This window comes from Pelophylax lessonae, assembly GCF_965119305.1.
Source record: "Pelophylax lessonae genome assembly, chromosome: 5".
Classification (NCBI taxonomy): Eukaryota; Metazoa; Chordata; class Amphibia; order Anura; family Ranidae; genus Pelophylax; species Pelophylax lessonae.
Genome location: NC_138772.1, coordinates 373,917,644 through 374,061,822, shown reverse-complemented (window position 1 = coordinate 374,061,822; position 144,179 = coordinate 373,917,644).

Genomic DNA, 144,179 nt, shown 5'->3' with positions numbered 1-144,179 from the left:
ATGCTTATTCTAAAATCTAAATGCAACTCTCATCAACATGTAACCACTCCCCCAAGGATCACATGATGCTGGATGCCATTTAACCTGGAAGACAACAGCACTGTCTGTGGGGACACCCCTTAAGGGTGTTAGCAAAGTCCAAGTGTTAGGGGTTAATTCTGGGGGGGGGGGTTAGGTTAAAGCACATCTAAAGACATTTTTTAGCTTTGAATAGTAGAGTAGGCAATAATTAAAGCCCTTGTCCGTTTTTTTTGCTGTGTCCTGTTTAGGAGATGTTCTGTCACATTCTTTCCCTTTTATTCTTGTTCCAGAGACAGCTGTAAAATGTTGCATCTTTACTTAAGAATTAAAAAAAAATAAAGTTCCCCTTTAACAATTATCTTGTTCCCACTGACCATAAAAATATATGTGGTGGCTGGGCTGGTGGGCTTTAACACCGAGCCAGCGTACATATGCATTCATTGGGAATGGCATTTTTGTGCTGAGAGCACACTTAGTGGGCTATCTTAACACAGTGACTTTGCCATCATAGGTAGTTCCAATGCATATTTGCAATCAGGAGCTTCCAATCATTTGACCGCTATGACAGCTAATCATAGCAGTCACATGATCAGAAAGCCGACCCAGATATTTAGATCCTCTTGATGGACTGGGGCCGGGGTTGTTAAGGGATTAACTAAACCTCTAAGAATCAACCTTAACCTTTACCCTAAAACAGAAAGTAAATATTTGGTTCTAACAATAGTCTAACTTAATGGTGAATGAACAAATAAAGAGTGCACTAACAATATGAATTGATGAAAATCAATAAATGTGTAAGGTGAAAGTTCTCATATGCACGTGTCAAGTTAGGTGCAAACAATAAATAGTCTTTTAAAGAAGTCCATATTTAAGTGAAGTGTCAAAAGAAGAAAAATAACACAAGTCTCTCAAATAACGTGAGGAAAATGAAGCGTCAAAATGTGGCATAAATGAATCCGTGCCAAAGTGTCGTGCCACAGCCAGGTAAATGGTATTTACCAGGTGATGGTATTTCCCATAAACTTGAATTCATATATCCAGGGTGGCCCCTTACCGCAAAAGACTTCTAGGTTGGCATTCAAATGGTGGACTTGATGGGACGGTAAAGTGATAGCACTCAATGGTAAAGATGGATGCTTACCAGAAGTCAGGGAGACATGAGCCTGGACTACTACAGAACAGGAAATTCAGCGAAGAATCCTGGAAGCTGGTCCGCTTTGCAGTAATGTGGTTCCAATGTTGCAAGAAGCAAATTCCACGAAGAAGGCACCCAATAAAAAAAGGGGGACTGATAGTGCATTACTTTCAATACTTTTTTAATAAAAAAAAGCAGCTACTTACATCAAAATGGACCATACATGTGCAAAAAAAGGCTCAGAATAAAACATGCACGGCTGCCTGCAGAACGGTCGTTGACATAGGATGGCGCAACTAGCCCCCCACCGAGCCAGCGTACATATGCATTCATTGGGAATGGCATTTTTGTGCTGAGAGCGCACTTAGTGGGCTATCTTAACACAGTGACTTTGCCATCGTCGGTAGTTCCAATGCATACTTGCAATCAGGAGCTTCCAATCATTTGACCGCTATGACAGCTAATCATAGCAGTCACATTATCAGAATGCCGACCCAGATATTTAGATCCTCTTGATGGACTGGGGCCGGGGTTGTTAAGGGATTAACTAAACCGCTAAGAATCAACCTTAACCTTTACCCTAAAACAGAAAGTAAATATTTGGTTATAACAATAGTCTAACTTAACCCTAATATAGCACTCTATAATAAAGTCAATACTATTTTGAAGTATAATAACCAGCACTGGAAGCAACAATACCAAAGCCAACATTCTGAAAACTAACAGCTTCTGGCTGAAAGCAATGAGAACCAGTGGCGTAGCGTGGGGGGTGCTGCCGGTGCGGGCCGCCCCGGGCGCAATGTTCAGGGGGGCGCAGTCACGGCGGCTGTGCTGTCCCTGAAATCTCAGTTACGGACATCCTTTCACGGAGAAGATTCAGAGTCTATAGCTGCTCCGCCCCTTCACTGCCTTCTCAGCCTATGGGATCACAGTGTACACGCCCCCTTCCCCAGCGCGCCTTGTTTGATAACGGAGCAGGAGATGTGGACAGCTGGAGAAGAGAGGAGAGGACGGGCTGCAGCCTCATAGAAGAAGGTGAGCTGGGGAAGATAAACCAAATGTTTTCTTGTCAGTACTTACCCTGCTGAGGAGGGGGGAGGGGAGAGGCTGTGTTTCCTCTTGCAGGGCTCCTCCTGTCTCTGAGGCTGATCGATAGATTTCATGTGAGGAGAAGTGCATTGCTTCTGGAGGAAGGACATGCCCTAATCTTCTCCCCCAATCTCTGCTACACCTCCCTACTCATTACCTGCCCACCCCCTCCTGTTCTACATTACCACATCCAATGTCTGTGAGCTGCTGGAGCACTACAAGTACCAGCATGCCAGGAAATGGGGGCAGCAGCAGTGTGTTCAATCAGGCTGATATTTAGATGGTGTGTGTATACTTTATATATACTGTGTATATACTGTGTGTATGTGTATGCTGTATATATACTGTGTGTATACTTTGTGTATACTGTATATATACTGTGTGTATACTTTGTGTATACTGTATATATACTGTGTGTATAGTGTATGTGTATACTGTGTGTATAGTGTATGTGTATACTGTGTGTATAGTGTATGTATACTGTATGTTTACTGTATGTATACTGTGTGTATAGTGTATGTGTATACTGTATGTTTACTGTGTGTATAGTGTATGTATAGTGTATGTGTATACTGGTGTATATACTGTGTGTATAGTGTGTATATACTGTGTGTATAGTGTGTGTGTGTATAGTGTGTGTATAGTGTATGTGTATACTGTATGTATACTGTGTGTATAGTGTGTGAATAGTGTGTGTATACTGTGTGTATAGTGTGTGTATAGTGTATGTGTATGTATACTGTGTGTATACTGTGTGTATACTGTGTGTATAGTGTGTGTATACTGTGTGTATACTGTGTGTATACTGTGTGTATAGTGTATGTGTATACTGTGTGTATACTGTGTGTGTATAGTGTGTGTATAGTGTGTGTGTGTATACTGTGTGTATAGTGTATGTGTATACTGTGTGTATAGTGTATGTGTATACTGTGTGTATACTGTGTGTATACTGTGTGTATACTGTGTGTGTATACTGTGTGTATACTGTGTGTATACTGTGTGTATAGTGTATGTGTATACTGTGTGTATACTGTGTGTATAGTGTGTGTATACTGTGTGTATAGTGTGTGTGTATGCTGTGTGTATAGTGTGTGTATAGTGTGTGTATAGTGTGTGTATACTGTGTGTATAGTGTATGTGTATACTGTGTGTATACTGTGTGTATAGTGTGTGTGTATACTGTGTGTATAGTGTGTGTATAGTGTGTGTATACTGTGTGTATAGTGTGTGTATACTGTGTGTATAGTGTGTGTATAGTGTGTGTATACTGTGTGTATAGTGTATGTGTATACTGTGTGTATACTGTGTGTATAGTGTATGTGTATACTGTATGTATACTGTGTGTATAGTGTATTGACTGCGGGTGACGTCAGACTCTCCTCCCTCCCTTCCGCATGCGTTACGTCCCTCGGGGCGGGACTTCCACAGGTGGGGGGCGCAAATTACATGCCTTGCCCCGGGCGCTGACAACCCACGCTACGCCACTGATGAGAACTCATCCATGGATTCTCTTGATTGCTTTATTAACCATTGTTACACATGTGGATGGAAAAAAATCACATGCTGTGTCCTTAATAATGGGACAAATGACATCTGATCAAAAGAATATATAACACGTGTGTGTGTGTATCAATATGAATATAAATGATAATTGAGTTGTAAGCTTACCTGGGAAATAGATTATATTCTATGTACTCTATAAAGAGCTGTGTAATGTGTTAGAGCTAAAATAAAACAAAAACAAAAAAAAAATGAATACATAAATAGTATCCTACCTTGTTATCTGTCCAAGATTGTAGATTGCAGTTGTGGTTCTTGCTAGTGGTTTAAAAGGCTGCCCACTTTGTTTTAAAAACAAAATAATTGCTTGACTGTTTTGAATGTGTGTGCCTCATTTATATTCAGATATTTCTCTGTAGGTAATTTTCTTTTTTTTTTTTTTTTTCCAACAAGTTTATTGAAGAGTAATGAGGTTAACAACATGTAATTATACTTTTCACATTGTATGTAGAAAAATAACAATCCTATCTGATCCAATAACATTATAAACGAGTAAGTATCAATTTACATTAGGCAAAAGAAATAATCAGATATCAAGGAAAACGTATGCTGTAACACGTATTAATACAGGAATGATAAAACTGAGGTGATTCGCCCTTTAGAGTGCGAAGTTTTATGTTGAATCAACATAGCCCATGAAATATGGCTGTTAAGGGCTAACTTCTTTTTTTTCGCTTAATCAAGCTAAAATAACATAAAAAGAGGAAGTATATCAAAGAGGAAGTAGGGGAGCGGACCCTCTGACCCGCATTGGGTCCGCAGGGAAGGGGGAGGAGAAAGCTAGAAAAATGAGATGGAGAAGAGGGGAAGGGAAGGCAAGGAAAGTGGGCGGAGGGGAGGCGGGTAAGGACCGAAGCAACTTATGTGTCTAGGTCACTATAAGAATCATGGCTATAATAACTGATAATACGGAGGAGGTGGATTAACTAATTATTAAATGAGTTAATAAGCTGTTCATATTCGGCGGAATATCGGAAAATGATCCAATCTTTCCATATTTTGAGATATTTGTTTGGAGAGTCATGTACTGTAGAAATTAGCTCCTCCATTTCGGAGATTTTGTTAATCTGTGTGAGCCAAGTGTGTAGGGATGGGACTTTCGTGGTACCCCATAGTCTGGGGATGCAAAGCTTAGCAGCATTTATCATGATCATGGGAAGGGATTTGAAGTACTTAGGAGGCGAGTTAGGGTGAAAGTGCAATAGGAACTGAGCTGGATGTAATTGTAAGTCTTGGGTGGTAATTTTGAGTATGTAGGATTTGACCGTATTCCAAAATGGCTGTATCAGGTGACAAGACCACCAGATATGTAGCAAATCTGCATGAGATTGTTTGCACCTCCAACATTCATTTGGGATAACTTTGTTATATTTGTTAAGCAGGAATGGGGTGCGGTACCATTTGGTAAGTATCTTATAATTATTTTCTTGAATGGATACATTTATTGATCCTTTTAAGATGTTACGATATATTTTTTCCCATTGGGGGTCCGTCAGAGTTAAGTCCAAATCGATGCCCCAGTCATTACATAGTTTGCCAAGTTGTATAGGGCAGGAATCCCATAGAAGGGAGTGTATAGCTGATAGCAGGTGTCGCTGGGGTTGTTGAAGTGCACAAATTTGTTCAAATTTGGAAAGAGGTGCCTCTTTAGGATTTTTTTTCAGGCGTGCGGAGACAAAGTAATGAAGTTGTGTGTATTCCCACCAGGTCAATGCGGGACTAAGTAAAGCATTTTTGAGATCTTGAAAGTTGGGAAATTTCCCATTTTGTAAGAGGTGGAAAATGCGAATCCCTATGTCATTGGGAACCGAACGTAGGGTGTGTGAGGATTGACCCGGTGGGAATTGCGAGTTGTCTAGTAAAGGGGTAAGGAGGCTATGTTTCCGGACTAGTTGGTGTTTGGCGTTTGCTGTATGAAAACAACGAATGGTGGGACCTATTAACGGGTGTTTTTTTAGGGAGTCCTGTAAGGAGGAATAAATTAGCCAAGGGGTACTTTGAATGGGAATCAGAGAGAGAGAGTCTTCCAATTCAACCCAATCCTTTTTGTGCTTCTGTGAGTGCCAGTCTGCTATGCGTAAGAGGTGGGATGCTTGGTAGTACAAGTAGATGTCTGGGATTCCCATTCCACCTTTGGATTTGGGTCTGGAGAGTGTCTCAAATTTAATACGAGGGGCTTTGTGATTCCAGATAAAGGATCTGATGGCCTTTTTTAAAGAGGAGAAGAAGTGTAAGGGCAGTTGAATGGGAATTGTTTGTAGTAGGTAGAGGATACGCGGAAGCACATTCATTTTAACAATTGCAGCTCGACCGAACCAAGAAAAGTGTACCTTATTCCACTTTTTAAGGTCTTGGAAAATATCCTGAGAAATAGGAAGATAGTTTTTTTTGAATAGGTTATTTAGATCAGTGGGGATTTCGATACCCAAGTATGTGATGGTATCCGTTTTCCATTCGTAGGGGAATGATTGTTTACACTGTTCAACTATTGGGTCAGGGAGGGATATGTTAAGTGCTTCCGATTTGGATCTATTTATTTTGAAGTTAGAAATGTATTGAAATAATTTCAATTCTTTTTGTAAATTGGGGATTGAGATAAGGGGGTTGGAGAGGAACAGCAGGACATCATCTGCATAGGCAGCAATCTTATATTGGTTAGAGTTGGAATGTACACCGGAAATGTCAGGATTAGTTCTAATACTATTGAGAAGGGGCTCAAGTGTGAGTATGAATAGAAGAGGAGACAGGGGGCAGCCCTGACGGGTTCCATTGCTGATGGAGAAGGCATTCGATAGCGAGCCGTTAACACGTACTCTGGCTGACGGGCTGTGGTAAAGTGCAAGTATAAGGGACATCAATCTGGGTCCCAGACCAATTGACTGGAGAATCGCTTCTAAGTAGTCCCAAGCCAGCCTATCGAATGCCTTCTCTGCATCAAGAGATAGCAGAAAACCGGTCTGTGAGGAAGAAGAAAGAATGTGGTGTATGTTAAGGGCTTTAAGTGTGTTGTCCCTAGCTTCCCTGCCAGGCACAAAGCCAACTTGGTCAGAGTCAATCAGGGACGGAATGAAAGAAAGGAGGCGGTTAGCTAGTATTTTGGCAAATATTTTCAGATCTACATTGAGCAGTGAAATTGGACGGTAGTTTTGAACTCGTGTGGGGTCCTTTCCTGCTTTTGGTATAACGGAAATATGTGCTTCCAGGAGTCTGGAGTGGCTGGAATTCGAATTGGAAAGACTGTTGAATGTTTTCAGAAAGGGTACGGCCAAGATATCTGCAAAGGATCTATAATAGGCTAGAGAAAAACCATCAGGGCCAGGGCTTTTCCCTGGTTTCATTTGCTTCAGAACCAGATTAAATTCTTCACTCGTAAGTGGACCATCAATGTTGGAGGACTGTTGATTGGTGAGTGGTTTGAAGCCGTTTTGAAGTAGGTAGTCCCTGATAATTTCAGATCTAGAACTATCAGTCGCTTGAGGTTTGTGTTCAGGTGGTAGGTTATAGAGAGAGGTGTAGTATTGAGTGAAAGCTTGTGCAATTTCAGAATTAGAGTGATTCTTTTTGCCTGTGGAGTCTGTTATGCAGTGGATGGTGTTCTGAGCTCTTTTTGCCGCCAAGGCCCTGGCCAAGTATTTACTGCTTTTATTGCTAAATTCGTAGAATAGCTTTTGTGATAGTATGAAGCGCTTCCTGACTTTGATGTTAAAAAACTCTCTGATCTTATTCCTGACCTGAGATAGCTCCTCTAAATGTTGAACAGCATGCGATCGTTTATGTGTGAGTTCCAGTTTCTTAGCTTGCGAGAAGAGCTCAGAAATGCTTTTTTGTGCTGCTTTTTTCCTATGTGCCCCCATTTTGAGCAGTGTACCCCGGATCACGCACTTGTGGGCCTCCCATATAGTGGAGGGAATCATGTCACATGTATCGTTTGTTAGGAAATATTCAGATAGTTGAGATCTAATTATTTCCGCGTTTTTGGGATGCATAATAATAGACTGGTCAAGTCGCCAGATTTTTTCATGTTTATTAATTTGAGGGATCGCAAGTGTGACAGAGATAGCACAATGATCTGAGATACACATCGGATCTATAGTCGCTTTTTTGAGTAGATGAATGTCTTTTTGCGTGATAAAGAGGTAATCCAACCTCGAATATCTGTTATGTGGAGTGGAGAAGAATGAATAGTCCCTGCCGGACGGATTTAGTAAACGCCAAGTGTCGTGTAAGGACAAATCTTGTAGTTGTTTCTTGACCTGTTTAAGTGCCTTGTACGGCATAGATGAGGCCCCGGTTGAAGTATCCACTATGGGGTTAATTGCAAGATTGAAGTCTCCTCCGAGGAGGAGACATCCCTCTTGGAAAGATGTAAGGATTGTGGACATTTCTCTAAAAAAACTAACTTGTGCTGTGTTGGGTGCGTAGATATTAGCCAAAGTCAGTGGAGTGTTCCACAAGGAACCCTTCACGAACACGTACCTGCCCTCTTTGTCAATCAGGGTGTCCGTGATTTCAAAAGGGATGTGTTTCGCTATCAGAATAGAAGCCCCCTTGGTTTTGGCGAGACTGTTAGTCGCGTGGAACATCAACGGAAATTCTCTGACATGCCATTTCGGAATACGGTCAGTCTTGAAATGTGTCTCCTGTAAAAACACTATGTCTGCTTTAAGAGAATGGAGGTAGAGGATTAGTTTGGACCTTTTTTCGGGAACATTAAGTCCTTTAGTGTTAAGTGAGATGATTTTAAGATGTTTGAGTGCAGGTGTGTAAGATGAAGTAGCCATGATGATGAGGATCGCAAATGACAAGGGAAGGGGGGTGGAAAAAGACGAAGGGAAAAAAAAAGGGGAGGGGAAGCGGTGGTTTGGGAAGCAAGAAAGAAGAAAAAGAAGAAAAGAGCAATTCCCCCTTAAAGTAGGAGGGGGATCATAGGCCAACAGCAGAGAAAGACCTGCTTTTAACTGCTATGGGGATAGATAATGTTGGATTTAGTCAGCTCAAATGTGAGCTGTGTGGGAAGGTGGTAGGAAGCGTGCGGTGTCTGGAGGGTACCAAAGATCGACCAAAACGTGGGAAAAACCCATGGTATCCCCACCCGACCACCTAAATAAAAACTTATTAGGTGTTCATGTCTATGAGGTAACATTGAACCTGGGATAATAGCAATATAGGAGTAAAAACAACATTATAACTGGAAGGATAATTACCTTTGGCAAGTATAGACAGCACCATCATTATGGCATAGGTCGAGGTCAAGAGAGGAACTGAGTGCACATACCTGTGTCCCGAGAGGAGCACTGGAACATATCACGCAAGAGTAAAAGTTTCTGTTACATATGGTCAGAAGATAAGAAATAGGGAATGAAAAGAACAAAAAGTTAAAAACTTTGATACCATATTAGTATACAACCAAAACAACTTGAGAAATATTGCCATCTAGTGGCATCAATCGGAACTAAACCACAACGGGGATCTTAAAGACACCCATGGCAGTGGATCCCGAGTAAATGCTCCAATGCTCCTCATCCGAACCAATATTAAACTTAGACTAATAAAGAAAGGTATACGATTCTGGGTAAAGAACTAAGTAGAACCAAAAACCTGACTCGTCCTTCAACCAGGCACTTACAAACCCTTGTGGAACCGCTGCAAATCAATGAGAAGTATAAAACAGCACATTAGTTCTTGAGAAACATTATGCATAGGAAGAAAAGAGAGTAGACCCGCCCCCCAAGGTCCCAAGAGAGTCCAGGGGTAGCCACTCCCAAGTCCTTGTGAGCCGCTTCAAATTGGTAAAAAAAAAAAAAAAAAAAAAAAAAAAAAAAAAAAAAAAAGGGGCTCGCATGAATGGGTTTTCTTCGGGTGTCCAATGTGAATTAGAGTCGTGGTTTAAAGTGCTAAAAATCTGACATCACATTTGTACTCTTGGATACTGCTGCAGAGCGTTCCTAAGGCTGCAGAGCGTTCCTTTAGTAAACATCCTCTCTGACGTTCGATGAAGAAAACAGTGTGGATGTCATGTACCGGGGCGGAGTGGAAGGAGGTGAAGCAAGAGGAGGGTATATTCAGTATATGCGAGGTCTCCTATGGGCGGGAGATGAAGGAGCGCTGCCCTGGTTACGGCCTTGCCTGTACCCTGGTGAGGCAGGACGATTGGGTGAAGGTCGGCGTCTTCTGATGTGTTCAGGGTCCTCTTGATGATGAACATCCATGTCCTCTATTTGCATATTAGGAGGTTGTCTGCTCACATGTGACCAACCGGGAATCTCAATTAAAGGAATGCCCAGAGAGTTGCAAAAGGTTGCTGTATCTTCAGGATGTCTGAGTGAGGCAAAGCGACCCCTAGAGCCGGCAAACAGACAAAACGGAAATTTCCATTTATAGGGAATTTCCCTTTCTCTCAGGATATTCAATAATGGACGTAAGTCTTTGCGCTTTTGCAAGGTTATTGGGGAAAGGTCCTGGAACAGCTTTACCTCAGTGCCCTGATAAAGTATGCGACCTCTTATCCTGGCGTTATGGAGGATCTCCTCTTTTAATTTAAATTGCGCTAGACAGCCAATAATGTCCCTTGGAGGATCCGAGTCCCTCCCTTTAGGTCTTAGGGCCCTGTGGAGCCTCTCTATTTCTATTGGGGTATCGGGTGGTCTTCCCAACAGGTCATTAAAGATTGTGAGGGCAGTTTGAGTCAGTTGGGCAGGTTCTATCGATTCGGGGAGACCGCGAATGCGAATGTTGTTTCGACGACCTCTGTTCTCAAGATCCTCCAGATGTCTGTGGAGGTCTCTGATCTGGGAGGAATGATCAGATATCTCTCTCTGTGCACTCAATATATCTGCATCTTGCCTGTCAGTAATTTCTTCCACCTCTTCCAGTCTATCAGTGATGTTATGCATCTCTTTTTTAAGGTCAGCAATGGCGGCTGAAAAGGTAGCTGAAAGGGTAGATTTAATGTCGTCTGCTATGGCTTTAAGGTCTTGTAGTGAAACACAGTGTGAGGATGAAGCATGACCAGGCATATCAGTGCGCACAATCTGAGCAGGTGGACAGACAGGTGGACAGAGTGAGAGGTCACCAGGAGAAGGGGTTTTTGGTGCCTGTGGAGTGTGTGTCTCTTTTATCTGCATGCTGTTAGGTGCTGCCAGTGCTGCTGCTTGTGCAGTTTCTCCTGTCAGTTTTTTAAACATATCAGGAACCTGGATCCCTGAACGCTGTTCTTGATCCCGTGGGGAGCGAGAGCGGGTTGAAGAGGAAGATCTATCTCCTTTTCCCATGGAGAAGTTTTAAGGTTACCTCAAATGCTGCAATATTAGGCGGACGGGTGGGGGAGCCCCTTCTTTACATATTCCCCGCCATGCGTGATTAGCGCAGAGCTGCCAGTGAGGTCAGAGAGGGGTTAGCGGGTGTGCAGGACAGTGGCCAGTAGGATCAATAAAAATTTAGGTGCTATTACTGGGTCTGGTGGAGGTTTGCTGCTTGCCAGATGAATCTGTCCCTTTCTGCAGCCAAGATGGCGGATTGTGCTGTGCTGTGTATGCTGCCTGTTATAATGGGGCCTTGCTGCGGGGAGCAGGATGGGATGGAGAGCTGAGGGGGCACCCAAAAGGATGGAGGAGGGCCTCTAGGGACTTCGGTCTTACCGGATCCAGGAGCCGGCGATCGCGGCAGGCAGGGCTTCTAGGCGAGGCCCCGGCTTCAGTGGTGAGGTAGGCCTCAAAAAAACGATCCTCTAAAATCCGATTTTTTGACCAAATATAGATATATATCAGTCCTGGTGGTCAAGGTGGGTCCCCCCAAGATGTTTATATCCCCCAGAGAGCGGGGATGGAGGAGGATTGGAGAGGATTGAGTTCGGGGATAGTGGAGCTCTCCTCGGACACGTCCGTCCCGCACGGCTTCCGGTCACGCCCCCGGTAATTTTCTGACATTGACCCATTTTTCTTTTTTTATCTTCTGTTCTTTAATAAAGTCTAAAAATAATAGATAGACCTTTAGAGGACATACAACATGTATCAAGAAACCAACTTACCTAGCCACCAGATCAGATTTATGAATTATTGCATTGGAAAAACACAAAACTTGTTTATATGTTTCCCATTTAATTAAAATACCTATTATAATTCTTGCCCATTGTCACCTAAAATGTCACAAAGCAAAACTTATTTTATTGTTCTACTAGATCACATTGTATTTCTTGCTTTTAAATATTTAAAAATAAAATTAGAGTCAGAATAAAGTAAGCACCCTCATTAGTGATAGCAGATGTTGATGCTGACATATCAGCTGTATTCTCATTGGCATTTTGCTTTTTTTGTTCAATTTTTAAAATGGCATTTGAGCATCTTTCAGTGTCAGGAATTTACATAGAACTTTAACAAATTACCATTCTGGACAATGGTATGCCTGTTCTTACATCTGTTCCAAGTCTTTTCATTCACATGACTTAAAATAGAAAGGAAAATATGCTCCTTGTCAGCAGGACTGTCTGACCCCTGTATTAGTATCTAATTAGGAAAATATATAATGTATGCCTTCTCAACTGGTTTTTCAAAAGTTTAAAAAATGTGTACAGAATTTATATTAAATAATGAATGTTTAAGATGAATTCATATTTTAATAGACTGTGTACACATTTAAAGTATTTTTTATTTCACAATATTTTGGATATATTATGCAATGCCACACAAAGTTTAACAATGCCATTGCTATATAGTTAGAAAAAGACACATGTCCATCAAATTCAACTAAAAAAAAATACACTATGCATTCTCTGAATGCTAATTCCCACAGCTGATTCAGAAGTTGGCAAAAAACCTTATAAAGTGGGGCCAGATTTTCTCCAATAGGGAAAAATCCTTCCTGATCCCCAAAGGCATTTGGATAACTCCATGAATAAATATTCAACAATGTTACTTATTATAAAACTAGTAACAATACTCATTCATAGTTTGTTCATGAAGAAACACAGTCATCCTTTATGGAGAAATGACTTCATTAGCTAGTACTAGCAGCTGAGGAAGACTATTTCTTATTTTTATAGCTCTTACAGTAAAGAACTCTTTCAAAATGTGGAGGTTAACAATTTTTTTCTTAGTTTACTGTATGGACCATTTATGTATTCATACAAGGTGAACCCTCCTTAATCACCTTTTCTCAAAAGTAAATTAATTCATATCATTTAAAGTGATTCTAAAGGCTCAAAGTTTATTACCTTCATGCATTTTATGCATGAAGGTAAAAAACCTTCTCTGTGCAGCAGCCCCCCCAACCTCCTCTAATACTTACCTGAGCCTGGTCTTTCTCCAGCACTGTGCACAAGAGCCTTGGCTCTCCGGGGACTCTACCTCCTCATTGGCTGAGACAGCAGCAGGAGTCAATCACAGCCAGTGAGCCAATGAGGAGAGAGAGGGGTGGGGCCAAGCAGCAGATCTGTGTGAGAATGCACTTGCAGGGCAGCAGCTCTGTAGCCAGCCTGCCTGCCTGGGTGCCCCTATAGCAAGCTGCTTGCTCTGGGGGCACTCAGCAGGAGGGAGAGGCCAGGAGTGCCTGCGGGGGACCCGGGCAGTAGAGGATATGGGCTGCTCTGTGCAAAACCTCTGCAAAAAGCAGGTAAGTATAACATGTTTGTTTTTTACTTTCAATCTTTTTTTATTGAAAAGGTAGTATTTTTGGGGGACTTGTGTAGAGAATCACACAAGGCTACAGAGTGAGACAGGGTATGGTAAAGCATGAGGGGACAGGTCCTTGGAGAACACCACAAAAGATAATCTAAGGTGTAAAGTGGCACAGCTTGTCTTTCCATAGAAACCCAGTCAGGCTCAACTCCCCCTGTGTAAATAATTGAAATCTTGGCTAGCTGGGCTGCCTGGTAGCACCACCACAAATGAGGAAGCCCTAACCCCTCTTGGGGTTGGGTTCTGTATAGGACTTTCTTGGAGAAACGGTGACCAGTCTTTCCCCACACAAAACAGATGGAGGATTGGAGTTTAGATATATGAGATTTAACTATGGGGATAGGAAATGAGTGGAACAGATAGAGGGTTTGGGCTAAAAGTGTAGTTTTAACCGTGTTAACTCTTCCTAGCAAGGAAAGCAAGTGGACGGACCACTGTGACAAATCAGATGCCAATTTCTTAAAAAGGGGGGGGGGGGTAGTTAATCTTGTAGAGCTGGTCAATTGAGGCAGCCAAATTGATTCCCAAATATGGAATAAACAATTGGTACCAGGTGAAGGAAAAGTGGTCTTGAAGGTGTCCTACTAAGAATAGGGGGGTTGGTACATTGAGGGCCATAAACTTGGACATGTTGCCCTGGAGACCATAAACTTGGCCGAAGTTTCACAACAACTGAAATATATTAGTGATCAAGATGAGGGGAGAGGTTACAAAGCAGTATATCTTTGGCAACAAGTGCGCATTTGTGAGTGAGAGGCCCACAGTGGACTCCATGCATATTGTGGTGATGTCAGATTACGATTGCGATTGTTTCCATAGCAAACACAAAGATTAATGCAGGGAGGTGAGCTGGGCATGCAGCTAAATGAATCAACAGCAGGTGGTTAACTAATCTTGAACACATCTTATTGGTATAAGAGGTACTAGTAAAAGCCATGGAACTACATGTACCAGCAAGCCTTCTTGTCTTAGAGAATAGAGGAGACAGATCATCAGCAAAGCTGTAGATCTGTGACAGGTTTGTAAAGGAAAAAGTATGATGCGATAAATGTATTGATATCTTGTTACTATTGCCTTCGAGAGATAATAGATTTAATAAAAAAGATGCTGACAAAGGTGATGACAAAACTAGAAACATGTTATCTACTTATTAATATTATTAGCTGGTTTCAATAATTCTGCATTTTTGCCAGGGTTATGTGTGAGAAGCATCCTGATAACTGTAGTGCACTTTTCTAACATGTTGAGATAAAAAAAAAAAAAAACTCAGTTCTACTGTATAGGACTTTGAAATGGGGTACTAAGGATAATAATTAATGGCTCAAAACCTTAAAATAAACCAAAATGTTTTAGGATTTAGGTTTGGTCAGCCATGACTACCTACTATAAAAGGGGTTAATGTACATGATCAAATTAATTCAAATGTAACATGAATGCCTGTTCTGCACAGGTGCCCATCCTGTTTTGTGATTCTATAAAATAATAAGATATTTGGGGCAGCTGCCATCAAAGGAGCTTTTTCTTAAAAGCAATATTACCAGAGAGGTTCCAAAAAATGTTGCCACAGCTACACACATGGCAAGACAAGCAGATGGCATCTCTATTAATTGATGGCATCTCATCAGCTTTCCCTTTACTTTCATTTAAGTTCTGCCCCCATGAACAAATACTGTAGCTGCTGACTTTTAAATAGTAGAACTTACCTGTCCAGGGAGCCTTTGATGTCGGCACCCAAAGCTGATTTTCATAATGGCTCTCGAGTGCTTCCGCCGCCATCCAGGGTAGGGGAACCCAGCAGTGAAGCCTCTCGGCTTCATTACTGGCTCCCTACTAAGCATGCGCAGGCCCGGCGGCGGAGGAAAAAGGAGGGGGCCGAACTTCTGAGGGACAGTGCCGCGGCGCTGTCTCCTGAAAGTGGGGAAAGGTACCTGTTCAAAACAGGTACCTGTTCCCCCCTCTCCCCTGAAAGTTGCCAAATGTTGCACCGGAGGGGGGGGGGGAGCATATAAGTGGAGTTCCACTTTTGGGTAGAACTCAGCTTTAAGCACTCCAGTTGCATTTTGGTTTATAACCTTTCTTCTATTCTTGCTGTTGAGCATACAGTATAGGTTGTAAGAACATTATTAAGTAAATAAATTAGGCAGGGTTGCTTGTCTGGTTTTGGCCCCCCTTTGCTAAATTTTGGGGTTTTACCTTTAGGGTTGGTGCCTAAGAAAGAGCCACATACATTCAGACATATTCATCACCTATCTGACACCAAAGATTTTTCTTTCAAATATAATATTGTGAAAAAAAACAATGCGTGGGGTTCCCTTTAGGTCTGGTATGGATTTTAAGGGGAACCCAACAGCAAGATTTAAAAAAATGACGTGGAGTCACCCCCACAATCTGTACCATACCCTTATCGGAACTTGCAGCCTGGCAGGCTAGGAAAGGGAGGGACGAGTGAACACCCCCCTGAAATATACTAGGCCACATACCCTAAGCATGGGGGGGGGGGGTTGCCTGTAAATTGGAACATCTGTACCATGTATAGAACTTGCTGCAGAAAAACTAATATCTATAAAGAAAAAAATAAAATTTAAATAGATTTGCCCGGCTGCAAGCTTTCAAACCATTGCCAGTAATACAAAAATGTGAAAAAAAAAGGGCGTGGGGGTACCCCTCAATCAATGTCAGGCCCCTTGGGTCTGGTATGGATTTTAAGGGGAACCCCACGCCAAAATAAAAAAGAAAAAAAAGTGGTGTGGGGTCCTCTCTGAAATCCATTCCAGACCCTTAGGTCCGGTATGGATTTTGAGGGGAACCCTCACGACAAAATGAAAAAAAAAATGGTGTGGGATCCCCCAAAATCCTTACCAGACCCTTATCCGAGCATACAGCCTGGCAGGCTAGGAAAGCAAGGGGACGAGCGAGCGCCCCCACCCCAAAGTATCTTGTCCTCATGTTGATGGGGACAAGGGCCCCTTTCCCACAACCATGGGTGGTGGTTGTGGGGGTCTGAAAGCAGGGGGCTTATCAGAATCTGGAAGGCCCCTTTAACAAGGGGGGCCCAGATCTTCCTATGTTAATGAGTAGGGGTACCCCTACTCATTCACCAAAAAAGTCTCAAAAAGAAATAAAAACACGCACACAGTTTTTGACAATTCATTTATTAACACTTGCTGACTGCCTTACTGTAAATATATTATATAAATATATTATATATATATATATATTACTTTGACGTTAAATCTTTATTGATAGTAGGCAGCCAGCTTTCCGATAAAAGTAGTCCCAAAGGCGGATTCCTGGTGCCTTCCGGGTTTACGGCCCTCACATGCTCTATGCCCCTGGAGGACCAGAGCGACCTCTGGCGACCTCTGGCGCGACTACAAGTGATAAAAAAGGGATAGTGTAAAATTAAAAAGGAAAAGATATAAGAAGAAAACATTATAGAGCCAATACCTCCGGGCTCGCGTGCAGATGTGAATGCATACTGAAGTCACCCCCACATATGTAAACGGTGTTCAAACCACACATGTGAGGCATAGCCGTGATTGTTAGAGCGAGAGCGATAATTTTTGCACAAGACCTCCTATGTAACTCTACACATATTTATTAATTTGTACTATAATTTATAAGTAGCGTAGTTTGTCGCCATTCCACAAGCGTGTGCAATTGTAAAGCATGACATGTTAGGCCTTTATTTACTTGATCTAACATCGTTTTTCACATTATACAAAACAATTGGACTAATTTTACTGTTTTGTTTTTCATTAAATTAATTAAAATGTATTATTTCCAAAAAAGCATTCAAAGAAAATTTTGACATAAAACGCACGTGCACAGTTTGACATAAACTATTGCATTTTATTCTATAGGGTCTCTGCTAAAAAATATATATATATAATCCTTGGGGGTTCTAAGTAATTCCATTGTCAATCACGACGCCCATCCTATTGCCCGACCCTAAAAAGAAAAAAAAAGCTCTGCCCTCGACGAAGGCTCCCCGCTGTCTGCCTGCTCCGCCGTGTGACAGTTCTTAATTAGGTAAGGGGAGGAGCTACCTGGTGACGTCACCTAGTGGGACCGCCCCATGTTATGTAACCAACCACTGCGGAGCAGGCAGATTACAGTAGCCTTCATTGCAGGCATTTTTTTTTTTAATTTCTTTTTTCTAGTCTGACGAAACGGTGGACGTCATGATTGCTGATGAATCTACATCGGGAACATTGTTTTTTTATTTTTAACAAAGGAATTGTAAAAAACTGTGTGCATGTGTTTATTTCATTTTAACACTTTTTTGGTGAATGGTACCCCATACTCATTCACATAGATGGAGTGGACTAGGATCTAGGGGCCCTCTTGTTAGAGGAGACTTCCAGATTCCAATAAGCCCCCTGCCCGCAGACCCTCACAGCCACCACCCAGGGTTGTGGGGAAGAGGCCCTTGTCCCCATCAATATGGGGACAGGGAGTTTTGGGGTGGGGCACTCGCTCGTTCCCCCCTTTCCTAGCCTCCCAGGCTGCATGCTCATATAAGGGTCTTCATGGATTTTGGGGGGATCCCACACCATTTAAAAAAAAATGTTGTTGGCAAGGGGTTCCCCCTAAAATCTATACCAGACCCAAAGGGTATTGCCGGCAATGGTTTAAAAGCTTGCAGCCGGGAAAATCTATTTGAATTACCTTTTTAATATATATATATATATATATATATATAGTCAGTTTTGCTGCAGCAAGTTCTATACATTGTACAGATGCGCCACTTTACAGGCAGACTAAGGGGACCCCATAGGCACTATATTTAAAGGAATTTTTCATTTTTATTTTTTCATTTTAAGTATCATTAACCACTTCCGGACCACCCATCGTGTATTTACGCCGCTACTTTGACGTTGACGCAGATAGCTGCCATAACCCTGGTATTTTCCTACACAGCGGGCGGTCCTCTTTCACATAAAAGTGGTCCAAGCAGAGGATCTGCCACAGGATCACTTTTATGGGCAGTGGGAGAGGTGCCCACCCCCCTCCTGCTGCTTCGCGGTCATTTTTCCCACTTACCAGAGCCGTTGGCAGCGGGGAAAACGATCAGGTTCTCTGTAGTCCTAGGCAGGAAGTCGAGTGAAGGCAAGGTGGCCCCCACTCGACTCTATGGCCTTGGAGGACTGGAGCTACATCAGACATCGCTTCAGCCCAACGGCCTTAAAGGGCCTTTTTATTATTTTTTTTTTTTTTTACGTAAAAAAAATGACTTTTTTTTTGCTTTTAAGGGTAGATGTGAGATCTGAGGTCTTTTTGACCCCAGATCTCACATTAAAGAGGATCTATCCTGCTTATTTCTATTACAAGGGATGTTTACATTCCTTGTAATAGGAATAAAAGTGATCAAAACCTTTTTTTAAAGGGACAGTGTAAAAAAAAAAGAAAAAAAAATTAAAGCTCCCCGTCCCTCCGAGGTCGTGCGCAGAAGCGAACGCATACGCAAGTAATGCCCACATATCTAAACGGTGTTCAAACTACACATGTGAGGTACCACTGCAATTTACAGAGTGAGAGCAATAATGCTAGCCATTCCTCTGTAACTCTAAACTGGTAGCCTGTAGAAATTTTTTAAGTGTTGCCTAAGGAGATTTTTAAGGAACAATGTTGCCATTCCATGAGCGCACCCAATTTTGAAGCATGACATGTTAGGTATCAATTTACTCTGCGTAACATTATATTTCACATTATAGAAAAAATTAGGCTAACTTTACTGTTTTCCTATTTTTTTTATTCCAAAAAGTGTATTTTTTCCAAAAAAATGCATTTGTAAGACCACTGTGCAAATACAGTGTGACAAAGTATTGCAATGATCTCCATTTTATTCTCTAGGATCTCTGCTAAAAAAGTATATAATTTTTGGGGTTCTAAGTAATTTCCTAGCAAAAAATACAGTTTTAAACTTGTAAACAAGTGTCAAACAGGCCTGGTCCTTAAGTAGTTAAAATCACTGATTCTTTAAAAACAATCTTTTTTAAAAAAATTTTCTTAGTGATATATGTCCCCCAGGGCAGTGCCTGGGCTCCCATACAATTTTCTATGACCAATAACTTGTATATAAGCATTCAAAATGGGCATTTTTGATTTTTCAAGTTTGGGTTCCATAGGCTTTAATAGGGTTCACGGCTCAGGTTAGAACTTTTGCGATCTTCGAGAGTTCTGGCACAAACCAAACCAGGGGGGTGCTTGGCCCAACTCTAAAGGGGAGAAACCTGCCGACACCTCCTGCACAAGGAAGGGAGGTATTTCAGCCTACTTTTTGAGCAGCAGAACACAGGACAGAATCAAACATGGCGGACCCGACTCCTTCTTCCTTGTCTGGAGATGTGCCCCTGCTGCTGAAGAATTTCTCTCAGATTGAAGTGCAAACCTGGGTGAGTCCTCTCTGATTATTGCTCTTTCCTCCTCTAGCTGTGCAGGTGAATCTATGGCTGTCCTGCCATCAGCTCCAAGCAGTGGGCACCCCAGGGAACTTAAACAATGCCTGCAAGATCTCCCCACTAAAGCAGACTTGGCAGCCTTTCTAAAACAAATGGAGGATACATACAAATCAGGTTTCTGTGAGCTTAAAGATGAAACCACTCAGTTGGGGTCCTGAGTAGAGTCCCTAGAGACACAGCATATGGAAAACACTTCCGTTTTACAGTCTATGCAGCATAGGATAAAGCAATATGATTGTACATTAGAAGATCTCATCTCTCAGCTTGATGATCATAAAAAGAGGATCTGCAGGAACAATAATTGAATAAGAGGGTTTCTGCAAAGTTGGGATTACCATTACGGCTGACTGTAACCAAAGATGGGGTTACAGCATCCCTCCGCTACAAAGATGACTTACTACACTTTCTACAAGTTCTTCAACTTCCAGATGTGGATTTTCTGGATTTGAAGGGCCGCAGTGATTTTCCACATTTCCAATTTCCAAAGCTTTGCCCAATCAGGGCACAGAATGCACTATGCATCACGCAGTGCATTTCACAGTGTTCGGCATGGCTAACACCCAGCGCACACAGGCAAATGTTCGGGCTAAGCATAAGTTCGCACAACCCTACTGAAGGGATTACTTCACTTCCTGCCTGGTAACAAAAGTTGTTCCAGGACAATAACTGAGAGGCAATCTCTCTAAACTTTTTCAATAGAGCCCCAGATAGCAGTAAAATCTGACCTTTCTCCAGTCTATCCAAAATTTAAAAAGTTTTGGGTACAAATACACTTTGAGGTTCACATTGACTTTAATATTAAAGCAAACTTGTTGGGTCCTTGTGGAAAAAAACATCCTTTCAGGTACTGGAACAAGTACTGTCATAGGCTGAGCAATGTGATGCGTGGTTAATTGCCCAGTAACGAGGTTCAAGGGAGAAATTCGGTGGGACTAACTGAAGTTGGTGTTTGCATTATATAAAGAAAATTAGGCAACTCTTCTACACAAATCTTCAAGACTTGAAACAAAATAGCTTATTTCAAACCATACTTGCAAGCATTGGTGGCAGATGGATTTAGCTTTTCCATCTTTTAAATTGCTTGCAAATAACATTTCATTGTCCAATTCTTAAAAAAAAAAAAGGCACACAGAACCCTCAAAGGGTCCCTATAATATATTGAGGGACATTTGGAGCGGTCTGTGTGGCATTTTATTTATGGAGAAATGAGAAGGGAAATGCCATTTGCTGGCAAGTTAAAACTATTTTTCCTTTGTAAATGGAAGTGCTTTAAAAAAAAAACACTTAACCCAGAAAATTGACATTTTTCGTTTGACAGATTTGGCTCCATTTGATTTCAGTGGAGTTCAGGCTTGGCATCTGAACATATTTAAAGTTTGTTGAACCCTGCTTTAACTGAACCCAGAGCAGATCATCATCATCCCTATTTAGCACATTTTTTGTAAGCATCTTACATTTTTGCCTTTGTTGGGCCTCAGCGGTTCAGAAATAAAAAATGTGAATATTAAGGTCAGAAGGGACAAGAAAAGGCATATAAACTGTGAATTCAAGAAATGTATCTAACTGAGAGCGTTTAAAGAAAGAGATCAGTGGCATACTGTACACAAAATACAGCACCAGCATTACAAGGCTACAGCAATACATCACTGTTGAACTCCACAGTATGTGACCAAAATTTGCATTAAAGTGGTGGAATAATATAGTTCATAGAGAAGAAGGAAAATTGATGCTAGAATCCCAGAATTGTCCAATTGGTAGAACACTTAAATCATGGTATTTGGACTAGGTTCAGGATTCTGGCCTGGCAGCTTTACCATGCCAAATGATTTTCATGTCTTTGGGCTTATAAATGAATGAGACTAAGAATAAAGTGTTACACCAAGAATTAATGGTCCAGGTATAAAAGTATTCTAAAGTGAATTAGGATAAAGGATGGAGCCAATACAATTCCTTCATCAGGAATAAAAAAACAAGAATATATATGTGTGTGTAAAAATTATATATTTTTAAAGTTTTTTTTTTTATATATTCCTTAAAATAAATCATGATTTTACTAGATTTACACATTCCATATTAGTTACATGCATACTGTATATGCATGTCTTTATGTACAATTTATTACTGTATATTTGTGTTATTGTTTTTGTAGCTCTGCCCCGAAAATGCGATATTGGAGCTTTATTCTCAAATCAATGAATAATAGAGTACATAACTTGTACAGTCACTGGGTGAGAAAAACAGACCCAGTGATCGTGCAACACATGCCTATTGCACAGTATATTAGTATTGACATTTATCCAGCAAGACAATAAAGCAGGAACATGTGATCAATATCATTTATGTCATTGTGTATGCCTAGAATTACTTTGCTAGGGAATTAACAATAATAGTGTGTTGGAGTGGACCAGAAAAGGCTGCTGTGCTTCATTAATTCATAGAACACCAACACTTCTACAAAATAAAGACCATTATTAGCTTAGCTACTGTTGATATAAACATTTGCAATATGCTTTAATTTTACCAACAAAAATAAACACATAGCAAGTACATATGTATTATAAATAAACTATATAACCTATGTAGTAAGTATATGAATCTGTTAATAAGCACGTACATTGTAAAACAACATAAAGGATAATTAATGTGCTAAATACTTAGTGCTGTCTTGGCACAGAGGTTAGCTTTAGAGGGCAGCATCTCTGGCAAGGTTCTATATACTTGGAATTGCCAAATTCTACCCCAGTTTTTTTTTACAATGACTAAGAAACAGCTGAAATTCATAGAAATGTGACATATGCTTTCAAACTGGCTAGTAATCAAGAGAAAATATTTAGGACTTAAGGCTCTTTTAGACAGGTGATAATACTTACCCTCCACCCCCCTGAAAAGCAATCTGTGGTGGATTGCTTTTTAGAGGGAGGTACAACACTGGCTGGCAGTTGATCTGAAGGTGCTACTGCCACTTCATGATGTCTTTTTTTCACCCCCTCAAAGCATGTCCTATTTCTACCTCTTAGATGCCTAGCCAATCCAAAGCGTACCACGTCACTTCCGGTCGATGGAATGCACGCCGGAAGTACACGGGAACCACCGCACCACACAAGCATAGGAGGAAATCAGTTCATTTTAATGTGAGTGGATATTTTTATTGTTAATAAATTGTTTTTAAATACTTCACCATGGAGATCCCTTCTCTTTATTTTGAGTCACGGAGCTACACAGTAGTCTAAACAGCCCATACTTGAGCAACGTATCCCCACCAGTATTTATACAGACGGACCAGGATCATATCTAAATTCCAGGCTTATGATCTTCACCTTTCTGGTAAGTAGGGTCACCATTTGGGAGCACGATTTGGAGCACGTTTACAGCACCTAAAGAAGTATTTATCAAGCACTTTAAGCACTGAGAGCACTTTATATGGACTTTTATATATATTGCTGCTTTTGATCATGGATTGTTATATTTATGTTTAACAAAGATGTGGGTATATATATTTGATGTCCTACAGTATTGCACTGTTTATTGTATCACACAGATTAAGCACAGTTGGCACTTTATTTGTATATATAGCAGCGCTCACATTTTTCGGTATTTCAGTTTAAAGGCACAGGCACTTTTATGTTAGCAGCAGCTTATATTAATTGTTGCACAGGCACTTTTTCATTTCCTATCATCCATAAGCGTGAGGTTCTTTTTGCTGTATCTATTAAAAAAAAAATAACCTGCTGGCTCTGAAGTCCTCTTCCTCCAGCTGCTGTGTCTTTGGTAGCTGGTCTATGACAACACACAGTATGTGCTCTAGGACAGGGATTCCCAAACTATGGCCCTCCAGTTGTTCAGGAACTACGATTCCCATCATACCTAGTCATGTATGTGAATGTCAGAGATTTGCAATGCCTCAAGGGATGTGTAGTTCTGCAAAAGCTGCAGGGCCGTAGTTTGGGAATCCCTGCTCTAGGAGGAACACAAGAGGGATTATGTTGCTATTTTTTGCCTCATTGCAGCTCATCATTTTGGTCTTCACTGAAAAGATGCCAAAATTCTACATGCACCCTGAATGATGAGCTATTTGCATGGTTAGGAACCCCAGCTCCCCACTACCTTTACCCGTGTCATAATCACATATATGCATTAATAGAACATTGCTGCTGATACAGCCTCTGTAGCAAAGCCAACATTGTGTTCCAATGCAGGGGGATGTTGCAGAATAATTAGTTAACAAGCATCCAATGTTCGTGCTGCAATTCTGCCAAGTGAGCTAAAACCAGGTATGACCACCTAATGTGCCCAAAAACCCTCTGGTCTGACAAAGGCCCTCCTGAAACCAGGATATATCCTGCTGAATGATAAAATTGATGGTGTGTTCTGGGTAGGGAACATGTGAAATAACAGAAATAATGCTCTGCTAGATCAACTAATTACAAACAACAAAGATTTGATTGCAGATAAAGTAAGGAAAAACTAAGGGAACAACGATCACAGAGCAATGACATTTACTGTAAATGATAGAAAAGGAGACATGAGAGTATGACCAGTACACTACATTTCAAAAGAGCTAACTTTAAATTCAACAACAAATGGGAGCAAATTCTAGAAACATATAACACTGAGGAAAAATTAGTGCTTTAGAATCATATTAAATGATGTCAATAGCCAGTGCATCAAAAAAAAAAAAAAAAAAAAAACCTAAAGTTAAACCTGGGTGGCTAAATTCTAATGTAAACAGGTATATTCAAAAGAAATAACTATCATTTAAAAAATATAAGGTGAAGGGGTCACTCTCAGCATTCCAACACTACAAAGAATGCAATATGAAGTGGAGTGTGATCATGGGAGCTAAAATAGAACACAGGAAACACATAGTGGAGGAGAGTAAAAAGAATCCCCTCAAATCTTTGAAACGTGTTATTAGTAAAAATCTTAGGTCCGAGCATATTGGTCTCATAAAAGATGATCATTGTACATTGGTTACAAGTGGCAAGGAGAAAGAAACTGTATTGAACACATTTTTTTCCTCACTGTTTTCAAAGAAAAGGAGCGGTATTTTCAACAAGGCTGTACTTTTAGTAACACAACACAAAATGCACCCCTGTGAGTAACAGCGACCAGTGTTCAAAAATCAGCAGGACCAGATGGTTTACACCTGACAGTCCTCAAAGAACTTAGCTATGTTATAGCCAGACCATTATTTTTAATTTTTAGGACAGCTTACTGACTGGAATGGTACCAGCTAATTGCCGAAAAGCTAAAATTGAATTTGTTGAACTAGATGGACTTGTGTCTTTTTTCTGTCAAACTAACTATTTAACTATGTAATTTAGTGCCAATATTCAAAAAAGGGCCAAGATATTTACCTGGAAACTACAGACCAGTTAGCCCAAAGTGTTTGTAAAGGCTGAAGGTTTTTATTACCTCCATGCATTCTATGCATGAAGGTAAAAAAACCTTGTGTGCAGCATCCTCCCCAAAACTTACCAGAGCCCCATCTTGATCTAGCGATGTGCACAAGAGCAGCGGCTCTCTAAGGTCTTTTCATCCTTATTGACTCATTAAGGCACAGCAGTGGGAGCCATTGGCCATTGATGTCAATCACAGACAGTGAAGAGGGGGCGGAGGTGGGGCTGAGCCACGCTCTCTGAGTCTTATGGACACACATTGGTGGCTCGGGAGTGAGCATGCATTCAATAACTTCACAAGAGGAACAGAAACTTTACAGGAAGACTTTGATAAAATAAAGGGTTGGGCAATTATATGGCAAATAGGGTTTAATATTTAAAAATGAAAAGTACTGCACTCTGGGGGCTAAAATTATGAATGCAAGTTATGGAAGGATGGAAAAGGATCTGGTGGTCTTAGTATATCATAGGCTCAACAACAGTATGCAATGCCAGGCTGCATCAAGCAAAGGTAGCAGACTAGTAGCATGCATTAAAAAAATTATCTACTCCGGGGCGTGGCTTGAAGTGAAGACAGAGCTCCAGGAGACCTGCAGCCTCTCAGCACTCCTCTGGAATTTTTTCTGCCCTAGAATGAGCAGACTGCTTAGGCATTCCTCAGGGACACGATCGCGCCGGTCATTGGTGACTTCCAACACCCGCAGCATCCAGGAGGTCTTCAAATCAAAGTTCCGCTCGGGCCGAGGCACACCAAACAAGATTTCAAGATGTCAGATGGCACCAAGTGACATGAGGGAAGGACGAGTTCAGGGAGGGCACCCTATCTGCCGCAGAGCACCCAGTAAACGAGATGGGGAACTCAAACCATCCACTTACACTGGCAGACATGACCACAATAGCCGCAGATATAAAAAACACCTTTTTCTCAGCCATTACCAATCTGAAGGCAGACTTACTATCACTTACTGAAAAAATGGCTACAATGGAAAAAGCAGACAGCAGGAGAGACAGGGCCATAACCCACTTGGAATCCACCACAGTATCACACTCAGCCCATTTGATTGAAATAAATAGACATCTGGAAGACCTTGATAACAGAGGCAGGAGGAACAACATTAGGGTGGGGAGGGTCCCTAAATCCATCAACCCAGACCAACTTTACTCTGCCCTGAGATCCATTTTTATCAACACAATGGAAAAGCCTGTGGACTCACCCATTGACTTTGTATGGGTTCATAGAGTTCTGAGATTGAAACCTCCTGATACAGCACCACCAAGGGACATTATTTGCTGTCTCCAGAGCTTTCCATTAAAAGAAGAAATTCTTAACCAGGCAAGAAGGAACGATCAAATTATATTTAATGACAGTACAATTGCTTTATTTCAGGACTTGTCCCCTATCACCCTGAAAAATAGAAGGGCCATGCGCCCCCTGCTGGACCTGCTTAGAGAAAAAGGCATCACATATAAATGCCGCTTTCCCTTTGCTCTGCAAGCCACATCAAATGGGAAACAATTTATTCTGCGGATGCCAGATGAAATCCCAGATTTCTGTGCAGATCTAAACATACCATACATAGAACTGCCAGACTGGTATGCCGAATTCTGAACGCCCTCTGTGGAATGCAGCCCTATCAGCACTCCAAACTCATCTCCAGCTAAACCCCCAGTAAAGAAAGGTAGATATAATAAAGAAGCAGGCCCTGGAGCAAGTCGTTCACTATTACCTTCTAAGCAATCCAGATACCGAGGCCAAACCTTAAGGTCAAAAGAGCACCTGTGCAGAAATGTTTGACCTGAAAGTGACACTCATTGAGGTGCACTATCTCCTTGATTACCTAGTCGGCTACCTGCAGTCAGTTTGGGATCTGTTCAATACAAGCCTGTTTCTGCTATCATGAGGCACAAACATTTAGACTACTTAATGCCTCAGTGAATTCAGATGGACCTCTCAAAACTTTCTCCAGACGCATGATCCTCAGAGACATACTTACAAGGGCTATGATCCACAATTCTTGGGGAAATCCATTTGCAACTCGAAACATCTCAGGCTATTAAGCATTTTGAAGTTTCAGGGAAGTTTCCAAATGGCCTTTTTGGTCATGTCCACTCAGGTGAAGGACACTTACGGGTTATGCTTCATGGAGAGACGCTGTGTTGTGTTACTTGGTCCCAAACTTTGATGTTTTGATGTTTTGTTCCCATGCAGACAGTCTAATTGAGTAAACTGGGTCACACAGCATGTTACAATATCTTCCAACAAGCATACTAGGTAAACCTAGCTTGGGGGTTAGATCAGCCTCCCCAGAGAACCCCCCTTTGCTTACTTACACAGTATGCTTATGCCTAAATAGCAGTTACCTACTGATTAGCCAGAGGCATCAAAATATTTCCTAATCATTCTTAGGATGTGGGTCTCAAGATCAGCTCTCATATTTGTCTAGTTATATATTAGTTTTGATTGTTATGATTAGCTAAGATTCAAGATTCTATCTCCTTATCCAAGCTCCTCACACTCTCCCCCACAAGTGGGCAGAACAGTGTGGCTGGACACAGCACAGTTACTGCTCGCAATTGCAAAAGAGCCAGCATTGTTAGTTGTTGCAGGTAAATACTCCAACTTGCTTCCCTTTCCCTACAGGGGTTATTTGTGGATTTCCTTTCTTCTTTCCTCTGTTCAGGGTCCCATTGGTAAATATATACATTGAAATCATGGCATACTCATCCTTAGGTCAGGGTCCCACCTTGATCTCACACAATGTTTGGGGTTAAACATTCCTGAAAAGCGAACATCACTTCTCAGAGAACTTAAAAAGGCAAAACCCCTTTTTGCCTTTTTACAAGAAACTCATTTTCAATCTGGCAAAATCTCCAAATCTATATCATAAATATTTCCATAAGGTACAGTATATCACGCCACTAACTCCATGGCTAAAACTAAAGAGGTGTTTATCATTCTTAGCAAATCCACAGGCTTTGAGGTTAACCAGCAACTAGGTGACCCAGATGGCGGATTCCTTAAGGGTATATGGGGGTCAAGCCCTTTAACGCTGGCAAACGTTTATTTCCCTACCTCCGCACACATTACATTATGTAGGCATTTCATGGAGGAACTGAAAAGCTTTGCCTTGGGTGTATTATACTAGGGGGAGATTTCAATGTTCCTAAAAATCCTCTCCAGGACACCTCAAAAGGGAAATTTAGCCTAACATACTGTACTTTAAAATGCATCAAAGTCCTTCTCCAATCCTTAACCCACATAGACACATGGCGCATGGTGAATGTGATGTTTAAGCACTACACCTTCTATTCTGCTACGCATGATAAGTACACACGCATTGACTATGTTTTTATCACGCAGAAAGATCTCCTGATACTACATGATGCTAGCATCGGCATACAAACATATTCAGACCATGCCCCTATTTCACGCTCTCAGTCGTCATGAAACTCAAACTAAACCCTGTGCATGGAAATTAAATCCAGCTCTACTGACAGATGCTGATTCACTCCAAAAAGTAACTGACACACTACGTAACTACTTTTTAGAAAACTGTACGAAAGATATTTCCCCTCTAACAATTTGGGAGGGGCATAAATGTGTCCTCAGAGGAGAATTTATTAGGCTAGCCCAACGTAAAAGAGAATCTATAAGACAAATTGCAACTCTGGCAACTAAGATAGCACAGTTGGAGGCACACCACAAACTCTCACAAGGGACACAAAAGGAATCCGAACTTTTAGAGGCCCGACAGGACCTACAAAATTTACTTGAACTCAAAGCCAAATAATATCTTTTTTTTCCCAAAAAATAATTTACTATGAGCACGGGGATAAAGGAGGAAAATTCTTGTTCAGAGCTCTGAAGGAAGCTTCCTTGTCTACCAATATTTTAGCAATTAAATCGGAGGAGGGCGCACTAGACAATCGAATGGATAAAATTGCCCCAAGCTTTCAAAGATATTATTCCAAACTATATAATGTTGCTCAAATGCCTAAACCCCCTTACTTAAAGGGAGATAGGAAACAAATAATTCAAGATTATCTGGCCCAAAGTGGGATGCCCACTCTTTCTAGTGAAGACGCAGAGTCTATAGAGAATCTGATTTCTTAGAGGAATTATTGTCTGCGATTAAAAGTCTCAAGCCTGGGAAAAGCCCTGGCCCAGATGGCCTTACGGCACATTACTAGAAGATGTTTACTAACATTCTCGTGTCCCCATTACAGCGCACATTGAACTTCCTAATGGACCCCCGCCAAATACCAAATTCATTCCTGATGGCACATATCACAGGGCTTCCCAAACCTGGCAAGGATCCAACTGATTGCTTCAGCTATAGGCCTATATCTTTGCTCAATCTGGACTTGAAACTTCTTGCTAAAATTGTTGCTAACTGATTACGCACATTTCTTCTTCAGCTGATAGGACTTGAACAAGTTGGATTTATGCCAGGGAAAGAGGCAAGGGTTCATGTGACAAAGGACCTTAATTTAATCCATCACTCCTGTCGAGCCGGCTTTGAGGGTTTTCTGTTGTCAACAGATGCCGAGAAAGCTTTGACAGGGTGTCATGGGACTTTTTATCGGCTACCTTTTCCCATATAGGTTTAAAACCTCATATGCTTACGTGGATTTCTTCTTTGTATCAGAACCCAATAGCTAGACTGAAGATCAATGGCACCTTGTCAGAGCGGGTAACCATTAAAAATGGCACCAGACATGTCCACTGTCTCCCCTGTTATTTATACTAACCCTAAAGCCATTTATCTGCAGTCTACAAGGATTTCGCCAATCAATCGTTTCGAGATAGATAATAAAACGTATAAAATTTTTGCTTAAGCAGATGACCTGATATTTTTTTTAACGCAGCCATACACATCTATACCTAATTTATTACAAGCCTTTTCTGTCTATGGATACATTTCCAATCTTAAAATAATTTACACTAAATCAGAGGCCATAAACCTTACACTTCCTCCGAGAATAATAGTGCAGACATAATAGAATAATTCCTTTAAATGGGTGCCTAGTGCACTTACATATTTAGAAGTTTGGCTTACACCCATGCTAACTAATATCTTCGTATATAATTTTAAACCACTACTATGTCAGATTAAACAAGATCTTTCCAATTGGTCGCTTAAATATTTTTCCTCGCTCAGCAGAGCTGCCATTGTTAAAATGACCATACTCCCAAGACCGCTATACCTTTTTCACTCATTACCAATCAATTTACCAGCTAGTTTTTTTAAGCGGCTACAATCTGTACTTTGGAAATTTCTGTGGGCACACAAAAAACACTATATCAATCTACACCTAATCATGAAACCCAAGGTTGCGGGAGGCATAGGTTTTCCAAATTTCAGGCTATATTGCTACGCTTCACATCTAGCCAGAATCATCAATTGGTAGGCCATTCGGCCAACAAGGACTGGGTGTCACTAGAGGATATTTTCACAGAGGTTCCTCTGAAATTCTCACCGTGGATTCCCTGGTCTAAATGCCCTCCAGATCTTAAGCAACATCCAATAATAGGTGCCAACTTGCAGGCATTTTACAAAACGGCCCTATGTTACCATGTTTCCACATCCTCGTGGCCACTAACACCGTTACTCAACAATCCTGATTTCCCACCAGGCCTAGGCTCAAAATTATTAACCACAAAAGACACAACACCATTATTAGTCTCATGCTGCGTGACCGCAGGTCAGATCCAACCCTACAATAAGTTGCTGAGTAACCTCTCACCCCCTGCCTTTACACACTGGAGTTACAGGACAATTTGTCACTACATCCTATCTTCTGATAAGAAGGGAGAGATGGTTAGGAAACCTAAGCCATTTGAATCAATTTGTTTGACTGGCGACCAGATTGAAAAAAAAACCTCCTTAATGTACTCATATCTCCAACAACCGAATGCAGCGTTTCCCGCCAGATTCAGAAGCCAGTGGGAAACTGCTCTCCAAATGCAATTTTCAGACACAGTGAGAGAATGCATGTATCCTAGCACATAAATGCTCAAATAGCACAAGATTACAAGAAAATTCATATAAACTATTAGCACAATGGTATGCAACACCAATGAAGGTAAAACAAATGGTACCTGATGGCTTCTGATCTGTGTTGGAGATGTGGAGAGGATAGAGGAGATATGCTACAAATCTGGTGGGACTGCCCCAAAATAGCCCGTGAACTGATTCTTCACATTACTGAAACCAAGATGAAGCTCTCTTCAGCATGTTGTCTGTGACATATTTCTAATCATCCTTTAGGTCGATATAAACGTTCTCTGACTAAACACCTCTTTAACGCGGCAAAATCTCTTATCCTTAAATACTGGAAACTATTGAATGTATTCTCAATCAGAGAATGGGCCCACACAGTAAATCATATTTCCGAAATGGTAGAAACGCTTGCTATTGCCAATGAAACCTCAGACAAGTTCAACAAAACATGGTCCCCTTGGTTTCAGGTCAAATATTCTGAGGCTTATGATAGTCTGCCAACAGGATGAGCATGTTACTAAGCAATTGTTGTACCATTTAGGAGTTCGACTTTCCTATATATGTTACTCATGATACAGCACTAGTAGAGTATGTATATACTTGTGGCCCCCAATTGGGGCATTTGGATCCACTATTTTTCTATTTTACTATTACCTTACACCATCCCTCTTAAATTTCTCTCTTTCTTTCTTCTTTCTTTGTTGTTTTCAATGGGGCCCTCTGCTTCCTTCATATCTGTTGGGGGCAGTGGACTTAATTTCTTATACCAAAAAATTGTAAATCCTATATGTGTGCCAAAAAGATTGTTTATTTTCGATAATCTCCTACTACATCTTTTATCGACCTTACGTTTAAATTGTAACCAACTTTATTGATGTTGTTATATTTTGTGATTTACACATTTTACGTGTTGCTTTATGCTCAATAAAACCTTGTATTGAAATTAAATTGAATTGAATTTAAAAAAAAATGATCTACTCAAGAGATCAGACTATAGTTCTATCACTTTGGTTTGGGCAGATGAATATGCCATCCATTTCTGGTCACCAGTCCTCAGGAACGATGTTCTGGAACTTGAGAGAGTGCAGAAAAGGGGAACAAAACTATTAAGAAGGTTGGAGTACCTCAGTTAGCAGGAATGACTACAAACGCTAAAATTATTTTCTCTGACAAAGACGAGGAGATAGGATCGCAATATACAAATATATAAATGGGAATTCCAGCCTAAGGAGAAAGCTATTCATTCTCAGGTTGCTTAAGAAGACATGTGGCCACCTAATGAAGATGGACGAGAAGCAATTTAACCTTAAACTGCATAGGATTTACTTTACTGTTGAAGTGATGCAGATGTGAAATTACCTTCCACAGTTGGTGGTGTCAGTGAGAAGTGTTGATCATTTACAAAAAGTTTTGGATGGGCATCTCAGTAAATGCAACGTGCAGGGATATGGGAAATGGTAATGATATAAGCACACACACACACACATACATTGAACTGGATGGACTGGTGTCTTTATTCAACCTTATCAACTATATAACTATGTACCTATATGTGTGAATCCAGTAAAATAAAGCCATTTTTATACATAACATTGACTCGCTGAAGGTGGAATGTTGTCAGCTACTTCTTAGGCCTGTATGTGTCTGGGCCTGCAAAACTAGCAGCTCTGGCCAAATGTGGTTCCTGTTCCCCATGCACACATGCTGCAACACAGTATGGCAGAATTTATCCTGGGCCATGGCATATGCTCTGGGTGCATGTAGATAGGGCTGCTGGTTCTGAGAAGTCAGAGGATGTTGACAGTAAGGAGGAGGGGGTGAAGATGACTGCTCCATCACCATCAGACAAGACAAGGTGGCACCACCCTCTCCAGCCCAGTACTTCATTCTTCCCAGCCTCCATAAGATTGATTCAGTGTGCCATAAAGGGTATGTATGATCCCTGCGCATGCTTAGTGGACCATTTGTCCAGGTTTTTTCTAACCTGCCCCCGACAGCATAGTCTAGTGACACAGACACATTACATTCTTAATAAAGCGGAGTTCCACCCTAAAATAAAATTTACCTCCATCTTCAGGCCTGGGGTCACTTGAAAAACAAATGGATAATCGCAATTTTCTTTTTTTTACTTACCTGGTTTAGAAGAAAATATACTCACCTAACTTCCTCTTCCTCCCCTCGGCGGCCACGGCGATTCGTCACTTCCTGGCTTTGCAATGATTCCTGGGAGCTGAGCGTCATCGCTCCCAGGAATCAATGCGCCTGCACCGGCCCCGACATCAGTTCCGGGGCAGGCGCCGTCATACCTTGCTAAACAGCTTCTGGGCATGCCGGAAGTGACGGCGGGGCCGGTGCAGTGCATCGTGGGACCGAAGAAGACGGAAGAGGACGCAGAAGAGGACCGCGCCGGCTTCAAGCTGCCCACACCTCAGATGGCAGCGCTGGACAATACTTTTTCGAAGTAAGTATTTCTTCTAAAAGGTAAGTGCAACCCAAAACATTGTGGAATGTACTAGCCCTGACTGTCCCGGGGGTATTTTTATTAAAAAAAGTATTCCCAGGGTGAAACTCCGCTTTAATGCTGGTGGCTGGAAATAATGTCTTCTGGGAAAAATTATAACTGCTGGTATCTGTTACTGTGGTGTAGCACAAGTGAAAAACTCACAAAAAAAGGTGGGTGATTCCACCATCTAGAATGAGAATAGCTGCAAAGACAGACTTTTTGGCAAGCTAGCATTTTGACTCCGGACAGGAGGGTGATTTGGGGTCATTTTTTCACTGCTGTTCTGCCTTTACCCTAGAAATTTCCTCCTTTCAAATCAATAGAATCCACAAACAATCTTCCACCTCTTCTATCCACTACATTTAGCTGCTGAAATATCACTGCCTCTTGCTGCACTCTGTCTGATGTCCCCATATTACTGTGTGGCTGAATCCTCCTCTTCCTCTATGATCATGTTGCTACCTTCCTCATTCGCAATATCTAAATAATAAATGTTTACACATACCCAAGATCATCCTCCTGCAGCAAGTCAGTGATTATTTAATTTAAAAAAGTCTGCTGTCTTCTCAGTTTGAGGGGCTATGGCAGGTTTAACAGAGGAAGAGAATGAGAAAGACGGCATCTTGTCAGTACTTGTAGACAACTTGCTGCTCTGCACCTTGGATGAGGGAGAATAGAAGGCATCCTGCTTCTAGATAGATGGTGTAGCCTCACCACCACATCATCCTGTAGAACAGGGCACCAGCTACTACCCCTGTATGCAGAACCTCTGCCTATGATTTTAAGCCTACCTGAATGTTCTTTTTAAATGTACTGTGGTGCTCAGCTTCTCACTACTTTTTCTGCTTACAGTGCAATTTTGCATGCTGTGTACTTTGAAATGAAAAAAGTCCAAATGCAAAATTCCCCATCTACACATCCTGAAAATGGCTGCAGTGATGCTGGGTGCTGCAATGACTACCGGCTTGAAACCATAGACAATCAGAATGAAGAAATATCATCAGCACACCAAGAATTTCTCAAAAGGGTCCAAAGCTTTATTCACATGGTCAAATGGTACATATATGGCGCCCTTTATGTGTACTGTGTAACAATGTGAATAAAGCTTTGGATCCTTTTGAGGAATCCTTGGTGTGCTGATGACATTTCTTTACTTAAAATTAACCACTTGCTGACCACCCCACGCAGATTTACTAGATCTATGTGATTATGTACATGCGGTCTCGGCGGCGGGCACGTGCCACCGGAGCAGGAGCAGGCTCGATCGCTGCCGGCCTCCCACGATGTTTGGGGAAACTGACAGGAAAGCCCCCTGCCTATGTAAACAAAGAAGATGGCTCTCCTGTCAGATAGGCACAGTGAGAACAGTGAGATTGTGTGTTTCAACTAAGCTGAAACACCGATCTCTGTGTGCCTTTTACAGAGCCCCCCACAGTTAGCAAACACATTTAACCCCTTGACGACCCCCCCCCCCCAGTATTAACCCCTACCCTGCCAGTGTCATTTATACAGTAACAGTGCAGTTTATTTAACACTGATTACTGTATTAATGTCACCAAAAAGTGTCAAAAATGTCAGTTAGGGGTCCGATCTGTCTGCTGCAATGTCAAAGTCCCGCTAAGAATCGCTGATCGCCGCCATTACTAATAAAAAAATAAAGTCCAAAAATCTATCCCATAGTTTGTAAATGCTATAACTTTTGCACAAACCAAATAAAATACGCTTTTTGGGATTTGTTTTACCAAAATTATGTAGCAGAATACAAATTGGCCTAAACTGATAAAATGTGATTTTTTTTAAAAAAAATTATAGGGACTGTTTCATAGCAGAAAGCTATATTGTGTTTTTTCAAAATCGTCGCTATTTTTTTGTTTAGAGCGCAAAATCTTAAAACCGTAAAGGTGATCAAATGCCACCAAAAGAAATCTATATTTGTGGGGGGAAAAAAGGACATCAGTTGTATTTGGGTACAGTGTTACACGACCGCGTAATTGTTAGTTAAAGTAATGCAGTGCCGAAACTGGCCTGGTCATTAAGGGGGTAAAACCTTCCTGAGTTGAAGTGGTTAAAAATTCCCCCAGAAACTAAAAATAAAAATTACCCCCCCCCCCAAAAAAAAATAAAACAATAAAAAAACAAAACACTAAACCCAAACAATGTTTTTTAACCACTTTACCACCGGAGGATTTTGCTGTCTTACGTCTGGGCCACTTTTTGCGATTTGGCACTGTGCGACTTTAACTGACAATTGCGCGGTCATACAACGCCATACCCAAACAAAATTTACGTCCTTTTTTTCCCACAAACAGAGCTTTCTTTTGGTGGTATTTGATCACCTGTGCGATTTTTACTTTTTGCGCTATAAACAAACAAATAGCGACAATTTTGAAAAAATAACAATATTTTTCACATTTTTTTATATGAAATTCCCCCCCCCCCCCCAAAAAAAATGTAAAAATCAACATTTTTTATCATTTTAGGCCAATTTGTTTTCTCCTACATATTTTTGGTAAAAAAAATTGCAATAAGCGTATTTTAATTGGTTGGCGCAAAAGTTATTGCGTTTACTAACTAAGGGAAAGATTTCTGTCATTTCTGGTGTTTTTTTTTAACAAGTAATGGCGGCGATCTGCGATTTTTTTGCGGGACTGCGACATTGCGGCGGACAGATCGGACCCTTGACTGACATTTTTGACACTTTTTGGGGTACCAGTGACATTACTACAGTAATCAGTGCTATACATATGCACTGTTACTGTAAAAATGACACTGGCAGGGAAGGGGTTCATTTTTATTGGAGAGGGAGGGGTTAACGTATGCCTGGTGCTTACTAACGTGTGTGGGGGAAGGTGACTGAGTGACACAGGGACAGATCGCAGGTTCAGCTATGCTGAACCCTGCAATCTGACCCTGTCTGTCACTTAGGAGATCTCCACACTCGATTCCCCGACGATCAGGGAAGAGCGGCGGTGATCACCGCCGCTCCTCCCGTGGCCCGACTCCCGCTGTGACTGAATACACGCGCGCCGCCGAGAGAGGGGAATGTCTGACGATGTAGGTCTACATCGTCAGACGTTATCGAGCCACTTTGCCGCAGTAGCAGCTCAATGAGCAGCGGTAAAGTGGTTAACCTAGAGAAAAATAAAAACATGATTACATGTGAAATAAATAGAAATAGAAAAGCCCAATAAAATCACAACAACAACAAATATACAGCTATTACAGATGTTGCTGACACACAAAAAGGTAGTCCTAAGGTAGACTGAAAACTTGGAGGGGGAAGGGGCTACACAAGAATGTAGCCCACTACACTGCAGTACAATCCTCACCTGTACATGTCCCATTCAGTTGTTTGTCTCAGAGAAGTGTAGAAGAAAACTGTCAGTTTCCACAAAGACTGTGTCAAGCACAAACACCCGCAGCTTGAAATTTTTTCTAATATAGAAAGTCTTTTATTATAAATATATATTTGAATATAAACTTTATTCCGTTAGTAGTACAAAGGTTAAAAAAGAACTTTATTGTTGTGAATATAAACTTCATTCCTTTACTAGTACAAAGGGTAAAAAAATCACTGTTGGTTGTAGATAAATTATAATAATTAACAAATAACAAAAATTATCTGCAGTGTGAACTAGGATAGAAGCCGAAATAGAAAAAAAGCTCAATAAAATATAAAACTGAAAAATTGTACTATTGTGTCATTTAAAAAGCCAATCCAGAACATTGCATGTGACAGTACGCAAAATAACATTCCGTTTTATTTTCTGTGATACAACATGTCCAATTGTTGTAAATCTTAAGCCTAAGCAGTGAGTGACAGCAGAAGCCAAGCTGACTTCAACTTGAAGGTCATTTGAAATTCTGTACAGATAATGACTGTCTGCATCGTAAACATTGTTAAAGCCAGACAATATAAATGATAGGAATTACAGCAAATGCTGGCATCAAAATTAATAAAAAAAAAAACAAAAGTGGATGTCAAACAAATACTTCCAAAATGAATTGTTTTTGTCATTTACCCCTGCTGTGTTAGATGTATGCCATGACTATCCATCAGCGCTAACATTTACAATTATAGGTAATGAAACTGAAAGCCCATGTCAAGGGATAATAGGAATCCAATCTACTACCTACCTATTATAAATCAGCAAGGTCACATAAGAAACTAATTGTGCTTACCAACTGTCAGCGTGACCATTTCATAACAAGGCAGTCAGAACTACAGCAATTGCAGTAAACCAAAATGAATATTCTTCAGTGAATGTTTTGCTAATGTTTGTGTTAAAACTTGTGTTGCTTCTTCAATATAAAAGCTAGAGGGATATTCTCAGAACCAGTTCAAGGACGGTCTGATCTGTCAAAATTTCTTTTCAGTGAAAACAGTGTGTTGAAGTATTTTTTATTTTTTTTTTTTTAAGTTTGAAACGAGTCAACAAATTTCAAGAAACATAAAGCAAACAGACTAGCAGAACATATAAAGTGTGATATGTGGTGGATATTGAAAGAGAAATTTAAGGAATGTTTTGGAGTAATGTCTTTCTATCAAGGCAAAGCGTATTGAACAACAAAAAGGTTTAAGATGTGGCCAATATTTAAACAATCATGGAGAAATAGGTTACCACTGTAAACTACAAAAAAAAAAAAAAAGTTCCCATGGCCTATTTCTTTTCTCTCTTTTTTTAACCACATTATCCACTGTTGTTAAACGAATATTGAAAATGCAAACCTATCATTTGGATTTTAAGGGTTAAAATGTTAAATTGAAATGTTACATTTAATGAATTTGTTTATTATAAATGTAGCTCAATATCATCTACATGCTAAAAATTTTAGGCAGTATTTTGTCACATCACCCATTGTTGAAGCACTGGTGTTAGAGTCTATTTTATATGTGCTATGGATCTGATCCTGAAAACTTCAGGTAAATATATATCTTCATCAGTGGTGGGACAAGGTCATCTAGAGCCCAGGGTGAACATGTCAAACTGTACTACTCTCCCCACCCCTGCCTGCCCTAAATGTATGAGCATAATGTGTCAGCAAAAATCCCCCAAAAATTAAGCGTTAATCTGCATACCCCTAAGCATAAATTCACCCTCTGCCCAGTACACCCCCGCCCCCCCCCCAGAATGATATTTCCCCTCTCAGCACAAATCTTTGTTCCATCCCCCGAATCCCTCTAGCACAAATGCTCCCCACCCCAAAAAAATTACCCCTCCTAGCACACAGCCTTACCCCACTCCAAACCACCCATCCTAGCACAAATCCTCACCCCCAAATTTCCCCTCCTAGCACAAATACCCCCAATCATCCCTACTAAAACAACCCCCCCCCCCAAAACAAAAAAATACCCTCCTGGCAAAACTCCCCTTCCCCTTCTTCCAAATTACTTTTTCTAGCACAAACCCTCTAAATACCCCCTCCGTGCACAAATCCTCTTCTTTCATCCCCCCCACAATACAAATCCCCCTAAATCACCACTCCTAGTTAACCCCCCCCCCCCCCACACACACACACACAATTTCTCCTCCTGGAACAATTCTTACCCCCTGCCGCCCCCCAATTTCCCCCTCCCAACACAAATCCTTTCCCCAGTCTCCTTGCAGCACACCTTCACCTCACATGATACCACAGTGCCCAGGTAAGCCACCCCTCCTGCCCATCCCTTGCCCCAGCCCTGATCTTCATAATAATGTTTCCATGCTTTCTTTTCTTTTACAGAGGCTAAGCAGAATCCACAAATAAGCACAAAGATGTACACATGAACATAATTGCAATTCCTTAATTGCTGGCCCTGCATTGTACATGATGAAGTGGGCGTGCACACCAACATTCTGGTGCTGTAGAGCTCAGTGGTGGAGGTTGGCTGTCTCAGGATCCTAGATTAAGGTACTATTCTCTGTTACCTCACCCCTAGTAATAAAAATAAATAATAATAATAATAATAACTTTTTTCAATATCTATTAATCATGCCCAGTGTCAAGCATTAAAATGTATGTACAGTAAGGTATACTAGAAATATGTTTAATGTTAAAATGTAGTGCAAAAACTGATAAATATTTATACAAACCAATAATGTGAAAAAGTCAAATTTAACTCCACAGTAAAATGTCAATCACCCATCAAAGCGAAAACTCACTAGAATCAGCGGCTGCGTACACCATAGTGTAGTATTAAACCACTTGACCTCCGGAAGGTTTTACCCCCTTCATGACCAGGCCATTTTTTGCTATTCAGTACTGTGCTACTTTAACTGGCAGTTGTGCAGTCATGCACCACTGTACGCAAATAAAATTTATATACATTGTTTTTTCAAACAAATAGAGCTTTCTTTTAGTGGTATTTGATCACCACTGTCTTTTTTTTTTTTTTTTGCTACATAAAAAAAAGACCACAAATTTGGAAAAAACATATTTTTCTACTTCTTGTTATAAAACAAAAATAATAAAATCACATTTTGCAATACATTTAAGCCACAATGTATTCTGCTACATGTCTTTGATAAAATAAAAAAAATAAAAAAAAGTTAATTACATGTATAATAATTGTTTTATTGTTTTATGTGCAAGTTTACACAATTGTGAGCAGAAAACTGCATCAACACCTTTGTTGAGGACCCTTACCTCATCCAAGGAAAGTACCCTTGCAGAGATTTTATGTATTAAGTTCTCTGATATAGATTTTGATTGTTCTGTGTGTTGTGGCATGGTAGGTACATACTGTAGCTGTGGTTCCCTCTCTAGGAATATATATATAATAAAAAAATATCAATTTCATCTGCGTTCAGTGCTGCATGACCATGCTATTGCCAGGTAAAGTAGCACAGTGCTGAATAGTAAAACTAGCCTGGTCATGAAGGTGGTAAAACTTCCCAGAGGTCAAGTGGTTCAATAATGCACTATGGTCTCCCTTTTAAAGCCGGTTCACACTGGGGCGACTTGTCAGGCGACCTGGTCGCCTGACAAGTCGCCGTGAGTCGCCTGCCCATAGATTAGCACAGGACCCGTTCTAATAGGAGCGACACAAGTCGCTCCGACTTAGAAAAAGGGTCCTGAGCTTCTTTGGGGCGACCTGGAGCGACCTGCATTGACTTTTCTTTTGGATTTTTGTATGTCAAACATTGATGTAAGCTGCTTAGATATTGAAATCCCTAGCGCTGGCTTTTAATATTTTTTTGGTATACTAGAAATATACTTGATTTTCCTTTTAATGTACACAAAAGGCAATATTCACCTGTGTTCATGCACATTGTCAGTATTTCATTTTGCATACAATTCTGGTATCCCTATTCTTAATGGTGTGATTTTTTTAAATAATTAAAAGCATAAGGGCTTTAGTGACAGAATGATAAGATAATGGCATATGGAAGTCCCTCTGGAAATCGCACAGTGGATGGTGTCACCAATCATTCAAATCGGGATCTAACTGAGAAACAAAGCTCACCCAGAGCCCAGAGGTATTTTCATAGTGTAGCATGGTTTATTCCATAGGTAAAATACACAACAAGTATAAAAACATAAATCTCACATAAGTTGCTTCTGGCGACCCAAAATCGCTCAGCAGCAGGACGTCAATGCCAAAGTGTCACACCCTGATGCATTTCATCCAAAAGGTTGGGGCCATATGTGTTTTGAGGCCTGTTTGCTGTTGTAATGGCAGCCGCTTTATCCGGTGAGTTTACATTCTTTTGATTGGTGGCGGTACCTTTGTTTGGACACCATTGCATTGCTACTAGCTCACTGGATGGGTTATGTTATCCTAGACCACTGTTCGTATAAAGGAACTACCTCTTCTACACAATATATATGGAGTGTCATTGTAGTCTATGAATACATTTTTTGATGTGTTAAATTTTTTTATGCTTGCATCTAGTTATATTCCCATAAGGCGCTACACTTTTGGTGTTTATTATTTTGGCTGTAAGTTTTGTATACTCCTTATGTGTCAGCTGCCTTGATGTCAGTTTTTTATATACACACAGCGCAGGATTCCTATATTTTTATAATAATTGTTTGTACTATTGTGGCTGCAAACTATATCATAGATGGAGGTTGCAATGAGTGGAGACAGCTACACAGCAAACTGTATGGCATTGCTTTGGACTTTTAGTCTAGGTTAACATCTATTTGGGCTGCGCTTGATGCATTTTTCAGGCACATTTTGTGGTGCGTTTTGCATTTTTAAACCCTAATTGTTATGCAATTTTGCATGCAGTTTTCATGTATTTTGCATTTTACTTTTTTTTTCTCTCTTTAAACACTGTAAACACACTTTATATAGCTGGTTGCTAAGAAGCAGGCCACTGCATCCTTAACAACCGATTAGTCATCAGCTGACAGTAGGTTTCTGGAGAACCCACTCCTTGTGACATCACATGTCATCAAAAGGGGCAGGTTCTCTGGGTGGTGGCACCAGAAGGCCAAGCCTCCTGGCTATATAAGAAATGGCAGACAGTGGGAGCCAACACAGAGGTAGCCAGTGTCGGAGGAATACATCACCCGAGAGCTAGGAGAGGGAAGAAACACCAGAGGGAGAAGACAGCGGAGGTAGAAGACAGTGGAGGGAGAAGAAACCACCAGGGAGAAGAAACACCGGAGTGAGAAGACACAATTTTTAATAAAGAACTCGTCGAAAATTGTCTCTTGTTTTTTGTAACAATACACTTCATTTTTTTGGTGAATGGGTAGTGGTACAATGTATCCCATGTTCATTCAAATTGGGGGGCAGGATCCAGGTGCCCCCTTTCTAACAGGGGACTTCCAGATTCCGATAATCCCCCTGCTCGCAGACCCCCATAACCACCACCCAGTTGTTGAGAAGAGGCCCTTGTCTCCATCATAATGGCAAAGCCCCACCGCCCCAAAGCTCCCCCCCCCCATGTTGAGGGCATGCCATCTGGTATGGTTCAGGAGGGGGCCCTCGCTCATCCCTTTCCTTTCCTGACCTGCCGGGTTGCATGCTTGGATAAGGGTCACTCAATTTTTTTTTTTTAATTTTGACTTTGGGGGTGTCCCCTTCAAATCCATACCAGACCCAACGTGTTTTTTTTTTCCATTTTCATTTTTTTTTTAGCATTTTGCCACCAATTCCTTTTTCTTTTACATTTTTTTGACTCGTCAGTTGTTAAGGATTCGGCGGCTGTCTTCCCAGCCTGCTCCATAGAAATCAGCTTTATACAGTTACATAGTTACATAGTTACATAGTAGGTGAGGTTGAATAAAGACAATAGTCCATCCAGTTCAACCTGTGTAGGTGTGTGTGACTGTAATCATCTAACATAGCCCTCAATCTCCTGATCCTTGAGATGTAAGTCTAAGAGTCTTTTGAAAGTCACCATACTACCCGCAGAAACCACCTCTTGTGGTAGACAATTCCACAATCTTGTAGCCCTAACAGTAAAGAACCCCCCACGTTGCCTGAGGTTAAAACGCTTCTCCTCTAATCGCATTGTATGTCCTCGAGTCCTCATGCAATTCCTTCGAATGAACAGCTTTTCTTCTAAGCTGAGATCCCCATTAAGATATTTATAAATTGCTATCATGTCCCCTCTCAGACGTCTTTTCTCCAGGGAAAATAAATCAAGCGATTGCAGCCGCTCTTCATAGGTAAGGTCCTCCAACCCCCTAATCAGTTTAGTTGCCCTTCTCTGGACTTTCTCCAGCTCCAACACATCCCTCCTGAGGACTGGCGACCAGAACTGGACAGAATACTCCAGATGCGGTCGGACCAGAGTTTTATAAAGTGGAAGGATTATAGTCTTATCTCTGGAATACATCCCTTTCTTTATGCATGCTAATATTCTGTTGGCTTTGGAAGCTGCCGCTTGGCATTGCATGCTGTTGCCTAATCTATCATCAACTAAGACTCCCAGATCTTTCTCCATTTTTGATTCCCCCAAGGGTTCCCCTCCTAACGTGTATTGTGTTTTTATGTTTTTGGTCCCCAAGTGCAAAACCTTACACTTCTCCACATTAAACCTCATTTGCCATGTCGTTGCCCACTCCGTAATTTTGTCCAGGTCATTCTGTAGGATATCTGCTTCATGCTGTGCAGTTATTGCCCTGGCCAATTTTGTGTCATCTGCAAAAACTGATAACGAACTACTGATCCCTTCCTCAATGCTGTTTATGAATAAATTGAACAAGGTTGGTCCCAGGACTGAGCCCTGGGGCACCCCGCTTACTACCTCAGACCAGTCTGAGTATGCGCTGTTTATTACTACCCTTTGGACACGGCCTTTTAGCCAATTCCGTATCCAAGAGCAAACCCTGCTGTCGATACCTGCAGACCTTATTTTATAAATTAAGCGCTTGTGGGGAACTGTATCAAACGCCTTAGCGAAATCCAAGTACACCACATCCACTGGTCTCCCCCTATCTAGCTCACAGCTCACCTCCTCGTAGAATGCTAAGAGATTGGTTTGACAAGAACGCCCATTTGTAAACCCGTGCTGGTTACTACTGATGATGTTGTTGTCTTTAGCATACTCTACGATATAGTCCCTTATCATCCCCTCCAAAAGTTTACATATTATTGATGTCAGACTGACAGGCCTATAATTTCCCGGGATATGTCTCTGGCCCTTTTTGAATATCGGAATCACGTTAGCCTTCCTCCAATCCCCTGGTACATCTCCTGTCCTAATACTGTCAGCAAAGATCAGGAACAGTGGTCTAGATATAACCATACTGAGTTCCTTGAGCACTCTCGGATGTACGCCATCCGGGCCTGGTGATTTGTTTGTGTTAAGTTTATCCAGTCTTTCCCTGATTTCCCCCTCTGTTAGCCATAGTGGCAAGTCCTGTGTATTACTACTAACCATACAGTCATGGTCAGTGTACCCTTCCTTTTCCTGCGTAAAGACTGACGAGAAAAAAGAATTCAGCACGGTTGCTTTTTCAGTGTCCTCTGTAACCATCCTCCCATCATCGTTAATTATGTGTGCAATATGCTCTGCCCTAGTTTTTTTGCTGTTGATATATTTAAAGAATTTCTTTGGGTTTTTTTTACTATCCTCCGCTATTTGTCTCTCAAAGTTGATTTTAGCCATCTTGATTTCGTGTTTACACTTCTTATTTTCCTCCTTGTATTGCTGGAAGGCCGATACTGTGCCCTCTGATTTATATTTCTTGAAGGCCAATTTTTTTCCCCTAATAAGTTTTTTAATGCTACGGTTTAGCCAGCCAGGTTTGGCTTTGTCTCTTCTAAATTTATTCCCCATAGGAATGCACTGCAAGATGCCTTTGCTTAATATTGTTCTAAAGCATTCCCATTTTTCCTCTGTGGTCAGTGATCCCAGGGTTTGGTCCCAGTTTACCCTTTCCATCAATGAGTACAATTTTGGAAAGTCTGCCCTTCTGAAGTTTAGGGTTCTTATGTTCCCCACTTGCCTTTTTATATTGTTATTTATACTAAATGTGATCATCCTGTGATCGCTAGAGCCCAGGTTGTCCTGGACTCCTACCTCCGTGATTATGTCTGGGTCATTAGTGATCAATAGATCCAGGATAGCATTCTCTCTAGTAGGGGAATCCACCAACTGCGACATGTAGTTATCCTGTAAGGTTTCCGTGAATAGCCGGGCCTTATGCGAGTGTGCAGTCCCCTCTTCCCAGTCAATGTCGGGATAATTGAAGTCCCCCAATATGATGACTGATCCTAGTTTTGCCGCTTTACCTATTAGTGCTAAAAATTCCAGCTCTACCTCCTCCCCTTGGTTAGGTGGCCTATAGCAAACCCCCACAACTACTTTTCCCTTATCTTCTTCCCTATCGAGTTCAACCCACACAGATTCTAAATCCATGCTCATCCCATCCGTAATGTCACTCCTTTCTAGCACCTTTATATTGTTCTTGACATAGAGACATACCCCTCCCCCTCTTTTACCAACCCTGTCCTTCCGGTACACCGAATACCCTTGGATATTGGCCAGCCAGTCATGTGAGGGGTCGAACCAAGTCTCCGTTATTCCCACAAGGTCTATGTCTTCCTCATGTACTAACATTTCCAACTCATCCATCTTATTAGCTAGGCTCCTGGCATTAGCATATACCCCTCTTAGTTTTACGGAAGTTAAACGTGATTGGCGGTTTTGTTTATTTCTGTTTGGTCTGCTGTTCTCCCGCACAGACCCGCCAATTGATGTTGTTGACCTACTGTCGCTGTTGACCCTACAACTGCCTTCAGTCCTCTGCTCCCTCCTGACTGATTCTACTTCTGAGCCCTCCCCCCCGTCTCCTAGTTTAAAAGCCCCTCCAACTCGGTGGCCATCTTTCTCCCCAAAAGAGCTGTACCGTCAGTGTTTAAAGAGGAAAAAAATGAAAAACGCATCAAAATCACATCACAAACACAACATTTGTGTTTTTGGTGCAATTCCATTGGAGTCTCTTCTACGCAGAACGCGGGAAAAAAAACCTTTCCAAAAATGCACCGGCTGCAAAATGCATTTATGTGAAAGTGGACTACTATAGGAAACCACGTTAAATGGACTGGAGTGCGTTTCTGCAAACTGTAAAATGCACTAAAAAATACATAGGTGGGAAAGTAGGGTTGGACAGTGTCATTACACTAAACCCTCAATCAAGGTTATGCCTCGTACGCACGCAACGATTATCGGCCGACCGATCGTCCGACTTTTGTCCAGAGTTGTGTTTTGTTGGTTGGAATGTGCCTTGACTGCACACGAATTTTCTCGGCCAACAAAAATCAACTTCAGAAGTGATGTCATGTGCTGGTTTTACTTTCCGTGTGTTTTTTCTTCTCTACCCAAGTCTTGCTCATCAGATTTTTGTTTGCCGAAATCTTTACTGACTGAGGAACAATCGGCCGTTGTGTTGATGGCCAACAAAAATTTTATAGCCTGCACACCAGATTTTTTGTCGGTTGTCGAAAGCATCATACTAACAAGCCGAAAATTGGCCGATCGGACGTTGGCCGAAAATTCCCGGCCAATAATCGATGCATGTGTACGAGGCATTACACACTTATCTGGTGCCTCAGCTTCCACCCCCTTGGAAAAAAAACACACATAATTAATCCCTGACTTTGGAAAAAAGTGCCAGAGCATTGAACTATTATGCCTTGCCCTCAAAGATAGCATTATTAAGCAAAAAGTATGACCCCAAATCTTTTAAAAGCATAAATTAGCCCCAGAAAAAAAAATATAATATAAGATGACACATTAAAACCTATACTAACCATAATTACATTACATCCCAAGAAAATATTTGTTTTCAGGAGTGCATTATTTCCTTTCCATGTTTCTAGAAATCACAGCATCAAACTGAGTGATTGATGCTGGATGTTCAAGAGACTTAATAACTCTCCTATCTGAGTAATGGAACATGTTTAAACCCCAGGGAGAACAGACCTTTGGAACTAATATTATTACCTTTAGAAGTACTGCCATGTAAATCATGAAGATTACCATAAATCAGATTGCCTGTGTTTTCCTGTGCCTTTGTTGTTTCTATCACTCTCTTAAAGAGTTCAGCAAAACTCCTTTTGGTTTTGACATATGCTCTCTGTAGCTCTCCACCATAACATGAGAAGTAAATGAAAATACAAGACGTACTAGCGCAGTTATTAATTACTATAGCAAATTGGCTGGTTTGGGCGGCAAATAATATTTATAATACACAGTACACTGTGTATAGTTGTAGCTAGCAACATTAAAAAGCTTGCTGCCATTACAGAATACACATTCTGGATTATTAAACCTCAGTGCCAGAAAAATAGGAACCATTACACAGTACTGCATTGGACAACATTGTTCCTGATAATAACTGCGAAATGTAATCATGGTGAATACCCATTTATTCTGTACAATCACAGTGCTAATACTGTTCAGACACCAAAGCAACTGTCCAAAAAAGGTGAGATCACAAACAAAATATTTTTTTTCTGCTTAACCAGCACCGTAAGGTTTTACCCCTTAATGACCAGGCCATTTTTTGCGATTCGGCACTGCGTTGCTTTAAAGTGGAGTTCCACCCTAAATTTATACTTACCTCCATCTTCTCGCTCCGGGTCACCTGAAAAACAAATGGATAATCGCAATTTTTTTTTTTTTTTTACTTACCTCGTATAGAAGAAAATGACTTACCTTACTTCCTTTTTCCTCCCCTCGGCGGCCACAGCGATTTGTCACTTCCTGGCTTTGCAGTGATTCCTGGGAGCTGAACGTCATCGCTCCCAGGAATCAATGCGCCTGCAACGGCCCCGACGTCAGTTCCGGTTCGCGCACGTCATTCCCTTCTAAACAGCTTCTGGGCATGCCCAGAAGCTGTGGAGGGATGACACGCGCGCACCGGAAGTGACGGCGGGGCTGGTGCAGTGCATCGTGGGACCGAAGAAGACGGAAGAGGACGCAGAAGAGGATTGCGCTGGCTTCAAGCTGCCCACACCTGAGATGGCAGCGCTGGACAATACTTTTTCAAGGTAAGTATTTCTCCTAAAAGGTAAGTGCAACCCGGGACAGATCAGAGGCTAGCCATTGTGGAATGTACTAGCCCTGACTGTCCCGGGGGTATTTTTATTAAAAAATGTATTCCCAGGGTGGATTGGAAAAAAAAAAAAATGTATTCCCAGGGTGGAACTCCACTTTAACAATTGACAATTGCGCGGCCACATGATGTTGTACCCAAATAAAATTGATGTCCTTTTTTTCCCCACAAATAGAGCTTTCTTTTGGCGGTGTTTGATCATCTCTGCGTTTTTGTTCTTTTTTTGCACTATATACAAAAATTTGGAAAAAAAAAAACAATATTTTTTACTTTCTGCTATAAAACAATTCCAATATAAAAAATGTAAAAAAAAATATTTTCTTTATCAGTTTGAGCTAATTTGGATTCTGCTACGTATTTCTGGTAAATAATTTGGTAATTTTTGGCAGGCTTGAAAGGGATAATAAGGGGGCTTTCGATTAAGCTAACCCCCTCACTATAAAAAGGGGGAGTACTGAGCAACCATAGAGGTTCATTTACAAAAGGCAAATAGACTGTGCACTTTGCCAAGTGCAGTTGAACTCTGCAACAGTAATTGCTCCAGAGCATAGTATTTGAACAAAAGCTCTGCTGACTTCCATCTTCGAATCATGTTCAAGCAAAAATCCTGTTGTTTTACATTTCATTCAGCAGGTCAGAATCGGCTGTAGAAAGTTGTGTACACACTATACGATGTTCGCCCAATTTTCCTATAGTGTGTACAAGCCTTTAGGCTCCATGCACACTATAGGCTAAAAAATTGCCAGGAAAATGCTGGACGAAAAAATGTTTATTATAGCATTTTTGTGCCAGCTTTTAGCAGCTTTTTTCCTGCTGACAAGTCGCTCCCAAAAACGCAAAAAAAAAAAAATAGGATAACACTATTTGCTTCTAGAAGCAGAAAGAAAAAATGCACAAAAACTTCTGCTTGAAGAGTTTTTTTTTTTTTTTTTTTTTTTTAAGCTACTGTGCATGAAGCCTAAGTTCATTTATTGGCAGCCTTTGAGATCACAAACTTCCAATAGTCTTTGACATCTGCTCTCCTTGCACTGAAAACTATAAAACTCAAAGTCTGTAGGTCTGTAAAACTATAAAACTAAAAGTCTGTAGGTCTGTAAGATTACATTTTAGATCTTTTCTCAGTAATCTGTTCAGCTACACAGAGGATGTAGAAATAAAATCGCAGGGGGCGTGGCCTGGTGCAGCATGTGTGTGAGCAGAGCTCCACCGGACCGATCTCCTATATCACTGATCCTGCTGCCCTGCGGGCAAAATAATCCTCCCTGTACCTTCCGCTGGTCCCCGGCACTCACCCCACCATGTCCCCGCCGAAGAAAGGCTCCGATGCCACGGCGAAACTGGCCTCTTTCCGGCGGCAAGAAAAGGAGGCCTCATCCCAAGATGGCACCGACCCGATCCAGGAGGCGGGGGCGGCCAAGGGTCCTGACACAGCCAGGGTGCTGGAGGCAATATCTACATGCCAGGCAACGCTGACAACCAAAATTGAAGAGGTAAAAGTTGATATCTCTTTATTAAGGCAAGATATGCAGAAGTTAAGGGACAGGGTCACTGAGACTGAACGCAGGATTAGTGATGTGGAAGACTCCCTCCCCCCCTTGCAAAACTCCTCAGACAGGCTGCAGCATCAAGTGAATCTTATTCTCCAAAAGCAAGATGATATGGAGAACAGGCTGCGCTGCTGCAACCTGCGGTTTATAGGACTCCCAGAGGGCTCTGAGGGTGCAGACCCTTCTTCATATCTGGAGCAGCTGCTCATACAGGCATATGGCAGAGATTTCTTCTCACCCACATTTGTGGTGGAGCGTGCACATCGCCTTTCGGGGTGCCCCCCACCACAAGGTGCTCCCCCTCGCACTTTTATCGCAAAATTTCTGAACTACAGAGACAGGGACACCATATTGCGATTGGCCAGAGAGAAGGGAAACATCTCGATTGGAAATCACAGAGTGGCCATCTTTCCAGACTTCTGCGGAAGTCCAGAAATGCCGTAAGAGCTTTTTGGAGGCCAAACGCCGTCTGCGTGTCAAAAATATCAAATACTCAATGTTGTATCCAGCTGCCTCAGGGTAGAGGGAGAGGACTGCGCTCACTTTTTTGAAGACCCTGACTCCGTCATCTCTTGGTTAGAACACCTGGAAGCCAGAGCTTGATCGACAATGCCTGCCAATTTCAACCCTATTATCTGTATCCTGCTAACAGGTTTCCTTGGACACGGCTAAAGCTTTTGACTCGGTGGAGTGGCCCTTCTTATGGGCATGCCTCGAGCATTACGGGTTCGGGCCAAATTTCATAAAGTGGGTTAAGATACTGTATAATGCCCCAGTGGCGAAGGTCTTAGCTAACGGCTGGCAGTCAACGGAGTTCCCCCTTTCCAGAGGTACCCATCAGGGATGCCCCCTGTCCTCCTTGCTCTATGCCCTGTCCGCGGAGCCTCTGGCAATCGCCATCAGAGCTCCCCCTGAGGTACGTGGTCTATGTAGGGGGTCGCTCACGGAGAAAATCAGTATGTACGCTGATGACACTTTACTTTATCTGGCAGACTCTGACCAGTCCTTACTTACGGCCCTCACTCTGATTGAGCGTTATGGTCGGTTTTCGGCTCTCCAGATAAAGTGGTACAAATCGCAGATCCTCCCTCTAGATCAGAGCCCGGCGGCAGTCACCCCAGCGAATCCACTCTGCAATGCGTATCTCGCTTTAAATACTTGGGGATTTAGGTGACGGCAAACTGGCAGGAGTATATTCAGGATAATATTCAGCCTTTATTCCCTCTGCTTAAGGCCAAAATATTAAGTGTGGTCCAAATTGCCTCTGGGAGTGATGGGAAGGGTAAATTTGGTTAAAATGGTCCTCATTCCTAAAGTCCTGTATGTAGTGTGGCACTCCCCTATATACTTACCACTTAAATACTTTAAGCAGATGGAATCCCTCCTTAAAGCTTTTGTAAGGGGACCTAACAGATATAAAATATCTTGCCGCAAACTTAAAAACCCCTCGAACCTAGGAGGTGTAGCCCTCCCGGACTTTAACTTGTATTATTTGGCGTCGCAGTTGTCCCAACTTTTCCACAGATAAGACAGACAGAGAACGGTTTCTGGCCCTGCTGTGCCCCAGGTGGGCTCAACTTTCTGGAGATCCACTACCAGTTATACTTAGAGGCGTACGGGGTTCGTGGAGTCCATGTGCTCCCAATCCCTCTTGTACCACTATAGCCGGATCAGGGAGGTGGTAGTGGACAAGCTACAGAGCCCTCCGCTCCATGACCTCCCCCCCCCCCGTGGCACAACTGGGCCTTACAGGAGTTCCTTTCCATCCCTGACCCCTCCTTGTGGAGTGGGAGGGGTATTTTTCAACTACGACACATATCCACAGATGCGGGGCTGAAATAGTTTGAAGCCCAGCAGGAGCAATTCTGCCTACCCGACCTTATGCAATACAAGTATCTACAGCTGGCGCACGCATACCGATCTCAGTTTGCGGACGGACCACCCCAACTTGAATCAATCTCGACACTGGAAATTGTTAAATGCACAGAGCCCAAACACCTTATTTCGATATTTTACTCGGAGCTCCACACGCCCTCTTCCACTACGATAGCGTACGCACTTAAGTCTCGTTGGGAGCGGGATGTTGGACCTATAGAAGACGAGGAGTGGGAGAATGCGCTTGTAACGTGCCAACGAGTCTCACCGAAACTGTCGGACCGACTGACCCAGACCTTTATACTCCATCGGGCCTATCTCACACCCCTCAGATTAGCAAGATACAGACCTGACTCGACACCTACCTGCCCAATGTGAAGAGGTTTGGCAGCCACCTTTTTCCATCTGCTCTGGAGTTGCCATCAATTGCAGGGCCTCTGGCGACAGTTCGTCACTTTCCTTCATGATAAAATGGGGTCCCCCTTACAGCTCTCCCCTAAAGAGTGCCTCCTGGGTGTATAACCAGACGCTAACATGGATAAATACACTACTGCTTTTTTACAAGAATTGTTGTTTACTGTTAGGAAATTAATAGCTAGAAATTGGATGAGGACCAATCCCCTACTTTTAGGCACTGGCTCAAAGAAATTAATAATATTCTTCCCTTCCATAGACTCCTATATAAACATAAAGGCTGCCCTCACAAGTTCGACAAGATTTGGGATAGATGGGTACAATGCCCAGACACAAGCCCATAAGTGCTCCATGTCTCTACCTCTTATTTACCGGGCGGTGTTACCTAATGTTCATGTATGTTGTTGCACACTATTTGACTGTTTACTTATTACACTTGTACAGTTCGTGGATGACTTCTCTTTCTTTGCGGTTTCCTGCAGAATTGTATTTTTGTATTGTATCAAAACTTTAATAAAACTCTCTGTTTATAAAAAAAAAGAAATGAAATTGCAAGTTTCTATTATTCTTGTCAACTTGTCTGATCATAGAATGCATAGATTGGTTGCAACAAGAGTACAAGCACACAACAATCATAGAAATTACATTTAAAGGGATTTTATAATTGTGTATATATTTTATCTGTTATGACAGGGATAAAAGTAAATATGAACAAAAAAAAAATGATTTCTCTTTTTAGCCAGGTACATACAGTATAAAATGTTTGCATTTTATGTAGTCTTCTATTCGGCCTGCAGGTGGAGCTTCAAGCTGCTTTCATATGTCTTGCCTAAATACCCCCTGTTGTTGTCATCAAAGCGGAAGTACAGCCTAATACCGTAAATTCTCCCTTGCAATCATTAATGTGAGCCGAATTCAGCCTTATGTGTCAAAATGAAAAAAATATATATTTGTTTTATTTATATTTAATACAATTATTTAGTTTATATCCGTTTCCCTTCTATTACTTCCTGGGTCACCTCCCTGTTTGCTTCTCTATATATACACATGCTCAGTGCAGTGCTCCTTGCCTTGGCAAGGTCAGAGTTCTCTGCGCTGGGTGGTACTACCTGTATAGCCTTTGTCTTACTACCCGTGTACTGATCCCAGCATTGTCTGTTGTGCTTGTCTGCCACCCGCTCTGACCTTGGCTTGTTTCCTGGTTTTCCCTTCAGTCTCTTGTTATACTCTGCACTTAGTAAGTGGTGTCTGCATTCCTAGCTGGGCGTACCTGGGGGCCGCGACCTGGTTCCAGCTTGCTGCAAGGCCATTCCCACCATCAGGGGTCCTGTGAAGAAGCAAGCTGGGGCTTAGACTCTGCACCTTGGGGAACCCTGAGTTGGTGAACTACAAGGGCTCTCTATTACAGACTCCTGACCAGAAGATACTCATAAAGTGCACCAAAAAAACAAACAAAGCAAACAAAAAAAAAAAACATTTTTTACACATTTTAAAAGAGCCTTGCATAGGTGGTCAGTCTAATAATAGATGTATGCATATACTAGTAAGCCCCCGGTTAATATGATCTTTGGGAGATATTCATATCCTCATATGTACAATCCATTGCTCCAAAAAAAGGAAATCAAAATTGAAGGATACAAAAATAGTCTCCAATGTAATAAAAAGACTTCACTTACTAAGGCCCACCAGGTCTTCACCTCTGTGGTTGTCCTCTCTTAGATAAGCGAATGTCAATCCGCTCAAGAGGGGCCAACCAGTTGGGCACTTTAATAGCTCCAGTGCCAAGGAATGTAAACCGAGCCGGCAGCTGATATAAATTCCATAATTTAAAAAATGTGCCTTCCTTTCTTATTTGAATATCAAATGGGTGACCCCAGCTGTAGGTCGCTCCATGGGCCTTTATATGGTGAAGAAGGGGTTTCACTATTCTTCGCATAGCAAGTGTGATTTTAGATATATCGGGCAGGATGGTAACTTGCGCTCCATCCCATTCAACCGATCTCATTCGCCAAGCTCTTTTTAGGATATCCTCTCTTATGCGATAGTAATGTATTTTGCACAGCACATCACGGGGTCGATCAGCAGAAGGATTTCTAGGTTCAGCCACCCTGTGTACCCTGTCCAGTTCCATAGGATTATCCATGCGTCTCTCCATTATTTTGTTAAAAATTGCAGTAACTGTTGCATATAAATCCGAACCTGGAACAGCTTCAGGAATACCACAAGCTTTTATGTTATTCCTTCTAGAGCGGTTTTATACGCCCTCCATTTTCAGTCATATTGCTGTCATAGCTTGATGTTGTTGTACCTGCGTCTTCTCTTTTATATCCAAATGCATGGTAAATTGTTCTGAGGTATTAGATTTTCTATTGTAGATGATACCGTATACCGGTCACCTGCTGTTTGATTATGTCCTCCACCTTAAGAGCCTCTTTGATTTCAGAAGCCCAAGAGTTCATGTCTGCTTTTGGTGGCAGAGCTTTAAGCATTGATTGGATCTCATATGCTTACATTGTAGGCTCCAACCCACTCTGTAGCTTGTGAGGCAACAAGTGGCCATGCATATGTGGAAGTAGGTGATAAAGATCTTCGCCCTGGATGCTCTGTTGTAGCTGGGCTTTCCAGCAGAGGTATCACTTACTCTTTTTTTGGTGTTCCCTTTGATGTTGCTTTTGGTGGTGCCATAACAGGGGCAACTGGCGAAGCCGTGGAAAAGAAGCCCCGCAAGTCTTGCTGTGCAGGAGCACCAGTACCAGGCTTAGATCTCCTCCATGCCAGCATATAGTTTGATTCCACTCTGCAGCCCTCTGACGATCATTAGGTGTGGCGGGTCTGCTCAGAGCTCAGCTCATCAGCGTCTGCTGGGCTCCATAGCCAGCCTCTCCTCACTCCTACTCCCTGTTTTTGAAAGCCTGTTGTTTAATATTTGCCAATTTACCTTTGCACATAAACAGCCAGACAGCCACTTTTTGGCATTTTATAATGACCTTCTCTTTGCAGTGCTATGCCACATGGGACACAGTAGAGCACAGTGATCGTACATGTAAACAAAGGCTGCATTTTGCAGCCAGCACTCTGTTTCTTCTCACAAACTGTGCAAGGAAACAGAATGTTATCTAAATATGATGACAGTAGCATCAGTCCCTGATCACTAACCAAAACCAGTAAACAGAGTCACCAAACCAGAGCTGCCAGCCACAGTGTCCCTGATAGTTAGCCACACCATTGCAGTGTCAAAAGATCAGCACAGCCAGCAAGTGTCCCTGATTACTGCCACAGCAGTACGGAGTCAACAGACATGTGCAGCAAGCCATAGCCACAGTGTCCCAGATTGCCACCATACCAGTACAGTTCAGCTAGCCTCAGTATCCCTGACTGATGCCCAACAAATCTAGTGTCACCAAACCAGTGCAGTCAGCCACAGTGTCCCTGATCTGCCACATCAGTACAATGTCACCAGACCAGTGCAGCCGGCCACATTGCCCCTGTTCGCTGCCACACCAGTACCACACCAGTACAGTGTAGCCATATCAGTGTAAGCCAGCAACAGTGTTTCACCACCACACCAGTATCAGTGTCTCCAGACCCCTGAAAACAGCCACAGTGTCCCTGATTGCTAGCCATGCCGATCCCAGTATCACCAGACCAGTGAACCCAACCACAATGTTCCTGATCACTGCCACACCAGCCTCAGTGTCACAAGACCAATAAAAGCCAGGAAAAGTGTTCCTAATCACTAGCCACAACAGTTCCAGTATCAACAGAGCAGTGTAAGAAGTACCAGTAACCTAACCACTGCCTCATCAGACAAATGGATTCAACCACAGTGTCCCTGATTACCACCACACCAGCACTAGTGACACCAGACCAGTTCAGATAGAAACAGTGTTCCTGATCCCTGACACACCAGTCAGTGTCATCAGTCCAGTGCAGCCAGCAACAGTGTTCTTCATCGCTAACCACACCAGTCTCTGTGTCAGTAGAGTCAGTGCATGCCAGCAAGTGTACCTGATTGCCAACACAACAGTGCCATTGTTGCCAGACCAATGCAGTCAACAACATTGTTCCTGATCATTAGCTACACAAGTGCCAGAGTTTCCAGAGCCAGTGTAAGTCAGCAAGTCAGATCTTATTACCATCACACCAGTCCCAGTGTCACTAGACCAATGTAGCCACAAACAGTGTTGCTTGTCACCACCACATCAGTGCCAGTGTTGCCAGACCAGTGTAAGCCAGCAACAGTAACCTGATCACCATCACACCAATCCCAGTGTCACCAGAAGAGGAAAGTTAGTCACAGTGTCCCTAATCATTGCCACATAAGTGCCAGTGTCACCAGACCAGTGAAGTTAGTCACAGTATGCCTAATCATTGTCAAATCAGTGCCAGTATCACAAGAGTCAGTTCAGTGAGCAACTGAGTTGCTAATCATAGCCACACCAGTGCTAGTGTTACCAGATCCAGTGAAGCCAGAAACTGGTGCCAGAGTAAGCCAGCACCAGTTTTCTGATCACCAGCCACACCAGTTCAGTGTAATCTAGTACTATTGGTAGTACCAATGTCCTGATCACCAATTAGCACTGGTACCATTGTCATCAGGTACCAGTACAGCCACCACCAAAAATAATTAAAATGTACACTAGTGAAAAGGCTTTTCAAATTCTGAGTATGACTAATGAAAGCAACAGGGAGACCTCACAATCAGGTTCATATATGGAGTTAGAAACTGAGAAAAGTAGCTGGTTATTAAATTGGAACTAATGGCAGTCTTGCTGAGATTATTATATCTATTTCACACACTACCTATAGAGATTCCACCCACCTTTTTTAGGAACTTGGTAACAGCACAAAGGAACTTCTTGTGGGCTAATAAATGACCCCGCACACAATTAAGATACCTACAATTTCCCAAACTAAAAGGTTTGAATGGGACTCCCCGATTTCAATAAATATTACTATGCCACACACTTGACCAGAATCATAGATTGGCACTGCCACAACAAAAACAAGGATTGGGTGGATTTAGAAAGATCTTGGTCAAATCTTTACACACATTACCTACCATGGTCTGAGCCCTCAAATTATCCACTAGCAATAAAAAAACATCCTTTTAATAAATAATACCTTAAAGGTATTTCATAAAATTGATTCCACATACAAACTATCTACAAACCCTAGCCCCTGGTCATCATTAGCAAACAATCTGGACTTTCCCCCCGGACTAAACAATAAAACACTTTCCCAAGCTAAAAATAACTCCCCTTTACTAGCCCTCCACTGCTTACAAAATAACAATTTAAAATCTTTCACCCTCAAAAATGAACTTGATAACAAAAACCTTAACTTCTGGACATATCTCCAGATTCACGACTTCATACAAAATAATAAAAAAAGAGAATTACTATCAAGACCTCACAGCTAATGGAGGACTCACCCAACAAATATAAAATATTATGGGAAGGGGAACTTAAAGAAAAACTTTCAGATAAACAATGGGAAAAAGCATGTGTTTCCATACACAAATGCTCCTTGAGCTCCTTTTAAAATTCATACACAATGGTACGTCACACCTGTCAAACTTAAAACATGGTTTCCTCAAGAGTCTGACATTTTGCTGGAGATGTAAAAGGGGTAAAGGAACGTTTTTGCACCTATGGTGGTCATGCACATTATTCAAAAGTTATTGGGAAAAGGTCATTCAACTGATAGTCTACATCACCAATACCCAACTCTAACTAGACACAGCTTGTTGCTTACCTCATATTAATAACTAATCATACAAAAAAAACAAAACTCACTTACATGACATCTGCTAAATGCTGCTAAAGTGCTGACCCCCTCTGTTTTGGAAGTCTAGCGATACCCTGACACTAAAAACTGGTTAATAAAAATGAACACAATCTTTGAAATGGAAGAAACTTTGGCCATAAAAAAAGAAAACACAACACAGTTCCACAAAATGTGGAGACCATGGAATATATTTACCTTATCAGAGATACTGTATATAAAACTCTAATTAACGTTTAAATCTATCCTACAGGAGGACAACCCTGTCTGCCCTTTCTTTGAACAAAGATAAATTAAGAACTGAATTATTTTCCTTTACTCTTACTACTTTTAACCCTACTTATACCCATCCTCATTTACCTATTTTACCAACTTTTACCCACGTTATTAACATTTTCAATATCTGTTCCGCATTTGTACCTTAATAAGTGTCATTAACAAGAAACATAAATAAAGACATTGAACACAGGACCTAAATACAAGATTATCTGACACTTATAATATTACTGAATACACGAAGTATCTTATACTTGATATATTGATTCTTGCAACAGATATATATTTGATTATGCATTTATACTCTTTAGTTTGCTCAATTACTTTACTTAGTGATTTTGTAATAATTTACTGATTCTGTAACGTTATATGTTTTGAAACCTTATATGCTTTATACAATAAAGCTTTATTGTGGAAAAAAAAGCAAACAATGTGTAAAAACTAAACCCTCATATACTTAAAGCCAAGGAAAATGCCCTGTTAGTCCCTGTTTGATCTGCAATCACCAGGGTACTGCACATGTGATTAGCTAGGACACAAGACACCTGATGGCTTGACAGTTAAGTTTATAGCTAATGTGAGTACATTAGTATCTGTAACAGTTATCATACAAGACATGATTTAAATTAAACTGTTTTGGGAAACAGTAACATTGGTGGGTTTATTTCCCCTTCAATTGCCACCACTGATTCAGAGGATAAAGGTGTCTTTGCTAAAAGAGTCAGGCAAACCATTTCACCAAGCACTCAACATTCTACTGAATTGAGACAGGCAAGCACCAACAGTGCAGTATATCCTGGAAAAAATTGAATAGGTAGTCAGGAAATTAGATTCATATTGATGTCCCTTCAAAGCCTAAAAGGGCTTCATGGATTTTTGGTACCTGTATAGAGCTAGGGTCTAAAACATTCTCACACATGTGGTATCGCCAAACATGGAAGGAGAATCAGAATGTGTTTTGAAGTGTAATACTAAATAGCCTGAAAGTGCCCCTTGGATTTGGGGTCCCTCTAGGTAGTGAAAAAGCCTCACACATGTGGCATCCCCATACTCAGAAGGTGTAGCGTAATGTGTTTTAAGTTTTGTTCTAATTATGCCGATACTGTGTGTTAGAAATATCTTATCAATTGATTATTTTGTATATAAAAAAAGCACATTTTCATTTTTTTCTGCATTTTACAAAAACTTGTAGAACAAATTAAATATTCAAAAGATTTATTAAGCCTCCTATTAAATAATTTTTGTGTCTGTTTTCCTAAATGGGGTGTTTCTTCTGTCCTGGCACTCTAGGCCCTCCAAAAATGTGATAATAATCTGAAAATTATATGGGTAATTTATGCTTAAAGCCTGAAGGTGTTCTTTGGATTCTGGGTCCCTCTATGCTCCTAGGCAGAAAAAAGTCTCAAATATCTGATATTCCTATACTCAGGAGAAGTATCAGAACGTGTTTAGGAGTGTAATTTTAAGTATGCCCATGCTAGATGTTAGAAATGTCTTAATAATTGACACGTTTGTGCAAAAAGTATATTCTGATTTTTTTTTCTTTACTTTTCAAAAACTTGTGGCAAAAAATTAACCTTCAAAAGACTCACAATGTCTCTTACTAAACACATTGGTGGGTCTGCTTTCAAAAATGTGGTCATTTGTGGGTCTTTCTATTGTCCTGGCACTTCAAGGTCTCTAAAAGTGTGATAGGTACTCAGAAAATCAGGTGCATAATTTATGCTCCTAGAAAACTCAAAGGTGCTCCTTGGATTTTTTGTTCCTCTATAATATTTGGTGGTGTAATTGTTAGTATTGCTTTGCAGTGTGATAAATAACTTGTTAGAATACCTTTTGTGAATGACTATTTTTTTTACATTCGTTATATTCCAAAAAATTGGGGGAAAAAAAGCAATTTAAAAAACTCAATATGCCTTTTACTTTCCAAAAACAGGTGATTTAGAGAGTGTTTGTACTGTTCTTGCATTTAAACCCTTAAGAAAAGTCAGAACATCGGGATAATGCATTTCAAATATATATATATATACCCTAGTTTGTAGACTCTATCACTTTCACACAGTCTAAATAATATTCTGTACACTTTTTGTACAAAATAAATGTAGCAGAATACATTTTGACCTAAATGTATAAAGAAAAAGCATTTATTTGCAATGTTTTCTGGCACAATAGTTGTTACTGAAAAAAACATACCAAAACATACATAACGAATAATTCCCATGCAAGTGATATACATCGGCAGAGCAATAAAATAATTACAGAAACTATACCTACAATTTTAGGAGTGCATAAAACTGTGAAGCCCCAAGTAACATTATGTGTCTGAGTCCTGGTGACCCAGGAGCTGGATACAGGAAAATAGTGTGGGTGACCCCAAACCCCATGAGGTGGGAGGATCACAACCAGAATGCAAACATAGGTGGGGAGATAAGAGACAAAAAAACAGGATGGAAAAAAGCAAGGGGGGGGGAGAGCAGTGGGATTAAAAGGAGAAGAGTGAGAAAAGTGTAAGAAGAAGCAGAAAGAAGAGTTAGGCAAAGCTAGGAAATAAAGTTCCTACAGGCTGATGAGTGCACCGAATTAGCCAGGAATAGTCAGATGCAGGGACAGAAGAGCATAGCGAGGAATACCAAGATTAGTCAAATGCAGGGTCGAAAAAGCATATGACCACAACAGGGCCTACACTTTGAGGAACTTGGAGTAGGAGTCAGGGACTATGCTAGTTATCTTTTCATTGATCATTAGGGTAGTCAGGATGCTCTCACCTCTGCAAACTGGACTCTAGCTATTGCACATTTTGCAGCTATAAAAATGTAAGTAGCCAATCTGCTGATAGAAAAGAGGCCCAGGATTAGATAGCACATGTCTAATGTCTAGCATCCTTGCAAAAAGGTAAGGTAAAAGTTTAAAGAGAAGACCAAAAAAACCCTTAAGCAGAACCCCACCAGACGGTGGCAGGACCAGTAGATGGATCTCATCTTCACGCTGGCCACAGCCCCTGAAAAATCTATCACTATATGATGGGTTGGAGTGAGCAATGGGAGTTGGAACCCAATATCAGAGGAGAAGGACCTTGTAGGCCACCTCCAAGATCACAGTATTAAAGGAGCAGCTATGCTGGACTAGGCTTTGCCCCAGTCTTTAGGGTCAATAGAGAACACTATATTATGTTCCCATCTCCAGATATATGGGAGGGGCATGTTCAAGCCGCAAGCATTTAAAAAGGAGTAGACCACAGAATTGATGCCACCGGCACCTGGAGAATGTAAGCAGGCCATTTTCTGAAACAGAAAAGAAGAATTACATCTAAGGGCAGTTATCCAGTGGCAGAGTTGCATATAACGGAAACGTTCTGAAGGGGTGCTTTATGAGTCTCATTGAGCAAAGGCCAGGAGTGTAAAGAGAGAGACCAGACCTCAGGAAGGGGCAGACCTGTGAGAACACATGGGCAGGCCACCATGAAAAAGTATGTGGTTGTTCAAGCCACTGGGGAAATAAAGGGTTATTCAGGAGCTGACGGAGGGGGAGGAATGGAGAGATCAAAATTCCGGTATACCTGACTGAGTCCCAGATATTTGCAATTTTTTATAACAGCAACTGTTTTTTTTTAAAGAAATTGAGGATATTTCCTTTATATGGTAAAAATAAAAAAATAGTGATTAAATGATCAGGGTGTAACTTGTAACATGTTATGAATTCACTGGCCCTGCACCCCCAATCTTCTCCCCGTGTCTGCTGGCAGAATTAAAAAAAAGACGCGGCCGTGCGGGGCTCTGCCCACCTGGCCACATCACTCATTCACAGTCCTCAGTGAATAGAAAACTACAATGTCCGGAAGCCTTTGTGGCTGCCTGCTTGTAGTTTTTAATGAATTACTACGGCGCTGTGAGTGCCATGGTAGTTCATTGAGTCTTCCTGTCAGAATGTATCAGCTTGCTCGTACAAGGTATGAGCAAGCCAATACACTGACAGATCTGCAGGAGACCTACATGGTACCAGCGAACTGCAACAAAAAATGATAAATGCACATTTTCTTACCTGCAAAAAAATGTGCATTTATTTTTATTTTTTTTTTTTTAAGGTGAACTTAAGTAGGGGCAAATGGACAAAGAGGTTGCAATAATAGAGCTCAACACTGGTTTGTGAAAAAATGCAAAAATACTTTATTGAGAAAAATACACAGTGTAAAAATCCAGTCACAGTAATTACATAAGACTGAACAGAAGACATGTAAGATCTCCACCGCTTGTACCTACATTTCCATACACTTTAAAAACACTGTGAGCTCAGAGACACGCCACCCCACACTCAGGACCACCCCCATCCACAGAGGCATCCCCACCAATATGGCATGAATATAAAGTAGAGGATCATTTAGTGAAATTTTCTTGAAAGTTGCTGTAAGTGTAAAGCTATTCAACGTAAGAAAAATCACATGTAACCTCTATGTGTGAGCCTCCGACCGGAGCTTAAATTCCAGAGAACTGGTCACATTGGAGCAGAGGAAAAAGCTTCAGGATAGTGGAAAAATGGAATTGTTATAGAACAAGTCACTCCTAAGCACAGATCGATGGGGACAGTCTTCACCCCTTGTATCAAAAAGTTGATGTGTTGTGAGCACAAGTATCACGTACCTGGTGAAGACTGGAATGTTGTGGAGGCCTCTCTTGCTCCTCCCGCCTGACACTCCTGAAGGTGGGAACAGAGAGTGTAAGACAAGGAGTGGCACGAGTGCCGTAGTGGCTAGCTGGTGGTGTTCACTCCGTAGGTGGGTACAGCTGGTAGTCGCAGTCCTTGGAGTAGGGTGCAGTGGCAGCTTGACACCAAAGTGTGGGAGCAGTAGCCAGCAGAAACCGGGCAGTGAGGTACCGAATCAGCAAGCAAGCAAGTCCAGAAGATAAGCCAAGGTCGATAACAGCCGGGCAGCGTGGTACAGGGTAAGCAGGCAGATCAGATCCGTTTAAGCAAGCCAAGGTCAGGGTAGTAAGCAACAGAGCAGGAGCACGGGCAGAGGCAAAGTCCAAAGGCAGGCCGGGTCATACACAGGTCAGAAGTAACAACAGATCAGGTCTCAGAGCCACGGGAACAAGCTGAAGACCATTCAGCAACTGCTCACAGTACTAGAGCAGTTTAAATAGGCCACTGGGAGCCAAATGCTAATTGGTGAGTGCAGGTGTGCAATGTGCACGGGTGTGAGCGAAAGTCCGTACTGGCCTTCTGGTGGAGGAAATCCGGTTTACCTTACAACAAGTTAGCAAACTGCAGAGTAAAGACTTCCTAAAGGAACATCCTGAAATTGACCTGTGTCCCGCAAGACTTGGTAACTATTTGTCTGTCAACAAACAGACATTTCCATCATTCTCCTGCTGCGGACTGGTAAAAGAAGCTTACAATTTACACTGCTGCAATGATTTGACAGAAGAACCTGACTGCATACTGTAGGCACTTGCTCACTGGACTTACTAGCTGATTGTCAGCCTGTAGTTTGTGTCTCCACTTCAAATGTCAAGGGGACTGTCTAAAGGCTGGAACTAATTTCAAGCTGCTAAAACACAGTGAATCATCGCAAAGGAGTCCTATGGCAAGGTGTGAGCTGGGCTGGCTTCTGAATCTCTTGAAATCCACTAACATTAGTAGTCACTCAGTTAATAGCACTGTCTAAATATTGTGGAGTTAAAATCATGGATATTGTTCCAGGGTTCAACAGAGTTTTGATTTAATATCATTTGAAGTGTTTTTACATTTCGATTATCCATAATTCCTCTCTGGATTCCTTTAGGAAGTCTTTACTCTGCAGTTTGATAACTTGTGCTCACAACACAGCAACTTTTTTAGACAAGGGGTGAAGACTGTCCCCATCGATCTTTGCTTAGGAGTGACTTGTTCTATAACAATTCCATTTTTTCCATTATCCTGAAGATTTTTCCTCTGCTCCAAAGTGACCAGTTCACTGGAATTTGAGCTCCGGTCTGAGGCTCACACATAGAGGTTACATGTGATTTTTCTTATGTTGAATAGCTTTACACTTACAGCAATTTTCAAGAAAATTTCACTAAATGATCCTCTACTTTATATTCATGCCATATTGGTGGGGATGTCTCTGTGGGTGGGGGTGGTCCTGAGTGTGGGGTGGAGTGTCTCTGAGTTCACAGTGTTTTTAAAGTGTATGGAAATGTGGGTACAAATGGTGGAGATCTCACAGGTCTTCTGTTCAGTCTTATGTAATTACTGTGACTGGCTTTTTTACACTGTGTATATTTCTCAATAAAGTATTTTTGCATTTTTTCACAAACTAGTGTTGAGCTCTATTATTGCAACCTCTTTGTCCCTTTGGTTTTTTGTTACAATTTGATTGGTTGTTGGGCTCCCCGGTCTAATACTGACTGTTTGGTATGAATTATGACAGGTGTTACCCCCTACCTTGAATACTGTTTGTGGGTATTGGTACCCTGGGACACCCCAATTTCTGTTTGTTTCAGAACTTAAGTAGGGGGGTAGAAATTGAACAAAACCAGTACATGCCCTCTCTTTGGAATTTTCCACAACTTTTGTTGATTTACAGATATTCATTACATTTACTTGATGATAGAAGAACTAGGAACACTTTACATTTTTCATGAGGTACACAAACTGCCCCTTTAATAAAAATAGTCTAATATACCCATGATAAATACATTCTATCCCAAAAGTGAAATTTCCATTTTTTGTAAGAGATGAGATAATTAATTTATAATTATTTTATATTTCACCTTGAGAATCTAGTGAAGATATCTTTCTGTTTCCAGACCTACACAAATACTTCTGCCGTTACAAGGGGTTCCAATTTTCATGGTGAACATTATATTTTATACTTAGAAGTGTGACACAGGAGGGTTGGTAACTAACCGAAAGTTGGTATAATCAACAAAGAGTATCTTGCCACAGAAAAAAAAAAGAAGCTAAGGATTACCACACTCTATTGATAACTGAAATATTCCTTTTGGGCATACATGCCCTTCCAAAAACTTGCTGCCAGTGTTTTCTGTAGTTCTTGACATTCTTTTCACTTATATAAGGAAAGTAAAGATGATGTGTGAGTAATCGAGCAGCTGTCAGCATCAAGAGGTTGCAGAACGAACCCCTGTATGCTCAGTGAACAGTAGAAATTTAATTTACTGTGTTGCATGGATGGCCACATCTGTATAGTTGAGGACATCCCATGGAGCTCTCTGAGGTCTAGTTATCCTTTCATTTAAGGTAGTTCATTCATTTTTCATAGATTTTGTGTTGAACAAAGCTCATTCCCGTGCATACCAAAGTGGTTTTCCATATTAGAATAAAACTAGAGCATTGCTTTCAATTTAACCCATGTGATTTAAAATACAGAAGGGTTACCATACCATCTAGTACATTTTTATTGCCAGATTGAGTCCAATGGACCAGTAACAGCAGTCTGAATAGAGGAATTACAAATCTGTAATCACTGTTCCTGGTCCTGCCAAAACAAGGAAAGGTTATATAGCAAATTTGTTGTAGAAATGAAAAGGTCAGATGCAATGACCCAAAGATCCATTAAAGTTTTAATTTATCCTAAAAACTCTTTTAAACTCAACCATAAGTAAGCAATTAACCTCTATCCACTAAACACATATAGTATGTATTGTCTTTGGAAAACTGTTCATGTTTATGATGATTGAGGATGTTAATGTTGTGGTCAATAAAAATTAATTATTTGCAAGCATTGGATCTGAGTCAATTGTAACATGGCACTAGTACACTTAGTAAAATTAGTGTCTTAATTTTTTTCTGTAAAAAAAAATTAGCAATTTAATTTATTGTCATTATTGTCCAACCTCCCACCCATTCATTTTGGCTGTACAATTACTATTCCGTGAGGAGGTCTGCCTCGCCACCCACATGTAAGCTTTACAGTGGGCTTTAAAGCACGGTCAAGCACTTGTTTGTTTAAGAAGTTCTAGGATTTTGTACATAAAGAATGCTACATGGATGCTTTGATAGTCCGTAAAGGTTGTTTTGTTTTAATTAATTAGGAAGGTGAAACATTTAGAGCAGGATGCCATCGTGCATAGTAATTCAGATCAGTCACACCTTATTAAACAAAATGATCAATGTGCAGCAAAAAGCTCAAAGTTAAACATGAAAGCATATTTGCATGCAAGTGATTAAACAGCATGGTGGACCAGTTAACATTTTTGATGACTGGGTCATTAACCAACTTAAAGTAACTAAGAAGGAATTTGATCAAAATCATTTAGTGGACTTCTTAATTTTGCACCAACATTAGTTATAGAAAAGAGTGGACAAATGTGACAAAATATAAAACATTTTATATTTGCAGTTTAATACTAATATTCATTTAATTAAAATGCTGCAGCCTGATGTCTCTAGGTTTCTGAAAAAGCAGATGTGTGTATAATTAGAATGGGTAATGCATAACTGCAGTGCCAACAGATAAAGTGTTACACTATGAAACCAAGTGGTGGACATTTGGACGTAAGGCATCTATATCTTCGTAATTCACTTTTTCACACTGAAACTTATCATCGCTCTTCCAACTTACCTATGACGCATCCCTGAAAAACAACCCCTCACCATAATCCCCCCTCCACTAAATGATTTTGACCAGTGCACAAAGCAAGGTCCATAAAGACATGGGGGAATGAGTTTGGAGTGAAGGAACTTGACTGGCCTACACAGAGTCCTGACCACAACCTGATAGAACATCTTTGGAATAAATTTGATCATGGAGTGTAAGCCAGGTCTTCTCATCCAACATCAGTGCCTGACCTCACAAATGGGCTTCAGGAATAATGGTCAAACATTCCCATAGACACACTTCTAAACCTTGTGGACAGCCTTCCCAGAAGAGTTGAAGCTGTTATAGCTGCAAAGGGTGGGCCAACTCAATATTGAACCCTACAAACTAAGACTGGAATGCCATTAAAGTTCATGTGCATGTAAAAGCAGGTGTCCCAATACTTTTGGTAATATAGTGTGTGTGTGTGTATATATATATATATATATTGTGAGGGATTAGCTCGGTGGTAGGCGTGGATGACCCCTTTGGGGGTGCGTTTTCACAGAGAGATAGCCGAGCAGAGGTTGAAAACAAGACTGATTTATTCATGCAATTTACTTCACACAATTGCAAGCGTCAAAACAGCCAAAATAAAATAAAAGACAAAATAAATCCTTGCCTCTGTGGGCGGCTACCTTCTCACGCTGGAACCTACCTAAGAAGTCTTTCCAACCTACTGTTGGGCCGACACTGCTGATCCTACAGCAGACACTCAAATGTCCATTTGTTTGCTTTTCACACAGCACAAACATTGTCCATTGAACATGTCCCTTTGTTTTCTTTCACACAGCACATGTTCATTTATAACAGGATCCTTTACTCTTCAGATTCTTCACATTGAACACAGTTCATTTAACAGGTCCCTTTACTCTTCACACTCTTCACATGGAACACTTTGTCTTCTCACCTTTGAGACGTCTTCACTCGTGGTTACCCTCCTTAGCTTCACATCGCTGTAGGGGGTCTTCTCCCATGCTCACCAGCTTGTCGGGAGGCACACATCCGACTGTCCCCCTCTCCCAGCCCACACGGCGACAGGAGGATGCAGTCCTTCTCCCATGCCCACATGGCGTTGGGAGGTACACGTATGTCTGCCTTCCTCTCCCAGCCCACACGGCGACAGGAGGCAGCAAACAATAGGACTTTCTCTGAACAAATTATAGAGCCTTAACTCCCTCATTCTGAACAGGTGAAGGCCTTTCAACTTCCTGCTGGCTAGCTCTGTAGCCAACACCCTAAATTAATTAATGGACTTTCTAAATCAGGTGGAAATGTATCTCCTTCCTGTGACTACATTTCCAGATTTAGCTGACTTCCTGTCACATACCCCCCCCTCTTGTTTCAACCCTCGGGTTGGGACACATATTTCCAGGCACGCATGTGTCAGGCACTGCTGACTCACTGATAAGCCTCCTATTATCCTCAAGCTTCCGGATGAAACTGTTTTGTCATCTTCATTGACGGATTTCTCATAAATGCCACACAGTTTATCTCTCATCTCATATACACATTCTTCAACTGCATTTTTGGCATCATTTTGCTCCTTCTCATTTCTGTCATCTTCATTGACAGCTTTCTCATAAATGTCAGACAGCTTGTCCCTCATAACCGTCTGTCCAATCCACCATGGAGGACCGTGATCCATAGGCAACTCAATTGGGCTAGTCTTAATGTCTTCAACATTCTTAAGACGCCTCTCTCTGCAATCCATAAATGTTTTCCACAAAACTTTGAGAACCTTTGCTTCACTAAGGTTTGTTCCAAGTAGGGACTCTTGACATCCCTCTGTGACTTGAGTTGCCTCTCCATACAGCTGTACACAATCATTGACTTTTTGTTGTAAAAGGGAATGATCTTCCTTCTTGAGCTTTGCTTGCTCTAAGATGCTGTGCAGAGGATTTTCCAATTGAGACAACAGGCTGTCACACATTTCTTCAAAGTGACCCCTGTTCCTTTTCCCAGAGACATCAATATCATTCACCAAACATTTCATATTCATAGGCAGATCTGAAGCATTTGCACTCATCAACTTCTTAAACTTTTCGCCCTCCTGAGCGAGTCGCAGTAAAGGCCTACTATTTGATTTGATATTCAGTTTATATTTCTTGCCAAACTCTTCACAGAAGTAGCCAACCAGAACATCATCAACTTTCCTTCCACCAACATAGGGGTTAAAGGCAACAACACAGTTGAACCCAGCGATCTGGGTGGTATCCATTATAGACCTCCTCTCTGCATCAGTGAAGAAGCATGGAACTGCAACACATTCTTTTACAGGTTTCTTCAATGCACTTTCTGCTGAACTATTTGACCGCTCAAAGTCACCTAGTTCCTTTTCTCTATCTGAATTCCACATGGAATGCATCTCAAGATCACGATCAAACTTCTGCCACCCGTCTTTCACCAGTTCCATTTTGGAAACACTCCCTGAAAGGCACTTATTCATTTGCTTCACGTTTTCACCAACAGCCTTAGTTTTCTCCACTAGGTGGCGTTTGCTTTTTTTTCCCAGATTTATATCACTTGCTTTAGTTTTCTCCGCTTTAGTTTTCTCCACTAGGTTTTCAGCCTGAACTGAGAAATCATCACATTTCTTACACAACTCTTTTGTTTGCTGAAGCTCTAATGATACATTTTCCAATGCTTGAAGTTTTTGAAGGAACGGTTTATTCCAAAGGGGTGATTCAAGCCACGTGTCATCACATTTCTGAGGCTCACTCAGGACAGACCCCAAAACACTGATCCTTTTAAAAACTGCATCAGGCACACTATCCCCTCTTTGGGACAGATCCTCTGTTGCCTGGAATTCCTCTTCCAGTTCCTGCAACGGAATCTTCATCTCTTCTACTTGCTGTTCTAAGGCTCGCTTAGACTTTTCTAGCTCCTGAACGCTTTTCACAACATCATCCTTGGAGCGGACCAAATCTTCCATCTCTGTACACAGCTGTTTGTTAACTCTTTCTAGTTTAACATTACACTCTAGAGCTTCCTCCAAAGAGCGAGCCAAGAACAGGGCTTTGCTCTCGTTATCACGCGCCTCCGTTTTTGCACGGTCGCGTTCTTCTGCATATTTTGCAGACACAGTTTTCTCCTCACCAAGCATCTGATCAAACTTCTTTTTCACATCTTCAACACACTCTAATGAACCAACGCTTTCTTCAATGCGTTTTTTCATATCCGCTATCTGAGCTTGCAATGTTGCGACTTGCTCTGATAGGTTTTTCTTTGCTTCCTCCTCCTCTTTTAATTGTTCCAGGAAGCCATTTTTCACATCTTCCATTTGTTTGAGCTTTGTGCTAAAACTCAGCCTTTGACACCTCTCTTCCTGTAAGAGTTCCTGCGTGTCTTGCAGCTGCGATTCCAAGATAGAAAAATCTTCCGCAATTTCTCTAGATTTGCTGTCTGCTTGAGAAAGCCGATTTGTGACACTGTCCAACTCAACCTGCAATCGGTTTGCCTTCTCTAACAGCTTAGCACACAATCGGTCACCTTCTGACACCTTGACTTGCGATTCCAGAAGCCGTGCCTCTACTTTTTCCCTCTTATGTTCACAATCTCCTTTTCCCTGCATAAGAGCCTTCACCTCATTGGCTAGTTTCTGGGAATGAGACTGTAATTCTGCCACACAGGCTTCTTTCTCCTTTAACTGCTGCTGGAAACGTTGGGCTTCACCTTTCCAACTTTCACAGTCTGCACGTAATTCATCTACCACATTGCTCAAAGTGGTGAGCTCATACACAGTACTCAGTAATTTAGCCTCTCTTTCACTTTTCTCGTTGTCGCTGAGAGACAATGTCGTTTTCAGAGCGACATTCTGTTCCTGCGACTCCTGCAGGTCTATTTTTGTAACTTCCAAACACTGAAGACTTTTTTCCAGCTGATTACTCAACTCCAACATATCAGCCATACTTTGCTTCTGCAAAGTCTGAATTTCACTTTCCTTTTCCATGAGGATGGTATCTTTCTCCATTATAGTCTCTCTGCGTTTTTGCAACTCGACCAAAAGAAGAGCAGTGGATTCTTCCCACTGTGACACATGAGACTTGAGTAGTTCATTCATTTCCTGCAAGTTTCTATGCTCCATTTTAAGCAATTCCAAGGCTTGTTCCTTTTCTTCCATTTTCCGTTGCAAGGCATCCAACTCAGCCCTGCACACATACTCGGTTTCCTCCAAACCGATGGCCTCCATTGGCTGCTGGCGTCTCTGTTTCCAGCCTGCCATGCTCTCTTGATGAGCCTTTTGTTGAGCTGCAAAGCTCCGCTGAAAATCCGCATTTGCCTGCTGTTGAGCTGCATTTGCCTGCTGTTGAGCTGTATTTGATATAATCAGTTGTTTCAACATCTCCTCCATTTTGAGCTTACTTTTCATCTGAGCACACTGCGTCTCCATAGCAGTTTCATCAGTGTTGCTAGGGACAACAACCTTCCTCTTTAGTATACTCTCTTTAGGCATGGATGGGGCTGGTTCAGACGGTAACATCCCCTCCATCCATAGAATCCGGTCTCTCATTTCATCTATCTTTGCATTCTTCAGGCGTTTTGAACGCCCCATCTTCAATAACTCCACAAACAAATTTTTCACAGTCCAGCAAAAAATTTTCAGACCACTGTCTCTTTAACACATGTAGTTTTTCTCTCTCTTGCAAGATCTCTTTTCCTGCACACACAGTTTGTGCAGTCACTTGCACCAGACACAACAAAGTTCATCAAATAATTTTGAGACCGCTGTCTCTTTAAAACACTTTTTTTTTTCTGTCAGGATCTTCTCTCCTGCACACATAGATTGTGCAATCTCATGCACCAGATAAAGTTCATCAAACATTTGCACTTCCTTGCAGGGATCTCTGCTTATGCCCGCATCCTCCACCATATGTGAGGGATTAGCTCGGTGGTAGGCGTGGATGACCCCTTTGGGGGTGCGTTTTCACAGAGAGATAGCCGAGCAGAGGTTGAAAACAAGACTGATTTATTCATGCAATTTACTTCACACAATTGCAAGCGTCAAAACAGCCAAAATAAAATAAAAGACAAAATAAATCCTTGCCTCTGTGGGCGGCTACCTTCTCACGCTGGAACCTACCTAAGAAGTCTTTCCAACCTACTGTTGGGCCGACACTGCTGATCCTACAGCAGACACTCAAATGTCCATTTGTTTGCTTTTCACACAGCACAAACATTGTCCATTGAACATGTCCCTTTGTTTTCTTTCACACAGCACATGTTCATTTATAACAGGATCCTTTACTCTTCAGATTCTTCACATTGAACACAGTTCATTTAACAGGTCCCTTTACTCTTCACACTCTTCACATGGAACACTTTGTCTTCTCACCTTTGAGACGTCTTCACTCGTGGTTACCCTCCTTAGCTTCACATCGCTGTAGGGGGTCTTCTCCCATGCTCACCAGCTTGTCGGGAGGCACACATCCGACTGTCCCCCTCTCCCAGCCCACACGGCGACAGGAGGCAGCAGTCCTTCTCCCATGCCCACACGGCGTTGGGAGGTACACGTATGTCTGCCTTCCTCTCCCAGCCCACACGGCGACAGGAGGCAGCAAACAATAGGACTTTCTCTGAACAAATTATAGAGCCTTAACTCCCTCATTCTGAACAGGTGAAGGCCTTTCAACTTCCTGCTGGCTAGCTCTGTAGCCAACACCCTAAATTAATTAATGGACTTTCTAAATCAGGTGGAAATGTATCTCCTTCCTGTGACTACATTCCCAGATTTAGCTGACTTCCTGTCACAATATATATATATATATATATATATATATATTGTGACAGGAAGTCAGGTAAATCTGGGAATGTAGTCACTGAGAGGAGACACATTCCCACCTGCTTTGAAAGTTCACTGATACTATAGGGTGTTGGCTGCAGAGAGAGCCAGCAGGAAGTTGAAAACCATTCAGCTGTTCAGAATGAGGAGATCAAGGACTCTATAATTTGTCCAGAGAAAATCTATTGAGTGCTGCCTCCTGTCGCTGTGTGAGCTGGGAAGAGGAGGACAGACATACGTGTACCTCCCGACGCCGTGTGGGCATGGGAGAAGGACTGCTGCCGCCTGTCGCCGTGTGGGCTGGGAGAGGGGGACAGTCGGATGTGTGCCTCCCGACAAGCTGGTGAGCATGGGAGAAGACCCCCTAAAGCGATGTGAAGCTAAGGAGGGTAACCACGAGTGAAGACGTCTCAAAGGTGAGAAGACAAAGTGTTCCATGTGAAGAGTGTGAAGAGTAAAGGGACCTGTTAAATGAACTGTGTTCAATATGAAGAATCTGAAGAGTAAAGGATCCTGTTATAAATGAACATGTGCTGTGTGAAAGAAAACAAAGGGACATGTTCAATGGACAATGTTTGTGCTGTGTGAAAAGCAAACAAATGGACATTTGAGTGTCTGCTGTAGGATCAGCAGTGTCGGCCCAACAGTAGGTTGGGAAGACTTCTTAGGTAGGTTCCAGCGTGAGAAGGTAGCCGCCCACAGAGGCAAGGATTTATTTTGTCTTTTATTTTATTTTGGCTGTTTTGACGCTTGCAATTATGTGAAGTAAATTGCATGAATAAATCAGTCTTGTTTTCAACCTCTGCTCGGCTATCTCTCTGTGAAAACGCACCCCCAAAGGGGTCACCCATACGCCTACCACCGAGCTAATCCCTTACATATGGTGGAGGTATGCAGTGGGCATAAGCAGAGATCCCTGCAAGGAAGTGCAAATGTTTGATGAACTTTGTCTGGTGCATGAGATTGCACAATCTATGTGTGCAGGAGAGAAGATCCTGACAGAAAAAAAAAAAAAAAGTGTTTTAAAGAGACAGCGGTCTCAAAATTATTTGATGAACTTTGTTGTGTCTGGTGCAAGTGACTGCACAAACTGTGTGCGCAGGAAAAGAGATCCTGCAAGAGAGAGAAAAACTACATGTGTTGAAGAGACAGTGGTCTGAAAATTGTTTGCTGGACTGTGAAAAATTTGTTTGTGGAGTTATTGAAGATGGGGCGATCCAAACGCCTGAAAAATGCAAAGATAGATGAAATGAGAGACCGGATTCTATGGATGGAGGGGATGTTGCCGTCTGAACCAGCCCCATCCATGCCTAAAGAGAGTCTACTAAAGAGGAAGGTTGTTGTCCCTAGCAACACTGATGAAACTGCTATGGAGACGCAGTGTGCTCAGATGAAAAGTAAGCTCAAAATGGAGGAGATGTTGAAACAACTGATTATATCAAATACAGCTCAACAGCAGGCAAATGCAGCTCAACAGCAGGCAAATGCGGATTTTCAGTGGAGCTTTGCAGCTCAACAAAAGGCTCATCAAGAGAGCATGGCAGGCTGGAAACAGAGACGCCAGCAGCCAATGGAGGCCATCGGTTTGGAGGAAACCGAGTATGTGTGCAGGGCTGAGTTGGATGCCTTGCAACGGAAAATGGAAGAAAAGGAACAAGCCTTGGAATTGCTTAAAATGGAGCATAGAAACTTGCAGGAAATGAATGAACTACTCAAGTCTCATGTGTTACAGTGGGAAGAATCCACTGCTCTTCTTTTGGTCGAGTTGCAAAAACGCAGAGAGACTATAATGGAGAAAGATACCATCCTCATGGAAAAGGAAAGTGAAATTCAGACTTTGCAGAAGCAAAGAATGGCTGATATGTTGGAGTTGCGTAATCAGCTGGAAAAAAGTCTTCAGTCTTTGGGAGCTACAAAAATAGACCTGCAGGAGTCGCAGGAACAGAATGTTGCTCTGAAAGCGACATTGTCTCTCAGCGACAAAGAGAAAAGTGAAAGAGAGGCTAAATTACTGAGTACTGTGTATGAGCTCACCACTTTGAGCAATGTGGTAGATGAATTACGTGCAGACTGTGAAAGTTGGAAAGGTGAAGCCCAACGTTTCCAGCAGCAGTTAAAGGAGAAAGAAGCCTGTGTGGCAGAATTACATTCTTATTCCCAGATGCTAGCCAATGAGGTGAAGGCTCTTATGCAGGGAAAAGGAGATTGTGAACATAAGAGGGAAAAAGTAGAGGCACAGCTTCTGGAATCGCAAGTCAAGGTGTCAGAAGGTGACCGATTGTGTGCTAAGCTGTCAGAGAAGGCAAACCGACTGCAGGTTGAGTTGGACAATGTTACAAATCAGCTTTCTCAAGCAGACAGCAAATCTAGAGAAATTGCGGAAGATTTTTCTATCTTGGAATCGCAGCTGCAAGACACGCAGGAACTCTTACAGGAAGAGAGGTGTCAAAGGCTGAGTTTTAGCACAAAGCTCAAACAAATGGAAGATGAGAAAAATGGCTTCCTGGAACAATTAAAAGAGGAGGCGGAAGCAAAGAAAAACCTATCAGAGCAAGTCGCAACATTGCAAGCTCAGATAGCGGTTATGAAAAAACGCATGGAAGAAAGCGTTGGTTCATTACAGTGTGTTGAAGATGTGAAAAAGAAGTTTGATCAGATGCTTGGTGAAGAGAAGAATGTGTCTGCAAAATATGCAGAAGAACGCGCACGTGCAGAAACGGAGGCGCGTGATAACGAGAGCAAAGCCCTGTTCTTGGCTCGCTCTTTGGAGGAAGCTCTAGAGTGTAAGGCTGAACTAGAAAGTGTTAAACAGCTGCGTACAGAAATGGAAGAATTGGTCAGCTCCAAGGATGATGTTGTGAAAAGCGTTCAGGAGCTAGAAAAGTCTAAGCGAGCCTTAGAACAGCAACTAGAAGAGATGAAGATTCCGTTGCAGGAACTGGAAGAGGAATTCCAGGCAACAGAGGATCTGTCCCAAAGAGGGGATAGTGTGCCTGATGCAGTTTTTAAAAGGATCAGTGTTTTGGGGTCTGTCCTGAGTGAGCCTCAGAAATGTGATGACACGTGGCTTGAATCACCCCTTTGGAATAAACCGTTCCTTCAAAAACTTCAAGCATTGGAAAATGTATCATTAGAGCTTCAGCAAACAAAGGAGCTGAGTAAGAAATGTGGTGATTTCTCAGTTCAGGCTGAAAACCTAGTGGAGAAAACTAAGGCTGTTGGTGAAAACGTGAAGCAAATGAATAAGTGCCTTTCAGGGAGTGTTTCCAAAATGGAACTGGTGAAAGACGGGTGGCAGAAGTTTGATCGTGATCTTGAGATGCATTCCATGTGGAATTCAGATAGAGAAAAAGAACTAGGTGACCTTGAGCGGTCAAATAGTTCAGCAGAAAGTGCATTGAAGAAACCTGTAAAAGAATGTGTTGCAGTTCCATGCTTCTTCACTGATGCAGAGAGGAGGTCTATAATGGATACCACCCAGATCGCTGGGTTCAACTGTGTTGTTGCCTTTAACCCCGATGTTGGTGGAAGGAAAGTTGATGATGTTCTGGTTGGCTACTTCTGTGAAGAGTTTGGCAAGAAATATAAACTGAATATCAAATCAAATAGTAGGCCTTTACTGCGACTCGCTCAGGAGGGCGAAAAGTTTAAGAAGTTGATGAGTGCAAATGCTTCAGATCTGCCTATGAATATGAAATGTTTGAATGATATTGATATCTCTGGGAAAAGGAACAGGGGTCACTTTGAAGAAATGTGTGACAGCCTGTTGTCTCAATTGGAAAATCCTCTGCACAGCATCTTAGAGCAAGCAAAGCTCAAGAAGGAAGATCATTCCCTTTTACAACAAAAAGTCAATGATTGTGTACAGATGTATGGAGAGGCAACTCAAGTCACAGAGGGATGTCAAGAGTCCCTACTTGGAACAAAGCTTAGTGAAGCAAAGGTTCTCAAAGTTTTGTGGAAAACATTTATGGATTGCAGAGAGAGGCGTCTTAAGAATGTTGAAGACATTAAGACTAGCCCAATTGAGTTGCCTATGGATCACGGTCCTCCATGGTGGATTGGACAGACGGTTATGAGGGACAAGCTGTCTGACATTTATGAGAAAGCTGTCAATGAAGATGACAGAAACGAGAAGGAGCAAAATGATGCCAAAAATGCAGTTGAAGAATGTGTATATGAGATGAGAGACAAACTGTGTGGCATTTATGAGAAATCTGTCAATGAAGATGACAAAACAGTTTCATCCGGAAGCTTGAGGATAATAGGAGGCTTATCAGTGAGTCAGCAGTGCCTGACACATGCGTGCCTGGAAATATGTGTCCCAACCCTAGGGTTGAAACAAGAGGGGGGGGTATGTGACAGGAAGTCAGGTAAATCTGGGAATGTAGTCACTGAGAGGAGACACATTCCCACCTGCTTTGAAAGTTCACTGATACTATAGGGTGTTGGCTGCAGAGAGAGCCAGCAGGAAGTTGAAAACCATTCAGCTGTTCAGAATGAGGAGATCAAGGACTCTATAATTTGTCCAGAGAAAATCTATTGAGTGCTGCCTCCTGTCGCTGTGTGAGCTGGGAAGAGGAGGACAGACATACGTGTACCTCCCGACGCCGTGTGGGCATGGGAGAAGGACTGCTGCCGCCTGTCGCCGTGTGGGCTGGGAGAGGGGGACAGTCGGATGTGTGCCTCCCGACAAGCTGGTGAGCATGGGAGAAGACCCCCTAAAGCGATGTGAAGCTAAGGAGGGTAACCACGAGTGAAGACGTCTCAAAGGTGAGAAGACAAAGTGTTCCATGTGAAGAGTGTGAAGAGTAAAGGGACCTGTTAAATGAACTGTGTTCAATATGAAGAATCTGAAGAGTAAAGGATCCTGTTATAAATGAACATGTGCTGTGTGAAAGAAAACAAAGGGACATGTTCAATGGACAATGTTTGTGCTGTGTGAAAAGCAAACAAATGGACATTTGAGTGTCTGCTGTAGGATCAGCAGTGTCGGCCCAACAGTAGGTTGGGAAGACTTCTTAGGTAGGTTCCAGCGTGAGAAGGTAGCCGCCCACAGAGGCAAGGATTTATTTTGTCTTTTATTTTATTTTGGCTGTTTTGACGCTTGCAATTATGTGAAGTAAATTGCATGAATAAATCAGTCTTGTTTTCAACCTCTGCTCGGCTATCTCTCTGTGAAAACGCACCCCCAAAGGGGTCACCCATACGCCTACCACCGAGCTAATCCCTTACAATATATATATATATATACAGTATATATATAATGCTTTTTCTTTATACATTTAGGTCAAAGTTTATTCTGCTACATTTATTTTGTACAAAAAGTGTACAGCATATTATTTAGACTGTGTGAATGTGATAGAGTCTACAAACTATGGTATATATATATATATATATATATATATCTATATATCTATATATATATATAGATATATAGATATATATATATATATATATATATATATATATATATATACACATACAGTATCTCACAAAAGTGAGTACACCCCACACATTTTTGTAAATATTTTATTATATCTTTTCATGTGGACAACACTGAAGAAATGACACTTTGCCTAAATGTAAAGTAGTGAGTGTACTGCGTGTATAACAGTGTAAATTTGCTGTCCCCTCAAAATAACTCAACACAGCCATTAATGTCTAAACCGCTGGCAACAAAAGTGAATACACCCCTAAGTGAAATGGTTCAAATTGGGCCCAAAGTGTCAATATTTTGTGTGGCCACTATTATTTTCCAGGACTGCTTTAACACTCTTGGGCATGGAGTTCATCAGAGCTTCACAGGTTGCCACTGGAGTCCTGTTCCACTACTCCACGACGGCATCATGGCGCTGGTGGATGTTAGAAACCTTGTGCTCCTCCACCTTCTGTTTGAGGATGCCCCACAGATGTTCAATAGGGTTTAGGTCTGGAGACATGCTTGGTCAGTACATCACCTTTACCATCAGCTTCTTTAGCAAGGCAGTGGTCATCTTGGAGGTGTGTTTGGGGTCGTTATCATATTGGAATACTGCCCTGCGGCCCAGTCTCCGAACAGAGGGGATCATGCTCTGCTTCAGTATGTCACAGTACATGTTGGCATTCATGGTTACCTCAATGAACTGTAGCTCCCCAGTGCCAGCAGAATTCATGCAGCCCCAGACCATGACACTCCCACCACCATGCTTGGCTGTGGGCAAGACACACTTGTCTTTGTACTGCTCACTTGGTTGCCACCACACACGCTTGACACCATCTAAACAAAATAAGTTTATCTTGGTCTCATCAGACCACAGGACATGGTTTCAGTAATCCACAGGGAGTTCTTTGCCATGTTGAACTTCCAGTGACCAAAGGGGGATTAGTTAGGTCATAGATGGGAGTAACTCAGGGGGTTCCCACATCCCTAAATTGATACAAAATGTACAACAAAGAACCCTCCAATGGGACTTTAAATGGGCATCACACTGAGATAAATGTATAAAATGAATATAATTTTATTAGTACAAAAATACAGAAAAAGGTTATAGAAAAGTGGTACACACTCATGTGATATAAATAAAACATTTAGCGACTAATGACAAAAGACATGACCGGTTTGGAATAAGGTAAACTCTATTGGGCTGTGGAGACCCTTTTAGAACAGAACCAATGAACTTCCGGTTCCGGCGCCGCATGGAGTAGTTGAGAACTCCACAGCTCCTGCGGTGTGACCCCCTGAATCTGCCTATAAAACCCACCCGGCACCTCCACCCTGCTGCATCGGCCTCTCATCTGCCTCTGGAACCCCCCCGGCCCCGGCGCAGATACCCCGCTTGCTCCGCCATGGAGCGATTCCTGGAAAAACCGGCGGCGCGGCCCCCGCCGGGTACGGCGCAAATCGAGGCCGCGGTCGCGGCCTACTCCGGTAGGGCGCCCGAACCTGCGGCCATGGACACTTCTAGACAGCCTGAGGAGGACGCCCAGCCACCTCCAATCACTCACCCCACGGCAGAGGACCCCTCAATAGACCGTATTGCCAAAGCGGTGGTCGCTCTGCTCACCCCCACCATCACAGCCTCGGTGGAACAGGCTGTGGCTGCAGGCATGGCCTGCATCAGGAAAGAACTGGAGTCTCACTCCCACTGCCTAAATGAGGCAGAAAGCAGAATTTCCACTGTGGAGGATGAAATCTATCAAATGCAGGGCACTGAACAATCCCAGGACAAGCTTAACAGGGTAATTATGGACAAACTTGAGGACTTCGAGAACAGATCCAGGCGGAGTAACCTTCGGTTCATAGGGATCCCGGAATCCGTTGCACCTTCAGCTATCCCTGAATTGTGCGCGTGCAAAATACCAGCTGCCCTGGGCCTGCAAGGAATTTGCGTAGTGGAACGGGCTCACAGAATGGGGCTCTATTCTGAAGAACGAAAGACCCCTCGCCCCATCATTGCGAAATATCTTAACTATGCGGACAAATCCACCATCTTGCAGAAATTCCGCCAAACTCCACACTTCCAAATAGAAGGTATGAAAGTGCTTATTTTTGCAGACTATTCAGTCGACGTCGCGAAAAGACGCAAGGCTTTCCAGACTGTTTGCTCACAACTGCACAACGAACGTTTAAAGTTTACCTTGGCCTATCCGGGGACGCTACGCCTTCGAGCCCCGAACGGCAACTGGCTGTCCTTCCAGGACCCCTCGGAAGCAGAGAAATTTGTTCGCACCCTACACCATGGCGACTCGGGTCAGTCTTCTGCATCTAAATCGTCCTCCTTTCCCAGACCGGACCTCCAACACAGCCCGCATGAAGAATTCCCAAAAAGGCAACGTTACGCGGATGTGGTTAGCTCTGGCCGCTCTGGACCCCCTCGCTGATTCCCCTCATGCCTCTTCAGTACCTCCTTATGCTTCATGGGGCATTGGTGAATTTCGTCCATGAAATGTTCCTGGATGACACCTGCCGTCGTACGGCAGATACCGTAAGCCTGCCCTCCACTAACTGAAGTTAGTTAATGTGTTTATTACCTGACATTTACTGTTTTCTCTTCCTCGGATGTTTTATGTACTCCTCTCTATGATCTACATCTTATGCCATGGCTGCACTATGCTCAGTCGTTTATTGCGACCCAGGTCTCTACAGACACGTCCGTTATCAGGGCTTCATCTGCCCCGTGCCGTCTCTGGAGTCACATTTGGGGACTGTGCTGTGCTCCATCGCATACGCATGCGGAAAAAAGTGAAGTCAATGCGACTATTTTGTTATGTTTATTTGGTTTATAGCTCTCGTTCCTTCCAGTGTTCCGATTCCCTGTTTCCCTGGCCTGCTCCCCCCAAAGGTCGTTATCCCTCGGGTTGCCGAACACATTTGGCGTTTCATTCTAATTACCTTTTAGCTCTTATTAGCGTGCTCAGGCGCTGTTTTCTTCACGTTTATGGGAAGGGTATACCGTCATTGTTATACATCTATATCCTATATTTTGAGCAATGACGCTGATATCCTGGAATGTTAAAGGTCTCAGATCCCCGGCGAAGAGGATGAAAGTCCTACGGCATCTCAAACTCCTTCGGGCTGACATAGCTCTTCTCCAGGGATCGCACCTTCCAGCAGAAGATATGGCACGTATGGAAAAGCTTTGGATGGGTAAGGTGATAGGTTCGGCAGCGATAGAACGCAAGGCCGGTGTCCTCATCCTTTTCCACAAACGTCTCCCGGTAGAGATCCTGTCGGTGGACACAGATGAGGAAGGCGGTTATGTTTCGGCTCACATTCGCACTAACAGCAGAGAATTTGTCATCTCTAACGTATATGCCCCTAACGTATTCAACCAGTCCTTTTACTCGTCGTTATCGACGCGAGCCCTAACCCTGCCACATGTTCCGCGTCTGCTTGGGGGCGACTTTAATGCGGTTATGGACGTAGTTCTAGATAAATCCCTGCACCCTCCAGCATCATGCTCTCGTACGATCGGCACCCCCACTCCCCTAGCCACACTTATGGACTCTCTCTCACTGACTGACAAGTGGCGACATTTCCACCCAACTGACCGCAAATTTACTTTCTATTCCCACCCTCACAAGACCTTCACGAGAATTGACTATTTCTTCTGCTCAGATTCCCTCCTCCCTCTGATACAGGACGCAGTCATTCAGGACATGGCAATTTCTGACCACTCTCCTCTATCCCTGTCCCTTGATCTCACGGGCTCCCCGATGGTTCCAATTATCTGGCGGTTCCCCTCCTTCCTAGCCAAAAATGCTGACTTCCAGTCATATCTTGAACGCGATTGGCAGAATTACTCGGAATCTAACGCGGCGCATTCTTCCTCCCCTCATTTTTTCTGGGAAGCGGGCAAAGCCTTCCTAAGAGGCTGCATAATTTCGTTTGCTGCAGCATACAAGAGGCACGCCAAAGGCGGTTATAAAGCAGCGAGCGAACGTTTATGCGCGGCGCAGAGACACTTACTTCTCATGAATACCCCCAAGGCCACGGAAGCCTAGCTTCTAGCTAAGAAAAATTTCGATGAGTGGACAGACAAAGTGGAACGTATTCACACTGCTCACCTAGCTGCGCCCTTGCACAGATTCGGCAACAAGGCGGGCAAACTGTTGGCAAGGATGTGCAAGGGCCGGCCATCTCCCACACATATAGGGTCTCTTAGAGATCCCTCAGGTGTAGTAGACATCTCCTCAAGGCGTGCAGCGCATCATGAGGGATTTTTATTCCGCGTTATACGGCCGGGAGGACGTAGAGGAAGCGGCGGGTAACATGTTTTTGTCGGATACGGGACTTCCTCTTATTGATCCTGCACATCTAAGCATGCTAAACGCACCGATATCGGCGGAAGAAGTCACACAAACAATAAAAAATCTAGCGGCCAACAAATCACCTGGGCCAGACGGTCTCACAGGGGAATTTTACAAATCTGCCACAGCAAGCTTGGTTCCTACACTGGTAGCGGTTTACTCCCATATCTGGGACGGTGGGCCCTACCTGCCGATGGGTAATCAGGCCATCATTAAACTGCTAGCCAAGAAAGGGAAAGACCCTCTAGAACCAGGTTCGTACCGCCCTATATCGTTACTTAACCTTGACGTAAAAATCCTATCGAAAATTATTGCCTCACGCTTGGCACTTATCATGCCATCTCTAATACACCCAGCCCAATCCAGTTTCACCAAAGGACGTTCAGCCACGGCAAACTTACGGAAGGTGATACTGGTACTCGAACAAGCCCGCACTCACCCCGACAAGGACCTGGCTATAGTGACTTTGGATGCCGAAAAGGCATTCGACAACGTAAACTTCAATTGGTTGCGGAGGGTCCTGGATACCATGGGATTCCGGGACCTGTTCGTACGCCTGATTACCTCCATGTATGCCTCCCCGACTCCTAGACTATGTGTAGGTGGTTCCATGACGGACGATTTTAGACTGTACAAAGGAACGCGTCAAGGGTGCCCCTTATCCCCGTTACTCTTTAACCTGGCGATGGAACCCTTGTCGCGTTACTTTTTCACTAAAGCACCCGTACATGGTGTAAGTATAGGCGACCAGGAACTCCGGATCTCCCTGTTTGCGGATGATGTCCTCCTCTTCACCTCTCAACCCGCTGCTGACATACCCACGATAGTATCTACCTTCAACGCTTTTCGGAAATGCTCGGGCCTCAAAATAAACTACTCCAAGAGTGAAATCCTCCCCTTGGGGTCGGGCAAGCAACGCGCCTGGGAAAATAATTCCCCCTTTACGATTGCACCACAATCTATGACCTATCTCGGTATAAAAATCGGAAGAACGCCCGCTTCTATTTACGCCCTTAATTACCCCCCGCTATTTGCCAAAATTAAAGGGGAACTGGAAAACTGGAGGGATCTACCGCTGTCTCTCTTGGGGAGATGCCACCTGATAAAGATGGTCAGTTTTGCACGCATATTGTACTTCCTACAAACCTGATCAAACACAAAGATGTGCAGAAGCTCTCCAGAGCTTTCTCTCGTTTTCTGTGGAGAGGGAAGAGACCTCGCATCTCCTCCAAAAAACTGAGCCTCCCCAGGCGAGACGCTGGTATCAACTTTCCTGATATACGACTGTACAATTTGTCATGCTTGTTGAGGGTCGCTTTGGACTGGATATCCCGGACGTTTCAATTCTCGAATTATGAGTTGGAGTCCCAGATGTCCGAGCCTTTCACTCTGTCGGTCCTTCTCCATGTCAGATGGGCCCAACTCCCTCCTAACCTGCGTCATAGCCTACTCCTAAGGGACACGGTTATAGCATGGAGGGAGGTGCGTAAGCTGTTAAAACTACCACTGTACTTTTCCAAATATGTGCCGATCCGGGGCAACCCGGCTTTTCCCCCTGGTTTGGAACATGTAGTCTATAATCGTTGGAATATAAAAGGACTGGTCACCTTTGCTCAACTTTGTAACACCCAAACAGGTCTCTTACTCCCTATCTCGGACACCTCCAGGACATACGACTTGCCTGCCTCGGACTCTTTCTACTTGGCGCAGTGTCGCCATTATGTTCGCACTACCTCAACAAAACCTGATCAGCGGTTCCGGCTCTCACTCATAGACTCTCTTCTAGCTTCGGGCAAATATACCATCTCGGACATATACAAACCTCTTTTGCGATCGTGCCCACCGGCTATCTTTACATTCTCTGCTAAGAACTGGCTCAAGGACTTTCCTGGAGAAGACACCCTACCCAAGATCGTCAGCTGTCTTCGGACCACTCTTGGACTTACCCCCAACTCTGTCTGGAAGGAAACACAACTCAAAATCTTTCATAGAGCGCATATCCCGTTCCTATCTGACAAGACGATCTCGGATGCCCACAAATGTCCTCTTTGCTCTACCGAACGCCCGTTCCCTCTATCACAAGTTTTGGGACTGTCCGTCTATTTCATCATTTTGGGACAAGGTCATCGCCTACATTTAATCCGTCACCAAGTTGACTGCACCAAAAGACCCTCTTCTTTTGCTATTCGGCTACTGGGATAAGCGTCTGCAGAAATGGTCGAGCACATCGGCCGAACCTTCTCGTCTATGGATACTTACCACTCTACTAGTTGCTAGACGGCTGATCTTGAAACATTGGATTACAACTACCCCTCCCCTCATCTCCATGTTACAGCCAGAGCTAACCACACTCCTCTCCATCGACCGCCTCAACACGGACTCTACGTCCCCTTCTGCTAATGAGCGCTTCCGAGCCAAGTGGAACGTTTTCCTTACGCACTTGTCTAAAACTCTGGACAACCCCCCCCCCCCCTTGATGATTTTACATTTACTATACGTGACCCCACCATTCACACCACCTATGCCGTTATGGGACCTACGTAAAGTTAGGCCATTGAGTTCTGGCCACATCCCCCCCCCCTTTCCTACATGGCCTCCCCAGTCACTGTTGGCTATTTCTTTGTACAATTCTTGTTTATACCTGTTGTATATTCTGACTTGTTAAAAGGCAAAATTTTAAATAAAAAAAAAAAAAAGAACAGAACCAATGAAGGTATCTGAGGTAAAAACAAATATATTAGTTTGAATTCATTCAAATTTAAATGATTGTTTAACCACTTTACCTCTGCCTGCAGTAATATTACTGTGGCAAAGTGGCTCATTATCGTCTGACGACGTAGTACTACGTCGTCAGACACTCCCCTTCCTCGGTGGCGCGCGCGCGCCGCCGGAGGCTCGCTCCCGCTGTATTCAGTCACAGCGGGAGTCGGGCCAGGGGAGGAGCAGCGGCGATCGCCGCTGCTCTTCCCCGATCGTCGGGGATCTAGTGTGGAGATCCGCCTGCTTGTGTAAACACAAGCGGGCGGATCTCCTAAGTGACAGGCAGGGTCAGATTGCAGGGTTCAGCATAGCTGAACCCTGGATCTGTTCTTGTGTCACATAGTCACCTCCCCCCACACACGTCAGTAAGCACCAGGCATACATTAACCCCTCCCTCTCCAATAAAATTAACCCCTTCCCTGCCAGTGTCATTTTTACAGTAACAGTGCATATGTATAGCACTGATTACTGCAGTAATGTCACTGGTACCCCCAAAAGTGTCAAAAATGTCAGTCAAGGGTCTGATCTGTCCGCCGCAATGTCGCAGTCCCGCAAAAAAAATCGCAGATCGCCGCCATTACGCGTTAAAAAAACCCACCAAAAATGACAGAAATCTTTCCCTTTGTTAGTAAACGCAATAACTTTTACGCAAACCAATCAAAATACGCTTATTGTGATTTTTTTTACCAAACATAGGTAGCAGAAAACAAATTGGCCAAAAATTTAAAAAAATTTTGATTTTTACATTTTTTTGGGGGGGAATTTCATATAAAAAAAATGTGAAAAATATTGTTGTTTTTTCAAAATTTACGCTCTTTTTTTGTTTATAGCGCAAAAAGTAAAAATCGCACAGGTGATCAAATACCACAAAAAGAAATCTCTGTTTGTGGAAAAAAAAGGACATAAATTTCGTTTGGGTATGGCGTTGCACGACCGCGCAATTGTCAGTTAAATTCGCACAGCGCCGAATCGCAAAAAGTGGCCCAGGCGTAAGACAGCAAAATCCTCTAGTGGTAAAGTGGTTAACAAACAGGATCAGACAGTCACGTCATGTTGTAATAGAAAACAAAAATACCCAAAATTGGTCAGGTTCACATGTATAGTTGCAAATTTTTAAAAACAATATTCAGGACCAAACCAGGCGGTTGCCGGACGCTCCCCCCCAGTGGAGGTACACGCCCCAGGAAGGAGGGGGGGCCCAAAGGGCCCATGGGAGACACTCCACAAAGGGTCCGCAAAAGGTGGCAGCAAGGTACCCAACTCAGAGGCAACCAATTCTGATGTCTGTGTAGAAATAGATAAATAAGTAAATATGTCTAAATGCGTGTATAGATACATATCAATAGTATAATTCCATAATTGGAAAGCAAGACATAAGAAAATCTGAGTGCATGAGAAAATCATCTCAATGAACCTTCCCAGATGGAACCGTAATTTAGCTTGGTCAAGATCTTGTATAGACCACAGTGGGAGTGATATATACCCAGGATGAGGCAGCATATAGGTTGTGTTGGTAGTTCTTAATACAATGTCAAATCCTCCATGGTCTGTATAAAACATGATAACAGACCGTAATAAGAAGGTACCAATGTTTAAAAGGAGTCTAATGTGTATTTGTTCATATTGTTTCATATTGTTACAATGCCTCATTCCTGGGATAACATCAAACGGAGTTCCTCAATGCTTGCAGATCTCATACAACTCTGAGATCTCAGCGTTTTTATGTGTGCTTAGTTGACTGCCTCATGTTGTGGACACTTTTGGCCTGGACGGGCCCTCTGAGTAGGCGGTGCACAGGAGCGCCCCCCCCAGGCCGCCCAACCACACCGGGAGAGATGACAACATGGTGATGCCCTAAGGCGTCAAGACCAGGGTCATCTTCACCTCCTTCCCAGGCATGGGTGCGCTAAGGGGGCGGGTCCGGGGCATGCACCGGACGCCCACCAACGCACAGAGGGTGGCCATGGTAACTGGAGGAAGCCGATCAGCCCGGCCACTCAAACCGATGGCCCGCAGAATCATCCACGGACCGGCGGCCCACGTGCGCCGGGTGGAGCATTGTCACCACCCCCCGCCGCCGAGGGCGTGGCCAAACAACACGGAAAAGAGCAACTGCACCAACTGTATCGACCCTGGCATGGCGATACCATACCAACCATATTATTTACAAAACAAGCAGAAGGCATTGGAGAAGAAAACAGTCAGGATGGTGTCAATTAGATACACAAGTTTAAGATAAATACTGGGAGTAAAAAACAATACAGATGAGATTCCCCAATGTCACTTAGGGGTGTACTCACATTTGTTTCCAGTGGTTTAGCCATTAATGGCTGTGTGTTGAGTTATTTTGAGGGGACAGCGAATTTACACTGTTATACAAGCTTTACACTCACTACTTTACATTGTAGCAAAGTGTCATTTCTTCAGCGTTGTCACATAAAAACATACCGTATAATAAAATATTTACAAAAATGTGAGGGGTGTACTCACTTTTGTGAGATACTGTATATATACACACATATATATATATATATATATATATATATATATATATACATACATACATACATACATACATACATACATACACGCACACACATAGTTATAGATGGTTTCATGCTTTCATGTCATTTTCTTCCAACAAAAACATACTTGAGAAGCTGAAGAAAACATTTCATTCTATGGCACATTGTTCGTATTACTATCATATTGACCTATGGTCATCATAGCTCTTTGCTAGAATGAACAACTTCTTTGCTTTCACAGTATACATGTAAGGTTACATAACTTTCATTAGCAGCTAACCAGTTTCACAGCTGAGCATTATACACATACAGGGAAGAATTATTTGACTCTTATGTGGTTATCTCTAGATTTTCTTTAAGAAAAATAGCCTAATAATGAAATTTTATGTATATTTGTTTAGAGATGCAAACATGCCTGTAACTGTTATAAATCTATAGATCAGCAGGTCAAGACCCAAAATAAAAGGAAACCTTGGAAGGGGTTTAGGATTGTGCTTGGTATGGAGCAGTCATTATTATAAACAATTTTCTTTCATGTGTTTGTATGGTGTGTAGACGTGTTTTCTACAATGTTTAGTATCTGATAAAATATGTTATAGAAGAATTGCATTATTTATAGTAATATTGATTTTTTTTTTTTTTGTATCTTGTTGCAAATATGCAATTTATATTGTTAAGACATTGCATACAAGGTCAAGCAGAGTTTCTATATCAGAGAGGGGTAGAACAAAGACTCTCGGGAGAAATAATTGTACCTTCAGAGAATAAAAGTCTCAATTTTTCAGAGTAAAGCAGTTATATCACATGAGGGGGGGGGGGGGGGAATAATATAGCCAAGGACTGACTGCACAGAAAAATAAACTATTTTTTACTAGTAGGCTGTAGTCATTGTCCATCATAAAAGCTTTCAGATTTTCTTTTTTTACTTTAACTAGCATGTTTATGGAGGCAACATGTCATGGAGGTAGCAACTTGATGCAGGCTGTCGTTTTATGTAGGGCAAGTGTTGTGGAATTTTTATTAGGACTAGTGTGGAAATTTTTCGTGATGTGTTTTATTTAGATTGCCATCATGGCTCCTGTTGTCGGTTTGCTTGCAATAAGCTCTTTAGAGTGCATACGAGCGAACATTGAGGAAAGACTACTAGCAGTGAGAACCTTCCCTTAGATGTATAGACGCGTTTGCTCTGCATAGACATCTCAGCCGGCGAACACTCCAGGTGCAGGTCTGTATGCCGTTATAGATCTCTGTGTATTGCGGTGCAGAGTCAATATCGTTTTGACATCTATATGCCTTTATGAAGGAATACACACTTATGTCTTTCTACTGTGCCTGATCACCATAGTGGGAACCAAATGGCTCTTTCCCTGCAGATAGCCTCACCTCTATGGGAACTGTAGTATAATCCTATTAGGCATTGTTTGTGGTGGGAATACATGTGCGAGTTTGATCAGAGCAGTGTTCACGGTTCAACACGCCGGACGTCATATGATGGCGGCAGGATAATGCGCTCTGCGCGCCCCCCGGTGACATAGGCTCTTTACCATGTGACCAGCTGTGTCCAATCACAGCTGGTCACATAGTACACAGGAAGAGCCGTTGATCGGCTTTCCTTAGTTCGTGCCTGAAAGGCACGAGTAGAGGAGAGCCGATCTGCGGCTCTCCTGACAGGGGGGGTCTGCACTGGTATTCAGAGCATTGTTTACCAGTGCAGACCCTTAAGGAGGTGCCACTAGAACCACCAGGGATGCCCACCCATGACCCCAGGGATGCTCACCATGGCCACCAGGGATGGCAATCAGGGCTCAGGGATCCCGCCAGTGGCCTCCCAATCAGTGCTGCCCGCCAGTGCCCATCATTGCCATCTATCATTGCCACCCACCAGTGCCCATTATTACCCACCAGTGCCACCTATCAGTGCCCATTAGTGCCCATCAGTGCCGCTTATCAGTGCCCATCAGTGCCACTTATCAGTGCCACCTATCAGTGCCCATCAGTGCCACCTATCAGTGCCCATCAATGTCGCCTATCAGTGCCCAGCAGTGCCACCTATCAGTGCCCACCAATGCTGCATATCAGTGCTACCTACCAGTGCCCATCAGTGCTGCCTATTGGTGCCGCATATTAGTGCCACCCCATCAGTGCCTCCTCATCAGTGCCTGTCAGTGCGGCCTTATCAGTGCTCATCAATGCAGGAAAAAAACATATCTATTTACAAAATTGTATAACATAAACAAAAAAATTTTTTTTTTTTTTCAAACTTTTCGGTCTTTTTTTATTTGTTTAGCAAAAAAGAAAAAACCTTGCGGTGATCAAATACCACCAAAAGAAAGCTCTATTTGTGGGAAAAAATTACATAAATTTGGTTTAGGTACAGTGTTGCATGACCGCACAATTGTCATTCAAAATGCAACAGCGCTAAAAGCTGAAAATTGGCCTGGGCAGGAAAGGGGTGAAAGTGCCCTATATTGAAGTGGTTCGAGTCCTGCGAAAAAGATCGGATCGATCGGGTGTCCAAAAGGATGATAGCACAGGATGTTCGGCGGAGCGAGAGCTTCACACGTCCGGCTACATCCGCTGCTCGGCCACGCCCCCGATATATTGAAGTGGTTAAATGTATACGAGTGTATCATTTGCTGATTCTATGTGAGTAACTTCTGTCATATGACTGTACATTTGGAACTGATTGGCTAATGTAGTATAGTCATCACTTCCTGTTGATTGTCTCATAAATAAACGGAGCTCCCTGTCTGAGACAGGACATTTCTATTGAGCATCCAAGGTGATAGCAGCTTTTGTCTGTATTCCTGGAGACTGGTGAGCGTGCTCAATTACCTTATACAAAAGAGCTGAGAACTGTGCTTTTTAGCACAATGGAATTGATTGCGCTTGGCATATTTTAATATCCAAACATGCACTTATTAGCGCAATGGAGTTATTTGTGCATCAAGTGTATATTAATTTCCAAAACACAAAACACATATGAATTACAGAGCAGTGCAAATAGCATGCCGTCTGTGTATCCAACAATGGCAGCTTCTAGTAAAAAGCTACTTAGTTAATTCAGAAAATTAGCTTTTTAAAGCAAATAAAAATGAAAGCCAATGCATTCTTTTCACCACTCTATTCACTGTATGTATTAGGCCTCATGCACACTTGGTGTTATCAAAACGCCAATAGAAAGCTGTAGCTGTAGAAGGAGTTTTTCAGCTTTTTTGCAGTAGCATTTTTCAGAGTTTTTCAGCGTTTTTTCACTTTTTTCAGCTGTAGTATTTTTTAGCTTTTTTTTAGCAAAACTATACTCCCACAAAACCTTTTGGCTCAAAAACTTTGAAAAATGCTGAAAAGTCGATTTTTTTAGCAATTTTCGGCGTTTTTCAGCATTTTACAGCTTTTATTAGAGTTAGGGCGTTTTTACAGCTTAAAAAATTCCTTTTCAAAACCCACTAGTTCTGGGGTTTTTTTTCAGCCAGAAAACGCCCCTGCCAAAAACTGCTGATAACAGGCTATGTGTGCATGGACACATAGGAGAACATGCTGGGCAGTTTACTGGCTGCAGAAAAAAAGTCAGACGCCAAAAAAGCAGCTGTAAAAATGTCTAGTGTGCACGAGGCCTTAAAACTATACTGTATACACTCTAGCTGTGACTTAAAAGTATAACTAAAGGCAAATCTTTTTTTTATTTGTTTTGGATGGAGTGGAGCTGGATTAGATCACCATGCTGTCTGTGCCCCCCGTTCAGGAGATTCCCTCTCTCTATTTGTCCTGTTTACCATTATCATTGAAAGTAAATGTAAAAGAAAACCCCAAATTTAGGGCTGACCCCAGAAAAGTAATATTGGGGACACTAGTTCTGGTTACCTGGGGGTCCCCAAGAAATTCCTTTAATTTTCAGGGATTTCCTCTCACTTCCTGTTTGGCTATGGGACAGGAAGTGAAGGGAAATTTCTGCAATGAGACACAGATGGTGAAAAAAAATCTAACAGGGGTTCTATCCTTCCCTTACTCTATCCAAAATGAGGTTTGCCCAGAGCTCTACTTTAAGGCTTACAGTTGTGTTCAAAATTATTCAACAGCCACTGAAATTGATTGTTTTGGCCAGTTTGACATTGATTTTGATCATTCAGTCATCCTGCTTACAATTAAATCAAAGAGGCACGTGTAGGTCAGACAAATATAACATAACATTTATAACGAAATAACCACAAATGTCTTTTCTGTGCTAACATCATTATCAGTTTTATTCAACCCCCAAGTGACATTCAATCTTAGTACTTAGTACAACATCCTTTTACAGTTATAACAGCTTTTAAACGTGAAGCATAGCTTGACACAAGTGTCTTGCAGCGATCTATGGGTATCTTCGCCCATTCGTCATGGGCAAAAGCCTCCAGTTCAGTCACATTCTTAGGCTTGTGCACTGCAACTGCTTTCTTTAAGTCCCACCAGAGGTTCTCAATTGGATTTAAGTCTGGTGACTGTGATGGCCACTCCAAAATGTTCCAGCCTTTAATCTGCAACCATGCTCTAGTGGACTTGGAGGTATGCTTGGGATCATTGTCCTGTTGAAAGGTCCAACGTCTCCCAAGCCTCAGGTTTGTGACGGACTGCATCACATTGTCATCCAATATCTCCTGGTACTGAAGAGAATTCATGGTACCTTGCACATGCTGAAGCTTCCATGTACCTGCAGAAGCAAAACAGCCCCAAAGCATGATTGACCCCCCGCCATGCTTCACAGTAGGCAAGGTGTTCTTTTCTTCATAGGCCTTGTTCTTGCTCCTCCAAACATAGCGTTGATCCATGGGCCCAAACAGTTCTAATTTTGTTTTATCAGTCCACAGAACACTATCCCAAAACTTCTGTGGTTTGTCCACATGACTTTTGGCATACTGCAGTCGACTCTTCTTATTCTTTGGAGACAGCAAGGGGGTGCGCCTGGGAGTTCTGGCATGGAGGTCTTCATTACGCAGTGTGCGCCGTATTGTCTGAGCAGAAACTTCAGTACCCACATCTGACAAATCTTTTTTCAGTTCCTCCGCAGTCACACGGGGACTTTTCTCCACTCTACGCTTCAGGTAGCGCACAGCAGTCAAAGTCAGCATCTTCTTTCTGCCACGACCAGGTAGCGTTTCAACAGTGCCCTTTGCCTTGAATTTGCGAATGATGCTTCCTATGGTGTCTCTTGGTATGTTTAACATCTTTGCAATCTTATTATAGCCATTGCCCTTCCTGTGAAGAGTAATCACCTCTTCTCTTGTCTTCCTGGACCATTCTCTTGACTTCACCGTGTTTGTAACCACACCAGTAAATGTCTAGAAGGAGCTGAGTATCACAGTCATTTTAAAGCTGCCTAATTGGTGCTTATTAGGCTTTATTGCTGCTCCCTGACATCCACAGGTGTTTTCAATACCTGATTGAAAACACTTCAATGAACCTCTGTTCTTCAGAGTGGTAGTCTTTAAGGGGTTGAATCATTGTGTCAATGAAGAATTCACATAAGAAACATTTACTACTGTATTACAAAACCAATTGATGTCAATTTAGTTGCATATGGTTCTTTAAGAAGTCCTTGTAGGATTTAATTCTGAATACAATTACAAATGTACACTAAATTCCCTAAAACCCTTTACAGCATTGGGGGGTTGAATAATTTTGAACACAACTGTAAATGCTCCAAGTGTAGAGATAGTAAAGATGCCTCCTTAAAGTCCTGAAAGGAATATGGTAGTCTGATAACACAGCAGCCTGACATCAGTATCTGCAAACATGGTACTTGCTTTGGAAATACCGTATGTAGTGGCACTTTGATGACAATAATCTCACAAGGCAGTCTCTCTGCAAACAAAGCAGCATAGTATGATAGTCTTACTGGTTTTTCAGAAATGTTTATGGCACATTCATACTACTGCACTGTGTTAGCTGTGTTTATTATGTGTTGCTTTAGTCTGCATATTCATTTGAATGAGCTTCCTAAGACACCAAAGCACATCAAAAAATGGAAAATTGTATTAAATACTTACCATAATTTTATTTTCCTGACGCCAATACAAGGCAGCATACATATGATAAACCTCTGCCCCTATATCCACCCCAGGACCTGTTTAAATCTATAAAAGTCTGACTGAGAGCAAACTCCCCCATTCTCCATATAAAGCACAAAGATCAGAGGGAGGATTCGTATGCTGTTATGTATTGGCGCCAGAAAAGGAAAATTACGGTAAGTATTTGATACATTTTCCTGATGCCAACATGGCAGCATACATATGATAAATAGCCACCTAAACAGGGTGAGGTATAATCAAACTTTACTACAATGAACATGGAGGCCTAGACCATCATTCTATTGAAGTCCATTGATGTAAAAGCCCCCGGATCTTCCCTGTAATGCTGTAGGCAAGTGCACCATGCCAACCAGCCTGCTGCTTTGCAGAGGTCTCTATAGGCAAATACCCAAATTTAAAGATGTAAAAATTGACCTAGCTGAATGAGCCTGTATCACTTCTGGAGACTCTTGCCTGGCTGCACTGTAAGTTTTCTGGATTACCTTGACTTTCCAAGATGACAAGGTTTTGCTGTAGGTTCCTCCTCTGAACTTGCCTGATGAAAAAAAACAGCAGCCTCCTGGAGGATTTTACCTAGTAAGCTGCTTGAAGGTAGGCATTTTAGACACACTGGTACATCTAGTGTAGGTTAGGTACTGTCTCTGGCAGAAAGGATGGAATCGCCATTAATTTGCCTGGAAGGAATAAGATGTAGGACTCTGTAGCTCCAAGTGTTTGCAGAGCCAATACTCTGCCCTTTGAAGTTAACGACTGAAGTTATCGAGGGACACTGCCTCTCGAGTGATGTCCCACTAAGGGCTGCTTTCTGATGATGCAAACAGAGTCCTGCAAGAAAGCCAGGACCAGAATAAAAACCTACTGGGGAACGTTATTCCTTCTCGGGGCAAAGTCTCGGGACTGACCTCATGAAGCATTCCCTTAGGCAGCTCACATGCCCATTTTCCCTGGTGAAAGCTGAAATGAGACCCCCCACAGGAGGAGGCTAAACAACAAATACAGAGTCAGGTGATGAAATGATAGCAACCTCCGGGTTGCAAGGATCAAAATTTTGCTCAGGCTGTGAACCTGTTCCTGACTTTGGAGTAAATAGATTTGTTAATGTCTTTTCTGGAACCTTGTCAGGATTTAACCACTTCTAGAAGATGGCCCAAGTCCTCCAATCCTTCCCCCTCCATTTACAGGCCATCATTGGACAGGTGTTGTGGAAACACTGGTAGCTTAAATGCCTGGTCCTGCCTAGATTCTATGGCTAGAGTAAACCCAAGGCCTGTGGGCCAATCGACATGCTTGCTATTATAGTGAGACCCTCAGACAACAGTCTACTCTGGAACTTCATGACCAAAGGCAGTAGAGGAAAGGCATCTGTTAGGTGATAATTTCTTGGGTGAGTAAGGGTATCCACTTCCTCCACCAACAGGTGAGGGTAGGAAGAGAGGCACCTTGTGAATGAATGGTGATGCAAATAGACTCAGCTGAGGGTGACCCCATACCTGCATGATATGGACAAGATCTTCCAATTAAAGACCCATTCATTGGGAACCAAGTACTGACATCAGTGGTGACATTGGCCCTGGATAATAAACCTACAGGGGATCAAGTGAGGGTCCCCTGACATATCAATCAACAGAGGCTCCTGCACATCGAGGAAGAAGCATTTTGAATCGGCTGCTCATTGGATGTCCAGAGAATCCAGTGTGCCCTGCCCAGGGTAGCATAGAGATCCAAGACATCATCGTTTCCAAGAGACCCCTGCATTGGGAAGCTGACAACTGCTTGGCCCTTTCAAAAAGGAGAAGATTAAGTGCTTGTGTGAGCATACCATCCAAGTAATGGTGGAATTGAAGCACCCCTGTTTCCCCAGAGGGGCTACACAGGGATTAGAATCTCCATAAAGGTCATTGGTGAGGCAGAAAGCCCTGAAAGGAAGACCCACGAACTGGAAATGTCCATCTCATGACTCAGTTTCTTTAAATTCAACACCGTTCTTCTTTGTACGGGATACGGAGGAGAATAAAAGCCGGTAAATGTCTCTGAGGGAGGGCTTGGAATAATTCTCCATTCCAGTCGTATAATATTGATGTAATCAGAGTGAACATCCACCCCCTGAGGGGAATGTGATTTTCTGGTCAGGATGAAGAAATGTTCTGGAGAGTGATGGAGAGTGATGTCTAAAGCACCAAAAGTAACCGTTTCCTGTAGATGGCACCCCTGGATCCCAAAAAATGGGCTTTACCATTTGTGCAAACATTCAGCCACCCTAGTCCCCACCACACTAGCCTGGAGGAGGGGGGTCTACCATCAACCAGACTCCTATAGGGAATAATGAAGGAATTGAAAAGGACCATGGCGGTGTATCCTTCAGAAAAGTGCCCTTGCACATCCTTCCATTTGCTCTTGATGTTTTCCATTCTGGCAAAAGAGTCCTGGAATGTAGAGTGGACTAAAGTAGTAGGAAGAACTCGACCTCCTATGAGGAGAGAGGCCAGGCCCGCCACTGATTGCTCCTTGAATATTGCTTAGCATTAGGATGTACATGCGACTTTTAATAATAGCCAATAAAGAGTGTTCAACATATCAAGGATGCATGCCGCTCTATGAAACTTAAACCCTGTTATACGGCAATCTAGAGCCGACTGCGAGCAAACTGAGTATAACCAGAATTGAGCAGCGGTGAGTCTCTTGGAATAGTCAAAACATCTAGTCAGAGGAAAAATTGTCATCATACAGGCACTTACGGCCACTCTGCCTGAGGACGAGTTTGTTGACCAAGAACTGAGCTTTAAAGCCCTCTTCATTGTTGCTGAATGCAGCATTGCCTTAGGGGAACATTATAACAACAAATGCTATTTCATCCACAAAATCCGCTGATTACTTAAGCTTACCAATAATAATCTGCTCTTTCAGTGATTCATGGGTGATGAAGACCTCCACTCTGGGTCCCAACTGTGCTGCGCTTGAAACACAGTACTGTAATCACTGGCTTACAAGCACCCCCTGCGTCTTGACATGAATCTCTCAGGTATCCATCAATTTATCGATTGTAGATACAGCCAACAGAAACTGAATCTTCCCTGGGAAGAATAACACTCCTGACAAAATTCATAATGGTAGTGTCCATACCTTTGCAGAAGGGTGCAGTGCTGTAAAGTGTTTGCTACTGCAACACATGTTAAGTGCATTAGCTCGATACAGTGCCATTCTTTTGAGCAGAGAATTGCCACTTCCCTCTGGAGTAGGGTATAATTTTGCCTCTGCTTACTTCTGTAAAACGTCATATCACTACTGTCACTACTCTTTAATCAGCCTCTTCACCTTTTCATTCATTGGGGAGTATGGAAGGAAGTGTCTTCAAAACGTGATGTACTGACTTGGATGGCAGTGATCTGAGTCATCCTATTGCAGGCCTGCTTAACTGCCCTAATAAATGATTGGACCCAAGATGCACTCAAAACCTACTTAGCCTCTTCAAGGAGGACGACCGACCCGCTTCTACCTGTGGTGTAGCCAGTTGTAAGGCAGGGGTGAATGGCTCGGATAAAGGTGCCCTCAGTGCCAGGAACAAAGTTGGCTGTAAAGGGCTTGGGGGCTCCTTGGTAAGAAGGGCTAATTGTGATGCCCTGAACTCATCTGCGGGTCTGTGTCCTTGACGTTGTGCCTGGAGTCCACTGGCATAAGTGATTGGAGAACTCAGTTAGAGACTTGCCCATGAACAGCCATGACTTGCTGGCTTACAGCATTCTTTGTCCTTACAGAGGTCTCGGTGGCAATATCCACAGACATTTTTGTCTGGTATTAGCTCTGAGCCGCAGGCCCAGCACTTCTTACCCTTTTGTTGCTATCAGCAATCAGGGGAGGAGTAATGCTGACATTCACTGATAACTTTCTGCACCTCCTGGGCGAAACCTGTGGGGATGGATGAGCCGCTGTCCACACTGGACTTGTCATGACATGGCAATGCTGTTTTAGCTTGACCTTAAGCAAAAGCAAGAGTGGGCTAAGTTGCATAAGAAGACGAAGGCCACGCTCATGCAAAGGCACTCATTTTACTCTTTCTACTTACCAGACTGATGGTCCCTACCTGAGCACATGGAGGTCTTGGCTATGTGGCAGAAAGTTCCTTTTGGAGCAAGGATGTCAGCAGTGCCCTGCACAGAAAGGAAAAGAAGGAGACTCATAGAAAGAAGCAAATAGATTATAAACATGTGCCCGAATCACCTCCCTCCCCTCCCCCATTCCCCTGCAGCAAAAGGAAGGTAAAACAGAAGATGTTTCCAGTGCAAAAACCACTTCACGCATGCGTGAGCCTGTTCATGTCATAGCAAAGATGGCTGCCACACGGGGCCCTCTGCACAGTGCATGCATGGACGCCATAGCCAGCCCTGAGACTGGAAGCAGCCACAAAACCTGGACCAGATCGTGCACACAAGGAAAAGCCACAGCTGAAAGGAAAAAACTGCAGACAAAAGAAAAAATTTACTAAAATCAGCACATATCGTGTGAAAATTGTAGTGTGTGTAGTGATCTTTTTAATCACATGTAAAAGGAAATTCTGACCCCATCTAACAGAATATGTGCAGTATGAGTTGTGAATTATGAACTGAAATCTCTGCAGTGAACTCGTGTCTTTGTTTTGTGACCATAAAACACATTTCATCAATAATAGTGCATAGGGTCATTGGTTGAATTTAAGTGGCAAACTGACAAGGACAGAACTAATCTTGTGGTGTGTAGTCAGCACAGAACAACAAGCAGAAGAAGATCTGCAATAAAATTTTAAGCCTAATGAAGTTAGAGACAAGGGAGGAAAACGAGGGATAGCACTAGGGATGCCACCTCATCCCTTTAATCCAGAACACATATTAATTACACAGGTTCTGAGTCTGATATAATGCACCAAGTGAGTTTAAGGCCCCTTTCACACAGGCGGACCGTTCAGATCCGCCTGTTCGTTTTTTTGGCGGATCTGAACGGTCCCCCCATGCATTCCTACGGGGCATCGGATGTCAGCGGAGACATGTCCACTGACATCCGATCCGTCAAATCTGGATGGATGGAAACCCTATTTTCCATCCGTCCAGCGGATCGGATCGGATCGAATGAGAACGGACCAACGGTCCGTTCGTATCCGATTTCCCCCATAGAGATGCATGGGGAACTGACAGCTGTGTCTCGGCACACAGTGCGGAGAGACAGCTGTCATTCTTCTGCTCAGCGGGGGATCAGCGGCTCAATCCCCCGCTGAGAAAAGCAGAGTCCGTTTGACGGACATAGTGTGTGAAAGGAGCCTAATTGCCACCTCAATCAGCTACAGAACCTGTGTAATTAATGGGTGTCCTGGTTTAAAGGGATGCGGTGACAACGCTAGACAGCACATACCTGTGGGAGAAAAGAAACTGCAACACTGACACCAGCATCAGGATTCAGCACAGGTGTGTAGAGAGACACATGCATCATGGACTCCAGCAACTAAGCACAATCGCAGGTGTGCAGGGAAACACATGCATTATGGAGTCCAACAGCCAAACACCATCTCAGGTGCATCACATGAGGTTCTGTCGTCTCTAGCTAGAGAACTCCTCAGACCCAAAAGACCACCAGAAGGGGCTCCCCACCTTGTCAGTGCATTTAGCAACCTAAGACGTGGGACTGCGCCTGGGAGGGGCTGAACCCAGACGAATACAGACACAGTCGGCAGGTAGGGACTTTATCGCAAAATCACAGTCTTGTGGGTGTATATCTTGAGGACAAAAAGGAGAATGGGGAGGTTGCTCTCAGTCAGACTTTTTTAGATTTAAACAGGTCCTGTGGGTGGATATAGGGGCAGAGCTATATCATATGTATGCTGCCATGTTGGTGTCAGGAAAAATGCTTTTATGGCCCATTCATACTACTGCACTGTGTTAGCTCATATGCATAATGCAATGTGTTTAACACGTGCTGCTTTAGTCTGCCCATTAATTTGAATGGGCTTCCTAAGACACCAAAGCACACCAAAAAAAAATAAATGTTGGCTGTAGTGCCATGCATGCAGTGTGGCATTTAAAATGAAAAACACTGGGGTTGATTTACTTAAAATGGAGAGTGGAAAATATGAAATATATATATATATATATATATATATATATATATATATATATATATAGTACATAAAGTATAGCTCATATAACCTGCATGACCACCTAAGTCTAAACTCATAATGTCCATTGACAAATTCAGCATGATAAATCATTACATAGGTAAGCTGCCCCTCCACCCCCTTCATAATATATTTTTGGCTTAACCACTTTAGGACCAGAGGATTTTCCTGCTTAACATCCAGGCCACTTTTTTTAACTTGGCACTGCGCGACTTTAACTGACAATTGCGCGGTCATGCAACGCCGTACCCAAATTAAATTTACGTCCTATCCAAAATATCCAATATATTCAATTTTTGTCATATATTTAGGCCAAAATGTATTTAGCTACATGTCTTTGACAAACAAATTCTCAATGAGCGTATTTTTAACCACTTTAAGATCGGAAGATTTTACCCCATTCCTGACCAGGCTATATTTTGCGATTCGGCACTGCGTTATTTTTAACGGAAAATTGCGTGGTCGTGCGACCCTGTACCTAAATTAAATTTATGTGCTTTTTTCCCCCACAAATAGAGCTTTCTTTTGGTGGTATTTGATTACCTGTGCAATTTTTAATTTTTGAAAAAAAGAGCGACAATTTTGAAAAAAAAAAAACAATATTTTTCACATTCTGATATAACATTTCCCCCAAAAAATGTATAAAACAAATTGTTTAACATTTTAGGCCAATTTGTTTTCTGTTACATATTTTTGGTAAAAAAAAAATCACAATAAGCGTATTTTGATTGGTTTGCACAAAAGTTATTGCGTTTACTAACTACGGGAAAGATTTGTCATTTTTATTGTTTATTTTTTTTTTTACTAGTAATGGTGGCGATCTGCGATTTTTTTTGTTTTTTTCGCAGGACTGCGACATTGCGGCGGACAGATCGGACCCCGAGCTGACATTTTTTACACTTTTGAGGGGACCAGTGACATTACTACAGTAATCAGTGCTATAAATATGCACTGTTACTGTAATAATGACACTGGCAGGGAAGGGGTTAACACTGTTGGTTATCAAGGGGTTAAATGTGTGCCTCATGCTTCCTGATGTGTGTGGGGGGAGGGGATTGTGTGACACAGACACAGATCGCAGGTTCAGCTATGTTGAATCTTGTGATCTGACCCTGCCTGCCAGTAGAGGAGATCCGCCCGCTTCGTTTACACAAGCGGGCAGATTTCCTCACTCTTTCCCCGATGATCGGAGAAGAGCGGCGGTGATCACCACCTCTCCTCCCCTGGCCCGACTCCCGCTGTGTCTGAATACAGCGGAAGTGAGCCTCTGGCAGCACGTGCACGCCGCCGAGAGAGGGAGGAATCCAGCGTCGTAGGTCTACGCCGCTGGACCCAGCCGAGCCGCTCTACTGCAGAAGCAGCAACGTGAGCAGTCGGCAAGTGGTCAATATCTCCACATACAAAGCAGTCTCACATGGTAATCTGCTAAATAATATAATTTTTAAGCAGTATTTTGGGGAAATTAGCAGTGTCACATGGTAGTTTTTGATAACACTACAGACCAATATGGCAGTTTTTGTAACATATAAGTCTCACAAGGCAGCTGTCGGCATAGCATTCTCACATGGCAGCCTCTAGTAACTTAGCAGTCTCCAGCAGCAGTCCCACATCACATTCCTCAAGAATGTTAATAGCACTCTGGTAACATAACTTTGTCACATGAGTGGTAACATAATAGATCTCTCTGGTTACATGGCCACACTCATCAGTCTAATTAACAATGCAGATATCTGTGTAGACATGAAACTTTCTTAGGTAGCACAGTATGCAAAGCTACATAATATTTGATTTTGTAGCCAATAATGTTTAAAGTGATATTATTATTATTATACAATATTTATATAGCGCCAACAGTTTGCACAGCGCTTTAAAATTGGAGGGAAGACAATACAGTTACAATACAATTCAATACAGGAGGAATTAAAGTGTCATTGTACTTACCTGCTCTGTGCAGTGGTTTTGCACAGAGCAGCCCAGATTCTCCTCTTCTCGGGTCCCCCACCGACGCCCTGGGCCCCTCCCTTCTGCTGAGTGCCCCCACAGCAAGCAGCTTGCTATGGGGGCACCTGAGCCGAGCCACTGCTCTGTGTGTCCATTCAGACATGGAGCAGTGGCTTGGCCCTGCCCCCTCTCTGTCCTCATTGGTTCACTGACTTTGATTGACAGCAGCAGGAGCCAATGGCACCCACTGCTGTCTCAGCCAATGAAGGAAAGTCCCCGGACATCTGAGGCTCTCGAGTACAACATCGCTGGATTAGGATGGGGCTCAGGCAAAGGGTAGCTTGAGGCTTGTGGACCCTGATGCAAAAGTTGACCTGGGCCTTCCCCACACCCCACCGCTTTCACCTCACACCAAGGTACTCCAAGTGGCTAAAGAGTTATTTCATTTACATATTGAGAGGATCATTCAAAAGATTTTGGAGACACTGTCCTCATTTTGACATACCCCTTCAATTCTTTTAAAAACCCTGAAGCAGGGGTAGGCAACCTTTGAAAAGTGGAGACTCACTTGAACAACACAAAAGAGATCAAAGATCACTGTTGTTTTGCACCCCCTTTTTTTAAGAAATTATCAAGCAAGGCCTAAGTAAATAATAAGGAAACTTAAGAAAAATACAACAAATGTCACTGTTAATTTATAAACTTAACCTACCTAAGCAGTGGACACTGTTAGTAGGGCAGTGGATGTTGTTAGACAGTAGGGCAGTGGAGGGTGTCAGCCAGTAGGGCAGTGAACGGTGTCAGCCAGTAGGGCAGTGGAGGGTGTCAGCAAGTAGGACAGTGGAGGGTGTCAGACAGTAGGGCAGTGGATGGTGTCAAACAGTAGGGCAGTGGATGTAGTCAGTAGATTTTTTATTTGTTAAATTTTTAGTTTGTTATTTTATTTTTTATTTTTTAGCAGCCCTGTTGCGGGGGGGGGGTGGGGGGCTTTGGTGAAATATCAGGGATCTAAATAGACCCCCCCCCCCCCCAATGTCTCACTTTTAAGTAACTTTTTTTTTTTTACTATGCATGAAACAGCAGAAATAAGGGAGGGGTGGCGAGGGAAGCATATAGAGATCCACTCTGTTTTCCTCTTTGCCACTTTGGGCCCAATTTGGAAATTTTCACTTTGGGGGTGTACTCACTTTTGTTGCCAGTGTTTTAGACATTAATGGCTGTGAGTTGAGTTATTTTGAGGGGACAGCAAATTTACTACTGCTATGTAACATAGCGAGTGTCCAGCTTGCATAGCAAAGTGTAATTTCTTCAGTGTTGTCACATGAAAAGACGTAATAAAATATTTACAAAAATGTGAGGGGTGTACTCACTTTTTTGAGATACTGTGGGTGTACTGTAGCCAGCAAGAGTTTCCATATATATGTGGAGTTCATACTGCATTTTTATGCCATTTGGTACTATCTTTGTATCAGTATCACGTCAGTCTCTTGTTAAGTGGTATTATCCTCTGGCAATATAATAGATCTCTGTGGTTACATGGTCGCACTCATCAGTCTAATTAACACTGCAGATATCTGTGTGGACATGAAACTTTCTTAGGTAGCACAATATGCAAAGATAACCATTTTCGGAAGTATTTACTCTTGCTTTGCACTTATATAAATAACCAGACACATTTTTTATTATTTAAATTAGTAATAAAGAGCTATGACTGTTTTATAACCTATTTGTACTAGTTTGTATTTTAAAATAAAAGTTGCATTGATGTATAGACTGAACTTACTCTGAAAGAGGAAATCATAGTTCAAGGGTTGAAGGGGTTAATTCTTGCAGCACAGCAGAAATATTTTACAGACTAGTTGTTCTGTAGTAATCGGATGTCCTAGCTAGACACACATATTCTTTCTTTCATTTGCCAACTATGTGCTGTGCCCCTGAAATTGGTTAATGACATAACAGCTTAAATTGGCTAAAACACCAGGAAAAAAATCTTACTTTCAAAAGAAGAGTTATTTTCAATCCAATGAGATTTGAAAATAACAGTCACATAGCTGAAAATAAAGAGTTTCATCTTTTTGTGAAGCTTCGTTATTGAAACAGTATCTGAGCACTGTGTTTGAAGTACAGTATATGTAAAAAAATTTGGTATGGACCTGATTGAGCTCATTGAAGGATCAATATAATACCATCCAAAATTAAATTCAGTAGTCAATGGCTTTCGTTTACTTTAATCTTAAGCCTTGCTGAATGGATTGGATTGATGCAGGAATTTTTAATTTTGTAGCCAACCTACTGTTGTAAATATCATTGTCTAACCCATCATTTTTCAACCTGGGTGTCCAGGCACCCTGGGGTGCCTTAAGGTTTCTTCAGGGGTGCCTTGAGGTTTCTTCAGGGGTGCCTTGGCAAAATGCCTAAAAATTGCCCCAAAACTGTATACAAGCCATCGGATCGATGAAATCTGCCTTTTAGTTACACAAAGCCACAGGTTTTCATTGTACACCAATACAACCTTCTAGCTGCCAACCCCCTAATGTCCAAATGGCATCATTAGCTGATAAGGAGGATGTCAGTTGCCTGCATATCATCCTTGTTTGACCCTCCCTTGCCTCTCTCCATCAACTTTTGGGTCTCATTAGTTAAGTGATGGAGAAACACTGAGGGAAAAGAGAAACATTGGAATACTAGTCAGTACCAGATTGCAAAAGTGTATTTGCTTCAGGAGAATAAATCACCTTTAATGTCGGGTGTTCTACATGTATTAAAGTTGCATAACATTTTAGAATTGGGGGCCTCAAGACTGTTCATAATTTTGGAGGGTGCCTCAAGATTGTCCATAATTTTTAAGGGTGCCTTGACTGAAAAAAGGCTGAGAAACACTGATCTAACCTATTGTCATTATGACAATAACTAAACATGACATTTCATTTTTACAAGGCTTAATGAGGAAGTAAAGTCCCTAAAAAAAAAAAAACAAGAAAAAAAAAAAAGCCCTGTAAAGAGAAAAAAGAGAAAGAGCATCGCATAGTAGCTCATTATGAAGTACTTACCTTAAAATGAAGCCCCCGACATGTCTGGCCGTCCTGCTTCTGGGTTCGCGACCTCCGGCCATCTGATTGGCCGGAGGCGCGATTACATCACTCCCGCCGTTCATGGCACTGAGCTCTGAAGGAACGGCACGGGTGGCCGTTCCTTCAGAGCGCATGCGCCGATGACGTTAACGGCAGTATGCACTCTAAATATCTCCTAAACGGTGCCAGTTTGGGAGATATTTATAGCACCTATAGGTAAGCCTTAATATAGGCTTACCTATAGGTAAAAGTTTGTGAGGTGGGTTTACAACCTCTTTAACTAATTCTGTATATACTATATGCTGTTGTGTTATGAAGCACATTCACATTTTAACCTTCTTCTATCTTAGGTACAATGCTTTATTTGTAACCAAAGCCAAGAGGTTTCAGTCACGCACTTATGAGAAGCCCCTAAATCCTATTTCTATATATGTAAAGAAATACAGTAAAAAAAAAATGGCAAGTAAAATCCTACATTTCTTACTAAAGATGTTACTAGAGCAAAATGAGACCATGATACTGCTATGAGGCCCCAAACTGTCTGACTACACAGTGATTAATGCAGGTAGCAATAGTATCTTGCAAACACATTTGAGAAAAAAAAGAATGCATATACATTTTGGGAACCTCTATATGACTGCAATTGTATATGTTTGTTATGGATACCGCAGTCAGTACTCTTAAAGAAATGACCTATAATACAGAGAAAGAGGGCCCATTAATAGTTTTGCTATAGGGCCCCATCACACATAATTACATCGCCACTTCCTATCATGAGTTCAGAAAGGGGTTGCAGTCAAGACCCATCCAGAGCCATCCTTGTAGGCTCACAATGACCTGTGGCCCTGCGACAACACTCAGTTCTCTGTTTACTGTGCTCTGTTTTCTTATATTATAAATTGAAAGCCTAAAGAAATGTCTGTAGTTCTGACAAAAAAACGGAATGTAAAAGCTCACAAAGCCATCTAGGAACATTTCTTCCCTATGCAGTTTGTCAGACAGACAAAGGTTATATTATACTTTAGGCCCTGAATCACCCACATACTACACTGGTTTATTAATGATAGGAATGCTACATTCCCTTTCTCTATTGAAAGTGTTTCTGCAAAAAACAGGAAGCATTGTCCCTATATGCCAAGGGTTTCCTTAACTAATGCATTTTTAAATCAACACATTTGTTAACTATATTTTTTTATGAAATCAACAAAAAAAAAATTGTATGATTGACACTGTACTATACTAAATCTTGAAGAATCGGATTATCTATAGTTGCTGTGAATTGAAGCAATTTACCCTTGAGGGGAAACAACACATTACAAGCCTGAATATTTATATTATATGCCCAATGTAATGCTCAAATACCATATGCAAGCACAATGGCTGAGTTTGTAATAGCTTAAAATCCAGACATTCAGTTGCTTGTGACTGATTATTTTAACTATAGAATTCCAATAAGCTTTTTGCAACTTACTGATATTTTCTTTTCTAAAGATAAATGTTTCTTAATGTTTCATGTGACCTTCAATACTTAAAACATGGAACATAAAAAAATACACAATGTATCATTAGTAAGAGTTGTAGTAACAAAATATTGCAAATTAAAATACATTAAAGGGCTGTTTCCCTGTTTGCATTTGTTACTGCATTTTTAAGGATAAATCTAAAGGGTTCATTTATGCCTAAGCGTTCGGTTGCAGTGTGTTAATATGTGTTACAGCATGCACTAGTGTTTGTTGACTTAAACATCCCATTTATTATTAATGGGCTACCAACACACTAAAATTGGTAATAAAGGTACATGACATTTTTAAGAAATACAATGCACCGCAATGTACAGTTTTTGCATTGTGGTCTGCTACAGCTCATTGTCCTCTACTGCATAAAGCACTGGGGTGCTATTCACAACGATGAATGCATGAATGAGCACGGTATGCATGGTAAAAATGGCTCATTAGCCAGAGCGCATTAGCCCATGTTGTTAAAACGACATGCAAACAATAAAAACATGATAGTACTGCAATTTCCTATTCTGTCATATTCCATTAAAGTGTCATCTCTTTGGGGAAAAAAGTTGCAATATAGCTATCTAAGCAGGAAAGTTCCTTCAATCTAAGGAAATGTTGGGGATATTCTGTTGAGTTTTCTGGACAAGAAAGGAAGGCAATTCTCCACAGTAGAAAAATAAACCTTCCCTACTACCAAAATGTGTTTTGCATATTCAGTATCTCACAAGAGTACACCCCTCACATAAATATTTTATTATATATTTTCATGTGACAACACTTACGAAATGACACTTATATACAATATAAATATATATTTTGCTGTCCCCTCAAAATAACTCAACACACAGCCATTAATGTCTAAACCGCTGGCAACAAAATTGAATACACCCCTAAGTGAAAATGTCCAAATTGGGCCTAATTAGCCATTCTCCCCCCCCCCAATGTCACGGGACTCGTTAGTGTTACAAGGTCTCAGGTGTGTTAAATTTGGTGTTATCGCTCTCGCTCTCACTCTCTCATACTAGTCACTGGAAGTTCAACATGGCACCTTGTGGCAAAGAACTCTCTGAGGATCTGAAAAAAGAGATGTTGATCTATATAAATGTCCTAGGCTATAAGAAGATTGCCATGACCCTGAAACTGAGCTGCAGCGTGGTGGCTAAGACCATACAGCGGTTTAACACAGCAGGTTCCACTCAGAATGGTGGTCAACCAAAGCAGTTGAGTGCACGTGCTCAGCATCATAACCATAGATTGTCTTTGGGAAATAGATATATCAGTGCTGCCATCATTGCTGCAGAGGTTGAAGGGGGGGGGGGGGGTCAGCCTGTCAGTGCTCAGACCATACACCGCACACTGCATCAAATTGGTCTGCATGGCTGTCATCCCAGAAGGAAGCCTCCTCTAAAGATGATGCACAAGAAATCCTATAAACAGTTTGCTGAAGACAAGCAGAGTAAGGACATGAATTACTGGAACCATGTCCTGTGGTCTGATGAGACCAAGATAAACTTATTTGGTTCAGATGGTGTCAAGTGTGGTTGACAGTAACCAGGTGAGGAGTACAAGGACAATTGTTTCTTCCCTACAGTCAAGCATGGTGGTGGGAGTGTCATGGTCTGGGGCTGCATGAGTGCTGCCACTGGGGAGCTACAGTTCATTGAGAGAACCATGAATGCCAACATGTACTGTGACATACTGAAGCAGAGCATGATTCCCTTCCCTGACCACATGGCCGAATTCCAACATGACAACGACCCCAAACACACCTTCAAGATGACCCCTGCCTTGCTAATGAAGCAGAGGTTAAAGGTGATGGACTGACCAAGCATGTCTCCAGACCTCAACCATATTGAGCATCTGTGGGGCATCCTCAAATAGAAGGTAGAGGAGCGCAAGGTCTCTAACATCAGCGGGAACCTGTGAAGCTCTGGTGAGCTCCACGCCCAAGAAGGTTAAGGAGTGCTGGAAAAGAATGGGGCCACAAAAAATATTGACACTTTGGGCCCAATTTGGACATTTTCACTTAGGAGTGTACTCACTTTTGCTGCCAGCGGTTTAGACATTAATGGCTGTGTGTTGAGTTATTTTGAGGGGACAACACATTTACACTGTTATACAAGCTGTACACTCACTACTTTACATTGTAGCAAATCGTCATTTCTTCAGTGTTGTCTCTTGAAAAGATATAATAAAATATTTGCAAAAATGTGAGGTGTGTACTACCTTTGTAAGATACTGTACATACAATTTAAAGCTGATATATAGCCTTTTTTAAACAAGTTTTATATTTATGTTTGTTATGCTCAACTGTGTTGTAAAACTTATTTATTACCTGTGAATTCCAAAGTCCTGAGGAAAATGAAAGCCTAAGTTGACTAAAAAATACATAAAAAATAAGCACAATGGACATTAATTATCTTTTAGTGACAATGTGTCCCGTGTGCTACTGTGTCATCCTCATTTGTTGCTCCCCACACCCCATCGCCATAATATTTCAATGTGGCTGGGTTTAATAGAACTAAAGGACCTGTAATAGCCACTCATCAAACGTATTCAGACTATGTTTGCCCTTTCAGCCCAGCTCCTCCATTCAAAGAAGCTGTACTATAGCTTTTATAAAAAAAAACATGACCTATGAATGGGACGAACCTTTCAATCATCCTCCTGTCCTCTATTCATTGATCCAGTTTCATTCATAGAAGCTGTAGTACTGACTTCTTTGAATGGAGGATCTGGGTGGACAGGATGGACATAGTCAAGCTTTCTTGTTAAGTGCCTGTGACAGCTCCCTTAGTTCTATTACCCCCATCACACAAAAATAATACTATGGTGCAGTGGGGGCATTGTAAGAGGAAGATTCTTTTTATGAACAAGGACACAGCAGCAGAAGACACACATCCCAATGAATGTAAATAATATCACTTGTCCTTAATCTTTTTTTTTTTTTAACCTATTTAATTTTTAAGTAAACTTAGGGTTTAAGAAATAAACCTTCAACATATGCCTTACACATGTAAAATAAGTGCATTTACAAGCTGTTCTATCATTTTTGACCTAAACATTCTGAATCCAAACCATGCTATAGACACATGAAAGGGACTTAACCAAGTTGTTTGTTCCAACATTTAGAATCCATGTAACTATAACGCCCTATCAAGTCTGCAAATGCACCAAAGATTTCTTTGAAAAGGAAGAGAGAAGAAGGTCATGCAAAAGGAGCGAATGGGGAAGGTGGAAATAACTGCAAGGGAGTGGGGGGGGGGGGGGGTTGGAGAAACAGAGGACACTTTGATACTTTGATGGCGGGAAGCGGTTGAGGATTCTATGACCCTGAGTTCAGATGATTAAACAGGAATGTGGCCAGAAGACCCAATAATTCACTTAAAGGCAAGCTGTGTGCATCAATATTCGATATGTGCAGTAAAACACACCATGGTACTGGGACTGTAATCTAGGTACAGTACAGATCCCTAGCCACAGATCAGAAGGGGGAAACCATATATGTATCATTGTTCCTTAATCTATTTGACATCTTGATTAATATCATTTTACTACTGAAATGAGTACAAAAAACAAAGAGACCACACCACTGAAATATGATTAACTGGCTACTGGAATAAATACAAAAAAATACCAATAACCACACTGCTGAAAAAAAAACTGATTACCTACTGAAAAATGTGCTAATAAAAACTAAGGAGACTATTTGTTGTAATAAAAAAAAAAAAAAATCTGGCTAGTCATGGTTAAAATGTGGCATTATAAAAGTGCTTAAATACTTTGAAGTGCAGACTCCAAACTGGTCCTGCTGATTGTCCCAGGTTATATTCCCTATTTTATACAGAGCGGTCAAGCACAAGGTATTTTTAACCATGCACACTGTATTTTCCTCAGTTTTTTCACACCGAAACCAAACGGATTGTGTCTTTTTGTGTTTTTTATTGTTTTTAGAACTGGGATAGGGATTACGTTGAGCATGCGGATACTCAGAACTAATGCAAACTTGGTTGAGGACACTATCTTGAAAACAGTTAACTTCTGCAGAAAAGGGTCTTCAGCACAGGGGAATCCCATACTGGAAACAGCCCTGGCCAGAAGATCTAAAACAGTCTCTCCAACAAAAGAGCATAACAGCAACAGTCTTTCCCTAAGATTTCTCTTACTGTGCCCCTGTATATATGGACACCTCCTTCCAGTATCAGCCAACACTATATCATGAGCTTCCTGGCCAAATCCGTCTTAGACTTTGTTCCAACTATTCTTGCAACTTGGTTATAGGTTCCCCAGCTAGAACAGCACAAAACATCCTGTAGACGTCTTTGGAACACCTTAGAACAGTGGTCCTCAACCCTGGCCTACAGGGCCCACTAACAGGCCAGGTTTGCAAGATAACTGAAATACATCCCAGGTGATATGATTTGCTGCTCAGTGATTGCAGTACTCTAGTCTGCATCTCCCCAAGGTAATACTTAAAATCTGGCCTGTTAGTGGGCCCTGAGGACTGGGGTTGAGGACCACTGCCTTAGAAGATATGACAGCCCCTCCAAGCTGGGTCATTCTCCAGCAGTCAAAGGACCCTTCTGTTCCAGGCACTAGACCATTTATACCTCTCAGCCCCCTGCTGGGCACTCTCCTGACTGGGGATTGGCTGAGACTATATGCATGATAATCCCAGACTCTGCCCTTCCCAACCCTATGTTCCAGCATGTTCTGGAAGAACAGGGAGGAGTAGGTGTGCCTGCAGCTGCAGAACACAAAACAGCCTATACTGATCAAATCCAGCTCCACTGAGTACAGTGAAGCTCAAAATAAACTGTATATGGAGTTGATACCATTTTGTTCGGTGAAATTAAACACTCTAATTTTGATTTCTTGATTAAAACCTGCCTGGTGTCTATCTCTGCAGCCTACTAAAATGCAGCTTTCTATTCACAAATTCACCCTGCTACATTAACAACCCTTTCAGACAGGTGTAGTAGGTTGGGCTAGTACCTAAAGTGCATGTAAGGCCATCTTCAGCCAATAGTACAAAGTTGTCACCCACTAGATCATACATAATCATGTTTATGCATTTTATTTACAGCCTTGCTGTACCGCCAAATATGCTTCCACTGGGCAGTAATGGCCTTACAATGAAAAAAAAAAAAAAAAAAATATATATATATATATATAAAAGAATAAAAAAGTTTAGCTTACTAAAAACAGCTTTGCCTGTATCAGGAAAAAGTGGCAAACCAAAACCAACTTGTGAGACGGCACCCAGCTTACAGCTTATGGGTTTTGGTTTTATGGGTTTTTGAGCCAGAAACCAGATTTAATAAATTTGATGGCAGCTATGGTAAATAGGGGGACAAAAGAGAACACCTCTGTTGTACAGAAGTGTACAGTGATGTGTCACACATTTCAGGGAAGCTTATAAGAGTGTGGCCAGCCTTTTACCCTTGGGTGTTCCCCCTCCATCCATGCCTACAGGCCAGTGGATCCAGCCATCAAGAAATGTGGCATAAAGATTCTCTGACACATCACTTTGAATTGAAGGATTTTGTGCTCCCTTTTGAATGGTGGCATAAATCCTCTTATGTTTTTCACAGAGATTGGGGAAGGTTCAAACATCCCCCTGGTAACCACCACAAATTGTCTCTTCTTCCGCGTCACCAGAACCTCAACTCTCCACCTCAGTGCCAGCATCCCAATACTCCTCTTCTTCACTGCCAGCACCACCACTCCCTCCTCCTCTTTACCAGCAGCACCCCATCCCTCTATCGCCTCTGCTTCCTGCTGACTCTGCTTCACTGGGATGGAGGAAATAAGGACAGAATACTGCTGGCACAGCAGGAAGTCCTCCTATTCCTCTTGTTACTGTGCCTCCAATGTCCAGTCTAATTCGCAACACAGTGTATGCTCTTGCAGGATTACTACAGGGATTGTGTGAATAATACCCACCTCATCTTGATTCACCATTCTAGTCTCTTCAAATAGTTGCAAGATGTTGTTTGCATCCTAAATCAGGAGCTACTGATGGGGTGATGATCTGGTACTGCTGGTGCAGCTGCTGCAGCATGGCCCACATATCAAGCAGTTGGCAGGCATCTTGTCACACCACTAACTGGGCACATCATGAGTATGACCACCTAGAGTGGTGGGGACATCCTGAAAGCTTGGGTACTTAACCAGGAACCTGAACATGTGCCAGGTAAGGCATTTGTGTGTGAGCTTTCCATGTCAAAGGATGACCAGCAAATTGATGCCATTTTAACACAAGACCTGGCCTCGCACAAGCTGGAATGGCGTTAATCATCTCTCATTTTGCCCCTAAAGAGGTGCCAACATCTCTGGCCTAATATGGTACCTGTCTACCAGGCATTTCAGCTGAAAAAAAGAATGTCAGCATTCTGCCTGGGCTTTGCATAAGTTCTTTGGCCCTTGAGTGAGACTACTGTTTCAGAGGAATCAAACAATGAGGCCAATGAAGAGAAGAGGGAAAATGTCACTGTCCCCAAGGTGCAGACTGTGGGGCAGCACCAACAGCTCCAACCGTGTACCCCCTCCTGCATTCTTCCCAGCTGCCTTCAAATTTGCATAGTAAATTGTGAAGGAGATGTAATGTTCCTACCCATGTTTACTAGACCATGTGTCTGTAATCGTGTGGATCTACTCAGCATGGCCCAATGTTATTCCTCTTCACAACTGGTGTGCTATAAGGTAAGCTTCTTAAACCCCTTGTCAATTTTTCCTCCCTATTGCTTGAGGCTGCAGTTATTGTAGCAGATGCAGATGAAGAATCTTGTGAGGAGGGGGTGGAAATTGAACAATGTGGAGGAGTGAAGGCAGGGCTAAAGGGTAGGTCAGAAGAGGTGCTTCCTTGGATTCTTCAGCAGGGAGGGGTGCACAAAAGTCACCCCCCCCCCCACAGCTCAGGGAGGGGGAGCACATTTTGATATTTCTACTGTACTTTTTATCTTTTCTCTAATGTTTTCATCATTGCTTCTAGTAACCTACTCAGTACAAACAAAGGCCTACAATATTTATCATGTGAATGATTTTGTGACATTGCTTGTAATGTGTTTATTTATATTATTGATCCTTTTTGGTGAAACAAGGATTTATTGCTTATTTTGCTGAAATATAAATGTCTTCCTAAGTGCATGTTAAAGTAGAAATCACTTTTTTATATATTCTTCATGTAGAATGTTACAATATTGTTTTCATGGGCAAACGGTGTTGTTCTTAATAATCTGCACATTTAAAAACAAGGTAATTAAATTGATAATCTAATTAAAACATTAGGGAAGGGACCAGTGCAAAAAATCAACTTGTTACTTATTGCCATTCTGTATAATGACAGTTTACAAATAAAGTCACATGTCTAAACCTATAATGAATCTTTCATGACAGAATTATGGGAGCTATCATTGCTGACTTGCTTTGAATGATACATATTATGAGAATAACATCAATATTATTGCTTCACTGTTTAGTAAGCCATCAAACTGGTATGCTTGTACGCGAGCACACAGATGTACAGTATGTACACTCAGTGAGCAAAATAAATGACCATATCTAGCAAATTTTGTATTGGTATTCAATGTGTATGGTGAAGTCCTGATTGCCATGTGTTTTTAACAGCAAAATAGCTCTGCTTCTTTGCCCCTTGTTCTTTAAAGGTGCATTATAGAATGTATGTGCTCACATTTTACCTGACAATAATAGCAAATACACACAAACACAAATAAAAATGTGACAAGCTTGCAAAGCAATTTAAGTGGTTCTGAAGGATAATTATTTTTGTTTACCTAAAAATTGAACCAAACGGCCCTGAACTTCTTCTTCTGGGGTCCCCTGCTGCTGTTCTCTGCTCCTCCTTTTCTGTTTTTGCCTTCGTAGCAAGCCGCTTGCTATGGGAACAGATGTGTGGGCTTGCTCTTGAGGTGGGCTGTGTGTGTCCATAGACAAATACAGTACAGCATGGTTTGGCCCCACCCCTTCTCTCTCTACTCATAGGATTTGATTGACAGTAACAGGGGCCAATGCATCTGTATCTGCCTCTGTGCCCTGTAAATGCAGCGAGAGAAGAGAAAGCCTCTACAGATGGGCACAGAGCTGGATCAAATGAGGACTCTGGTAAATAATTGGGGGAAGGGGGTCAATACTGCTACTGGGACATTTTTACCCTAATGCAGGGATGGTGGATATAAATGTGGATGCACCAATCATATATACAGGTAAAAATAAACAGTATGTTTGTCCTGGTGGAGCAAAAGAGACAGCATTTATATGGGTAGTTATCACTAGGACCTAATTTCAAGCTGCGCATGCACACTGTCTTACCTCTACACTAGCATTCACAATGGCTTTCTTTACTGTCATTTTTTTTTTTTTTTTACAGTGATCTATAATGATATCGACATGCGTGCAAATTTCAGGTAGGGTTGAGTGAACCCGGACTGTATTGTTCGGGATCGTACCAGACTTTTGGGTATTCGGTACCCGGACACGGACCCAAACATTTCACTGTATGTTCGGGATACTGTCCGTTGTTCGGTAATGTTATTTGATGTTTTGGCGTGGTTTTAATGGTGCGGTTTCAACAGGTGCAAGGCAGTCAATTAGCAAGCGTTTAACTAGTGTGCCCTTAGAAGCCATCACAGCCATGCCTACTAATGGCATGGCTGTGATTGGCCAGTGCAGCATGTGACCCAGAGTCTATATAAGCTGGAGTCACATAGTGCCGTGCGTCACTCTGCTCAAACTATACTAGGGAGAGGTTCCTGATGCCGCTGATGGAGAGATAGAAGATTATTGTAGGGTCAGGCTGGAGATTGCTTTGAGGGAAAGAATAGGAAGAATCTTCTTTAATCGGACAGCGATCTACATTGATTTTATTGTGTGGGGGTGCAGTGCACGATCTTTTTGCCCGGAGGGAGAGATAGGAGATTATTGTAGGGTCAGGCTGGAGATTGCTTTGAGGGAAAGAATAGGAAGAATCTTCTTTAATCAGACAGCGATCTACATTGATTGTATTGTGTGGGGGTGCAGAGCATGATCTTTATGCCCTGACCTGAGCCCAGTGAGGAGGAGGTGGGAGAAAAAAAAAAACTTTTATCAGTCTGTTAGGTGGGCGGCGTGTGGTGTGTAGCGGCCATTTAATACAAGCTCAGTGCATATGTGTCTGCTTAATCTGCATTTAAAAAAGTAAAAAATGTTTTTCCTTCATATTTTACTTTGACATACGGTGTTTAGACAGACACTTCTTTTTCTAATCTGCTCTTCAAAAAGCACCAATGTAAGGGGAAAATAATTATTTTTTAGTATTTAGGGAAAATAAATATTTTTCAGTTTTTCATTCAAATGTTTTTTTTTTTTTTTATTCAATAGCGGAATAGAATAACAGTATCCAACCTGTTAGGTGTGCGGTGTGTAGTAGACATTTAATGCAAGCTCAGTGCATATGTGTCTGCTTAATCTGCATTTAAAAAAGAAAAAAACTTTTTTCCTTCATATTTTGCTTTGACATACAGTGTTTAGACACTGCTTTTGTAATCTGCTCTTCAAAAAGCACCAATGTAAGGGAAAAATAATTATTTTTCAGTATTTAGGGAAAAAAAAATATTTTTCAGTTCATTCATACTGTCATACAGAGTTTAGACACTGCCGTTCAAATCTGCTCTTCAAAAATCACCAATTAAAGGGAAAAATAGAAATTTTTTATTCATATGTTACAGTGAGATACACCCATTGGATACTATTGTTGTATTCCGCTTATCAATAAAAACCCATTTAGGGGAAAAAAATGTAATTGCGGCCTAGTCTGCATATGTTACAGTGAGCTACACCCATTGGATACTGTTATATTCCGCTTATCAATAAAAACCCATTTAGGGGAAAAAAAAAAAATTGCAGCCTAGTCTGCATATTTTACTGTGAGATACACCCTTTGTATACTGTTGTTCTATTCCGCTATTCAATAAAAACCCATTTAGGGAAAAAATATTAAATTGTGGCCTAGTCTGCATATGTTACAGTGAGATACACCCATTGGATATTGTTGTTCTATTCCGCTATTCAATAAACACCCATTTAGGGAAAAACATATTAAATTGCAGCCTAGTCTGCATATGTTACAGTAAGATACACCCATTGGATACTGTTGTTCTATTCTGCTATTCAATAAACACCCATTTAGGGGGGAAAAAATTGCGGCTTAGTCTGCATATTTTACTGTGAGATACACGCTTTGGATACTGTTGTTCTATTCCGCTATTCAATAAACACCCATTTAGGGAAAAAAAATGTAATTGCAGCCTAGCCTGCATATGTTACAGTGAGATACACCCATTGGACACTGTTGTTGTATTCCGCTTATCAATAAAAACCCATTTAGGGGAAAAAAAATAAATTGCGGCCTAGTCTGTATATGTTACAGCGCAAAAAGGCACACAGGTCTCGCATGGAGGCCCAGTTATTGGTGGTGAAGTGGTACTGTTCCACAGAGCGACTCATGCATGCGTGCTGCAGCTAAAACTCCACTATGGCCTGCTGCTGCTCGCACAGTCTGGCCAGCATGTGCAAGGTGGAGTTCCACCTTGTGGGCACGTCACATATGAGGCGGTGAGCGGGAAGGTCGAAGTTACGCTGTAGCGCTGACAGGCGAGAAGCAGCAGGGTGAGAACGCCGAAAGTGCGCACAGACAGCCCGCACTTTCTGCAGCAGCTCTGACATATCGGGGTAATTTCTAAGGAACCTCTGCACCACCAAATTCAGTACAGGCAAGGGATGTGTGTCAAACCATCTAGGCCCAGAGCGGCTACGAGATTTCGCCCATTATCGCACAGCACCAGGCTGGGCTGGAGGCTCACTGGCAGCAACCACTCATTGGTCTGCTGTTGAATGCCCCTCCACAACTCTGCTGTTGAATGCCCCTCCACAACTCCTGCGCGGTATGTGTTTTTTTTCCCCCAAACAGGCCAGTTTTAAAACGGCCTGCTGTCGTTTACCCCTGGCTGTGCTGAAGTTGGTGGTGAAGGTGTTACGCTGACCGGATGAGGAGGCGGTAGAGGATAAGGAAGCGGAGTAGGAGGCGTTAGGAACATGAGGAAAACTGAAGCACACTGCAATCCTCGGTGGTGGAAGGACATGCGCCAAACTGCTATCCGCCTCAGGCCCAGCCGCCACTGCATTTACCCAGTGTACTGGTCTACGTATCCGTAGTTAGATGGACCTTGCCACAGATTGCGTTGCGCAGTGCACACCTGATTTTGTCACCCACTTGGTTGTGCAGGGTAGGGATGCCTTGCCTGGAAAAGTAGTGGCGGCTGGGGTCGGTGTACTGTGGTACAGCCACCGCCATAAGGCTTTTAAAACTCTGCGTCTCCACCAGACAGAATGACAGCAGTTCAAAGGCCAGGAATTTTTAAATGCTGGCATTCAGGGCCAAGGATCGCGGGTGGGTAGGGGGGTACTTCCTCTTCCGCTCCAGTGTTTGGGAGATAGAAAGCTGGACGCTTTCATGGGACATTGTGGAGATGGTTGTTGGTGACCCAGGTGGTGGTGTTGCTGGCAGATCCTCTGTTTGTGGTGTGGCAGGTTTGGTCTCACTACAGAGGTGGATGAAGAGGCCGAGACTGCAGCAGAAGAGGAAGCAGGAGGAGGCAGAGACCTTTCTTGGTTTTTGAGGTGTTTACTCCACTGCAGCTCATGCTTTGCACTTAGATGCCTGGTCATGCAGGTTGTGCTTAGGTTGAGAAGGTTTATGCCTTGCTTCAGGCTCTGATTGCACAGCGTGCAAACCACTCGTGTCCTGTCATCATCACATTGTCTGAACAACTGCCATGCTAGGGAACTCCTTTGAGCTGGCTTTGGTGTGCTCGGTCCCTTGCTGCATTGGGCATTAGCAGGCGTAGTGTCTAGGGCTCAGCTGCTCCGCTTTTGCACCCTGCTTCCTCTTCTGCTGTGCTGGTGGCTCTGTGCGACCACCGCCTCTTCCTCCAAACCACTCAGGTCACCTGCATGACGTTCATTCCATGTAAGGTCGAGGACCTCATCGTCCTCCACATCACCTTCCATGCAGTCTTCACCCCTGCAACCCTTGTCGGTCTCCACAATTTGGAATTCCGCAGAAGTTGGCACCTGTGTTTCGTCATCATCCGAGAGGTGCTGCGATTGTCCTCCCATGTACTCATCTTGAGACATAAGTGGTTGGGCATCGGTGCCCTCAATCTCTTCCACTTCTGGGGCAGGGCTAGGTGGATGGCCCTGGGAAACCATGCTAACAGAGGCATCAAATAGAAGAAGAGACTGCTGCATGACTTGGGGCTCAGACTGCTTGGCTGATTTGCAAGGGGGTGAGGTGAAATATTGATGGCCATCGGCTGCAGGTGGCAACTCTGACCTTTCAGCAGAAGACTGGGTGGGAGACAATGTGAAGGAACTGGAGGCACTGTCAGCAACCCAATCTACTATCTTGTTCTGGCCTCAACATTTGTAGAGGCACATTAGGCCCTACCAAATACTGCTGTAAGGTTCTGTTGCCTACTCGCAGCTGAGAAAGGTGTTTCACTTGTGCGTGTAGCTGCCACAGATCGAACACGTACTCTCCTTGCAACAGGGGCTCCACCAGAAGCACCACCAACCAGCACTAACATGGTGGAGCAGTATGTGTGCACACTCCTAGATGTACTGAATGACGGGTCTGCCCCCTTCAACTTCGGGGTCTCCAAATTGGGCACATGGCCTGAGCTTGCCCTTTACGCCTTGGAGGTGCTGGCCTGCCCTGCAGCCAGTGTATTATGTGAACGTGTATTTAGCACGGCTGGGGGCATTATCACAGACAAGCGCAGCCGCCTGTCCAGAGCCAATGTGGACAAGCTCACGTTCATTAACATGAACCAGGCATGGATACCACAGGACTTGTCCGTACCTTGTGCAGAATAGACATGTATACCGGCCTTACCCAGCCATTGTTGTATTTAATTTTTCTAACTCTTTTGGGGTGTACCCTAATTTAAAAAGAAATAAAATTAAAAACAAAAACCAGTGTTGGCTACCTCATCCTCCTCCACCGCCGCTTCCACCTACACCGCCACATCCACCGCCACCTCAACCTCCTACTCAATATGGGCCTAGTCCTCCTCCTCCACCGCCGCTTCCACCTACACCGCCATATCCACCGCCACCTCAACTTCCTACTCCATATGGGCCTCGTCCTCCTCCTACATCATTCAAGATTATTATTTTTTATTTTTATGTTTTTTATGTTCTTTTCGTTTATTTTTATTTCCCTATCCATCTTTTGTTTGCAGAGCACTTGCCATGCTCTTAATATGATTTTGCTGCCATTTGCAGCCCTCTAGCCCTTTCCATCATAGGCGGCTCTCTAATTAGGCAAATTAGGCGGTCGCCTAAGGCCTCGCATCCTACAGTGGCTTCACTGCCAGTGGTAGAGTGTCAACATTTAGAAGGGCGCACTCAGGGAAATCTCCCAAGTAAAAGATTGCTTTAAATCCTCGGATATAAAAGTTGCAGCAGTGTGCTGCAGTCCCTTCACTGTAGCTGCCAGGTGTTTGTTGTCCGCTGACACTTACCCAGCCTTCTCTGCCTGGGGATTGGCCGTCTTATCATGTAATCATATGATGTGGAGGAATCGGTGGGCGTGTACCTGCATCAGTAGGAAGTGACTGCCCGGTCAGCTCACTCTGCTATCATCGGTTGTTGCTCTGGGAGTAGAGCTCTGCCCTGGCCCGGAAACATAAAGGTAACCAGGCCCCCGACTTGTCACTCTGCAGGCTGGTCATAGATTTGCGGTGTCTACTACGCAAAGGGGGTGAGGAGCCCCAGGGAAGTTGGAAGAGTCTTAGAATGGTTGGTGGAGGAGAAGAAGAAGGCCCTGGGTGGCTGGGGGAGGAGCAGGCGGCTGGAAGAGGAGGAGAGGGTCCCTGGGTGGCTAGGGGAAAAGGAGATGGCCCCTGGGTGGCTGGGGGAGAAGGAGATGGCCCCTGGGTGGCTGGGGGAGAAGGAGATGGCCCCTGGGTGGCTGGGGGAGAAGGAGATGGCCCCTGGGTGGCTGGGGGAGAAGGAGATGGCCCCTGGGTGGCTGGGGGAGAAGGAGATGGCTCCTGGGTGGCTGGGGGAGAAGGAGATGGCCCCTGGGTGGCTGAGGGAAAAGGAGAGGGCCCCTGGGTGGCTGAGGGAAAAGGAGAGGGCCCCTGGGTGGCTAGAGGAAGAAGGAGAGTGCCCCTGGGTGGCTGAAGGAAAAGAATAGAGCCATTGGGTGGCTGGGGGAGAAGGAGAGGGCCCCTGGGTGGCTGAGGGAGAAGGAAAGGGCCCCTGGGTGGCTGAGGGAGAAGGAGAGGGTCCCTGGGTGGCTGGAGGAGAAGAAGAGGGCCCTGGGTGTCTGGAGGAGATGAAGGAGAGGGCCCCTAGGTGGCTGGAGGAGGAGAAGGAGAGGGACCCTGGGTGGCTGGAGGAGGAGAAGGAGAGGGCCCCTGGGTGTCTGGAGGAGAAGAAGGAGAGGGCCCCTGGGTGTCTGGAGGAGAAGAAGGAGAGGGCCCCTGGGTGACTGGAGGAGAAGGAGAGGGCCCTTGGGGGGCTGGAGGGGAAGGAGAGGGGCCCCTGGGGGGCTGGGGAAGAAGAAGAAGGCCCCTGGGTGGCTGAGGAGAAGCAAAGGGCTCCTGGGTGGCTGGGGGAGGAGGAGAGGGCCCTGTGATGCCAGAGTCCGTTGCCAGGGAAAAAAGTGGAGCTGAGCCAGTCCTGCATATCTGACATCAAAGCCAAACATGGTGGAGCTGGAGCCCTTTGCCCTACACAATGACAGCACCCGAGGTGGAAGGTGAGGGGTAGCAGGGCTGTGACATTATATAGCATATGGACTCTGTACATTATTGGTAGTTTTGGTTGGAGTTGTCCTTTAGATGTTTAACTGTGTTGTTTTTCCCCCCAGCTGTGAGGGACTGAGGAATGACAGCCCACTATGCTGGGACTTATAGTGCCCTAGAATGTGGAGGACTGAGGAATCCTCAGTTCCCCACAGAGGGCACTACAAGTTCCAGAATAGCAGGCTGCCATGCCTTAGTCTCCACAGAGGGCACTACAAGTCTTAGCATAGCAGGCAGTAGTTCCTCAGTCCCCTACAGAGAGCAGTATAAGTCCAAGCATAGCAGGCTTCCATTCCTCAGGGAGGAATGGCAGTGCACTATACTGGAATTTACAGTGCCCTCTGTGGGGACTCATGTATGGCAGCCTTCTGCAGTGGGACTTGTCGTGCCCTAGACTGTATTGAAGAAGGGGGGGGGAAGCCGCTCAGGTGCAAGCCCAACCTGGTGCTGGCTAGATCCGCCATCTGGAAGCATGCATTGTAGATTGTGAAGCCGCACACAGGTAGATGAAAACAAAGGTGTCTTTATTCTTCAAAAATCATCAAGGACAAACAGACAGTGTGAGGAACAGATGAGTCCAAGGTAGACGCGTTTCACAGCACAAACGGCCGCTTACTCATTACCACGGAACCGTGGTAATGAGTAAGCGGCCGTTTGTGCTGTGAAACGCGTCTACCTTGGACTCATCTGTTCCTCACACTGTCTGTTTGTCCTTGATGATTTTTGAAGAATAAAGACACCTTTGTTTTCATCTACCTGTGTGCGGCTTCACAATCCACAATGCGTGCCCTAGACTGTGGCAGACTGAGGAAGGGAAGTGTAAGGGGGACTCTGGAAACTCTGATGCAAGGGGGAGCTTTGGTGACCATAGAGTTACCTTTTACACCAGAGTCCCCAGCTTTCCCCCTCAAATCAGGGTTCCCAGAACTCTCCTTACATCAGAGTCCCCAGCTTTCCCCCTCAAATCAGGGTTCCCAGAACTCTCCTTACATCAGAGTCTCCAGCATTCCCCCTTAAATCAGGGTTCCCAGAACTCCCCTTACTTCAGAGTCCCCAAAATTCCCCCTAAATCAGGGTTCCCAGAACCCCTCTTACATCAGAGTCTTCAGAGTTCCCTCTTACAGTGTAAGGGGGAAACTCTGGAGACTCTGATGTAAAGGGGACTCTGTGAAATTTGATTTAAGAGGGGGACTCTGTAAATAGGAATTCTGTGATGTAAGGAGGAAATGCTGGGGGGAATCTGATTTAAAGGAGAACTCTTATGTAAGGGGGGACACTGAACTCTGATGTAAGGAGGTACTCAGGGAACCATGACCTATAGGGAAATGCTGGGGACTGTGATGTAAGAGCAGACATATAAATATATATATATATATATATATATATATATATATACATACATACAGTACATACATACCCGATGTTTAATGATCTTTGATTAAAGAAGAATTGGTTAGAGAAAATTCTAGAGACTGTGAATTCATAGTACAAAGTTTAAGGCCCTTAATGTATGCAATTTATACAGTTTATTTTTATCGCTTGAATTATTTTTCCCATTATGGTCGTGAGTGGGGCCTCATGTCCAAGTTTTGCCTTAGGCCTTTCAAAGCCCAAAGCCGCCTCTGCTTTCCATGTTTGTTTTAGAGCCATTTTAGTGCTCAAAAGTTCCGGTCACCATTGACTTCAATGGGGTTCGGGATTGGGGTCAAGTTCGGGTTAAGTCTGGGTCACAAACCTGGACTTTTTTTTCAAGTTCGGCCGGACCGGCCGAACCCAGACATCCAGGTGTTCGATCAACTCTAGTCATGAGACTTTAGTTCTACATGAGATGTGCATATTTAGTCCATAATAGCAGTTGGACAGACCCAAAAAAGACCCCAAATTTCTACACATTTTTTGGAGGCAGGTGAGTACCTTGTTGGCACATATTTGGACAGTAGAATGTACATTCCATAGCAAATCACACATCGCTGAGATGTATGGATGTAACTTTTATCTTTTAATAAATTCATATAATGAAGCATTAGTAGAGAGGTAGGAATGTTTTTCTCTATTTTCTGAGCCCATATGTCTGAATAAAAAAAACACAGTAAATACCATGAGAATAAATTTGTTTACCTGTAAAAGATAGATGTGCTGTCTAGGGATGGGCTTTGGGTTTGGCATGAACATGAATGACTTGAACCCAGCCTGTGTGTAGTTCAATGAACAAACTGGTCAGATTTGGCCAGTTTGCAAAACTGAACCTCTGGTGGATAAAGTATTAGTTATTTATTTAGCAGTGGTATCACTATCAATTAAGGTAGAAGAAAAAGCATGGATGGCCACATTCCAATCTCAGTCCTCTTTTTTTGACATCCAAGGCTTTTATGGAAAGAAAAAAAAATCCAAGGCAGTACACCATACAGTGGGGTAAAAAAGCAAGGTTGACACTTTATGCGCATTAGCGCCTATTCATAACCTTATCACACCACTTACCGAGCACCTTTATATATCCACTAGCAAATGCCACTGATCACTTTAGAACTGGATCTTTTCCTGAGACAAGAGAGAGTCCAAAAACATGGCTCGGATGTCCCATAACAGATCTCAATTAATTGATAAACATTGAAGAATATCTTGCTTCCAAGCTTTGCTGGCTTATTTACAATTTAAATAGAACAATTTCCCGTAATCGATTGATGGACATCGTTTATTTAGTTAAATAAAGGATATTTTCAATGGTGTCTGTGCTTTTATTTACTATTCAAACCTTTATAGTGAATAAGTAACAAGAGGTGCTCTGTTGCTCATGCTTATTCATGTGGGTTCAGGTGGGTGGACCAGATATCAGGGAGGTGGGCTTTGTTCTAAAGGGGGCTTCTAAATTCAGCTAAGTCCCCTCACACATCCACTGGGCCAGGATTGTGGGGATAAGGCCCTTAGCTACATCAACATGGTTACAAGGTGCCTTTCTGGGGAGGGGTGGCTTTGCCCTCCAAAAATTGAAGGGCAAGGGGCCTAGTATGATTCAGGACAGGTGGCACATGCTTGCTACCCTTCTTTTTACTGGTCTGCCTGGCTGTATGTCTAGATAACAGTCTGGTATGGATGTTTAGGAAAGTCACTTTTTTTTTCTTAAAGGGACATCATACATTTTAAAACCGTCTGTACTATCCTTTTAAGAGAAAAAAAAGCAAAAAAAGATATAGGTCCAGACCTTTATCCAGCATGCAGCTGGTAGGCCAGGAAAGTATTGAACCATACCAGGCCTTCTTTGCCATCTCCCTGGTAGATAAATGTGGCCCTGAACCTGCAGTGGCACTGCATGTGTGGCTGTATCTAGGCTTCTCTTCTGGCCCTGGGGGTGAGTGCATTGATCCCTACATTCTATTACCAGCAAGTGTTTGATGAGATGTAGTGCACGTATGGTATACCTGTATGTTATTATGTTATATTATTCCTATTTGCATAAAGACTTCTCAAGAAGTTACTAGGTCGCAAAACATGTGAAAAATTCTCGAAGGAAAAGTGGAACTCCAGCACCTGGAGAAACTTGAACACTTGGTGTACATCTTTCTATACACATAGTCTCCATGTGTGCAGTATAACACCTTTAAAGGGGCGTTACACTTTGTAAAACAAAGTATTTAGTAATGTTTTATATTATGTTTTGTATCCAATTTCTATTTTGTATAAGCTTTTAATGTAGGTAAAAAAAATAAATGAAATTATTTTACTTCATATCTATGTGCCTTCAAAGTCCATAACTTCTGAGCTTCCAATACAGTTTTCCACTATGTGGGACATGCATGGTTCATCACACGGTATACCCATGGACCGCCCAATGGATATTACACTTAAATTCATGTAAACATGGTGAATGTGCAGGTTTGAGAAAGGGGGGGGGGCTTTTTGAGAACCTGAAATCCCCTTTAGTGAATAACCCTCGTGCCAGTAATGGAAACATTGTGAAGCTTTTTGCTGATCCACAATAATGAAATAATGAATAAAAGCACCACAGAAAAAGTCCTTTATTAAAGACAGGGTTTGGCACAATTTGGCATGCAGAAGAGCATGGCTTTTAAATGCCCGGACTGCTATATCCGCTAGGGTGATTAGCGAAAGATAATTATTCAAGCAGGTAAGTGTAGTGAGGACCTAGGGAACAGGGAGAGTGTTGTAAGCTATTTCACCTTATCATGTTTTGTGAAAAGGTGAACTAACTCTTGTATTGTTTATATTCAAAACTAAATAATAAAAAAGTGACATAAAAGATCAGGGAATAAACTTGCAAAAATTAAGAAAAAGAGTAATAATGAGAAGTAATCAGATTAGGAGAACCGATGGATGCTTTTTTGCCGAGAAAAACTGTGAAAAGTTTTTATAAATAGGTGAAATGATCTGCAAAAATTTTGTTTTCTCCTTTCAGTATAGTAAAAACAGGTAGCAAAAATGCCAACAACAGGTTTGAAAACAGGCAAAAATAATGGAAACAATATATAAATAAATATATATATATAATGTTTTTTTTTTTTTAAATCACATAATTTTTATTAAACCTTTTTAATTTTATACAAACAGCTCACAAACATATCCCCATGTACATAACAATAATATTCCTCCCCATTCCCAAATAATACCAACAAAAAAAAAGGGGGGGATATACCTTCTCCCTTCCCTCCCCTCCCCACCCCTCCCTCCTCAGTTCATAACAATATCCATTTTATCCAACCATTTCTTCCATATTTTAACAAACTTCTCTGGACAACCTCTATGCAGAAAAATCTGTTTTTCTTAAAGTATATTCTCCTTAATTTGTTTTATCCACCCCTCAATTGTTGGGGGGTGTGGTGCTAGCCATTTTTGTGCAATAAGTTTACAAGCAAGAAAAAGACACTGATCTATCGGGACAAGAGTGTTTTCCAGAGTCCTCATTCTATCCAGTATAGACAACAAACATATTCCAGGTTCCGCCAATAAGATCACCCCAAAGACCGTTAATAGTGGAAATGACTCCCTGACAATAACGATGGAGTATGGGGCACCTCCATAACATATGTATTAAATTTGCTGAATCCTGGTTACATTTTGGGCACCTTGATGTATCCCACCGTCGCCACTTAAATAACTTTTCCGGAGAGTGGTAAGATCTATGCAGTATCAATAATTGAGTCAAACTATGTGTAGGGCATAGAGAAACCATGGGCAGTATTGACAATGCCTCTGCCCATTGTTCATCTGATAAAAAAAAACCCAATATCCTCTGCCAATTTTACTTTTGCTGGTATATTCACTGTTTCCTGAAATTTGTTGTGTAATAGCAGATATAATTGAGATATAAGTCCTTTTTTACGTCCACTTCTAGATAGAAGTAGAACTATTTTAGACCTATTAGATATCAATACTCGTGGTCGTGCCTCTGTCTGTACTGTATGTCTAAGTTGTAGATATTGGAAAAATCTCTGTTTCGGGATCCCATATTCACTACTCAACTGTGAGAAAGTTTTAAATTCATCGCAGTGGAATAGCTCTTGAACATACCAAACTTCCCTTGCCTTCCAAAATTCTGAGCCTGCAAAACTCTGCAGTTCTGGGAGTTCTGAGTTATTCCACAGCGGTGTTACTGACAGATATCCATTCACCTGAGTAATACTTTCATCTCCTGCCATATTTTATCAAACAATTTTCCTGTCAAAAAATGTTTATCTTTCAATATGTTCCTTTTTTCCAATAGGACCATTAAATAATGATCACCATAAACAGATATGCCTTGTATTGAATCAAATGGAAACAATATTAACAATGGGAAAAAAAATAGAAATTACATCACTATAGAAAGAAAGGGTTAAAAAAAAACAGACTGTATCAAATCCACTGTGAGAGAACATACGCAGACTCAGTTTAAGGCTGGCATACTGCAATTGATTACACATGTAAATGAAAATTTTAATGTACTTATCGTATGGTATTCCATACCGCAGAAACTTATGACATTGGGTATAAAAGTAGTCCACTCCAGTCTGGGATCTCTTTGCTTGTTCTGTACACTCACACTGATGACCCCTAAACAGAAGATAAGATGAAATCTCAATTAATCTGTAGTTAAAGTACTTTTAGTGTTCAAAACATTTCCTGACATTTAGAATCACCTGAAATCTGATGTTTCCCTTCTAAAAATGCTAGCTGACAAGCCATCATTCCGATCCTCTGATTTTTTTTTTTACAGTGCCCCCAAAAAGAAAGCTGATCATAAGCTTTGACTTCATTTTTTTCATACTTGTGGCATGTCACTGACTTGGAAAGTATTGCAGCTACCGACACAAGTAAAATAGCATTTTGAAAAAGAGTTTAGCAGTGGCAACGTCCCTTTTTTCACAGAAAGAGTTTATTTTAGGACCCGTACACAGTTTCTACAAAACTTTCTACAACTAATTAAGTAAAGTAAAAGTGAAACAGTGCCAGCTTTAAAAGTTTCTTGGTACTTATATTACTGCACAAAAGACCCATCTCTTATCCACTTATATTTTATCAGTTTGTTTCCTGAAGTAAATCATATAGAACATTTCCCAACAAGACATACAACTATCACCATCTAGTGGACATAGATGGAATTTTTGTCCAAATATTTTCTTGAGACATCTTCACGTGAAAAAATGTATTGTATATATTATTAAAACCTAATGTGCCTAACCAATCATTTACATTATATAGGAAACAGAAGTAACCAATTTTCCAAATAGTGACAAATAAAAACATAATATTTAATTCCCTCATCTTAACATTTAATGCAGAAAATATTTTTTTTTATCTTGTATTTAGTGCAGCAGTCAAAAAACGACACTATTCAAGCATAATAGTACACTGAATTTTCAGTTTAGGCTTACATTGAACTGGAAATGAGAAAAGACTTAACTCTTAATAGCAAAGATCTCAAATCATTTCATACTCAAAACAGGGTATAGCCACAAAATAGCATTGGAAAATGAAGAATCCACATACGCTAATAGAAAAAGCAGCTAGCATTGATAAAGCCAACACCCATCTATAAAAAGTATATATATATATATATATACAGTATATATATATATATATATATATATATATATATATATATATATATATATATATATATATATATATAAAATTCCAGCACTGCAATTTTATATATATATAAAATAGCAGTGTATGACTAAAAAATTAATATCTTACAATGAAATTATGCTATTTATCTTAAGATGATCATGAAATCATATGTTAACATAATTTTTCTAGAGCCAAGCATAGGACCTGATGCATCAGGATATCATCAAGCATGTTATGGTTTTTTCTCACTGGGAATGATTTATGAAGTGTCTCTCTTACTGACAGGAGGTAGGAAAAACAGCAAAAAGAACAACTCTTACCCCATATGTATTATGTAGTAGGAAAGCTTTTTACATCTGATGTAATTCTGAAGGGGTAGAAGCTAGCTAATAGGCAGCACATTATATTTCATCATTGAGAACTAAATACACATATTATTTAAAATAGGTTTTCCGACAAAAGAAAAAAACAGAAAATACCCAGACTATAAATATTAGCATAACCCTCGGTGTGGCCTTAACACTTAACCCACTTAATTCCCAAAAAACTGGCATAAGCTGTAACTGTGGCCAGGCTTTGAACAGTCAGAATGTGCATATCTTAAGAATCAGCAAATCAGCTTTAACCACTTGCTGATTAGAGGTGTACCGAACTGTTCGCCGGCGGACAGTTCCCGGCGAACTTAGCATGTTCGCGTTCGCCGCTGCGGGCGAACATATGCGATGTTCGGTCCGCCCCCTATAATACATCATTGAGGCAAACTTTGACCCTGAACTTCACAGTCAGCAGGCACATTTCCTGTGAAGTTTCAGCTCTGTAGCATGTCCAGAACCAGAAAAAAAGATCATAAAGGTGTAAAAGGGGTTCCCACCATCCCTGCTCTACTGAAAAATTATCTTTTTTTCTGGTTCTGGACATGCTACAGAGCTGAAACTTCACAGGTACACTTTTTAGACCCCCTAGACACTAAATCACACAAAAAACGTTCTTAAAAATTGTCATTTTTGATAGAGAGCCAATTATTGGAAAAATTAAAAAAAAAAAAAAAAACTTAAAAAAAAAACATTTCTTTGGATTTATTGTCTGGGGGGTCTAAAAAGTGTACCTGTGAAGTTTCAGCTCTATAGCATGTCCAGAACCAGAAAAAAAAAATAGAATTAGGGTTAGGGCTAGGGCTAGGGTTAGGGCTAGGGTTAGGGTTAGGGCTAGGGTCAGGGCTAAGGTTAGGGTTATTTTTAGTGCTTAGGGTTAGAGGCGTAGGGGTAGGGTTACTAACTCTAACCCTAAGTATCTCACCGTAACCCTAACCCTAGCCCCTAACACTAAACCTAACCCTAACCCTTAAAGCCCAGTTCCTGTCCCATTTTGGTCGGTTCTGGTCTGTTTGCGGTTGTTTGCGGTGCGTTAAACGGGGAGTTTGGTCTGTCACTGTGAAGCGGGCGTAACCCTTACACTACCTGATCGATACAACATCATACCTGATCGTATACACACACTGGATGTTTTAAAGCACGCTATTCCAAACAATTTAGGAATTTTAGGTGATTTATGCCCTTTATGGAATAAAACCCGACTCTGCGTCAACTACGTAATTTTCCATGGGAGTTTTGCCATGGATCCCCCTCCGGCCACAGTTTTGCCACAGTCCAGGTGTTTGTCCCCTTGAAACAACTTTTCCATTACTATTGTGGCCAGAAAGAGTCCCTGTGGGTTTTAAAATTCGCCTGCCTATTAAAGTCTATGGCGGTTCGCAATGTTCGCCGGTTCGCGAACATTCGCCGATGTTCGATGTTCGCGAACGGCGAATTTTATGTTCGCGACATCACTATTGCTGATCAGCCGCCGTACATATACTGCAGCAGGTCAGCTCGTTCCTGCAAAATTATGTAACTATACATCGCTTCTCAGAACTGCGAGTGGGGGCACGTGCCCATTCGCCACAGGGGAAGTTGATCTGCGGGTCCAGCAGCTTCGATTCCCCCCGGGCACCCATGATCACTCCCCATTGAGACAGAATAGCGGTCTGCCATTGTAAACATGCCAGACCGCTGTTCTGTCAGCAATAAACACAGGGTTCCTCCTAACCACCTCCTTCCCAAGCCTATTCTGACACTTCGCTCCTACATGTAAAAATCTACTTTTTTTTTGCTAGAAAATTACTTTGAACCGCCAAACAGTATATATATATATATATATATATATATACATACAGTGGTGGGATTCAAAAATTTTAGTAACCAGTTCCGACCTTCAAGCATGGTGTCATTTTTTTACCGTTCCGATCTGTCTGCCGCAATGTCGCAGTCCCGCTAAAAATCGCAGATCGCCGCCATAATTAGTAAAAAAAATAAAACAATAAAAATGACATAAATCTTTCCCCTAGTTAGTAGACGCAATAACTTTTGTGCAAACCAATCAAAATACGCTTATTGGGATTCTTTTTTTGTCGCTCTTTTTTTGTTTATAGCGCAAAAAAAAAAAAAAAGTCGCACCAAATACCACAAAAAGAAAGTTATATTTGTGGGAAAAAAGGACATCAATTTTATTTTGGTACAGCGTCGCACAACTGCGCAATTGTCAGTTATGCAGTGCCGAATCGCAAAAGGTCATTAAGGAGGGATACTAAGAAGTGTCAGGATACCAAAGTACAACTGCAATAAAAACTTTATACCTTAAAATCATGTCAAAACAACATAGAACAAAGATAGTGACACCATTCAGTGATATAAATGCTCAGACATAAAATATCATAATAATAATCAACATATAAACACATTAATCTTGTGAATAGTTCATATACTAGTATGTGAACTGCAAGTGCCAGCTATCCATGATGCAGATCCAGTGCTTCATCACCACAGACAAACTCTGCCTAATTACTGGAAAAATTGACCCCAAAATTTAGAAGGCCAACAGCTCCTGGGGAGAGGGAGAGGGGGGAAAGAGAAGGGGGAGAGAGAGAGAGAGGGGGGAGAGAGAGAGGAGGGGGGAGAGGAGAGGGGGAGAGAGAGGAGGGGGGAGAGGAGAGGGGGAGAGAGAGGAGGGAGATGAGGGGGAGAGGGGGGAGAGAGAGAAGGAGGAGGGAGAGGAGGGGGAGAGGGAGAGGGGGAGACTCACCGAAGCATCAGTTTGTGTCTGCTCCAAGGTCTTCTGTCAGGCAGTTTCTCTTCTGCAGCGGCCGCACTGTGAGGATGCAGGGAGGAGGTGGGTGGAGCCAGACATTCAATAATAGTCACGGAGTTGGATCTTCCTTGTCTCGCTCTGCTAGCTGGTCTCTGCATGCTGGTCCCTCTCCTCCTCGGCACTGCTGCGATAAAAATACCCACAATTGCTGGGGAAACGGAGTGGCCCGATCTCTGGCTTGCGCCGGTTTGGGGAACTTGTGAAATGTTAGTAACAGGTTCCAACGAAATGGTGCGAACCGGCTGAATCCCACCACTGTGTGTATATATATATATATTTTTTTTTTCTAGCAGAGACCCTATAGAATAAAATGGTGCGTGTTGCAATATTTATGTTACATGGTATTTTCACAGTGGTTTATCAAACTTTTTTGGAGAAAAAAACATTTTCACAAATTAAAAAAAAAAAAACAGTAATGTTGGCCCAATTTTTTTGTATAATGTGAGAGATGTTATGCCGAGTAAATAGATACCTAACATGTCATGCTTTACAATTGCATCTGCCCGTGGAATGGCGGCAAACTACGGTGCCTAAAATTCTCCATAGGCGACACTTTGAACACCTTTACAGATTACCAGTTTAGAGTTGCACAGGAGGTCTGGTTCTAAAATTCTTGCTCTCACTCTGACGTTTGCAACAATACCTCAAATGTGTAGTGCGATCACCATTTACGTTTGCATGCAGGAGTAACGTATGCATTCATATTAGCGTGTAAGCACAGGGGATAGGGGAGCTTTACAGGTTTTTTTTAACCTTTTTTTTTTTTTAACCTTTTTTTTGTACAACATCTCTTGGGACAGAATGGGCCGTCTATTAGACCCCAAATCTCTCCCCTGGCCCCCCATGCAGCCGATCAGACTGAGATCGGTCTGATCAGCTGCTTTTCTGGCTGCTGGTGGCCAGGTAAACAAAGGGGCAGAACCAGAAGTGACAAGTGACAAGAAATACTTGTCGCTCCTGGTTTCCAGGGTTAAAGAGAGAGGGGAATTACATCTGGTGACATAGCTCCTGGCCTCCGCGATGGGGCCAGAGAGCCCGAAAGAGGCAGTGGTGAGGAAGGGGGCGGAACCCCTTTCCGCCACCTGCAGAAGTAATCAAGTGGCTAATTAGCCACTCAGATCACTTCTGTCAAAAAGAGACTTGCCGGCTGAATAAAATGATATCAGGATAATGCCTGTAGGTGCAGGCATCATCTTGGTATTACTACTGAACCCCAAGGACGTACTGGTATGTCCATTTGGGGGAAGTGGTTAAAACAAGCCCTCACCGATCTATGTAGATACAAGTACTGAAGAGAAATGTATCCTCAAATTTCACAGCAGAAGCACTTAATTTGTTCAAGGCATCCTCGAAGCCAGCTGAGCTCAGCTCTCCCTGCCCCCCCTCCCAGAAGTGACTTAGCAGCCTTCTATCCTTTTAACCTCTAATAAAGAGAGCTGAATCAGAACTAAAATCTCAACAAAGAATGTAAAAAGAGAAAAAGCCCTTTTGAGAGGAGAGAGCATCAACTGTGAGTACACAAGCACTAGCACTACACTGACAGTGGTACACAAAGGCACATTTGTCACCCCCTGATCAACCCCCCTGTTAACCCTTTCACTCCCTGTCACACTGTCACTATATACCAGTATACAGATAATTTACTGATCACTGTATTAGTGTCACTGGTGACTCTGGTTAGTAATACATTTTAACCCTTTGATTGCCAGTGACACACACACACACACACACACACTAAACACCTACATTACTAGTATAGTGTCTGAATGGATCAATATCCTTAATTAGATCAGAATATACTAGTATTCCCAATAGTTTAGTATAGTGTTCCCAAAATGCAGTATTAGCAGGATCAGCCCCGACACCTGCCAGCACCTGCATTTAGCCCCTCCGCCCAGCCCCCAAGAAGTGCAATAGCAGCAGATCACTGTCACTTCCAATACACAGCACATAAAACTGCAGTGTTAGCAGATTCAGGCCTGATCGCTGCTAGCGCTAGCAGTTACTTTTTTTAGTAGCGGTTCAAACAGTCCTTGACAACCAGGTGCTTTTTTACCTGTGAGTCACACTAGGTACCTATAAATTTATTAGGCAAAATGTCCAAACAGAGGTACACTAGTGAAGAGGCCTACACGATGTTGAGCATGACAGATGAGAGCAATGGGGAAACCTTACTTTCAGAATCAGGCTCAGTATTCAAACCTGTAGAGAGCAGCAGCACCCTGACAGATAGCTCTGATGACAGAGTAGTAGTCCCTGCTAAGAGCAGGCATACCCGACTCCATTCTTCTGTTGCTGAGGTGCAACAATTGCATGGTTCTTGTATGCCGGAGAGTGTTGGTACTACTGCTGAACTGGCAAGCACCAGTGGCCTAGTACATCCTGGTTGTAGACAAACCAACACTGCAGTAACACTTGGTGATGTGGCCAGTCCCATAAGTGCTGTTCAAGCTGATGTGGTGGCTCGCACAAGTAGTGTCCCGCTGTCACCAAGAATTCAAAGACAGACCCATAGGGCCCATAGTGTCCTTCCTGATGCGCTTGCAAATCTTGATTTGGAGCCCACCACTTCTGCAGCGCCAGTACTTCCTCCATTCACTGGTCAACCTGGAATTCAGGTGGAAACAGCTGATTTTACTCCCCTTGGTTTTTATGAGCTGTTTTTAAGGAAATATATGAACAGATCTATTGTGGACCAAAGCAATTTAAATGCCGATCAATTTATCGGCGCAAACACAAATTTGACCCTTGCCAGAGATTTTGCATGAAAATGTATCACTGTTTCTGAATTTAAAACCTTTCTAGGCCTATCCCTCATCATGGGTATTACTAAAAAGAGTGAATTGTGGTCATATTGGTCCACTGACTCAATTCATCATATACCCGTGTTCTCTGCTGCCATGGCCAGGACTAGACACAAGCAAATCTTGCAGTTCATGCATTTTAATGACAATGAACTCTGTCACCCTCAGGGTGACCCTGGTAATGATTGGCTCTACAATATTCGGCCCCTTGTAAATCACTTCAACCAAAAATGTGCAGCTTTGTAAACACCCCAACAAGCTGTCTGCATTGATGAGTCCCTGATTAAATTTTCTGCCCGCCTTGTTTTCAAACAGTTTCTCCACAGCAAATGTGACAGATATGGGATCAAGATGTACAAGCTCTGTGACAGGGCAACAGGCCATACATGAAGTTTCCGGATTCAAGAGGGAAAGATCGTAGTGTGGAGCCCCATGACTGCCCAGACTACATAGGGAGCAGTGGTAAGATTGTTTGGGACTTGGTGTCACCCTTATTCGGAAAGGGGTACCATTTTTATATGTGGACAATTATTACACAAACGTGCCACTTTTTAGTCACCTATTTGATTCTGGAACTGGTGCATGTGGAACCGTGCAACCTAATCACCAGGGATTCCCCCAACGGCTTGTAGATTCCCAACTTAGACAGGGGGGAGAGAGACTGCTTGAAGTGTAAAAAAATTGCTTACAGTGAAGTGGAGGGACACACGGAATGTTTTCATTCTGTCTTCCATTCAGATAGATAGACTGTCCAAAGTACAACAGCGGCTGGTGTTGTTGGGAAGCCCCTCTGTGTCCACGAATACAACCTTAACATGGGAGGGGTGGACTTCAATGACCAGATATGGCGCGGTACTTAAATGCCCGTAAGGCCAGACGCTGGTACAAAAAAGTGTCTGGATACTTATTCCAATTTGCTCTGCTGAACACCTATGTGCTATACAAAGCATCCGGAAGGAGTGGACCCTTTCTAAAATTCCAGGAAGATATTATCTGAGTTCTTCTGTATCCAGGAGGTGCTACACACAGTGACAAAAGTTACTGGGAATTTTTTTTTTATAACTGGTGTGATATACCAGTGGCCCCCCCAAAGCGACAGATAGAAGCGGGGTGTTAAATACCTTCTTCCACATATACTGCACTTCTCTAGAGACTTTTGTCACAGGGTCATTTAAAAAATGACAGGCAGAGGAAGAGGCAGACCCTTCCGCAGCGGTAGTAGGGCAGGAGCACCAGGCCGGAGCCAATATGGGAAGTTGCAGAAGGTGCGTTCGATTACATCAAAGGACGCACCAGACTTGGTTGAGTGGCTCACTCAGCCTTCCTCTTCCACATTCTCCTCATCCTCTCTATATGCACCCTCTTCACTCTCTGCTGTGTGCACCCCCAAAGACACCACCACCAACACCACCACCACCATATACCCTCCGCTTGAGTCACAGGAATTATTTTCCGATCCATCACATTTACGAAGCGCAGCCATTCTTGGCATCGGATCAGAAAGAGGAGGTAGCAACAGCCGCCACTCAGCACTCTGACAGTAACCAGATCAGCCGAAGGAGGTTGGTCCCTGCTGTTGCTGCCTACTCCAAGATCTCTAATAGTAGTGGTGGGGAAGGTGACTTCGATGATGCAGAGGCAAAATTTCTGCAGTACCCAAATACACTATTACGAAAGTATATAGTTATATAACACCCCTGCTTCAATCTGTCGTTTTGGGGGGCCACTGGTCTTTCACTCTAGTTATCATACTTTTTTCTAATTGCATTTGTCACTCTTTGTAGTTGTAGTATTGCTGCAGAACCGTTCACCAGTCACAATTCTGCACAATACTATAATATGCTTTCTATATTCATCTAGCATTGCGACTTCCTCATCTTCCTGCTCCTGCTCCTCAATGGCTTGATCAATGACACAACGCAATGCATGCTTCAGAGAGAAGACGTAAGGTACGATGTCACTGATGGCGCCCTGGCTGCGACTGACCAGTTTGGTGATCTCATCAAATGGCCGCAGAAGTCTGCATGCATCACACATGAGCAGCCACTGGCGTGGTGAAAAAAACCCAAGCTCCCCAGAATCTGTCCTGCCGTAGAGTTCGTACAGGTAGTCGTTAACTGCACGTTTCTGCTGGAGCAGCCTATCAGGACCAGTGTGGCTCTTGGCTTCCAGGCACAACAGATGCAGCACAGCATGGCACCATCTTACCTGGCATGTCGAATAGGTTCTGGCGATCTTGGGTGGTGCAGCGGAAGAGACGGTAGCAGCGGAAAAGGAGGAGTCAGCCGAGGAGGAGAGGGAGGATGGAGTAGGAGGAGGGGAAGAAGAGGCAGGCCTGCATGCAATCCGTGGCGGTAAAACCAAATCTACACGGGTGCCACGGGTTACATGCTTGATGGCCGTCAGAAGGTTCACCCAGTGGGCAGTAAAAGTTATATACCTTCCCTGCCCGTGTTTGCTAGACCATGTGTCTGTGGTCAGATATATCTTGGCACTGACAGTGTGTGCCAGAGATACATTCACTTGCCGCTGAACATGGCCATGTAGCTCTGGGATGTTGTTCTGCGAGAAATATTTCCTTCCTGAGACCTTCCATAGTGGTGTTCCAATGGCCAAAAATTTCCACCAGTCCACCAGTTTATATGGCAGTAGTTGGTGGGCTATCAGTTCCGACAAGCCAGCAGTCAAACGTTGGGCAAGAGTGTTAGAGGAGAGAGGAGAAGAGGCTGGATGGTGACAGCCTGGAGTGTGGCTTTGTGGGTTCTAACGGCGTTGCTCCCACTGGGCTCAGTGATGGGAGTCCAGGTGCCTTCTTAGGCCCCTTTCAGATCCGCAAAAAAAATGGTCCCCCCCCATGCATGTCTATGTGGCATCGGATGTCAGCGGAGACATGTCCGCTGACATCCGATCCGCCAAATCTGGACGGATGGAAACCCTATTTTCCATCCATCCAGCGGATCGTCCCTAGGTGAGTGTTGGGCTTAGAGCGACTTATGCGTTGACTGCAAAGGCTTCAGCATCAGGGAACACATAGACTGACAGGTGTCCGACTACATCGGGTTAATGGCCGATGTGGACACTCTGAGAAGTGATGAACCCCTGGACTACTGGGTGGGCAGGCTTGACCTCTGGCCAGAGCTTGCACAATTTGCAATGGAACTGTTGGCTTGCCCCTTGTCCAGTGTCCTGTCCGAAAGGACTTTCAGCTCACAGGGGGGATCGTGACCGATCAGCTCACTCGCCTAGCTCACTACAGTGTTGACTACCTCACATTTCTAAAAATGAATGAGGCATGGATCTCAGAGGAATTCAACACATGTGACCAGTAGACAATGTTTGATTCAAATTCCTCATGACAGGCCACAAATATCCGCCACCACCCATAACAATTCATGGTCCCTGTCTTAGGTAAATACAGAGGCATAAAAGGCCTTTTATGTCAGTTGAATGCCTAATTGCTACAGTCTGTCCCAGCTCCACATAGCAACCTCTCCATGACAAAAGACTTTTGTGGACCTATTAGCTAGCGACTTGTGTCACTATACAGTCTGTCCCTGCTTCACACAGCAACCTCCAGCCACAAAATACAACACCTGTGGGCTAATTTTTGGGGCCTGTACTGGCCGACACTTACTTCTGTATCCTGTGAATGCCTAATGTACCTCCAGCCACAAAATACAAAGTTCTTTGCTGTCAGGTTAACAGCTGTGGGCTAATTTATGGGGCCTGTAATGGCCGACACTTACTTCTGTATCCTGTGAATGCCTAATGCAGTGTTTCTCAACTCCAGTCCTCGGGGGCACACTAACAGGCCAGGTTTGCAAGAAAACTGAAATACATCACAGGTGATATCATTTGCCGCTCAGTGATTGCAGTATTCTAGTCTGCATCTCCACAAGGTAATACTTAAAATCTGGCCTGATAGTGTGCCCTGAGGACCGAAGTTGAGAAACACTGGCCTGATGTACCTCCAGCCACAAAATACTATGTTCTTTGCTGTCAGGTGAACGCCTGTGGCTTATTTTTGGGGCCTGTACTGGTTGACACTTATTGCTTTATCCTGTGAATGTCTAATTTTTCAGACTGGCATTGAAAATCAATGGGTCTTTAAACATTCTGCTAAATTGTGGAACCGATGCGGACCCATTTTACAGACATGTGAATGGACCCTATATGTATTTGACAGGTATTTACTGGCTTCTGTCAGTTCTGGCTGATTTAGAAAAAAAAAACATTTTTGGCTGAAAAAAAGAAAAAAAAAATTTCCAATAGCAATACTTCTGGTATGTCAGTGTCCATATTGTGGGACTATGTGTGCACAGCTAGTAAGTATTTTGTGGCTGCAAATATGACCTGGAGGTTTTTAATGTTCACCTGCCATTAAAGTGAATGGGGTCCGCCGCAAACTTGTGGCTCCCGAACATTTGAGAAAGTTTGCGGATCGCGTTCGCGAACCGCCCCATCCGATGTTTGTCCATTACTATTGTTAACCATATTTTGCTTTGCAGATGCCACCATTCTACTGTTTGACTGTACTGTATACTATTTTAATGTAATGTTTTAATGTTGCTGTGTTTTATTGTTAACCATTGTTTGCTTTGCAGGTACTGCATCAGCTGCAGCACTGATTTGTTTATCCTTACAGCAACAATGTTTGCTCTCAGCATATACGTAAATCAATGTATGCAGCCCTGTAGGAGGTGATTTCACCACCGCAGTTACGTAAAAAAAGAGCATATATGGCGAAACGTAAGGGAGGGCGGATCTCCCCTATGCTTCGCCATATATTTTTTAACACTTTTTTTGACAGAGATTTCTTCAACCACATTAATTGATGTGAATGGAGGAATCTGTTATGCTATACATTGCACGTATACCCATCATTAGAAGTGGGTGGATGCTGGGAGGTCCAATGGTGGGCATACCACAGACTTTCTGGCAGAGATTTATTCATTCACATTGATCAATGTGAATGGAGGAATCTGTTAGGTTCTCTTTTTTCATTCAGCTCACAGGCTGCATGAGAAAAAAAGAACCTTACAATATATGCCCAACAAGGACCAGTGATGTACTGGTACGTCGCTGGACTTTGAGTGGTTATACCGGGATGATGCCTGCAGGTTTAGGCATCATCTCAGTATCGTTTTTTACAGCCAGCGGGCGGCTTTCATGTAAAAGCAATCGTAGTGGCTAATTAGCTACTAGACTGCTTTTACAAGCAGTGGGAGGGGACCCCCCCCACCACCTTCCACAGTTTTCTCTGGCTTTCCTGTCCCACCGGGTAACCCAAGACTGTGGCCGGTGGTTTCATCAGCTGACCATAGAGCTTATCAGAGACCAGTACAAACAAAAAAGAGGGGGAGCACACCCTGAACATGCATTTCTAAAGCTGGTGCAGCTATAGACCAAGCGACATGCATATTTACAAAAAAGCGCACACATGCAAAAGAAATGACTATCAAATATAAGGCAATCAATGAATAAATAAAAATGGGGTTTTGGTCCCACCATATGGCCATATCGTGCTCAAGCCCACCACTACGTCAAAGTACCCCATTGTCAGTGGGTCCTACACTATCCATGTAAAAAAGGATGAATCCAACTTCTCAAACCCTTGGAGATACTAACTCCTAACTGGGAGAGATGTGCAACTGCACTATGTGGAACTCATCCAATATCTGCTAGTCAATGGACACTAATGGAGTACAGGTGTGGGAGGGTGGGGTGCTCACCTCAGAGTCTGGTCAGACCGAATACATTACAAACAAAAAAGAGGTTGGGGGAGCACACCCTGAACATGCATTTCTAAAGCTGGTGCAGCTATAGACCAAGCGACATGCATATTTACAAAAAAGCGCACACATGCAAAAGAAATGACTATCAAATATAAGGCAATCAATGAATAAATAAAAATGGGGTTTTGGTCCCACCATATGGCCATATCGTGCTCAAGCCCACCACTACGTCAAAGTACCCCATTGTCAGTGGGTCCTACACTATCCATGTAAAAAAGGATGAATCCAACTTCTCAAACCCTTGGAGATACTAACTCCTAACTGGGAGAGATGTGCAACTGCACTATGTGGAACTCATCCAATATCTGCTAGTCAATGGACACTAATGGAGTACAGGTGTGGGAGGGTGGGGTGCTCACCTCAGAGTCTGGTCAGACCGAATACATTACAAACAAAAAAGAGGTTGGGGGAGCACACCCTGAACATGCATTTCTAAAGCTGGTGCAGCTATAAACCAAGCGACATGCATATTTACAAAAAAGCGCACACATGCAAAAGAAATGACTATCAAATATAAGGCAATCAATGAATAAATAAAAATGGGGTTTTGGTCCCACCATATGGCCATATCGTGCTCAAGCCCACCACTACGTCAAAGTACCCCATTGTCAGTGGGTCCTACACTATCCATGTAAAAAAGGATGAATCCAACTTCTCAAACCCTTGGAGATACTAACTCCTAACTGGGAGAGATGTGCAACTGCACTATGTGGAACTCATCCAATATCTGCTAGTCAATGGACACTAATGGAGTACAGGTGTGGGAGGGTGGGGTGCTCACCTCAGAATCTGGTCAGACCGAATACATTACAAACAAAAAAGAGGTTGGGGGAGCACACCCTGAACATGCATTTCTAAAGCTGGTGCAGCTATAGACCAAGCGACATGCATATTTACAAAAAAGCACACACATGCAAAAGAAATGACTATCAAATATAAGGCAATCAATGAATAAATAAAAATGGGGTTTTGGTCCCACCATATGGCCATATCGTGCTCAAGCCCACCACTACGTCAAAGTACTCCATTAGTGTCCATTGACTAGCAGATATTGGATGAGTTCCACATAGTGCAGTTGCACATCTCTCCCAGTTAGGAGTTAGTATCTCCAAGGGTTTGAGAAGTTGGATTCATCCTTTTTTACATGGATAGTGTAGGACCCACTGACAATGGGGTACTTTGACGTAGTGGTGGGCTTGAGCACGATATGGCCATATGGTGGGACCAAAACCCCATTTTTATTTATTCATTGATTGCCTTATCAGAGACCAGAACAGCTCCAATCATTTCTTTGGCCTAAGATACTGGAAGCCGTGAGCATTTCATGACTTCGGTTTTGCCGGATTTGAACAGCGCCATTGGGTAATTGGGAAAACATCTTATCGCACCAATTTTGGTGTGGTCAGATGCTTTAAGGGCAGAGGAGAGCTCTAGAATCGAATAGAACCCTATTTTTTTCAAAAAAGTGTACCTGTCACTACTTATTGCTATCATAGGTCATATTCAATTTACATTCCCTGATAATAATAAAAATGGTTTATAAAAAAATTTAAATTAAAGGTAAGGGGTCAAAATAAAAAAAAGCAAAAAAAAAATAAAATATTGAAAGCACCCCTGTCCCCCCTGCGTTTGCGCGCAAAGGCAAACGCAAGCATCGGTCTCGTGTCATATGTAAACAGCAATTGCACCATGCATGTGAGGTATTGCTGCAAATGTCAGATTGAGGGCAGTAATTCTAGCAGTAGACCTCCCCTGTAAAGCTAAAGTGGTAACCTGCAAAGGCTTTTAAAGGCTTTTAAAAATGTACGTATTTTGTCTTCGCTGCACGGGAGTGCGCAGTTTTAACCAGTTCTGGACCGAGCTCATTTTTGACACATGTTGTTTACAAGTTAAATCTGTATTTTTAGCTAGTGAATTACTTATAATCCCCAAATATTATATATATTTTTTTAGCAAAGCCTCTGGAGAATAAAATGCATTGCAATATTTTTTGTCACGCAGTATTTGCGCAGCGGTCTTTCAAACGCAATTTTTTGGGAATAAATACATTTCACTGCATTTTAAAAAACCTAAACAGTAAAGTTAGCTAATTTTTTTGTATTTTGTGAAAGATGTCATGCCGAGTAAATAGATACCTAACATGTTATGGTTTAAAATTGCGCACACACCTGCGGAATGGGGACAAACTATGGTCCATATAAATCTCCATAGGCAAAGCTTTAAAATTTTTTGACGGTTACCAGTTTAGAGTTACAGAGTAGCTCAATTTTAGAATTATTGCTTTCCCTCTGGCGATCGTGGCGATACCTCACATGTGTGGTTTTAACAGCGCTTTCATTTTCGGGCGCGACTTCTGTATGCGTTTTCTTTTGCCCGTGAGCTCACAGTGACAGGGGCGGGGGGTTCAATTTTTTTTTCCTACTTTGTTTAATTTATTATTTTTAGCACAGTTTAAAAAAAAAAAAACGGATCATTTTTATTGCTGTCACAAGCAATGTAAACATCCCCTGTGACAGTAATAGGCAGTGACAGGTACTCTTTATGGAGGGATTGGGGGTCTAAAAGACCCCAGACCCCTGCACTGCACTTCAATGTATTCAAAATGCCGAAATCGGCATTACTGAATACTGACAGTTTTTTAAATTCGGCGCCTTTAGCAGCCGAGTAACCCAGATGTGACGTCATCACACCGCTTCCAGGTTACTACATCGGAGACTTGATCAAAGCCAAGTTCAGCTTTTATCAGGACTCAAACCAGCTGGCAGACATGTCTGGAGGTTGCTCAGGTCTCCCAGTGGGATGGGAGACCTGGGCAGAGCTGCGAAAGGTGTTGGAGGGGGGGGCATCCCCTCCCTCTCACTGGGGAAACGGCCCAGTGGCTCCCGAGCCACATTGGCTGTTATCACCTGAAAGCCAACCACCGGCTCTAAAAAATGGTACTGGGATGATGCCTTTAGCTGCTGGAAAACCCCCGGTACAACCACTCCAGCGAATCGACGTAGAGCTATGTCGATTCACGGGAAGTGGTTAAAGCATGTCATGTTTGGTATCTATGTCCTCAGCATAAGATCATCTTTTATATTTTACCAAACAATTGGGCAATATATAGTGTATTTGTGCATTCAATTCGAAAAAGTGTTTTTTTTTTCCAAAAAAATTATGTTTGGAAAATCACTGCGCAAATACTCTGTGACAAAAAAAATTGCAACACTCACCATTTTATTCTGTAGGGCCTCTGCTTTAAAAAATATATCATTTTGGGGGGTTCAAAGTAATTTTCTAGTAAAAAAAAAAAAGTTTTTTCATGTAAACAAAAAGTGTCAGAAAAGGCTTGGTCTTCAAGTGGTTAGAAGAGTGGGTGATGTGTGGCATAAGATTCTAATATTGTGCATAAAATGCCAGGACAGTTCAAACACCCCCCAACTGACCCCTTTTTGGAAAGTAGACACCCGATGCAATTTGTTGAGAGGCATGTTGAGTCCATGGAATATTTTATATTTTGCCACAAGTTTCAGGAAAATTACAATTTTTTTTTTGTCACTAAATGATAAATTAGTACAGGGATAGCACAAGTGAGACTTTTTGAGAGACTAGCTGTGTACGGGACCCCAAAAACGAATCACCGTCTTCAGGCTTTCTAAGGGCGTAAATTGCTCATTTTACTTTCTCACTACCTATTACAGTTTTGGAGGCCCTGAAATGTCAAGTTGGCACAACAACTGCCCCCCACCCCCCAGATGACCACATTTTGGAAAGTAGAAACCCCAAAGTATTTGCCAAGAGGCATGGTTCTTTCAATTTTAAAAACTTTGTGACAAAAAGCGAGGTCTGCAAAATTCTCAACATGCCTCTCAGCAAATAGCGTAGGGTGTCTACTTTCTGAAAAGGGGTCATTTGGGGGGGGGGGGGAGTTGTGCTGTCTTGGCATTTCATTGCCTCTGAAACTGTGATCGGTAGTAAGGAGTAAAATCAACAATTTGGGCCCTTGGAAAGCCTGAAGGTGGTGATTCTTTTTTTGGGTCCTGTACGCGGCTGGACTGCCAAAGAGTCTCA